Source organism: Aristolochia californica, unplaced genomic scaffold (assembly GCF_029961685.1).
Source record: "Aristolochia californica isolate CCGP_79_NKW_82.1479 unplaced genomic scaffold, dmAriCali1.0.hap1 SCAF_12, whole genome shotgun sequence".
In the NCBI taxonomy this organism is placed as follows: domain Eukaryota; kingdom Viridiplantae; phylum Streptophyta; class Magnoliopsida; order Piperales; family Aristolochiaceae; genus Aristolochia; species Aristolochia californica.
The window spans coordinates 23,776,171-23,895,843 of record NW_027181793.1 but is presented as its reverse complement, the minus strand read 5'-3'; the positions used below and the strand labels follow the sequence as shown (position 1 = coordinate 23,895,843).

The 119,673-nt window shown below is 39.1% G+C and overlaps 16 protein-coding genes across 24 annotated transcripts; 5 read left to right on the top strand and 11 right to left on the bottom strand.

Moving 5' to 3' along the window:
- Positions 1 to 270: 270 nt before the first annotated feature.
- LOC137946550 (protein LURP-one-related 5-like) lies at positions 271 to 1,796 on the bottom strand. The gene is made up of 2 exons (XM_068792894.1): positions 1,466 to 1,796; positions 271 to 828 (listed from the first exon to the last, which is right to left on the bottom strand). Exons 1-2 carry the CDS (start codon positions 1,685 to 1,687, stop codon positions 403 to 405), a joined length of 648 nt encoding a protein of 215 aa, XP_068648995.1. The 5' UTR covers positions 1,688 to 1,796; the 3' UTR covers positions 271 to 402.
- Positions 1,797 to 3,456: 1,660 nt separating this feature from the next.
- Positions 3,457 to 4,530, bottom strand: LOC137945849 (pseudo histidine-containing phosphotransfer protein 6-like). Its single transcript, XM_068791907.1, has 5 exons — positions 4,462 to 4,530; positions 4,059 to 4,189; positions 3,821 to 3,964; positions 3,608 to 3,680; positions 3,457 to 3,510 (listed from the first exon to the last, which is right to left on the bottom strand). The coding sequence occupies exons 1-5, from the start codon at positions 4,528 to 4,530 to the stop codon at positions 3,457 to 3,459; spliced, it is 471 nt and encodes a 156-aa protein (XP_068648008.1).
- A 4,948-nt stretch (positions 4,531 to 9,478) lies between these two features.
- Positions 9,479 to 12,793, top strand: LOC137945846 (probable RNA 3'-terminal phosphate cyclase-like protein). The gene is made up of 6 exons (XM_068791902.1): positions 9,479 to 9,849; positions 9,981 to 10,130; positions 11,287 to 11,468; positions 11,562 to 11,737; positions 12,007 to 12,226; positions 12,361 to 12,793. The coding sequence occupies exons 1-6, from the start codon at positions 9,648 to 9,650 to the stop codon at positions 12,568 to 12,570; spliced, it is 1,140 nt and encodes a 379-aa protein (XP_068648003.1). The 5' UTR covers positions 9,479 to 9,647; the 3' UTR covers positions 12,571 to 12,793.
- Positions 12,794 to 14,952: 2,159 nt separating this feature from the next.
- On the bottom strand, positions 14,953 to 23,114 carry LOC137946110 (adenylate kinase 4-like). Its single transcript, XM_068792290.1, has 6 exons — positions 22,819 to 23,114; positions 21,700 to 21,845; positions 21,459 to 21,578; positions 21,194 to 21,361; positions 20,201 to 20,290; positions 14,953 to 15,328 (listed from the first exon to the last, which is right to left on the bottom strand). The coding sequence occupies exons 1-6, from the start codon at positions 22,925 to 22,927 to the stop codon at positions 15,227 to 15,229; spliced, it is 735 nt and encodes a 244-aa protein (XP_068648391.1). The 5' UTR covers positions 22,928 to 23,114; the 3' UTR covers positions 14,953 to 15,226.
- Positions 23,115 to 28,388: 5,274 nt separating this feature from the next.
- Positions 28,389 to 33,472, top strand: LOC137946170 (protein POST-ILLUMINATION CHLOROPHYLL FLUORESCENCE INCREASE, chloroplastic-like). 2 transcript variants are annotated; one of them, XM_068792380.1, is made up of 8 exons: positions 28,389 to 29,240; positions 30,240 to 30,354; positions 31,281 to 31,365; positions 31,451 to 31,526; positions 31,616 to 31,729; positions 32,031 to 32,143; positions 32,973 to 33,083; positions 33,188 to 33,472. In XM_068792380.1, the coding sequence occupies exons 1-8, from the start codon at positions 29,147 to 29,149 to the stop codon at positions 33,305 to 33,307; spliced, it is 828 nt and encodes a 275-aa protein (XP_068648481.1). In that variant the 5' UTR covers positions 28,389 to 29,146; the 3' UTR covers positions 33,308 to 33,472. The 2 variants fall into 2 exon arrangements, with proteins under 2 accessions (XP_068648481.1, XP_068648482.1); XM_068792381.1 differs by having other exon boundaries at positions 30,202 to 30,354.
- A 376-nt stretch (positions 33,473 to 33,848) lies between these two features.
- Positions 33,849 to 35,332, bottom strand: LOC137945990 (phosphatidylcholine:diacylglycerol cholinephosphotransferase 1-like). Its single transcript, XM_068792120.1, has 3 exons — positions 34,913 to 35,332; positions 34,647 to 34,784; positions 33,849 to 34,523 (listed from the first exon to the last, which is right to left on the bottom strand). Exons 1-3 carry the CDS (start codon positions 35,249 to 35,251, stop codon positions 34,188 to 34,190), a joined length of 813 nt encoding a protein of 270 aa, XP_068648221.1. The 5' UTR covers positions 35,252 to 35,332; the 3' UTR covers positions 33,849 to 34,187.
- A 657-nt stretch (positions 35,333 to 35,989) lies between these two features.
- Positions 35,990 to 39,494, bottom strand: LOC137945795 (small ribosomal subunit protein uS5x-like). The gene is made up of 2 exons (XM_068791824.1): positions 38,730 to 39,494; positions 35,990 to 36,314 (listed from the first exon to the last, which is right to left on the bottom strand). The coding sequence occupies exons 1-2, from the start codon at positions 39,381 to 39,383 to the stop codon at positions 36,153 to 36,155; spliced, it is 816 nt and encodes a 271-aa protein (XP_068647925.1). The 5' UTR covers positions 39,384 to 39,494; the 3' UTR covers positions 35,990 to 36,152.
- A 1,369-nt stretch (positions 39,495 to 40,863) lies between these two features.
- Positions 40,864 to 42,280, bottom strand: LOC137946931 (heat stress transcription factor C-1-like). Its single transcript, XM_068793212.1, has 3 exons — positions 42,222 to 42,280; positions 41,659 to 42,053; positions 40,864 to 41,572 (listed from the first exon to the last, which is right to left on the bottom strand). Exons 2-3 carry the CDS (start codon positions 41,875 to 41,877, stop codon positions 40,889 to 40,891), a joined length of 903 nt encoding a protein of 300 aa, XP_068649313.1. The 5' UTR covers positions 41,878 to 42,053; positions 42,222 to 42,280; the 3' UTR covers positions 40,864 to 40,888.
- Positions 42,281 to 43,695: 1,415 nt separating this feature from the next.
- On the bottom strand, positions 43,696 to 45,271 carry LOC137946476 (BURP domain protein RD22-like). The gene is made up of 3 exons (XM_068792788.1): positions 45,169 to 45,271; positions 44,969 to 45,080; positions 43,696 to 44,881 (listed from the first exon to the last, which is right to left on the bottom strand). Exons 1-3 carry the CDS (start codon positions 45,205 to 45,207, stop codon positions 43,806 to 43,808), a joined length of 1,227 nt encoding a protein of 408 aa, XP_068648889.1. The 5' UTR covers positions 45,208 to 45,271; the 3' UTR covers positions 43,696 to 43,805.
- Positions 45,272 to 47,416: 2,145 nt separating this feature from the next.
- LOC137946475 (helicase and polymerase-containing protein TEBICHI) lies at positions 47,417 to 67,963 on the bottom strand. 2 transcript variants are annotated; one of them, XM_068792786.1, is made up of 26 exons: positions 67,846 to 67,963; positions 66,802 to 67,196; positions 65,607 to 65,850; positions 64,715 to 65,509; positions 62,009 to 62,073; positions 61,769 to 61,874; positions 56,375 to 56,575; positions 56,084 to 56,284; positions 55,793 to 55,954; positions 55,464 to 55,703; positions 54,973 to 55,185; positions 54,259 to 54,609; positions 53,959 to 54,111; positions 53,332 to 53,553; positions 52,982 to 53,200; positions 52,716 to 52,833; positions 51,268 to 52,367; positions 50,956 to 51,153; positions 50,255 to 50,514; positions 49,904 to 50,093; positions 49,369 to 49,479; positions 48,924 to 49,276; positions 48,682 to 48,790; positions 48,174 to 48,314; positions 47,908 to 48,004; positions 47,417 to 47,808 (listed from the first exon to the last, which is right to left on the bottom strand). In XM_068792786.1, exons 1-26 carry the CDS (start codon positions 67,879 to 67,881, stop codon positions 47,738 to 47,740), a joined length of 6,351 nt encoding a protein of 2,116 aa, XP_068648887.1. In that variant the 5' UTR covers positions 67,882 to 67,963; the 3' UTR covers positions 47,417 to 47,737. The 2 variants fall into 2 exon arrangements, with proteins under 2 accessions (XP_068648887.1, XP_068648888.1); XM_068792787.1 differs by having other exon boundaries at positions 51,268 to 52,004.
- Positions 67,964 to 68,917: 954 nt separating this feature from the next.
- Positions 68,918 to 74,839, bottom strand: LOC137945685 (kinesin-like protein KIN-13B). Its single transcript, XM_068791661.1, has 12 exons — positions 74,558 to 74,839; positions 74,269 to 74,451; positions 73,285 to 73,479; positions 73,083 to 73,190; positions 72,751 to 72,828; positions 72,587 to 72,668; positions 71,625 to 71,784; positions 71,243 to 71,545; positions 70,898 to 71,116; positions 69,859 to 70,345; positions 69,715 to 69,780; positions 68,918 to 69,571 (listed from the first exon to the last, which is right to left on the bottom strand). The coding sequence occupies exons 1-12, from the start codon at positions 74,690 to 74,692 to the stop codon at positions 69,389 to 69,391; spliced, it is 2,199 nt and encodes a 732-aa protein (XP_068647762.1). The 5' UTR covers positions 74,693 to 74,839; the 3' UTR covers positions 68,918 to 69,388.
- Positions 74,840 to 75,986: 1,147 nt separating this feature from the next.
- LOC137946404 (pyridoxal 5'-phosphate synthase-like subunit PDX1.2) lies at positions 75,987 to 77,232 on the top strand. Its single transcript, XM_068792680.1, has one exon. The coding sequence runs from the start codon at positions 76,231 to 76,233 to the stop codon at positions 77,143 to 77,145; it is 915 nt and encodes a 304-aa protein (XP_068648781.1). The 5' UTR covers positions 75,987 to 76,230; the 3' UTR covers positions 77,146 to 77,232.
- Positions 77,233 to 77,245: 13 nt separating this feature from the next.
- Positions 77,246 to 79,878, bottom strand: LOC137946403 (mitochondrial arginine transporter BAC2). Its single transcript, XM_068792679.1, has 2 exons — positions 79,131 to 79,878; positions 77,246 to 78,344 (listed from the first exon to the last, which is right to left on the bottom strand). The coding sequence occupies exons 1-2, from the start codon at positions 79,365 to 79,367 to the stop codon at positions 77,652 to 77,654; spliced, it is 930 nt and encodes a 309-aa protein (XP_068648780.1). The 5' UTR covers positions 79,368 to 79,878; the 3' UTR covers positions 77,246 to 77,651.
- Positions 79,879 to 83,023: 3,145 nt separating this feature from the next.
- Positions 83,024 to 103,872, top strand: LOC137946458 (protein ANTI-SILENCING 1-like). 5 transcript variants are annotated; one of them, XM_068792763.1, is made up of 13 exons: positions 83,024 to 83,266; positions 84,418 to 84,459; positions 92,305 to 92,704; positions 98,292 to 98,460; positions 99,903 to 100,441; positions 100,654 to 100,680; positions 101,410 to 101,502; positions 101,723 to 101,801; positions 101,969 to 102,059; positions 102,180 to 102,285; positions 102,375 to 102,491; positions 102,705 to 102,795; positions 103,665 to 103,872. In XM_068792763.1, the coding sequence occupies exons 3-12, from the start codon at positions 92,324 to 92,326 to the stop codon at positions 102,753 to 102,755; spliced, it is 1,653 nt and encodes a 550-aa protein (XP_068648864.1). In that variant the 5' UTR covers positions 83,024 to 83,266; positions 84,418 to 84,459; positions 92,305 to 92,323; the 3' UTR covers positions 102,756 to 102,795; positions 103,665 to 103,872. The 5 variants fall into 5 exon arrangements, with proteins under 5 accessions (XP_068648864.1, XP_068648862.1, XP_068648863.1 ...); XM_068792761.1 differs by lacking the exon at positions 103,665 to 103,872 and adding an exon at positions 103,199 to 103,420; XM_068792762.1 differs by lacking the exon at positions 103,665 to 103,872 and adding an exon at positions 102,979 to 103,188.
- A 541-nt stretch (positions 103,873 to 104,413) lies between these two features.
- Positions 104,414 to 107,012, top strand: LOC137947049 (probable clathrin assembly protein At4g32285). Its single transcript, XM_068793341.1, has one exon. The coding sequence runs from the start codon at positions 104,762 to 104,764 to the stop codon at positions 106,697 to 106,699; it is 1,938 nt and encodes a 645-aa protein (XP_068649442.1). The 5' UTR covers positions 104,414 to 104,761; the 3' UTR covers positions 106,700 to 107,012.
- A 384-nt stretch (positions 107,013 to 107,396) lies between these two features.
- On the bottom strand, positions 107,397 to 115,388 carry LOC137947048 (protein HIRA-like). Of its 3 annotated transcripts, XM_068793338.1 has the most exons (11): positions 115,177 to 115,388; positions 114,786 to 114,903; positions 113,413 to 113,688; positions 113,054 to 113,305; positions 112,093 to 112,490; positions 110,495 to 111,509; positions 109,663 to 109,876; positions 109,302 to 109,542; positions 108,580 to 108,702; positions 108,357 to 108,474; positions 107,397 to 107,870 (listed from the first exon to the last, which is right to left on the bottom strand). In XM_068793338.1, exons 2-11 carry the CDS (start codon positions 114,891 to 114,893, stop codon positions 107,700 to 107,702), a joined length of 2,916 nt encoding a protein of 971 aa, XP_068649439.1. In that variant the 5' UTR covers positions 114,894 to 114,903; positions 115,177 to 115,388; the 3' UTR covers positions 107,397 to 107,699. The 3 variants fall into 3 exon arrangements, with proteins under 3 accessions (XP_068649439.1, XP_068649440.1, XP_068649441.1); XM_068793339.1 differs by lacking the exons at positions 114,786 to 114,903; positions 115,177 to 115,388 and adding an exon at positions 113,815 to 113,888; XM_068793340.1 differs by lacking the exons at positions 114,786 to 114,903; positions 115,177 to 115,388 and having other exon boundaries at positions 113,054 to 113,308; positions 113,413 to 113,500.
- Positions 115,389 to 119,673: the final 4,285 nt, after the last annotated feature.

Here is a 119,673-nt window from a genome sequence, read left to right as displayed (position 1 = left end):
AAGATTTTAATTTATTAAAAGTGTGTTTGTGTCAATAAAAATCATTAAAAAAATGAATATATTTTTTTAAACAATTTATTTTAAATCTCCTACGTTATATGCTAATGATGACGATGAATCCAAAGGCAATTAAGCTTAATTTTCAAACTTTTTCTCTGGCAAAATCTTATCTGTTTGATTTTATGTCAAAAATTAATCTGGATTTGCTTTCTGTCATGATAATTTTTATTTCTTTCCAACTGAAGAACAAACAAACAAAGAAAGCCTGTAACAAGGTTAAAGAAACTGTACAGTTTCAATGAAAACTGGAGAGAGAGAAAGAGAGAGTGTTATTTTGTAGTTTAAAGCAGAAGCTAAGAGGGAGAGGTAACAAAGAACAGCTGAACTGGAGTATGACAGATTTTATGTGGAGATAGGTGACCGAGAAATGCTTTCTCCGACAGCATCAAGCGCTTCATCGGCTCGGTAACTATCACCTTTGATCTGATCAAGAACGAGCACAAGACCCATGGCGAAGGCGCCGTCGAACCCAGGCTTGACGCAGAGAAGAAAGACGTCCTTATCGAGCACCACATTGGCAGAAACCGCCACCTTTCGCTTTGTCTCTGCCACGAGGTCTCTGGAGCTGTTGTAGAACGTGCAGCATCTGTGGGCAAAGGAACCTTCGATTTGGTACTCTTCCATTTGAGGAACAGAGCTGGTGCTATACACCTCGACGGTGAAGTTGGATCGGCCGATGATGGAGGAGCGGCGGACGCTGAAGATGGGTTTCTGCCCGTCGGTGCGTTCGCCCAGAAAGCCTTCCCATCGGTGATGGAGGCTCGGCCGCTGAACGGAACAAAAAAGTGAGAAATGGGAACTTACTTCCGTTGTCGGCAAATCAAGCGAGATGATTCAGCATTCGGTTCCTTCTTTTTCTAAAAAAAAAAAGAAAAGATCGTGGAGAATTTTTCTTTACTTTGTTTTCAATGTGAATAAACCTTGTCACCTTTGGAAGGAATGAGAGAAGAATTGAAGATTCTTTTAACAAATGACCAAATGGATCGGTATTCTTATTCTGCTAAAAGAGATTCCCGTTCTGATACTCGACCAGAATTAAAAATTATGGAATCTTTTACCCCTACAGGGTTCTTGAATCCAATTTCACATTGATGATGGAAAAATCATCCAAAATTTGATTATTCAACCAAAAAAATGGAAAATCTCTTCACATATCGGAAAAAATTTCATACCTTCAAATCTTACACTCCGTTGAATTTACCAATTTTTTACCTCAATACTAGTAAAGAAAGCAAATCGACTCAGAGAAATCACGAATCCCAGTCCCCTCAGCCTGGCATTCGGAAATCCAAAATCGCTACATCTACAGTCTCACGATCCAGATTCAAAGAAACAACACGGAAACCAAGAAAACCAAAATCGCTAACAACAGCAGTTAAAAAGGAAAAGAGGAGCTTGGTTATACCTTTCTTCGAACAGTGAGCAAACACTTGCCAGAACCGTCCATGAGAACGATCTCGCCCTTATCCCGCCAGTCAGGGCCATAACTATCAACTCGGAAGACAAGCACTCCCTTGCAATCGTAAACGGTGAACCCGTCGCCGGCAAAGAAGAGCGACGTCTTCATCACCGTGAGATACGTTTCGTCTTCGTAGCAAAAACTCTCCTCCACGATACCTCTCCCCATTTCTCTCTGCCGCTGTCCCCCGTCGTCGCCGCTCGGCTGGAAAAAAAACACTGACACGAGAGCGAATCAAATCTAGTAAATCGCTTTCCAGATCATAGCCTTTCCTCTGCTTTCCAGTCGCCAACGAGTGAGCGAACCTCGAAGAGATATTAATAGTGGCCAGAATTGGTTGGGCCCACGGTATGTTGTCACCCACGTGTCTGCGCGAAAGGGGAGGATCAAACCGGACGAGGAATAAAGTGATGAAAATTGCAATCAGCGTGGTTTTTTCTGGTTTTCTCTTCTCCCATTATTGTAAAAACGTGTGAAATGCTTACATATCGTCATCTCCATTGATGAACCCGCAAAGGACAATGTTGAAGCTGTACTAGATCCGGGTTATTTGGAATTTTTAGAGAACATTTTTGCAACTTGAGGGTGAAACTGGAAGCTGCCAGCCAGCTTGCCACCGCATTGAAGCTGGAAAAAATAAAACGCAGAGGACACCTTGGAGTTGTTCAACAATGATGCCTTCCATCAACCTCGATGACTTACGATCCGCTGGAACAGAGATTACGCTTCGATCGATCTCTGATCCTGCGCTTCCTGTTGTCAAACTTCACTGATTGACGATTCTGCCAAAAGGGCTAGTAGCTACGGAGAGGAAGACCTGCTCGTCTTCATTGTAGGTGAGAGTGGGTTCTCTTGGGCAAATCGTCAAACACCTCTTGATGACTTCTTCTGCCTGCAATTTTGTCACCTCAAGACATTTCCATTTCACACTAACGTTTCACCGACTGGTTTTAAATGGCTGGATTTCAATCCTTCGTGGCAGGAAAGTGGAAGCAGCTCACAATCAGAAACTAAGGGTCATTTACACTTAAAAATAACATTCAATGTACAAACTATTGTTCGGCTGGGTGCTTTACCAAGAACGGGGTGAATTGAAAATAATCAGTAAAGATTTCTTTAAGTATAGAATTTTTAAATAAAAGTAAAACTCAAGTAATAATGATTATTGCACATGAGATTAGAGAAGTTGATAAAGATATTGTCTATGTGATTCTAAAGTATGTCATTTTGGAATAACCTCCTGAGATTTTGGCCGCGTCTTTACACGGAATCATGGCTATTTATTCATGTAGAACCACTGAAATGCTGCTAAGAATACCGAGAGTGGTCCTTTGCCCTTGTGAACTTTCAACCTCAACAATGGTGGAGAGTCATTGTTCATTTTGCGGATGGGAAGGAAAGATCTTGGGGCATTAAATAATTCGAATCTTTGTCTCAGAGAATTTAATATACAGGGCATTCAGCATTCATGCAAGCTACTGTAAAACATTTTAATAAAAATGGCCATTCCTGTTAAAAAGGCTGCCACGTTAAATGGAGTAAGAGTCCCAACTATGCTAGTTTTCACGAACGTCGAGCATCATCAATCAAGAAGAGAAAACTACGTAGAGCATCCAAAACAGTGACGAGCAGACTTTTCACGAAGAGAAATGGGAGAAGAAGCGGGTACTTAGACTGGAAGCATTGAATCCACAGAGAATACAGAAACTGTGGTTTCTGATTGAAGTACAACATCGTGCACAGAGAACAACATTAAAGAATAACTCTTGCATTAAAAATAGCTGACACAAGCTTCGTAATGAAACTCGTCCTCTTCTTCTACCTTTAGTACTTCAGCTCCAGCTTTCAGCTTTTGAAGCTGTCTTTGCAAACCGCAGATGTCAATACTCGCCGCTGCCATTGAGGGGTTCCTTTCACTCTAATACGGTGGCATCTTTTCACTCTAACCCAGGATATCTCACTCCTGCTGCCATTACTCGCTGCTGCTCTATCTGCAATTATGCAGGAGATAATGAAAGAATCTTTAGTTCCAACCCTTCTGGTTGACAAGAGATTGAAGAAAAGGGAAACAGAAAGAGGTTCAGTTACTTGAAACAGTTCATGCAATTTGTTTTTCAGGTAACAGTATTCGTGCTCGAGCAGCTCCAAAGAACGCAGGCACCTGAGGAAATCATCAAATCAAGTGTACATAATTTATCTCTGTGTTTCTGGAAACTGATTGGTGGAAACAAACTAAATTTCTAGAAAAAAAACTGAGCTTAATCAGAAGAATGGAAGAAGGGTTTAAATGAAGTGACAAACCCAATTCTGTTGTTTTGCTCCGAAGCAGCTCGGAAAGCTAAACAGACGTTTCTGACCCGTTTAGCTCCAATACTGGAACTGCTACCCATAAACTGGTTCAAATGAATTTCCATCTTCTTGTAATCTGAATATTCTCTCTCCATGCTGTCATTCACCAAAATCAGAAAGACAAAATTTTTTGCCACGGTTGAAAAATAAGAACTTGATTACGGAACTTAGTGTGTATAAGGGTACTTACAGGAGTGATCTTAAATTCCTAAGAACCTTCTCAGATTCCCGGAAGTAGATTGTAACGACCTCGATGACGAAATTGGGAGAAGACTCATCTTGCAGCTGCTGAAGCTGCAAGAACTGCTCGTCCAGCACTCCCTGCACCAGATTTTTCCAAACATCTTTGAGAAGGCGAAACTTTTTTAAAAAGCACATGGTTGGCAATTAAGCTCCCACTCCGGACATTGTCCTTTTTCTCAAAAGACTGACCAATAATATGCCTTTTGAGAAGAAGGGCATTCCAACGAATGCATGGAGCTAAAGTTTAACTTTGCAATGGAGCAATGTTGAAAAATCGAAAAAAAACAAAAAGAAGAAGAGGAAGAAAATCAAGAAGAGTGGTAAATTGTCGCTAGAATGGGTAAGAGGACCTGGTGAAAGAGTAAGGCGAGCAACTGATGCATGTCTGTCTGCAAGCGATCGGCGCCGAGCCCAAGCATCCACAGCGGTAGACCCGTCTTGGCTGAAGCTGAAGAAAAAAATCCAGAGGTTATAATGAAGTACGAAATCAGGTTTTCTCGTTGATGGCTGGACCCTGCGAGTGTCTGTTTCTCTTCTTCGGAAGTCGAGTACCGAGGCTTTAGGGTTTTGTGGCACGAAAGAAGAAATGGGGAATTTAAAGGGAAGAGGGAAGGACCGAGGTGGCTGTGTGGCATCTACCGGACCGGCCGCAGAGTAGGGGGTGACCTATTGTTACCCGTATTCGGTCACCTCGCGTGCCGTCTGTTAGACTGACGCGGCGGTCACCTTTGCCCCGACAACTGACTGCAGCCGGTTAAATGTCAGCCCGCCGCTTTTCGTTTTTTTCTGCCCTTCTCTGATACTCCAGAGTCCAGACTCGTCTATGGATCAGGATTGACGAGTCTCTGACAGATAGAAAAGAACGAGCGAGTCGGGATGGACGAGTCTGACTGGGTGCAGAAAGCAAAGTCCTCCGCCAGAAAGGCGCCTGTCAACCCGCCTCCACTCGGTTCTCACCATCGATTCTAGCGTCATTCTTTTTTCTTTTTATCTACATCCAAACATGGCCGAGTCAGGAGTTCAACCCGAGCGAGTCAGACTCTCTGCACAGCCTTTGACGCCATGTAACTTGTCGTCTACGGTCAGATACCCAAGAGGAACACCCGGAAAATACGGTCAGTAGCTTCAGCACCGGTATGACGCCGGCAGGGGCCCTGAATGTATTGTAGCCCTATGACACGTTGCAGTTACCGAGTCTCTCCTTCCATCATGAAACTTTTCGGCTGTGAGACCACGAGGCCTCTGTAATCTGTCTCGGTCCAATAACAGCGGGCAGTGAGAAAAGCCAAAACCCAATTCCATCACCTTAAACTTTGAATCCAGAGTCGAGAGAGAGCTTGAGCGAGGGTTGATAAAAATGATAGGCCAGTGAGTGAAGTTTTTTATGATAATTACAGTTCACAAGGAAACCCAAATGGGTTTTGTTCAGTTGTAAAAATATAAAGCAGGAACTCAGAATTTTGATTGTAGATAGATGGCATTCATGAATGAGAGTATTTCTTTCATCAATAGCAAATCAAGGAGAGATCAGGCACCCTTCTGTGCTTTCTGGTTCTGACATGGTATGGCCACTGCTCCACCATTATGGTGCTATCCGCCTGCTCTGTGAACTGGTATGGGTTTCACTCTTACTTTACTGTGCAGTCTGAATTTTACGATTGAAATGAAGTAGAGAAGTCACTACACTCCGATGCTCCTACTCAGTTGTTTAGTTGAAATTAAGAGGGGAGTGAGAGATCAAATGAGAGACAGACAGAAAGTGAGTCTAATTTTGTAATGTGCATTGGAGACGGGAAGGAGAAGAATGAGTTAAAAATCAAGGAAGAAGCAGCTTTTGCATCCATGTGACGCATGCAGTGATTAGTTTTTTCAATGCATAAACCAAGCCTGAGAGTCTGAACGCCTGACCACCCCACCGGCCACCGCCCCCTCTAACATCCACGGCTTGAAATCGGAAAGCATGCTTCCCTTTGACGTAAGCCTTCTTGGGAAGCAAATCCACAAATTGGTTTTATTTCAAGGCCAAACCATTCACCCTCACCCCAATGCAACGATCATAATGCTGCCCTTCTCCCTTTGTCCTCCCGTGCTTACTTAGGCCAGCCATCACTCTCTCATTGTCCCCCTCAAAAGCCTCACTTCCATATTCCAAATGTCTCCTCCCCTCCCTTTGGGGAATTTCATCCAACACTTAGAAAGGGTTAGTCGACATTGAAGTTAAAGTTGAAGTTAGACTTCAAATTCAAGGCAATGATTTGATTTAACTTAAACTCATCCTTGGGTGTTAGTATAGACGAGTTCAAGTGCACTGAAAAACAAATTCCAGTGTTAGTGCCCCAAAATGAAAAATATGATATAAACAAGAGAATTAGTAATTTTTTATAACATACTTAAATAGAACATATATTTAAACAGATAATTAACAAAAATAAACATGGTTACTACACTTATAAGTGATTTAATATAGTATTAAAATATATTAATATACTAATTAATGAAATACTATATTATATTAATTAATGATTACAATTTATTATAAATTAATATTATAATTATGTGTGACTAGAATAAATAAATAAAGTAAAAAAAACATAAATTAATATAATTAATTAATTGAAGTGAATAAATAAAAACAATTATTTTATTGATAACAAAAGGTGGATTTTTTATGTACTATTAATTAATAATATATTTTAAAAAAATTAAAAATGATTAGTTTAATTAATTATAAAAATGAGATAATTAGACCAAAATAATTGATCAAATGATCTCTTTAAAAATATTTTAATTACCATTCTTAAATTTATAATTTAATATAGTTATAAAATTAATGAATATAATAAATATATATATATCTATATTATTTTATTAATAAACTACTATAGATTATTAATAACATATGTATATATAATTAAAACTTAAAAAACATGCTTGAAAATTAACCGAGTTACTTGTAATTGTCCAAAATTTATAATATAAAAGCAAATGTTTATGCCTTGGAATATAACAATGAGTTCGTGCATTTAATATTAAAATCATCAACTTACTAATTTAGTACATACGAATGACAAAATACATTTAATATTAAGATACTACAGTAATAGGAAGTTTTTTTTCCTATTGTTTGGATGCCTATGGAAAATGGAAGAGAAATGTAGTTTTCCTTGTTTGGATACACGTGAAAAATGAAAAAGAAAATAAAATTAGTAATATTTTTAAAATTTAATGATTAAAATTTCTCTCAAGTATCTATTTCTTTTCTTTTCTCCCAAGATTCCAGCATTTTGTGAGAGAATTTATTAACTAAGAGAGAAAGTGATTTTCTCTTTTTTTTTTTCTTTTCTCTCAATGATTCTTTGTTGCCAAACAACAGAAAATAATTCTATCCCCCTTTCTTTTCTTTTTGTAGGTTCCAAATAGGGCCTGAAGAACACATGTTACCCTTTTAAGGCTCGAGTAATATTACTTATTTATTTACATATTATTTGTTGAGTTATGGAGCTTAATTAACGTCTTACGCTAAGTTGGTCGTGGATCGACCTTCGCGATAAAGTCATCGTGGGGGTTGGAAGGGGGCAGGGGCGGAGCCCCGATTTGATCCACGATATATTAACTATTGTTTCATTAAAGGCAGTTTGAGAATTTCACTCTTGTAATGCAGTTGCCCTACCTTTCTCTTTAAATTGGGGGGTGCCACTATTAGGATTTATTATGATCTTAATTCGGGAAACATCTCAAGTTGTAGCCCAAGAGGTTGGAGAGAAATACCTGTAAGTGTGCGATTTCTCTTGTAAACTATTTCATCTTCATAGTGGATTACTACAGCGGTGGAAGACAAAACGTAATCTTACCTTGAGGCAAACCTGTATAAATCTTGTTGTGCTTTTCCATGCTTGTTTGTCTCTTTTTTTTGTGTTTATTATTATTGCTCTTATTAGTTTAGAATTAGGACGTGTAATTCATAACATTATTTGTATGAAAAAAATATGAGCAAAGGGTATTTGGTACTTGATAAATATTACTTAAATATTATGTTAGTAAAAGTAACTAGGATCTATAGCTACTGCATACACACCCAAATCTCCTATTTTCCTCTTTCACCTTAAATTGCACTTTAACATCTATATCAAAAGAGAAGCAATTAAAATCCCATACTACAACTTACAACAACATAGTCCGTGGCCTCTTTGATTTCAACAAGTACAATATGCTCAATGTGTTCAGTCAAATCATATCCAGATAAAGTCATTTAATATCCAAATCTTCACAACTGAAAAAGGGAGTTTCCTTGCCAACATGTTCTACAGTGGCGAAGCTACCAATTTGAAATAGATTTTTGGGTAAGGGTTTTTACTTTGATTCCAAGTACATTTTTTTATTCTGAGGTGTTGAATTTATGGAAAAGAGAAAAACTTCATTGACTTGTTGTAATTACATGAACCCTTATTTATAATAGAGGAAATTAGTATAATTCAATTACAATTAAACAATCCTTATCCCAATTACACCAAAACTCTAATACTTAAAGATAAGTCATACCATAATTAAATAACTCAACATAAATAGAAGACTAACATAATTGTGAGAATCCTGTAAGAACCTTCCATATCTTCTCTTTAATATCAATTTGGCACATAAGGTTTTTGGATTAAGGTTACTACTACCTACCATGTTGAAAATGATCTTTGGGTGAAATAGGTGGTTGCTTTTCATTTGTGTCTCAATAAAAGTATTCATTAGATATTGTGATGCTTTATTTCTTTCAAATTAGAACTAATTGTTGATTTACCATTTAACCTTGGCTCTCATTCCTCATTTAGTCTTGTGATTTTGCTACATCCTTAGTCAAATGGCAATCATCCATCATCAATGGTGAGTGATCGATATATCGTCAATTTTTTTCTCAAGAAAAGGGTAAAGAGATAGAAGAGAATTGTTTCCAATTTTCTTCTTTTGATTTAGAATTTTCATTTTTGCATAATAGAAATTTGTTACATAGTGGAGTATAAATATGCAAATAAATTCTAAAATTTGTTTTCTCTAGAGATTGCAATGAGTTATCTCGATTTTTTATATGAATTTTAAATTTATAAATTTAATATTTATTTATTAATTAAACATTAAAATAAATTTTAATTTTTTTTAAAAAAATTGAAAACCATTATTCAATAGAGTTTTTTGGGAAAATAAATAAGTAAAACAAAAAATAATAAATTTCTAATTTTCATACGACGCACCCACACAGCAATAAGCTCAAAAGGGTAGTTTTGTCATTGCATTATTGATAGTTGCGTGGCCGGGCCGCCTGTTGTTACCCTAAAAAGACTCGGACCCGTGGGCTGTCCGACCACTCTCCCGACTGTTCACCTGTGGAGACGGACGACGGGCGCGAGAACGAAGAGAGAGGAAGGGAGCCGCCTGTTGTTACCCTAAAAAGCCTCGGACCCGTAGGCGTTCCAGACCACTCTCCCGACTGTTCACCTGTGGAGACGGGCGCGAGAACGAAGAGAGAGGAAGGGAGCAGCTGTCTCCAAACATGGTGAAGATTTACGCTCGCCTGAAAGGAAGTAAACATCTTCGACAGCGTCTTATGTTGGCTACTCTATCTGCTACGCCCGTCATTATCGAGGACATACGCAGAGACGACACATGGCCGGGCCTTCGCCCCCATGAGATCTCACTCCTCCGGTTGCTTGAGAAAATCAGCGACGACTGCACGGTTGAGATCAACGAAACTGGTAACGGAAATTTTCTTATCCAATTTCGTCGTACTTGTTGAAGTAGAGGAAGGTTTAGGGTTTATGAGTTTATGGCGTGGAGAGGGAATTGACCTTCTACGGCTAACTGTTTCGATTTTTTAATTTTTAAGGAACGAAGTTGAAGTATAAGCCGGGGGTTTTAATTGGAGGGAAGCATTTGGTGCATGATTGTGGTGTCAGTCGATCAATTGGATATTTCTTGGAGCCCCTTATCGTGTTTGGCCTATTTGGGAAGAAACCACTTACAATAAGGCTGAAAGGTTTGTTGTTAGGCTTCATATAGCTGTTGTAATGATTTCCTGTTTCTTTTTAGCAGTAAACTTCGCTTTATGTAGTATAAGTTCACATCTAATGGGGGATTGTTTTACATGAATTTTGAGTACATCTGCTTAGATTTCTGTATTGGTGAAAAGAATATTATTCAGGGTGTTGATCAGTGGACCTTTTTCAGAAGCTTGTATGCTAGTCACTTGCCCCTGTTTCAGTTGGCTTGGCTGCTAATTCCTCTTAGGGTGCATTTTGTCACTTATTTTTCTACTCAAAATGTCTCTTAAAGATATTAGTGTTTGCTCAACTGGAGATCTTTTCTACGAGCAAACTTACATGAAGATGCAATTGAAAAAGTCGGATCCATGAGGTCTTTCTTATGATTTTCACGGTCGGTCTCAGCTGAGGCTGAGGGTGAACTAGAGATTCTCCAGCTCATCATGGATGACTGAGAGATGTCAAAGGGACTGTGTTTCAAAAGAATCTGTCAAGCTATATTTTACTGGGCTTAGGATGTTATGTTTGAAGTTCCAATTCTGACTGTAGCTGTATCCTTGGCAGACTGAAAAGCAAACATCATGGAAAATATTTGTTGCATAAATGAGGGAGGGGTCCAGCCCATGCTGTGGGCCCTACCACTTAAACCTCTCTCACATTTTTCTCTCATGAGAGAGAGAGAGAGAGAGAGAGAGAGAGAGAGAGAGAGTTTGGGAAGCTCTCTTCTACACCTACTATTGCTAAAATTCTCAAATCTGTGACCTCCAACTTAATTGGAGCGTTTTATTTTGATCGTTGCATGTTATTTATGAATGTGTGTTTGGAAGAGTATATTTTTCCTCAAAATTGGTGATTTTTTTCTCTTTGTGCTTGTAATCCTCAAGTTTGGCAAAACTTGAGAAAGAAGTGATACTGTAACCCATCCATTACATAGTGGAGGTTTTGCTCGGAGTTACCCTATGGTTTTTCCCTCTTTACTGATGTGTTTTCCACGTTAAATCATGTGTTGTGGATTGTGTTTGGTACTTATTTCTTAGTTGATTTACTTCATTTAAAGTTTAAATGCTTGAACCAAACTCTCTTTGGTGTTACGCTGGTTTTTTAAGATTTTTATTTTCCATACAATATTCACTTGGAGGCATTTGCTTGCAGGAATTACAAATGACTCAAATGACCCATCTGTTGATACTTTTAGAACAACCACTTTACATATGCTCAAGCATTTTGGAGTCCCTTTAGAAGGATTGGAGTTAAAAATTGAAAGTCGTGGGTCACCACCCCTTGGTGGTGGAGAAGTCATCCTTGGAGTCCCTATCATCCCAAATTCATTATCAGTGAGTGGTCTCATTTACTTCTCTATTTCTACGATTGCTTATTTTATCAAACATATTTCACCTCTGAATTTCTCTATTGGATTCTTTGTCCAGGCTACCACTTGGGTTGATGAAGGAATGGTTAAGTCTATCAGAGGAGTTACATTCACCACTAGAGTTTCACCTCAGTTTGAAAACCGTATGATATATGCTGCACGAGGGATTTTTAACCGCTTCATCCCGGATGTTCATATATTTACTGATCATAAATCGGGGCCAGTTGCTGGAAGGTATGGATTTCTTATGCATATCCATATGTTGCTAGAGCAGTAGGTATTACTGTTTAGACGCTTATTTGTTTCCATAACAAAAGAAGTATTTATCCTCCAAAAAACTAGTGTCAATCCATACATCAGTGTATCTTCAAACAGCTTGCTTTCTGGTTTTCTCTTTAATTTTAACTTGGGAATTTGGAGGTCTTATCATGGAGATGCACTTGAGGCTATGTTACTTTGGCTGATTCTACAAATACTGATGGCTGTGGCTGGGCATATGGCAGGTCCCCTGGTTATGGTATATCTTTAGTTGCCGAGACTACTACTGGCTGCCTATTATCTGCTGATATATCCGTATGTGCTGCACGGGAAATTGACACGCATGACATTGAAGGATCAGAAGAGAAAGCTGAGTTGTTGCCTCCTGAGACTCTAGGCATCCAAGCTGCTTCTATGCTTCTTGAAGAGATAGAACAAGGAGGAGTTGTGGACTCTACACACCAGGTTTTGTTGCCGATCCCACTATCCTTGAGAAAATTGAAATCAACAGTTTGATATTTAATTAGGATTCTTATCTGAAACATGTTAAATAGTTTGATGCCATGGTGGAGTTGATCTCAAGTTCTTTGATGTTGTAGGGTCTGTTGTTCCTTCTTTGTGCGCTATGCCCACAAGATGTCTCCAAGGTACGTGTAGGAAAGCTAACCCCCTACGCTATTGAGACACTCAGACATATTCGAGATTTTCTTGGAGTTAAGTTTGCGATTAAGCCGGAGCCATCAACAAATACTGTAGTGCTCAAATGCGTGGGATGTGGTTTGAAGAATCTCTCAAGGAAGGCCTCATGAAGGATCATACAGTGTCTACAAATTAAGGAAGAGTGAGAAATGCACGATAGCTGTTTTTTTTCAATTGGAAATGCACGATAGCTGTTTTTCCGGAGAAAATCGTATAAGCTTGGTCCAAGCTTTTCAAATACCTGTTGAAACCATGTCAAATCCACAGTTTTAAGCCGCATAATATTTCAGGCAATGGTGGGAAAGCTCCGCCATCACAAATTGATTAAATGACAGGCACCAATATATACTTACAATACAAATATGATTACGATAGTCAAACCAATTCCGTATTTGAACACAGCTGCAAAGAATGAAACCACTTGAATGGAGTTCTCTTAAGCTTCTACAGACAACAAAGAAAAGAAGAAGAAGAAAACAAGACACCTACCAAGTGCTACCCAGATCCTGTCGTGCAAGCCTCTGAAGCACATCAATCTCAATCATAGCAGCGTCACGATACTTGTTAGTTGAGCGAATGACTTTTACAGCCACAGCTTCTTTCCTATCCACGTCCCAGCACTCGAGCACCTGCCCAGATGTGCCTACACAAGAAATTGACCAAATATCTGTGAGAAATGAAGCACATGAACTGTAATGCCTCACAGGCAAAACCAGTATAAGAATGAAAAGCTGATTTAAAAGATTAAAGAACAAAATAAAACTCACAAACTACTGACCTTCACCCATTTTGCTGAGGATCCTATCTGAAAATAGTAACAATCAAAATATAAGTACTCAGAATTCATGAATTGATGAAACACATAAACATGACGCAAATATAATAAATAATACTTGCAAAGATTTACTCTGAGAGAGAAAAAGATATAATATCAGCAAGCTCAAGTGTTGAAGAACCATAGGCCTAAGACAAGACAGGTTCTTGGAGCCAATCTTATATAAAAAGTGTCACACCGGGAGAATTTCTCTGTGCGACGGGTGACCTGACTGACCAGGCCAGGTCAACCAGTTGACCAGCTGAACTGGCAAACCAACCAGGGCAAATGGGTTTTGACCCAACCCAGGTGTTACACAACTCTGACTCGGATGAGAGACCAGAGCAGAACTGAACCTGGTTCAATCAGATGAAAGGAAGTGTTTCCATGGCGCCACATGTAGTTTACAACTTTACATGCAACTGCAGAGTTGGATAAAAACGACACTTCAAATCCGTGCGACCCATTTGAAGCGTTATCCAGCGGCAAATGGTCGTACGGTAGACGATTGCCACATAAATTATCAAAGGCCTCGTTCTCCTTCAGTTAACGAGGGCTAAATGATAATGCGAGAAGATAAAGGATAGGCTTCATCTGCTCTCGCAAAGCTCGTCATCTTCGAATGACACGGCCCTGGTCGAAATAATCCTGCTCACAAGGGTCTGTTCCCACACAGCACCCCCCTGAAGCCAATCTTCCCCATCGTCGGTTTAAAATTGCCTTATCAATCTTGTCCAAAATTGGGTCATTTGGTTGAAAGCTCCCTGCAAATGTAGCCCCATTCGTGACCATTTTGTTGTAATCTGAGAATTTGAGATTCCGGGGCTCTAACTCGTGACCATGCTTCAAACCGAAGGTTGGAGTTGATCACTGCGCTACGGAACTGTCTGAAGTTGCAGGCTAATGTTTGGATTAATGTTGACGAAGTAGAGGAGTGTTCTAGGATAGAGAAGTCAATGAGTTCCCGACTAACGATCACAAAAAGGAAAGTCTATAAAGAGCGACAGCTTTGAGCTTTTTAATCAATCAAACAATGAAAGACAAAGCAAAACCAGTGTTAAGAGTACTGATTGCTACTGCTGCTCTGATTCCAGCTAGTAGTAGCCATTATCTGAAAGCAAGAGCAAAAATCAATAGAATTGCCTTTCAGTTGATTTCAAGAGTTCAACAAAGATTTACCAGAAGAAGAAACTTACCCATCTCAGAATTTGAAATTGTTTTGTTTATTTGTAAACTAGGCTTTTCTTCAATTGTAGGTTCGGGAATAAGAAGATACAGAGGAACGGAGAGATTAAACTCAAACGTTCCTGATGAATTGCCTAATGAATATTACGCGCTGAAACCGAATCACGTCTTGTTGCAGGATCCTTACCATTCAAAAAGGATTTCTAACCTTTCTCTCCTCCAAGAAGATTATCAGTTTTTATGGGCTCGTTTCTTCAGTTTCTTTGCTTTGTATAATTACTCCTCAGATTTCCTCTGATTGAAATCTCTGCAGAAAGCCTCAGATTACTTTAAAATTGCAAAATCTCATAGACAGCTTAAAAACCCAACAAGTAAAACACTTGTTACATCGTCCAAGTGAAAGAATGAAGACATGCGTCGCGTTTGTATTATGAAGGATACTCAACCTATGTGAAGTTAGTAGAAAGTATACCAAATCATGAAGACGATAACAATGACAAAACATTTAAAAATAAAACAAAAATAGCCTTGTTAGACTACAACAGTATTCTTGGACTTCTGAAGCGAATTTTTGTTTTGGAAAAAATCAGTTATGCCTCAAAGGCTCACAAGACTCGGCGTTTAATTAGCAGAACAGAAATGAAATAAAAAGTATAAGAAAAAAGAGAGAGAGAACAGTGTTGACGATCCAACAACTTGTACCGGATTAAAATGACTTGAAGCTTTGAAATATTTTCAAGCTCATAAGATAACAGAGCAGCCACATGTCATGAAGAAAGAACTTTCTGAACCTCTGCTATAACCTCCTTTGGAGGTTTCTCAGCGTGAAGATCTGCAACAACCCCCTTCTTGGCATAATAATCAATGACCTGGAAATTCAAAAAGATTAGCTGTTAAGAAAAATAAAATAAAATAAATTATTATTATTGAAATAGAAGTGAAACTAGTGGCTAATGGAAGAACAAGCAACTGGCAAAAAGTCCATAGATCAAGCTTTAAGCTTTCAAAGCATGTCTTTAGAAGAAATGTAATGAACCGATGTCACGAAAGCAACAGCTAGCCTCTCCAATAAAATATGTACAACAACCATACCATTCATCACTATTCCATAGACCTGCATTTTCTTAAATATTTTCAGTTTCTCACAATACAGTACCACTTGATGTCACTTCTACTTGTATAAACTTGGTGTTGGTTGTTGATTTTCAGAACTCCGTAGATTATATCTTGGGTAAAGAAGAGAAAGAAGAAGAAGAGAGAAGAGTGAAGAACAGAGAGAGCACGTGAGGAAGAATAGGGTTATGGACTTAGTCCAAACCCTCCCCCTTAAACTATATTTATAGATACTAACAATAACAATATTACAATTATACCCTTCACCCTAGTAAGAGTGAAGAAGAGACAAAAAACATAAACTAATTACATCATATCTTCCAACACTCCCCCTCAAGCTAGGAGGTAATGGCAATGATCCCAGTTTGAAACAAATAACATAGTTGTAGTAATGAGTTCCTCCATTATGGTGTCCCAAGGATAAGTATGAAACTGGGCATAGACTCTCAAAGGGTAGAAATAGGTGATAAAACATAAGTCCAAAACCAACCTCAAATGATTTCGAACAAATATAATGATAATAATCACTAAAATGGGTAATACCTATCATTCACAAAACCACAATAAAAAATCCAAGGGTACCAATAAAAAGTCTCAATAGAGTTAAAAACACTCATAGATATAAAAAGGCTCAACCAAAGCAACGCACCAAAAGGGTTGGCCTAAGGGTAAGTAAGACTCAAATAAAGAATGATAAGAGAAAAACTGCCAAATAATAAAAAGGTAATGGGGAATCAATAGGAAGATAAGGTAAAGAAGTCAAGGTCATCATGTGCTTTATTTTCCTACTAATTCAAATTATTCATCAGATAAACAAATGCCGACAACAATTAGCAAACCCAAGGCCGGCAACGAGGAGTTCATCTTCAATAATAATGCTGAGTCAGGAGGCCAATCTGGCTCTACCCGAAATTGAGACTCAGAATAATGGGCTTAGACTAGGAATAAAGGACTCATGGGTCCGAGTTAATAGCTAAATCGATTTCAGACCAATGTAACCAAATCAATACCAAAATGCAGTACAATATGCATGACACACCAACTCAGGATCGGGACATATACCAAAGGCAGAGAGCAAATCGGCCGAGTCAAGCTGACTTGTGAGTCTGAGTTGACCCCAAGTCAGGTACTGAGTAAGCCGGATCAGTAAGCTGAAGATACAGCAGTAATTTTGAGATAAACTCGGATTAATAGCAGTAAGAATGTAATTCCACAGAACCGTATGAATTTCCAATATCAGGCTCAGGAAATTCCATCTGAGTCAAGACCGAGTCGAGTCCGAGTCAGATGGATAAGGCACTGGTCTTCAGAACCAGAGTAGCAAAGTCGAGCTGAGACTTCGTCCTCCAGAAACAGCAACAAAGCAGCGATGAAACAACTCGAGATACCAACAATAGAAGCCAGTTACAATAGAATAATGCTTGCAATAAGCAACCGAGTAAGTAGCAACGAAGATAGCAGTAAACGATGTTCTGGAAGAGGCAACGCAACAGCAATCAATTACGATTGTAATTGCAATCAAGGAGTTAAAAATGGTAGCCCAAAAACACTCGCAACGATTCTGTTTTCGGAATGGGATACTGGATGCCAGCCAGGGAAGCTTTGTTTCTAGATGATTTTATACAGCCAGTTGTCACTTTATGATCATCACTGGACAGTTAACTATAATAGATCTCTAACTTGGAAATCGTTCCAGATTTCTAACAGCAATCGTGTGCTGGCTTGGATGAAACCATATACCAGTCGGATGACAACAGATAAGACCAGGCTGGATGAAAAACGAAACGGCGTCCATCCAACAATCTTCCAGCCACTTTCCAAAATAACCTCAACTTGCCTGCGTAGTAACGAAGTCTACTGAATCTGTGATTCAGGCAATATCAGTAGCATCGGAATAAGGAATGAAGATATTGGCAAGATATGAATTCCGATGGCAATACCAGCAAGATACGAGTACAGCCTGCCAACAAATGACAGCAAGAGAGCGATGGCAGTAATGGCAGCGAACAGAGAGCATAAGTACTGACTTCTGATGGCCAAACAGAGTAAGTTACAGAAGCAATGCAGAAAAGAGTTGAACGCCAATGCTGGTGTGAAGGCAGCTTGATGTTTTGGAATTTAAGAATCTCTCTATTGCATGGGTAGAAATTGAGAACAACTGCTCTATGGATCAGTCTTCAGTCCATCCGGTGCCCGCGATCAAAGAAGATGACTGGGATACTGATGGATTTGTAATCCCGAGCAAAACAGTAGGAGAATCCGAACAAAGTAAGTTTCTCAAGCCAAGCAGCAGTAACAGAGTGCATGATAACCGGAAAATACCATCAGGCCAAGCAGAGCAAACTCCCAGCAAAAAAATGATGATGATTATTAGCAAGAGATACCAATGGCAGCGATACCAGCGACCTTGAATCTTACTCTCTCTGTCTTGACCATCTCTGTTGCACTACGCTCGACTATTTCAAGTCAGCCACCTCCAGTAGCTTCAATGGCAGAGGGAAAGAAAGACTCTTCTGATTATGTCTCATAATCTCAACACGTACCCTTCTTAATTGACCTTACTGACGAAAACAAAAAACAGGGCAAAAAATGCAAAGAATAGTTGCAGTATACTCTCAGAGGAATTCTGAAATCAATCACTGCTCTAATACCATGTTGATTTTCAGGACTCTATAGATTACATCATGGGTAAAGAAGAGATGGAGGAAAAAGAGAGAAGAGTTAAAAAAGGAGAGACCACGTGAGGAAGAAAAGTGGAGAAGAATAGGGTTATGGACTTAGTCCAAACCCTCCCCTTTAAGCTAAATTTATAGATTCTAAAAGTAACAATATTATAATTATACCTTTTACCCTAGTAATAGTGAAGAAGAGACAGAAAATATAAACTAATTACATCAATAACACTCTAATTACATCATATCTTCCCACCTGGATCAGACTGGCTGATGAACAAGGCTCCATTCAACCTGGTGCCTCATCTGCATCAGAAACACCAAGACCCATCATGGAACAAAACCCGGTTGACCAGGCAGGGTGACCTGGTTCAACCAGTGAACCAGTTGACCTGACTTGGTCAACCAGGAGAGGGTCATGCAAGGAAACCTCACCATGCAACTGGAAAACAGGGAAGAGGGTGGGTTGACACTAGCAGAGGAGGAGCGTTCACCCTTCCTGTCATCTGATGGTGGGGAGGGCAAGAGCCCCTCCTCCAACATTGCCAAACGAAAAAAGGGGGAGCAAAGGCACAGCAGTCCCCTTCCCATTCCCTTTTCTGCACATACACAAGGGGGAGGGGGAAGGGGGGTACTGCCCTCTCCTCCTCCTCTTCACTGCAATTATGGGGGAGGGATCCCCTGCCCTCCCAGAGGGGGGATCCCTTCCTTGTCATTGCAGAAATGTTGTAGGGACAGGGGGCAACCCCCCTCTCTTCCAACACCATCAAATGACAATATCACCAGTTAAACTAGTGGTCAAACCTGGTGGAACCAGATTCCACCAGACTCAATCACTTTGACAAGTCAATTACCAGGCAAATTTAATAACATCTGTTTTGTAGCCACTAGCCAGACAACCAACCCCTTTGACCTACTTCAGGAAATCCCAGAGAGCTAAAAAAAAGATGTACTAATGTCTTTACTTTCCTCAACTTTGTCAAGGCAGCTTTCACTTCTGCTTGAGAAACCTTGTCAATTACATTGTTATGACATACCTCTTGCTGCCCTCCAAATTGACAATTTAACAAAATAAAATGCAATTACCAAAATATCAATTATGAACATTCTTTCCAGTATATGGAATCAAGTTAATGTGGTCAATGGAATTACAATCAACAATATAAAAAGGAAGAAGGAGAAAAAGAAAAAAAACACAAGAAATTAAAGAGAAAGAAACGGGAGTAGAGAAAGAAGAACAGAGGCAACCCCTCCCTAGAATTCCATTTTTATCTCACATCCATCTGAAAAGTTATAGGTCAATCAATTTAACAGTTCAGTCCCCTTTTTTATCTTTACAAACCACCTCATCCAGCTGAAATTATGAGAAAATCGGGGGCTTCCCCCCCCCCCCCCCCCCTCAGAATAAAAAGGGAACTCCAGAAGGATTGGAATAAATAAAATTTTAACTCTTAATAAGATTGAAATCGCTCTTTAGGGGGGTCATGGACTCGAGAAAGGAATGAGGAAACAAGGGGCAGATAGAGTGAACAACAGATCTCACCTTTTATATTTTTTTCTTGCAGGTGATAATCCTAAAAATGTCATTCATTTGACCAATCAGATAGAGTGAACAACAATCTCTTTCATAAGATCTGCTGGTAAGATCATAAAATGATTAAACTACCATCTATCGAAATTTAAAACATCCCACTGATTTACTAGGGTTCCTGAAACTCAATGTATGAGAGCCTTGAGCACAGCCCTTTACTACGGAAAAATTCATTCTTACAAATTAATATCATGGCCACATAAACCAGAGAAAACTTTGGAAACTGCAAATGCAAAAGCAAGGAGCACAAAGCATCTATCCACTGAGAGGTTTGCCATCTGAAACTATAAATATGAACCTTAAAAATCTTTAGCAATGATAATACAACTAGAAACATTACAATAAGAAAGCAGGAGCAAACATACAGGTTTGGTTTGCTTGTGGAATGCTTCCAGCCTTGACTTAAGAACTGCTGCAGTATCATCTTTTCGCTGAATCAGGGGTTCCCCAGTGACCTTTAATTACACAAAAGTAGTAGTAAGAGCAGAGGAAACTACGAGTTCTGAGAATTACATACAGAGTGTGGATGGCCATGTTTGGGTATTTCTTATTATGAAATCTGGGTGGGTAACAGTGGTGTAATTATTATTGGGAAAAAATAACAATAATAACTACAAAGAGAGAACCCAGCCACTTGTAAAATAACATTCTGAAGACAAAAACAATATTGCATCCAAAAACTATATGCATAAAGGAAGCAAGAAATGATTATATGAAGGGATTGTTCATCCAGAAGAACTCAAGAAAACTAGGAAGTCCATATCTGTTGACCTACAAGGGACCAACCAACAATATCACATTAAGATAGCAATGCAAACAAAGTAAAACAACTCTATGCTGCATGCTGGGAATGCCTACCCAGGAAGGCAATCTAGCAGGCATAACATTTTTCCCAGAGAACAGCAGACATCCCACAAAGTGTAGATTAACAAGGGCTACTAGACACCTTACCTGGCCCAGTCAAAAAGATGCAGCCTTATCCACAATTAAGGGCATTCATCTGGCATTCATCTCCTTCATTTATATGTAACTTAAGCAAGTAGAGGATAATTAGAATTTGATAGTTTGATAGCAAGGTTCTAAATGTACAACTCATAATATCTGCAATTATCTCCTGGACTAGACTCCCTTCAACCATTGCATGCTTTTATTATTATTGTTATTCTTAACAGAGATTGATTTTATTACAAACAAAAATTACAGATTCAGAGAAGAATCATGAACAAAAAATGTTGCAGATCAACAGATGTCACATTTTTAATTATTCTTGCAAGATACTAAATTCAAGTTCAAATAACCTCAATAGCAATCACTCAGTTAATCAACAGCTAAATAAATGATATGTCTTATTGGCTTACATCATCAACACCAGGAGCTTTTGGAGGAGCAAATTTTGTGTGATAGGTACGACCACTTGAAGGATGGATCCATCGACCAGTAATTCTCTCTTCCAATACGGCATCATCAATTGCAAAATTAAGCACTTTATCAATTGTTGTTCCCTGATTTTCAAGCATCTCATCTAGCTGCATCCAAGAACCCCAGGTGTGACTAAAAAAAAAAATTTATAGTTAAAACATACTTTACCAAATATATCATCAATGTCTCACAGGGGGGCAGTACCTTCTGCGCTTGGACCACAGTCCTGGGAAAGCCATCAAGGATGAAACCTTTCTGGCATGAAGGCTTTTTAATAGCTTCATCAATTATCCCAACAACCAGGTCATCTGATACAAGTTGGCCCTACATGAGTATGAACAAGTCCAAGAATGGGAAAACATTAAGCAGAATTTCATTATTAGCGGAAAAAAAACACATAATCCTTCAATTAAATATATAACTTAACAGCCAAATGAAGTATTACGTTATCCATAGCTTCTTTCGCCTTTATTCCAAGCGGAGTCTTTGCAGCAACAGCAGCTCTTAGCATGTCTCCTGTTGCCAGGTGGCATAGGCAGTACTCATCTTTTATGATAGGAGATTGAGTTCCTTTGCCAGAACCAGGTGGACCTGACAATAATTAATCTCCATTGTTATGCATAAAGGAAATTGCACCAGTCACATAATTGAAAGAACTATAGCATAACCAAAAAGAGTAGGACTGCCAGAAAAAAATCTGCACTACTTTACACATGAAGGGACAATAAATTGGATCACTCCCTAACGCCCAGACAACCCATGTAATTTACCCAGAGGTTTCACTGATAAGACTAACTGAAGAGTGGATGTGGTGGATATGATTCCCAGAATAGTAAAAAGTACTTTTTCACGTACCAGCACAATATGTAATTAAGAGAAATTCTTTAGCATCCATTCTAAGTACCTATGAAAGTGACGAACTTGGTGACCTATAAAAAGAAATAGTATGTTTGTCAGTTTTCGGTTACATTTACTAGTTCTTGAAAACATTGTCCATATCAAAACTGAAAATTGGGAAATGTTCAAATTTTAATTCGTCCATGACTAAGCATGTGAGAAAATGTAGATTGACTGGTTGAGAAGTTTATCCATCAAGCAAAAATACAGGAGACTAGCAATCAGATTTGCTAAAAACATATAGGGAAATGCCAACAAAACAAAGTAATTTGGTACAAATTTAAGGTTGTCTAAATCAAAAATCAAAACGCTAGAAGAAAACAAATTACAGAAAGTCAAACCATAACCAATACCAACAAGCATCTACCAAGTTCCATTGAACTTGAAAATAACGAACCAGGATGCGCAGACTCGCAACATAAAAATATAAAGAAGCGAGGTATCAACCAGAGAAAAAGATTAAATCACAGAACGAAGATATAGGCGAAAACAAAAAAACAAAATAAAAAGAAAAAAACCACAATAACACTCTAAGAAATCTACGACTTTCAGTCATAAACTAAAGCTCCATTAGAACAACCATAAACCAATATTCGCAAGGCTCCTCACTGGATTACAAATCCTAAATCACATTGACCGAGAGGATGACATAAACAGAGAAGATTACCAACGAGGATGAGGCGTTTGTCAGGCTTGTCGGCGCACTTCATGCGGCGAAGAAGTTCTGTCATTAGAGACACAGAAGGAATATCGGCCAAATCCCCTGAGCTCGCCATTTTACGAACGCAACGCGAAAATCACCTCTCTGAATATTTTTCTCTTCGATTTCTGGTGGGAAGAGAAGAAACTAAGGTTTATAAAGGGTGTGGAGCCATCATGGGAGACCAAAGCTAAAAAGCACGGTTCCTACAACGGCGGCGGATACGGACCGCATATCGCAGTTCCGAATCCGATCTTTGTTCAAGTATCAAGAGGCGAAATGTTGAATTAACGAATCGCTGGGTTGAGAGAGATATTTACCGGATCCAGATCTCATGATTCCAGTTCCTTTCAGGAATCATGTCGGACCTTTATAGGGTATCCGGATCTCTATTTCGCATAATGTTCCTACGAATCCGAATGGATCCGGAAATTTCCTCCTTTTAGCCTGTGCATGGATCATGTAATGAATTGTGTTATGTATTTTTTTTAATATTTTTTTAAACTATTAATTTATTAAAGTTTTTAAATGTACTTCTTGTTCTCTAATTAGTGCTTATATTTAAAAAAAAAATGTCTTTGACTACACTTTATATTACTCAAATTCCACGACATTATTGCAATTAAAGTGGTTTTTCCTCTCTCGGCCACGATACTTGGAGATGGCGAAGATGATGTTGTCGTTTTGGAGCACAGATCAAGATCAAAGCCACTGATTTTGCTGAACTTCAGAGGTTGGAGAAAGAAGCTGCGGCAAATCCAAATTCGCCTGCATTGGCGGTTTTCCCATCCTACTTCGTGAGATCTAGCTTATGTTTTGTTCACACCTCTTGTCTGTTTTAATACAAACCTAAGCTGTCAAAGCGGGAACATGAGACTTACTTGAGCAACGTTTGACAACAAAGAGGTAATAAAGTGAGCTTCTTTGGCGTGTTCTGTTTTATGTTGAAGTTTCTAGTAGTAATTACTCATTTAAACGCATTCATCCGAAAAAATGTTTCTAGTAATTATGTGGCTTTAGTTGCTCTACTGAAATGCCCTTCTCTGCTGGGTAATTCGAATCTCTTGTTTTTAGTGCTTTTTTAAGTCTTATTGTTTCCTTTACGTGAATCTCTAAAGTTTCAGCTCAAATGTCAAAGGACAAAAATGGGACCTGTACAAGTGTGATTTGCACTTGTAAAGGACTTTCTATTAGATGGACAGCAGTGAAGTGACCTTTTGAGGAAAAAAATATACTATAGAAGCCAGTCATTAGCTGGGGTTTTGAGTTTACCTTACCGGACTGAGGATTATGAATAAATCTTGTACTGTCAAAATGCAGGTTGAGAATTTTAAAATAATAAAGAAAACTATGTCTGATCTTTTGGACAACTGGGGGCAGACATGTAGTAAGGACAACAGACCTTCAATAAGATTTGAGATTATTCTAGGAGGCCCTACATGAGGCTTATCCTATATGCCCCTAGTGGTTGCAGATGACACCTTTGAACTTGCAGGCTGGAATTACCTCCTTAGCTGCCATTAAGTTTAAGATGATTTTGTAGACAAATCACTGCAAGGTTGAGTAAAGGGACAATGGGAGAGACCTGAAAAAGCCTCTAGTTTTCATAAGCTTCTATTTTCATAAGCTTCTGGGAATTGTTCAAATTCTCACCAATACCTGCCCATGATAGAATGAATGACCCCCTTGCTTTTGTTATGCCAAAAGCTTCATGTTTGTGTTGGGTTGGTTTCTACTTTTCTCTGAATTCCACTTGATAACAACCAAGAGAGCTTCAAATGAATTGTTCCTAATCAATGGAAGGGATTAGGCATTTGTTGAAGTGGTAGGAAAGCATCTATGTTTCCAAAGTGTCCAAACTGCATATACCATTGAACTCATCTTCCAAACAGAACCTACAACTAGTGTTAGCAATCTCCATCCCTTCTCCTTATCTCTAAAAATTAGCGATTTTCCATCCACTGCATACTGAAGGAAACTAATTCACTAATGGGGGATTTTGGGCACTTCCAATGACAAATCCTCAATTCAATATAGAATAGATGGAAGTCATTTTTGTATAGTCTAAAACTTTTTGCAGCTCAGATATGTCAATAGTGTTCAGATTGATCTGAAAGAGATGTCAATAGTGTTCAGATTGATCTGAAAGAGAGGGAAAGAAAGAGGAGGAAGTTGCATAATTACTGTACATCCCTGTGGGAGTTCAATGTAATCCTACTTGGAAAACTTCTATGCCCCTATTGCCACTGTCCATTTCCATCACCTCTTTGTCATGAAAAAAGTCAGAAGTACTCCAGTAGAAATGCTACAATGTCTTCTATATTGTGATCCTATGAAGTGCTTAAAGAAGGCGACTATAGACCAACCTAACAGCTTTGTATTAAACTATTGTAAAGTGGAACCCACATTTCTATGTAGGGCTTTTCAGGTTGGTCCTGTATGAGATGAATAAATCCAGTGGCTTAAAGGCTACATTGTAGATGGGGGATAATGATAATAGGAACAATTCATGTAGGTTAACGTCAAGAAATTTTTTGTAATTATTAGTTGGACAAAGACCTCCTAACTTCACTTAATCATTTTCGGATGAACCTATCTTTACCCCAAACTCTGGCTTCCATTGTACTTCGCTTTTCTGTTAATACAATTATACAATATTCAAAAATAATTTTGGGATGGACTTGAACCTAAATTTAATATCAGAGTGGGGTGTCTATTTTGTTGGGTATAGTTGATTCCTTGTTAGTTTGTACCCAATTTTGTTGTCCATTTTTTTAGGCTTGGAGATGGGGGAATGTTAGTGGGAATAATCCCACATAGGTTAATGTCAGGAAATTCTATGGTTATTAATTTGGAAAAAGGTCTACTAACTTCGGCTAATCATTTTAGGATGGACTATAACAAACAATAACATTTCTGTGGTGGCAGGTTGTGAATTTTCTATATCATAGTTAAAGTTAACAAATGGATATTTAGTAAGCACTTAAGAAAATTTTAGGTAAAAAAGAAACAAACTTATTCATTAATTGCAACTTGGCAGTTGGTATTCTGCATAGCTGCACTTATCAAGCAGTTCTGTTCTGAAACTATTATTATAAGCAATGCCGAAGCATTATATCCTGAGAACAATTTATACAGATTCCTGTACTTGAGCCGCGGGAAAAAAAAATCTTGCTCTGTTCTACACCTCCCAGATCGCTGGCACTCACCTATTTTTTGGGAATGCTTAAGCTCCCTAGGAAAATGTGAAAAATCAGTTTTCTGACAGCTCAAGGTGGTATTGTGGGAATATGCTTTCTTTCCTAAGAAGTATGGGGGAACTTGGAGTCATAGGCATGCAAGCCATGCCTTGTGCGCTTCTTCTAAAGTGTCTTTGAATAGGCTAGAGTTGAATGCTGTAAAAAATTGGAGCCATTGAATGACAGTTGCAGTCGCATGGTACACTCAAAGTTGATCAAATCAGAGTCATATGAGGTAGATCTTTATTGCAGACCAATATTTATTTATTTATTTTTAGTGCTTTCCTATATACTGATATGGGTGAAAAATATTTACTTACTTGCAGTTACAGACCATATCATGGGATTCAAATATCTCTTAAGTGGTTACATCACCACATTAGGTGGATGGTTTCCAGTGGGGGGCCTGGCTGCCTATTCTTCTGAATAAAAAACATTGAAGCTGGCCAGTCCATTTACGTTGACATGATAAAAGCCGTCACTTAACTTGATTGCTGAGTGGAGCATACTTTCTACTCAAGATTATAAAAAGGCCTCCACTTAAGATTTCATTTTGCACTTACTTTTCCTAGTTGATAGTTGTACGTGCTTTTCTTTTTTGCCTTCGCTTAAAACAAGCTACTTTTCCATCTTAGATGTGGTATGAGGACTCCAAACATTGGGTTCGCTGATATTTATGCTACAACTATTTCTCAAATTTCTGCTACATAGCTGTGAGACTTGTTGGGATCTCCCAATTCAGATGTATGGCTTCCAATTGAAACGTGGCTTGACATGTCTATGTTAGGAGAAAGACATCATAGCTTTTTTGCAGGAGTATGCTTATCTAACTTAACTAGCAGAAATAGATGGCGGATGCAGGTGTAATTTTTTTGCTGTACAAGTAGTTACTGTCTTTGGGATCTGTGCCAATATGATATTTTTAGGTATTTATGTGCAAATAACACCTGTTATTTTATTAAGGAATTTATATTTTTGAGGCTGAGAAACTGTCTGATTGATACCTTTGGATGGGACCTAATCTATCAATGACTCACCATCTGAGTGATCATTTCTATATATTTCTCTTCTCTGTGTCCATTTTTTCCACATGTGTGACCGTTGGTATCTTTTGAGAGATCTGGAAAGTCGTCCTGCAGTACCATGAAGCTCATTTAGTTGCAAATTTTATGTCGAGGAAATTAAATCATTGCATATACAATTGCATTGGATGCATAATTGTCTTTTATGTTTGTCTGTGTTGATAGTGGTAGTGATATATGTCTAGATGAGATCTTGATATTTCTTATGCTAAAAAAAAGGGATCTTGATATTTCTGGTCATACTGATATAATTGAGAGTAAATGGTTGGTTCAGTTGACAAGGTATATCATTTCTTTTGTTACTTTGTTATATAGTTAAGAATTCTGCTTTTCTGTTGAGCTAATCAATACACACTTCTATGTGGCACTTCTCTAGTCTTCTTGATTATTTGACAGTAATGGTTTTTTAAATGAATTTTTGAAGGCTTTAATGTTTTTTAATGAGCAAATAACTAAAGGTTCTATACCCTAGTTTTGTTGTCTCGTGTTTGTGATAAGTTGCATTCAAGTAGTGGTATTACAGACACATGATCATTGCAGATTATTTTGATGTTTACTCATCAAAATAATTCTTGGCTCAGTTCTCATTTTTTGGTTGTGCAGATCAATTTAGTTATTTAAATGTGTGCATGTAAGTTTATTTCTACCCAACGGTCTGACTTGTAAAGAGGTCATCATCCTAAGCAGTATCATCGTTTCCAAAGCTACTTAATTGCTTGGTGTTGTTTTTGTTATTTGTTTGTTGTTGATGCTAACATAGTTGTGTTTTTGGAAGATGCTCCCCTTCGCCTCAAGGGATTTTTTCCTCTATTTCTTGAGACTCAATAACATTTCCACTTAAGAAAAGTGAACTTTATTTGAATTTTTTATATACTATAATATTTTATACATAATTTTTAGACAATTCACATAATTTTAAAATGCACTTAGTGGGACTAGTTTAAATATGATCCTGAAGTGAGATTATATGAAACGATGTCATATTATAGATGTCAATAGAAAAACATTTTCTTTCTTCTTTTACATAAAAACTAGACCAGACTATCTACTACAAATTCACTGTCTGTTTTTCTTGGATGTTCTACTTTCTTTATTTACTAATTCAAACCAAACACCGATTGCAGATCTTTTGGTCCTTTCTTTATTTGCAGAGAGAGGAAGCGTTCTCACTCTGTGGAGAATCGGTATGGATGAGCCAGCTCATGCGACTAAACCAGAAACCTTCGACAGCGCTGTGCGGTTCTCTCTCTCTGAATCGCAGTACTAATGGTGGAACCTATGAGTACTAACCTAATCCAATGGATTCCCCTGCAGACGACATGTAAAGAGAGAGAGAACACTGAGAAAGAGCCACAAAAAAGTTTTTTTTTTTTTTATGCAGATCGCTGGTCACCTGTAGTACTTCAACTCCGGAATAAACGAACAGGTACTCAAGCCATTTCGGAAGCTTAATGATTCCGATGGAACGAGAATGTAATTCCGAACAAGCCCGTTATGTCATACAGAGTTACAGCTGTCCACAGCGCCGGCCAGTTGAACGTGAATGGAGCGAATAGAGATTGATTCTTAATGGTTTTAGGCACTGCCACTGCCTCAGCAAGGGCTATGTCTTTCAGATTGACCGAGCAGTAGGGGTGGATGCATTGCCATGTTTTTCGTAATTAATTTTGTGGGTCTGTTTCGATGGATATCCAATCGAGATAAGCTGTATTCTACTGATATTGGTTTTACTTCTCATTCAAGCCACCACCACTCCCGTTCTCTAGATCTTTTGGAGACTTGTGTTTTGTCCGTTTCTAGCGAGGTGGATGAGGAGGCGATTTTCTTGCGTCCTTACTTCTCCTCCACACAAAAACGTGAGCAGAAAGACTGACACGTTCAGAGTAGTTTGATCTTAAAAGGGTCCGCACTCCGCAGGAGATCTTTAGTTTAGCTCCTGACTGAAATATCAAAAGACCCGAGTTCGTTTTACACATGGCGGCCTCAACTTCAGCTACCTTCCTTTCCTCTCTGTCGCAGTCACGTTCATTGCCTTCTGCTAAATGCTACTCTTGCTCTCGTCTGTCTGGTATGCAACTCACCTTCACGACTTTAGTTGACTGTTTTTTTGCTGTCACTGTGCAGTTTCGTAGGATTTGTCTTTAAATTCGTGTCTTTTGGTGGACCTCTGTTTCTCCGTTAGAGGTTCCAGTGTTTTCAGGTGAGAATTGGAAATAGTCGAAGAGTCCTGTGTATAATTACATGAATGTTTTAAGTTGTCGCAACCAACTCACGGCATCTGAATTTTACCCATTGTGGATTGGCCACATAGTTGCTTCCGTCTCACTTGTGATGTCCAGTTTTCACAATAATTTCTTCTTATAAGTTGTGTTACTTATTGCCTTTCTTTATTTAAAGAACATGCAACTCCTTTTAAATGCTGCAACAATGAGGATTTATATTCGGAATTTCACAATTGAGGAAGCTAAACTAAAACTGAAACCAGAGTAGCTGTTAAAGAAGGCACGTTCATTGAACATTTCAATACCTTTTGACTATGATCCAGTCTGTGTGAAACAAATTTTCAAAATCTTTTTAACATTTGAAATTGAAGGATAAGGGGTTCATGGTGGGGCGATTTTATTTCTTTCTAATTTCCAGGTCAAGGCCCTTTTGGTTTTCAGGCTGAAAACACGTTTTGGAGTATTTATTGTTTTTGCTTTTGCACTTATAATTAATATTGTTTGGGTTAGAAAGGATGAAGGATCTTAAAATGATGATGTCCAAGAACTTCACCAACAGTGAGAGAAAAATGATTGTTTAGGGAGGAGGTTTATTCAATTTATTCTTGTTTATTTCTACTAGCTTAATTCTGAATTTTCAGGCTCCGGTACGGATATATTGTTCACTTTCTGTTTATGGAGAGATGTCTTTGATAGTCTTTTTGCACTATTTCATTGAGTTTTATCTCGGTTTGGTCCTTTCATCTGCACACAACAAGTTTTGACTCCTATTAGTCCCACTGTTCATGTGTTAGACATTCCTCCCAGTGATGCAGTTGTACTTACTGGAAAGCTTCAAAATGTAGCAGCTGATTTTGTGGGAACTCACCTGCTGAAATATCAACCAACAAAGAGGCAGATTGTTCGAAGGACCGGAAAAATAAGGGCTGTAGCTACGACTGTAGTGGAGGAAGTTAAAGAGTATGTTTTTGCTAGTTCTGAATATATGGACCCCACCAGTACACAAAAAAAATTGATTGGCCTAAAGAAATTGAAGTAAAATCATTTTTCTTCAGGCCATGTTTTACTTTGATACATGTCATATGTGCTGAAATAATAATATTTTGGTTCATGGTAGTAATGCTATTCTGCATGTTGTCCAATATATCCTCTTAACGTTAAGGTAAGCATACACTAAATGTTTTTAATCTGGAGTCACTCTTCAAGCACAAAGCCACAAATGTCAATGCGACTTACACTAGGTGGTTTTTATGCTTCTTTTATCTTTGTTCTAAATGATTTTTTATTTTATTTTATTAAGTTAAAAGTCTTTTTAGGAATTGTTATTCTCCAATTTCTCCAGTTGAAGCCCTTCTAGGACCCTAATTTGGTTTAAACCATGAACTAGGACTCCTAGCATGATTATTAAGTTACTTCCTCTGGTCATTGATTACAAATTGAAATTAAAAACTGCTTGTTATTTTTGCTACTTGTATCTCCTTCCGTTGATAAACTTAGCCATGAATCTTTAAGTGCTGTCTAACCACTAGAGTGGGTAATTAATTTGTGCATTGAGGACTCATGCATACCCTGTTCCCTACTTGAAATAAAAGTAATAGCTTCATTCTTTTGGCATCTGAATCCACTGACAATTTCTCATGCCGTCAGTGTAAACCAGCCACCCCCATGGTACTCCTGGATGACTAACTGCTTTATGAATAAAGATGCCTGCATTCTTATAGAAGTTTACTTCAACTATGATGGTTTGTCTATGCTGTAATCTCTTCACTCACCTTACTCTTCGTAGCCTATTGTGAACTAGGTGGTGAATATTGCAACTGTTAGACCAACCCTAATCAGCATGACTGGTTCTAAGTACTGAGATTGACATTTTAATTGCTATCCAGGTATACTCTTCCCAAGTGGACTGAGTTTGAACTTGGATTGGCTCCTGTATACTGGAATACCAGCAACGGTCTTCCTCCGTCATCTGTATGTAGGGCATTGCAGCTGATTCTAAGATGCTCCGTATTTCTTGGTTTGACTTCCATTGAGAATCTACTTCAACCTTTGGCAGGGAGGCAATGTGACACTCTTTTACAACCCCTCGAATAAGTTAGTCCCAAATGAGGAATTTGGAATTGCATTTAATGGTATTGCATTTGTTATTCCAAATTCACAACCCATCTGTTGTTATGGTTGATGGTCAACCTTTAATCTTTACTGGACTCTATGTTTGCAGGCGGTTTTAATCAGCCCATCATGTGTGGCGGTCGGCCAATGGTTATGACCAGAAAAGTTCGGGGAAAGGCTGACCCTCCTTATTTCACTATCAAGATATGTGTTCCTAAGCATGGTTCGTAGTCTGCTCATACCTGATATATTTATAGTCATTCTCCATTGCACCGGCTTCCCAGAATCCCTACAACATTTGATAGTACTTCTTATATGACATAATTGAGTGGCTGTGGATTTAGTGTTAGGGGATGTGCTGATATCCCATCTGATGAAGCTTTATATGCATCCTTGTGCACCACTAATTTTTTTCATTAAGAGAACAAGATGCTTGAAATCAGATGTCATTTCAAAGAAAAGGTTTTCTCATTACTGAGGGTTCTACTCATTGTCTACTTTGTGTTTCATGCTTGATGTGACAGCTGTGAACATGATTTTTTCATTTACAAATGGAGTTGATTGGGATGGTCCATACAAGCTGCAGTTTCAGGTTCCAAAGAATTGGCGCAACAAGCCAATTGACTTCTTCAATAAGGTAACCCTTTGGACTCTAAAAACACTCCCTATGTGTTTCACATTTTCAAACATATGGTCTTTTTACAACACCTACATGTATTGTATGTATTTTCCCTTACTTTTTGGTTGGGATGGTCCATTATTTGCACTCATAATATAAGTTCTCAAATGATTTTGATAGATGTTTTTATGTATTATTTCTTGTGGTCTTTTGGTGGCAAGCTTTTGTGACAATTTTTAAAACAAGATATAACTACAAGCAAATGTGAATAAGAACAAGATGAATAATACAAGGCAGTCAAAATTTCTTTCAAGCCATATAAGATTAAAATTTATTTTCAAGCACACAAGTTTATTGACCAATATCATATGGAAAATGGAGTTATAAAAACCAGATTGAGGGGGAATGTTAAAAGACACTCACATGTGTAAGGGTGGAATGGCTAGTAAAGAAGAAGAACATCTAGAGAAATGACATAAAATTGTAATTATGTAAGCTGGTATAAGTCCTCTTATGTCTTTTTTCTTTTGAATCACGTAGCCCTAAGGGCATTGTAGTAATTATAAACACCTTTCCACAACTAATAATACAGCCTCAAGGCATGGGGTAGAGCATTTAAGCCTTTTCCTTTTGGCTCAAATTCATCCTTACACCTCTATTTTTTTTTCTCTTCTTTCTCTCTTTTGGTTTCTTCTCTCCGTTCTCCCAAGAGTTAGTGTTCCTCATTTATCTCATTCTCTTGAAATTTTTTGTATTTATGTGTTGGTCCTAGAAATCAATATTGTGAAATAGAAAATGGGATAGGAAGAATCAGGTAAATGGATTTAAAAATCTGTGTCAAGTGCAGGGCCTAACAGAAGAATTGAGTAAAGAGGGAGCATGTGAACAAGCAATCTTTCCTGATTCAAACATTGTTATCACACGGTGTGCTATGATTGGCAATTTGTCGGTTGAAGGGGTATGTGACAGCCTTCATTCATGCCTGCAATTGGAAATTTGGAACACAGATTCAGTAATTGTGACTTGGTTTTAACGTCTTGACCTTTTTTATTTCTTATGTAGGGGGACCGCTGCAATTTGGACCTGGTGGTCGGCTGCACTGATGCAAGCTCCCCATTGTTCAACCCACTTGCGAATGTGGATGACGGATCTTGTCCACTTGAATCAGATTCTGAGGATTGATCGCCCGTCAAGTAACTTTCCTGCCCACTTACAGCTCTCTGGGCATGTTGTAAAGACGCTGAACGATGTTTGTATTAGTTAGAATAAGTGATCAAATGGTTAAAAGAGCTTGCTTTTAATGATTTGTTAAACGTCTATCTCAAGTTTGTCATATTGGGCACTTGGTATCCGCTTCACATGCAGTTAGATTTTGTCTCATCTCTTCAAATGCCTGAGGGCCCTGTTTACTGCTGGAACAGACACTGAATGTAAAATGCGATGGAACTGATGATTGGCATCACCCATTATCCGGGCAGCAAATTGAGAATACAGCGACCATCACGAAGGAAGGTTAGCTGTCACACTGCAAGAACTAGATTGTCCTTCGCTATTTGATGATGCTGTCATTCTGCAACATGAAATTGTCCAACTTTTCCTTTTGAAGTGCACCATAAGTCGCAGTTATTTTGTCGTGGGGGAGACAGAAATATACTCTCTCACGTTTCACTGACTTCAGAGATGGGGTTTGGCGTCATGCAAGCTGCCAATGGTCAGGGACCATTAAATCAGAAATCGGAAATCCTCTCCCACCCAGTGAGTACAGAGCCTCCGGATACCATTATTTAATAGCAATTTAGAAGCACTCTTTTCTCCCCAGTTGTTTGACTTGATCCAAGAGAATCCCATTTCACTGGAGCTTAGCCAATCTGTGGCAAACTAAGGCCACAACTTCTCTATATGATGTGGGTTGTGTGGCTTACATGAAATCAATGGAAAACAGAGCAGATAAAACCCCCACATGTAACAGAAGATTCAAGTAGGAGCGCAAGAAAAAAGACGCACTGCCTTTGGTCTTTTTCCTTGTCTTCTTTTGACCCTCGACAGCGTACGCGTTTCTTCATCAGTATCTGGACATCCCCTGTTGCTCTTTGGCCTCGAGCGGGTGTAGTGTCTGAGAGGAAGACTTCCGTTTGCAGTCTTCGTACTTTCCGGCGAGGGAATCGAACAAGTAGCCGGCACCCACTCCCACGGCCAAATCGATTGTGTAATGGCCCCTCGTGGCCAGCAGCCTCACTCCTTGTAATGCGTTCAATGCGTCGAACAACCACGCCATCTCTCGTCTGTTCATTCGGCGCATGTCCAGTGATGCGATCACCGAACCGGCTACGTGACCGGAGAAGAAGAGAAAGAAGGACACGTTTCCCACCGGGAAGTCCAGTCCGGAACCCAGAAATCCCTGCAAGAATCACGCTTTTGTCTTTAGTAACCTATTCTTCGACATTTAAAAAAAAAAAAAAAAAAAGGCAAACGAACGATGAATATCGATAATTGATCCGGAAAAGAGGAGAAATGCGGTCACCTGCGGCAATGGAAGCTGAGTAGAGCAACCCAATATTCCTCTGCACGTAAACATGAAAAGGGCGGATGTGGTAGCCCTTGGCCTTCCCTCCACCAACCATGTCCACAAGATGTAAGTCGTCTGCATGCCCACGAACACCTGAAACGTTTGATACATTGTCCATCAAGTATATGGGGAAAACACCTGAGCAGTTAACATCTATTCAATTCCATTTCCGTACGGGGAAATCAACACAGAGCAAAGAAAGTGTCGGATAGATCTGGTACCGTATTGAGGGCAGCGAGGGCGGTATTGAGGGCGGGACGAAGAGCCAGGAGGCGGTGGAGCGGGAGGGTGAGGTGAAATCCCAGATCGTATGGAGGGGAGGAAGCCGGAACCATGCTGAGGGTGTACTCCACGCCCATGAAGAAGAGCAAGAACACGGCGAAGACGCAGGGAATGGGGTGGTACCGTGCGAGATCCGCCACGTCCTCCATGGTCCACGCCATGAATGAGGGCTTCTCCAGAGCCGTCATTCTGCGTTTCTCGTCGTCTTCCTTCGCCTGGGCCTTGACCAACTCTCGAGGTTTGGGATTACGGAGGCTGGCCTGGTTTGCGGCGGCCATGGCCAAGGGAAAGAGGGGCAATGCGCGTGAGCAGGAAAGGCGACGTGTTTTATAAAGACAAGAGAGAGGAAAGCGGGCGATGTTATCAAAGCGCAAATCCGAAGAAAAAAATGTTTACAGTTCATACCATTCACAAATTTAGTCTTGCAATTCTTTTATTCGCATTTCTTGATTCAAATCTCAGCCTTACAGATTACTCTTGAAATGCTCAAGAAATTTCAAGGATTACTCTTGTTATTTTACAATTAATTTACTTCAATATATGAGGAGACGAATAATTTCAGGCTATTCAATTTAAATCGCTATAAATAATACGCAACCAATTCTTCATGCCCATTAAAGTCGAGGTTATCGTGACAAGGTGAGTTGCATCGGAAGGGCCCCCCCCCGGTGTACTTCAATTTTTAATGAACCCACTATTTAGAAACTTTGGAAGCAGGGAACTCTCATCATCATCGTCAACCTCGCCGTTACCGGCTCTCTCCAATTGAAGTGTCCTTCCAGACAAGTAAAAGCCACACCCAACTCATCCCCTCCCATTTATGACTAAAAAACCACACCTAAAGTACTCCCCCTCCCCGAGAAGTCTTCTACAAAAGTAACAAAGCCAATTTATAGAAACGTGGAGTAAGCAACTTTGTCAAGCTTCAAGATTTCTAAGAACACCCTCCTGTAGAAGGAAAAACATTGATGCAGAAACTTTCTGATTGTGAACAGCTCTAAAAACAGAAGAACTCGTTGAAGCAGAACAAAACTCTTTTATAGGAGATAATTCAGGCATCTATAACATGTTAACAAACTCACCAGAGAGACGGTTTATGGAGTCTTATCTGGAAGAAACCTCTCAATCCTCAAAAACATATTTGTACTACTTTGAATAATTAATAAAAAAATAATGAACCTAGGCGTCTAGTTTCTCAATGTCCTCGATAATGATGGCAGACTTTGTGGGCTTAGATAAGAAATCAGTGTACTCCTGTAATGGGGATCTAGAGAAACGAGTTTCTCTCCAAAAGTCTGGTGTAAGGAACCCGTAGGTCTTCAAAAGACAGTCGAATGTGGCCTACAAACAGAATACACAAATTATAATGTCAACGTCTATTAAAAAGAAATATCAGCAGCAAAAGTTGCAACAACACGTTTTCAGGAAACATTAGTAGAACAAAAGATTAAAAATATCATTTGCATTCGACAAGATCATACCTATGAAGACTTTCGATTTGAAAAAGAAAAAGAAAATAAACCACTGATAAATACTCTTGAGTTTAAATTCTGATACTCAAGAAGCACTACTAAATCATGTTGATGGGAGATGCCAAATGACTATCTTCAGCAGCAGACATTCTAAGGCATACATTTAGAGTCGGTGTAGAAGTTAGAAGAGCAGGTTCTTCAAGGTTGGGTGTGGGTCAGATTTTTGAAAACCCTTCCCCACCCTGTGAACATGACCTGAAACCTGTCTCCGTGGAAACCCATCACAAGTTTGAAGAACCAACACCAACCCCACCTCATGAAGGGTTCTTGTAGGGACAAGTTTTAGGTTAGGTTCACAAGGCTAGATGAAAGTTAATAAATTATATAAAACCTTGGACGTAACAATTCATGTATATCATTTAAATTGACATTCACCAATAAAACTATTCCTTTTTGTCTTGTTAAACATGTATATGATTTGTAAAATACATGGGTCATGTTCTTTCCCTGCTTAGCCCCATCCCTGCACCACAGAGTGAGGAGAAAACCCCATCTCCTAAAAAATCAGGAGTGGTGCCAAGTTCCCAGTTTAATCCAACCCGTGCCCACCCCCAAGTTCAACTGGGCAAACTTGGAACCCTAATCCATTTTGATTCTTGGACTCGTGAGAATCGCATTTCCCCAAAAACAAGTGATCCATCCAAGCAGGGAAAACAGCATCAGCCAATAAACAGCTAAACTACATGATAACTTGTTCTAAAATTATTGTTAAAACAAGGACATGAACCTGATTTAAACAAGACTTCTAAATACCATGCTACTTGCTACTTGTCAGTACCAGCGTCTTCCAACCCAGGATTCCGACCTGATCAGGGTTCTTCAAGATCCAGGTCAGGTCATCCGAGTAAGTTCAGGTAATCCTGAGTCCATGGCTAGACTCAGGGTGAGTTGCATGGGACTCAACCAAAATAGAAGGGGCAAGCTCGAGCTCATAACCTGACTCAACCACTCAAAACTATGGTCAACCTGACCGAGTCATTGGTCAATTCACCAGGTCAGAAATCCAGGGTTTATACAAGATTGTCAGTGAAAGATTACTGCCACAATTTTTAGACCTGTCACACTTGTTTAACATGGTAGAAACTAACAATGCCTCTGGTGCAATGGCCAATGTTTGTGCTAAAAAAATTGTCCAGAGTCGGATACTACAGTACCTTCTCTTCTCAAGGCAGTAATACGATCTTTTTTTTTAATTAACACGATGGCAATATAATAAAATGCAACTTTCACTGCTTAAACACAAAGAGTTCAGTAACAATACTAAAGGTTAGATCCCTGTTTTTCAAATAAGGCACCCAAAAAAAGTTATGAGATACAGCAGTATGAAAACAGAGTAAATCAAACAGCAATTATGAACAGTATACAGGAAAATCCGGAGAGAATCATATTAACATAGATTTAAACACCAGATCCACAAAAAACAAAAACAAGGGCAAAACACATTCTAAAGCCACCTAATCACAACCTCTTAACCGGAATTACTGTTTGCTTGAATATTTGGCACAAGTTTTTTCCAGAAAGCTATGAATTCCAATTAGTCCCTCCAAGTGTACAAATTAAAAAAAAAAAAAAAAAAAACATCTCAGACCTAATTTTTCATTCTTGTTGTGAAAAATGCCTAAAATATCCTTTATTTTCATTTGTATGTATCTCAAGTTAAAATTGTAACCTGTCTGGTGTCCCCCTTTAATTTTGTCAGATAATATGAATCTTTAACACTTTTAAATAATTAAATATATTATTAACATGCTTCCAGTGAACAACACAGAAGTCCCCTTATCATTATTTCTTCGACAAAAATAGCAACCACCTGAAGTTCCATATGTAATTGCAGATATCATACAAACTATTTAAGTCTATATTCTGGGAATATCTATGCTCGAAAGTTGTATTACAGCAACAGAATTCAGTAAATATACTCCAGTCATGTAACTCCAAACATGCTTAACCCCTAGGTCCCCCGCCCAAAATCAGAAACCGCAAGCTCACACATTGCGGTACCATTCAAACTCTTTATGAAATCATAACATGAAAAAGAGGAATGATATAGTCCAGATAAACGAAAACCCTCGAACCGGTAGGAAACGTAATAAGTGATCAGCACAGCAAAGTTTAAAAACAGACGCAAACCCAATTCAAAAAAAAAATCAAACAAAACTGCCAGCATTGAAAAGGGATTAAATAAAAGCGAGACAAAAGAACCAGAACAAGTTTAATAGTAAACCTTGACGAAATTTCCAAGCGTCTTGGTAGATCCCCTGGAGGAGGTAAACACATCTTCGATACCCGCAAACTGCAACACCTTCTTAGGAACTCTAGCAGCAACGATTCCAGAACCACGGGGCGCCGGAACCATCCTGACCAAGACAGACCCACACTTCCCAGTAACTCTGCAAGGCACTGTGTGGGGTTTACCGATCTTGTTTCCCCAGTAACCTCTCCTCACGGGGATTACTGAAAGCTTAGCAAGAATAATAGCGCCACGAATGGCCGTAGCAACCTCCTTACTGCATTTAACACCCAGGCCAACGTGGCCATCGCCATCTCCAACGACAACAAAGGCCTTGAAGCGTGTGCGTTGACCGGCGCGGGTCTGTTTCTGAACGGGCATAATTTTCATAACCTCGTCCTTGAGCTTAGGGCCCAGTAAGGTTTCCACAATCTGATGCTCCTTCACGGGGAGAGAATGGAGATAGATCTGCTCGAGGGACAGGATTTTGCCTTCTTTGACAAGACGGCCAAGCTTGGTTACAGGGACCCACTTCTCTTCTTCGTCCCTGCGGCCTCCCCCGCGCCGACCACCACGACGGTCTCCGCGGCCACGATCACCACGTCCACCGCGGCCGAAACCGCCACGGTCACCCCCTCGCTCCGCCATGGCTGGTGTTAAGTTTCAGAATCTGCAGTAATAGAAGAGGCTAGTAAAGTGAGCGAAGGCGAGGAGATGATTAGCAAACCCTAGCCGTCTATACTTCTGCATGCACCAGCAGTGAACCGGATCCTGGATTGACGCTGCTAGTTGGATTTTCACGTAAATGTAAACTCAAATTGGATTTCAATTTTTTTTATAAGAATGGCCCACAAGTGCCAAACCCAAGTCCATCGGCGGGAGCATTTACAAATTTTGCAAAACCTTTGTGGTAGGTAGGGGGTGGCACCCAGCCAAACCGTTCGAGTTCGGTTCTCTGTTTGAACTCAAACTTGAAATAAGTCTTATTAAGTATAACAAGCTATGTTTGGTTTGTTAGCTCAGACTTTTTTTTTTATATAAAAATACTATTTACTCTAATTATTCTCGTCAATTCCTTCTTTAGTTAGTTAATAGTTACTCTTATTTACTTCAAACCTCAAAGACAATCGATCGTTTAACTCTTTTAGGTCCCTCAACATCTAACGTTATTGTTTGCTAATAAAATAAATATTATTGATGGAAATATTTATTCTTTCTTTTAGGTCTATTAAACTAGTTATTATGCATTAATATACTTCATTGCAAAGTCTTCGATTCCTCGACGATACCTTACAGTGTAATATTCTTCTTATAATTTTTTTTTTAATTTTTAAACATAGGTTAGAACTAGAGCGTGGGCTCAAACTCGATCAAAATTTTTGGATTCAAACTCGATTATAATTTTAGGTTCGAGGCTAAACTCAAATTCGAAGTACTAGTAAGTGGGAATGCATGGGATATTGATGGAGGGAGATGTGACTTATCTAATAATTCATGTCTTAATGAAATAAAATTAGGGCCTTTCATTATTATTATTTAACCTAGGTTAAATTATTTTGTATTCGTCAACATGAGTACAAAAGACAAGAACGAAATTCCAAGTTGTGGCCTTTTAATCGTTTTTTGTTCTTGTACTCGTTAGGTGGGTCCCTTCCCAGTAGACACAGTTGTCGCTGGACAAGTGTCAGAAGATGGAACGAGACACGGTAGCGAATTCGGGTAGGCAGCCAACCCAAGTTGGCTTATCCGGACTGAAAGGGTTGATTGAGTGAGAAGATTTAAAGAATAAGAAGTGATTTGATTTGAAAATTTAATCTAATGGGAGGCTCTAATCTTTGTCAAATGGGATCGCGTTTTGGTATCTAGCAAGGTTCCTCATTCCTGGATTCGTTATCTTCTTCTCATTCGCCTCGCCCGTCGCCTTTTTCCCTTGTCGGTTCTCTTCCCTCCTCGCCCTTCCATTCCACTAATTTATCATCTTCTCTCTGTTTCACGACTTACAATAACTGGTTCTGAATGTACAGTTTTAACAATTACAGCTAAATAATGGAGATTATGCAATGGGCAGAGAAAGAGTGAACGTAACTGTTTTGTATTTCACTATACATGGATTATTTTGCTACTGAAATGAAATTTTGAGGAGGAGCTACAAACTAGAAAGTGTCTCCTGGGAAGGAACACGGATAAGATGGCAAGTTTGATTCTAAACCTCCCCACTCGGGGAAGACGACCATGGGATGATGGGTGATACTATACTGGGCGGTGGCGGCCAGGGAGAGTGAATCCAAGTGAAGTGGGGTGGGATTTGATGTGTGAGGAAGATGAGAGTCAAATGGGTGAACAGGATCGGCTACAGTTCCACCGCCACTACTTGTACTGGTACTGCTGCTTCCATAACTGAACTGGTCTGCAATGGAGACCACGTCGGAGAGCCAAGACATGTGATTTTCCTCGACTTCGGTTGGTTCCGGGACCATCAACCGCCCCTTCTTGTCGCCGTGCTCCACCATCATCCGAGACAGGAGGTCTGGGTCCTCCACTACCTTCATCAGGAAGGTCATCACCTGCTGCGGCCTTCGCTCCGTCACTTGTAGACGCCGGTTGATGACTTCCATCTCCGCTTCCAGGACTCTCTGCTCTTGCTTCAGCCGGGCCAGCTCCGCCACGATTACCTTCTCCACTAGGTCGTCCTCTCCCTCTTGCTTCGCCACCACCATGGAAGTAGCTCGATTGTGGTGGGTCTTCCGGCGGAATATGTTTTTCAGCAGGTGCTTCTGCCCTCTGAGGAACGACTCGTGAGCGAATTCCCATTTGTCAGGATCTACCTTGCGGAATCCCTGGTGTGAGAGATGATTAAAAATTTAAAACGACGTGAAATGGAAAGAGTGTGGAACGGAAATTTGAGCAAACAGTTGGTACTCACGTAGGTGTTGAGCTGACGGACGAAGCTGGAGAAGTTGTTGTGCTTGAAATGGATTGGCAGGAGAAGCTGGGAGAAATCTGAAGGGTCGAACACTACGAAACTGTTGTTTCCTGCGCTCCACGAGATGAGAGAGTCGTTGGCAGGATCGTTCACCATCTGGAACGTCTTCCACACAAAAGGGGCAACCAGATTGCTGCCGCTTTCCATTGGAAACACCATGAATTTCTCCAAATCTTATCCGAAACTCGCTTTTTCCGAGGAAGCTCGGCCTTCTTCTCTCTCCAACAAAACCCAATTCCGCAGAAAGTAGAATGCTTCCTCAGCTCTCATGTCAACCAATTTCCACTATCGTTTTTCCTTTAAACCAGAACAAATTATATAACGGAGACTTCCACCTGTCAAAACTCCATAGATCATAATAAAGCAAAACCAAGTAATCTTTTTTCTCAATATAACAGCTGCAGGGCGTTAGAGAAACCCAGATAATAATTCTAGGCGCATTACTTTGGACTAAAACCACAGCAAAAACGACCAATAGAGAGTTGCAGGGAAGCCTGACCAACCTTTTACTGCCCAGTAAGGAGTAACATGTTCGTGTGTTGGGGAATCCAGAGGGCAAAGACAAGATAGACAGGGCAAAAGCAGGAGAGAGTCGCTCCTGATATTTATTATATTCCATCTCACGCTGGCCCTACTGTTTTTGCCCTGAATTAGATATTTCGCTCAGTGTATCAAGTATGAACGAACCCAACGCCCATCATTGAACAGAATCCACCACAAATAGTAACTTGGATTTTGGTGGTGGGCTCTCTTCCGTACTGGTTTTCCCTCGTCTTCCGCATTGACATCACTAGGGGACTTTCCGTTGGCTCCAGATACACGAAAGTCTACTTCGTTAATGGAGGTTTTACCGTTCCCTGGGTTTTCTAAAAGAATTGTCTGCTCTATGCGGAGCAGTTTATCCTCCTCGTTAATGGAGGTATTAAACAAACTTTATTTAAGTACAAAGAAAGTGGGGGTTAGTGCACTTTGAAAGTGAATTATTTTTTGTGTTAGTGTGTGTAAAGGAAAGTATAGTGGAAAGTAATTCTTGTGTATTAGTATGTGATAAATGATTATCATAATCCCTCTAGCTATAAGATAAACTCACATTGTATTTATCATCCTGTGAATATTTTTTCGCTTCTTTTATCACTCCATCCGTAATTCACTCTCTGTCACGCACTCCCAAGCTGAACAACCCGGACAGTGCGTTCTCACTTCCGTCTGCCTCGACCTCTCCCATTGTCGCACTTATTTTTATTTAATTAAATATTTAAAAATAAAATAATAAAAAAATACTTACTTTTATAATATCTAAATTCATAATCAAATTGTTACTTTTGTAATATCTAAATTCTCACTTTTAAATTAGAAATTAAATATAATATAAAAATCATGAATTGATATTTTTTAATAAAATAATTTTATTTAACTATTTTTTAATAAAATAATTTTATTTAACTATTTTTTAATAAACTAAGATAAATTTCAACTTGTTTGATTAATAAATAAATTAAAAATAAAATATTATTTTTTATTTAATTAAATATATAAAATAAAATATTATTTTTTATTTAATTAAATATATAAAATAAAATATTACATCCCTATACAAGAGTGAGAGGACAGAATAATGCATAACAAGAGAGTGAAAATAAATCCACTAGCCTAGGGAGTGATTTCACTTTTACTCTTTTTCTAAAGAACAGGTTTTATGTTATTTTCATTAGTGAAAGTACTCTGGAGTAATGGGGTTTTTAAAAGCATAACCATAGTGTCCTCTTCGAAGACAATTAACTTGCAATTGGTGTAATGTCTGGTAAGTCAATGCTTATTAAATAAGAATGACATTGATTGCTAAAATTGAATGGATTCCAATCCTTTGATCATGGATATGGATACTATCAGGTGCAATTGGATTCCAATTTGCTGTTGCATTCACTGAAACAAAAATTGAGAGACAAGATTTTATTTTATTTTTACTAAAACATAAGATTTATTAATGTAATGTTAATTTAGCTACTCATGCAGGACGCAGTAATGCATATAAACTCTAAAACAAGTTGAAATGAAATGGATGAGCCGTATCCCACCATCGACAGTCTCTAATGAGCCTCAGGGACCCAGACGATATGATCCTGTGGAAGAAAGTGGCAGACAGGCACTGAACCGGGCTTCACCTTCAGCACCTGGAATGCCAAGTGCTTAGGATTCCAGGCCGAGGTATCCTTGTGGCACACCGCCACCGCTTCCACCTTCCTCCCCTCCTTCCCAACCATCGGCACCATGTATGCTTTCGTGTTGTGGGTCTCATGGCACAAGTATACTGCGTAAGCGTAAGCCTCGTTGTGGCAGGTGATCGATTTTGAGCTCGACATCTCTCGGATCCCCGTCGAGATGCTGTAAACTTCGTCGCTGCTTTCCGTTTCCTTCCCGGTGACAGTCGTGGTCAGGGGTTTGGTGTTCTTTCCTAGTTTGGATTCGGCGAAGTCTACCATGGACTCCAGAGAAGTCGCGCAGTACTTGCTCTCTCCCTCGGCCGCAGGCTCTTCGCAGCTCTCCAACGTGTTCTTCATCGTCTCTGCTTCCACTGACTCGGATTCGATGGAGAACTTGTGGAGGATTTCGGGAAGTTTGCTGGAGGAGAAGGGGATGGAGTCGGCGACGGTTCTCGGGAGGAAGGTTGAACCGACCGAATCGGATTTGGAGAAGCGGAGAGTCATCTTGGCGCCGGCATGCAGGTCCTTTTCTAGGAAGAAGTATGCCAAGTTGGGGTTATCGTGAAGCTGGTCAGCGGTGGCGGCATACTTGTAGACGAACGGGTTCTTGCCGGGAGCAACATGGACGATGACCGGATGCCCCTTGTGACCAGTCACCACGCCGACTCCTCCTTTCCCCACTCCGACGTGAGTCTTCCCGTGGCCGGCATTGACGTTGACGCCGCCTTTGTGGCCGACGTCCACGGCGGTGCCACCGGGCTTACCCTTTCCGGCGTTTACATGGACACCGCCGTGACCCACGTCAACGTCAGTGTTGCCGGGCTTTCCTTTACCGGCGGCGACGTCTACTCCACCCTTACCCACTCCGACGGTGGTCTGTCCTCCCTTTCCCTTGCCAGCGTCTACATTTACCCCGCCTTTGCGTACCTGAACCGAAGTGCCCGCCTTCTCCTCTCCCACATCTGCAAATAACACAAAAAATCAACAACATAAGATTTCAGCTGGCTAATCAACCAGAAAAGAAAGAGGAGGAAAGATGAGAAACCCGCCTGATCGTAAGAGATCTCGAATTGCACTGGGCATCGGAGTGTTGGGCAGCTTGCTTTGCCAGTAAACTTGCGCAGGCAAGCTCGCATGGGTTGTCACCGCCGCAGAAACAAGCTGCAACAAGACCACAAAGCAGGCAAAGCAGAAATCTTGTTATATCATGCCTTTTAATATATCCAAAAGAGAATCAATTAGGCTTTACCAGAAACACTTGAAAGAAGCAAAACAGACAAGTATCCATTGCACCGAGTTGCAGAGATCGACAAAGCTTGTAGTGAAGACTGAAGATTAAAAACGCACACCCAGATATATAGACCTCTTTCTTCTTAAAGGGACTGGGCACTGCCATCCAGAAGAAGTACCGGATTAATTGGCTAACTGCTATCTCCTTAAAGACTTAAATGCGGGGGTCGCCGACCAAACAGGTGGAGTTCCGTCATAATAGATCGCCATTCAGTTCAAAGAAAATATTACAGTAATTAAAAAGGTACGGTGGAAGGTGGCAGAGCTTCAGCGGTGGATGGACTCATCAAATTCCGGCTTCTCTGCGGAGGATCTTTAATTGGGTGGCAACTACCCGGCTTCCTGTCGCAACTCTTCGTTGGATTTTCTATCGGTGGCAGCTGTTGAATGTGATTCTGTTGTTCCGGTTCTCCCACGAATTGATGGGATGACATTCATCCGTCCATCGTTTACATGATGAATGCAAATGCAAAGTAGTTAGGTCCCTCGATAAGCAAGTTTTTAGGAGTTGTTTCCTATTTGCCTCACCATAAACACTTGAAAGAAGCAGAATAGACAAGTATCCATTGCATCCAGTTGCAGAGATCTAGCGAGCTTTTAGTGAAGACTGAAGATAAAAAAACCCACAACCATTCTTTCTTCTATAAAGGACCTTTGGAATGAACCTTCATTGTATCATTTGATTTGTATGCCAGAGGGTGCCGATGCATTAGTTGAGATGCCACTTACGAGTTTATCAGCCAAGGCATCTGAGGGATGTCCCTTTTGCCTCCCCACTCTCTTTCCTGTCTTTTACTTTTTCTTATTAAAAAAAAATCATTTTTTTGAAACTAGGGGAGGGTTATGATTATCACCTAATGTCAATCTATTATTTATCTACATTCGTAGAGAGCAAAACTTGCTTGGATTGGAGAGGCATGGTAATCATGGGAAGAAGAGTAGAACAAATCTAATTATTTTAATTGTTAAAATACAGTTCATAATAGAGTCAAACATAAAAAATTATCATAATGAGACTAGTTTACGTTCTTCTGATTATGAAAAGTTTCACACCTGTATCTCATTTGAGATTTTCTTACCATTGAGAGTTTTGATCAAATAGGATATGAAATGACTTATTCTGTTCCATTTATGTTCAATGGATAGTGGATACCCCTATCACGAGGACATCTCTTTATTTTCCTACCCAGAAATAAAAACAGATCAAAACCACCTGCATTATTAATTGCCTTGAAGACTAAGATTGTCTCATCTTTGAATGCAATGTTAATTCAATTCATCTTTAATTTCTCACTGGTTGTGATATCGACTCGATTTACGGTACTGATTTGAGTAAGAAGCAGTTGGATAGATGTGTCTCTCTTTTTTGTCTGAACTTGAATAATTGTTTCAGACTGTTCAAACTTAGCCTTTTATTTTCATCAAAGATTATTCTTGTCCGCCTGAGTCAGGAGAAAAAATTGAAATGGGAAAGGAACATAGGGCACAAATTACTAGTAAAATTATTTTTAAGGAGCATCTATGAATCATTATAAATGTAAAATACAAAATCATAAAAGGAACTCATAAATGCAAAGAAAAACGACATATCATTACCTTTAGAACGGCTTGATAAGCTTATCAATGGCTTTCCCTTCCACTCACTTACTCAACAGAAACTCCACAATTCTCGCTACATACAAGGTCAGTATATACAATTTTTTTACCGCTAAAAACATGCACAATACAGGTTAATCAAGGTCTACATATCAATAAAATTTCCCGTTTAACCTCAATTAGAAACAAATACTCTTACCCCTATTCTCCTGTACGCAAATCTCTTGCCTTCCAAGCCATTATGGTATTCCACTCGGGCTGCAGAAGCTCACATTTGGTGCTACCGCTGCTACAGATTTATGTAGGTAGCTGAATTTTTATATCTTGCCTTTGTTCTTGGGTCAATTATATACTTCGAACGTTGAATGCTCGAACGAGAACCAAGTTCCATTTAATTGGGAGCTTGCAGAATCTACATCACCTTTAAAACATAGCAGAGACATTTTCTCTCCCATTTCATCTTCTTTTGACCTTATAGTTTACCAATTATTGCTGGTTAGAAATAACAGGATAACTTCCAGTAAAGATCCCTTTCCCTTAAAAGCACTTGTTTGGCTTCTGGCCCTGTAACCACATGTAAACCTCAGCAAGTCTCACTTGGCTAGAGAAAAATCAATCAAGAAACTAAGTGAATCTGACCATAAATATAGGGAGCTCACAATTGCTCCAATCAGCCAAAGTCACAAGCAGGACATCTAGTATGCTCCATAATTGAGTAAACCATCATCATGGTTTAGCAGGTAGCACAGGGAGGAGCAGTCGAGACAATTTTAGGATAGACAAGCCTCCACGAAATTGTACTGATTCTTCTGAACTTGTATGCTCCTCAAATAATTATCTGGGAGATAGCTCTCGAGGAATATTTCCCAGTGCATGTGTAAACCACAACCACAGCGAATATAATGTAGGGACAACTGAAAACGCTCCACTCTTCATAGGCTGGGCTGGTAAGGCTCCAAAGATCCCCACGTTTTCCCAACCTTCATTTTAACATGCAAAGGAACTGGACCAGGAAAAATACAAGAGATGAGTATAAACAAAAGACTAAAAAAGAGAGTATATACCTGCACGGATGTATCAAGAGCTGATATTCATAATATACCCAGAAGAGAAACAGCAGTTTCCATGCTCTCTTTGAGTAGTAGTCCCGCCTCTCTAACGAATGCAGGATCAGCTTCAAGTAGTAATTCGTCGTGCACCTAACACCAGTTGACAGTGGCATTTTCAAAACATTTTGAGGATAGAGATTCACTCTCCAATATTACAATTTTGAACTTTCATTTTAATTTTAAAGGGATGTGGCTTTTCCAGAAATTGTGAGTCATAAACAAGTAAATGAAAAACTGAAACCACTTTATCATAACAAACCTGCAAAAGAATTCGACAACGGCCTCTAAGCAAGGAATTTTGCATCCGGTGTGAAGTGCTCAGAACTGGTGGGTCCCGTTCTTCAGCTATAACCGAGTGAATTTTTATCATTGCTATCTTTATTATATCAGCAGCAGAACCCTGTCAAAGCATCCCGTAAGTAACAAAATAAATACTTTTGTATGCCATTAGAAGTACAGATTTTAAGATATCTGTTAGTTATACAGTAGACTTTAGTTTTCCAAGCAATTTCCAAATAAAAACCTGAAGACAAAGATGTAATATTTGTTTGATACACAAATTCAATGACAATCCACAACAACTAAACTTCCAATCCCGTATGAGGAAAGGGTGAATTCATTAAGCCCGAAGGCGAAAAACTACAAAACAGAGGGGTCCCAAACAATGAGCGATTGACACCAAGTTTTGTTGAGAATCTTGGTGTCAATACTAAGGTTCTCAACAAAACAGATTCTCAACAAAACTTAAAATAAGTGACACTAAATACCTGGCAAATAGAATTTACAGCTTGTCGCTGAGCTTTAGCTTTCTCTTTGCTGTTCCCAAATTTAATTTTTGACAAAAAGCGTTTCCTCCCCTTAAGGGTCTCCACATATCTGAATAACAAAGTCATATTGGACAAGAAATGAGCATGCAGGCCTGAGAGGGAAAAGGCCTCAAAGACCACGAACAGCATTGCCACAAAAACCATCATATCAGCTAAATAAACAAAATAAACAAAGAACTTACCCCTTTTTCCGGCAAGAAGCAACTGCTTCATCAAGCCAGTTTGCAACATGGGGAAAAGAACTTTTAAAACTTTGTATATTTTTTGAAGCTTCATCTAAGGTACAGCATAGTTGTTCTGATAAGGTATTTGCACCCATTCCATAGAGGATGCCATACACTAACTTTTTTGTCTGGTCCCTGTCCTTGGAGCTCACATTAGATTCCAATTGCCCTGTCCATCTGGCAGCTATCAATCTAAAAACATCACCATCAGGTTTACTAAGAAGATCAGTTAAAGTAGAATCTTTAGAGAAATGGGCCATGAGGCGGAGTTCTATTTGAGAGTAATCAGCACCAAGCAACAACCAGTTGTCCTGTAATCAAAATCTTCTGGATATGAGAACATGAGCAAGAATCAAGGCAATATATTAATTTTAAGGACCATGAAAAGTGTAAAAATCACTACCTGGGAGGGTATAAGGAAATCACGAGCATTTATTTGATGACAGTCAACTGTAGAACTTGAGTTGCTTTGCTCACTTTCACGGATCATAAACTCCACAGTATGTTCGACACACTACAAAGTCATCAGCCAAAGAATGATAACTAAATGGCTTAAGGAAATAGAACTAGAAAGTGCCTCAACTTAATATAGGCATTCTCTTGTAGTCACTCATGCAGCAAACCAAGATACAATCAGAAGCAGTATACCTAACCGGCCATGTTAAAAGCAACCATAACAATCAAGCATTAACAACTTTGGGTAATGCTAATCAACAATGACGGCCAGGAGTTGACATCAATCAATGTCTAACATATAGAATGAGTAACAAAGAAGTTAATTAAATGCAAGCATTATGATCATCATGTCACTGGAGATAGAGTATGTAGGAATGTTCTACATCAACAGCTTCGATTGCCATACACAACGTGGGTTCATCAAAGCAAAAGATTCTTAATCAATGATGCACAAGAACTGGTAAAATAGAGATAATTTCAACCTGAAGGTTAGGTTCCTCCATAGAAAGCCGTCCAGTCGCTGTAGAGGTCTGTAACCAATTGCCCGATATTCTATACTTTTGTGATCTCAAACAAAGCCCAGATTTTGAACAGATAGAACCCAGAGTGCTGTGTAAGAGCTTAGATAGTGTTCTGTGCTCCTTAATTACAGAAATTATAGGATGATGATGCCTGAAAAAGAAAAAAATAATTTTCACAACAAAAATTAAACTTCCTCAGGATAATGAGTACAATAGGAGTGACAACTTTTTTCCTCTTTCCTAAACGGGCAGAATGGTCTTAGCAGATGGAGGACTAGCAACACTTGAAAAGAAAATTGAAAAACTGAATACCTCAGTGCATCCAATGAGTGTTTATCTGTGCTTGGATGGTGTTTCCCTTTACTGGAGCCCTCAGGGATAGGCAACTTTAAATGCCCGAATAGCACATGTGCAATATCTGGGGTATTATAAAGTGAAAAAGTCATGCCAGCAAGTTTATATGCCTCTTTCTCAAGCTCCTTGAGCTTTATGCCTAGTACATGCCTTACTCGGAGACAGAACTCCATATCAACCCCTATGCCCCAGCACTCCATATCTGCAAGAACTTTGACCTAAAAATGATAAAAAAGACATAATTAAAATGAAAAATTTCACCTAATGTTTAACTTGGGGACTTTAATTCAATCAGAAAAGGAAAGCATTTTACCTCCTGTTACCTAAACTATAGACACATCTCTAGGAGTTTATCATTATCATTATCCAATGTACTAATAAAATGGAGCAATAACAAGATGACCATAAACTATCACAAACTACTAACAATAATCAACAAGTCTTTGACTTTCACGAGTATTTGGACCTGCTTCTCACATATTATTGTTATTTATTATTTTCTCCAAGTTTGAAGAAAAGATGAACAAACTTTTAGTAAAACAAGAGTAGAAACCAAGCCAAGCACCACATTATAAACAGTAGCTTCTACAATAGATAAGATCAACAGAGTGATTGCAAATTAGCTTACAGAACTTCTTTAGAACAACAGTTAAACTCACCAAAGGTATCTCAATGTTAACAAGGGGTTCAATGAGGTTCTCGGAAATAAGTAACTTCCACAAAACAAAACATAAAGCCCGAGTCTGAGCAACGCGACGACAACAACCATTATGAGCAACTCTACGCATTTGATTTCTCCACATTCCATCCCGATTAGCAGCAGCAGCTGCTTCACTAGATAAACGTGTTTTTACTTCCTGCACCAAGATTTATTTACAAATTACAGGGAGTAGACATTAGAAAAGAGATCTATGTGTAATGCTTAACTAAGTAAGAATGAGCTAACCAGTGAATTTATGATCAAAAAGTACCTTTTCAAGATTTTGGGTAGAGGAGCTCTCCTCATCAGGCCAAAGAATCCAAGCCACGAGACAGATGTCTACTGCATCTGTGACAGCAACTGATGGTAATATATACAAGTTGTCAACCAGTTCAATGCCTTTCTCCCCACGCTCAATGTCCAAAACGCCAAACCTCTGTACAGATATCCCAGGTTTTTTAAGGGCCTGAATCTGAACTTTCAAGTTCCAAGTAATTTTTTTAATATCCATTCTTTCCATAATCTTGGTAATCCTGTCCCATCTAGAACTGGCCACTCCCCAGCTTGAAGCTGAGGCTTCAATTTTGCCTTTACCCCCTCCTGTAGTCTCCCCATATTCTCTTCTCCCGGCAGTAATCAAATCTTTTGAGATGTTAATGTAATAAACAGGTGAATTTTCCCAGCAAATGGCTAAGCCGTGAATCTCAAAAGGACCAAGGTCCCTTTTGGATCTTCTGGTGAAGTGAACATCAAAGAAGAACTCGTTGACAACATCCCACATATCCAGAAAAGAATCAAATCCACCAGAAATGCTATCAGCATTAACCGGACCATTTTTCGAATTGCTTATTTTCATGTTGTCAGATATGTTTCCAGTATTCTGTACCACTTTCTGTTCTCGTTTGTCAGACTTACTGCCACATATCTCATTGTTGACCGAGACTATCAAGTTCACTTCATTTCTGGTGCTTTTAAGCTCATGGCCATTAGCCAAAACACACCCTGCAGCTGGAATCACCATTGAATCAACTAGTGTATCATTAAATATTTTATCTTCAGAATCAATTAAAGAACCATTGTTGTTATTATCCGCAACTTCTAAAACTGATTCAGCTACGTTTTGAAAATGCTTCCCAGCTTTCTCTTCAATGGTTTCGGATGCTTCTTCATCAGAGGAAGACTTGAAAACTTGCATTTTAGAATTCCCAGTTGATAGAAAGGAGTGGGAGATCTGAGGTACCATAACTCCAAGTGATTTGAAAGCAGAAAAGGCAGCCAATCTAGCCTCCTCAGCTTGATCTAGAACAATTTTCCATGCACTATTCTTTATCTTCTTTGCTACTCCCAGCTGTATGTGTTTTGTTGCCAAACCTTGCATATGTGCAATATTTAGGCATGTCAAGATTTATGAAATTTTTCATAAGAAACAAGATATGTTAGATTACTATTTCAACACGTTTCTACAGATCTCTCAAGGAAGGAAAGAATGTGTTAACTCTCTCTGTTTTTTTGCTTTTGATTCTTTTTGAAATGGATAGATGAATTATAATAACACGAGGGGAAATTACTAGAAGGGCTCAAGTGGCAAGCATGTACAACCACCAAAAAGAAAAGTAATAAAACTATCAGGAATGAACAAATAGAACCGAGTACAGGAGGCTCTCGACAGATCAAATAGTAGGAGGCAACTAGATACTCAAAAAATACCAGACTTTTCACCTTGTTCAGCCCACAAGGAGGTGTCAAAAAGAGCGTTGGCTATGTCCTGCACAGATGCTTCAGCAATGGCCAAGGTGGTACGCAAGCCAGCTTTGTAAAGTGCCCTAGCTCTAGAACCCTAAAAAAGGAATGATAGATGAAAGAGAAGAAAACTTTTCAAAGTTCAAAAAACAAATATAAACAAAAAATAGGGAACAATAAATGTGAAGTTCTTAATGGCAAAATGAACGTCAAATGATGTAGTGGGAGAAAATAAATATATTTACCTTGACGTAAGGAATGTTAGTCAGCTCTACAATCTCTGCTCTTACACCAAATGACACCCGATTCTGAAATTTGGCAACCAAGCCTTCTATATCATGCCAACCAAGTCTTTCACAGAATAAAGAAACCATTGATGCAAATCTGCCAGCATTCTCTTGCAAGGCCTGCACCATGCCTCTAGAGACTTTGAAGGCTTCACAAACATCAAGAACAGATACCTCCTGTTGGAGTAATTAGAGTAATTATCCTATCAGAAACTAGTTTTTGTAGATGACTTTATTAAACAAAGATACATATATCAGTGTGTCGAAATCCACTTGCAAAACGTGCTCACATGAAATGGGGCAATTACCTGAACAAGCCTCGACAAAATCAGTGAAACATAAAAGCGCTTACACACCCGAAGCATCTGTTCATCTGAAAGCACTCTGCTTCCATTAGCTAAAGTTTGATCATGAGATCTTCCATTTAAGACATTTTTAAAACCTTTGGATTGCTGATGAATATGGACAGTAGCACCATGTGCCATCCGCATTAAGAAAGGTTCAAGAATCCCAACTCGATTGCCTACCGCCTACAAATCAAAATTTCTAAATCTGTGACAAATGATATAGGAAAGGAATTTAAAAATATTTTCCAGGAAAAAAGTGATGCCATATTCTTCACTATGCAAGAAAGTAATTTCTTTGCATAAACAAAAATCATGTATACATACAATCAAGAGACCACTTCTTGGATAATTTAAAGTTGAGAGAAATAAGATTTGAAAGTGTTCTTCATGCAAAACATAAAACTATCATGTCTTCGTAAAACACAGAGATAATTTTGTGTGTGTGTGTCACATCAATGTTATCTTGTAACAAGTGAATGGACTTGGCAAAAAAAATCCTAATTATGCCTCCAATTCCAAGTCTTTTTAAGAGATTATTGTTTCTAAATTGTAAAGCGGATCTGCATTTTGACAGCAATTAGTTTTCACCTGGTCAAGCACAGATAATTCCATGAACCTTTCATAGTACAGTTCCCAATCAGGTTCAACCTCAACGTTGATGGGTGTGACTAGATAAAGTAAGTGCAAATCAGATGCAAGCACAAACCCTTCCCTCGCCCTCGAAAGGTCTTCAAGTACAACCTACAGAAAAGATACAATCTACCACTGAAGCATGAAAACAGAAGGAAATACCTCATGAAAGAATTGCTCTAACTTTTTTTTTTTTTCTTTTTTTGCAAATAGTGAGAAATTCATTTCATGGAAGAGGATAATTGCTCTAACTCTTACTAGTGATTCTTCAGGGTTAAGTGAACTCCCAAATGCTGCACGTCCAAGAGGTGTGGTACTGTACAGTTTAGTTTCTTCATTCCACTCGAGCAATTTCCTATGGCAGAGCCAACGAAGAGAATCTTGAGCTGAGGCCACCACATCTTGAAACGGTTTCATAGAGTTGAGAAGAGTACACCTAACATATCGGTGAATGTCGGCTGCCGTTTGAACAATTCCACTAGCAACAACCTCCAAGATTGCATGAGTCATTCCATTTTTATCTTCAGATAAGCATGACTGGAGTGCTGGGCATTGATCGTTCAGCATTGTCATTATCCTCTTAATCTCTTCTGGCTTGCAAAGTAGAATCTATTAAAAGTGACAACAGAGGATACGCATCAGATGATGGTCAGTCCATTTAAAGGTTCCTATCGGGACTACTAAAAAATCTTATAATTACAAGGATAAGAGGAACAGAAAATTCATAAATTAATAACTTCAAGAAAAGTAACATCTCTGTGTTCCAGCTAATTAGATAACCCCATCAACGATTAAGGGGCTTAATAACCATTTATACTTATCCAAATCTACAATAAAGTATCAATTCAAACAGAGAATTCCAAAAGGCAGACAATTATTTGGCATTTCATCTCCAACTTCCTTAGGAAGTTCTCAATACTATTCACAGCAAACAGAAGGATAAATGTGACAAGAGAATAACAACATACATACACTTTCACCCCTAGTATCTATTCCAGTTCGACCAGCACGACCAGACATCTGTCGGTATCTTGTTCCATCAATGAAGTCTCGGCCAATCCTAGGTTGTCGAAATATAACCCTCCTTGCTGGCATGTTAACACCAGCAGCTAAGGTAGATGTGGCAGCCAATACACGTACTAGTCCCTTTCGATAACATGTTTCAACAATTTCCCTTTCCTCAACCTGTGAAATAACAATTCAATCATAAACCACACAATTTTTATATATACATTTTTCAAGATCCCCTAGCTGATTATTTTATTAAGGAGCCCTAAACATTTAAGAACTTTTGAGATCATTGGGAACTCATGACATTGCTCTACATGAATAGCTTGCTGTTAGGGCACAAGCTGCAGGCATGAGCATAACACAAGCCCACTATAGGCATTACAGTGGCCCAAATGCCTGCTATCAGGAGTGATCCAATTTTTTTAATGCCATGTTGCCTCAGACACTCATACCGTGAGACCAGCATGGTGATATGCGACACCAGATGGGAGAGTTTCTTCTAGTACAGGATCCAATCCAGCTGGGCATTTCCGCAATCCATCAATGGCAGAAGAAGCATCAGCATATTCACAACCACCTTCACGGGTGATAGCACTGAACGTTTTGAGGAACTTAGAGACATGCCTTGCTGTAGACTCACAACCTTTCCGACTTGAACAAAATAGAAGTACAGAATGACCTTCTTGAACAACCTATCCAAAGCACCAAAAATTCATCCCTAAGATATCTTGATTAGGACTAGTCAATCAAAACAGAGAATTCAGTCAAGCCAAAATGCTACCTCATTGCACAACTCCACAATGTGGTCTGGGTCTTTACCTCCAAGATTAGCAGTCTTTGGAATAGTTCGTACAATTTCCATCTGTTTATTGAAAATGGAATTCCCAACCTTAATATACTCCTCCAATGGAACAGGTCGGAAATCCGTCTGGTACAGTGCTGCCTGTAACAAAGTGAATGAACAATAGGATGAACAGAAGCATTGACTCCTTTATCCTTCTTTTTTTCCTTTTTGAAAATTCCCAGTTCAGAAATGCAAGTAAAAGTGAAGATCTATATCAGCATCCTTTACCTGAAGCCAATCAGCAACTGCAGCTACATTAGGCATGGTTGCACTCATTCCAACAATTTGTAGACCCTGAGCAGAATCAACTTTCCCACTACTGGAACCTGAACTATCCCCACTGCATGATTCAGCATTGCCTTCACCAGCTGCGTAACGCAGTTTTGTCAGTAAGAGTTCCAAAAGATAGCCTCTAGACTGGTCACCTACCTGCCATTGCAAAAGAAATACATGTCAACAGTCTAAGCACTTAAATCCATTCATCAAAATATCTAAACCAAGTTTAATCTGATGTATTACCATATGTAGTTCATCTATCACAATAATTCCAAGTTCTGAAAGACGTCCTTCTTCTAAGAGTCGATTGACTAAGAAATTTGCTTTCTCAATTGTACAGACTGCTACTGAAGTATCTTTAGGAAGAGATGCCCCACCCTGGTTTCCATAAAAACTGCAGACATGCTTCCCAAGTGGCCCCAGAAGTTGTTCCAAATGTTCAGCCTGTAGTTCATAGCATGAGGGGGAAGGAAGAGCAAGAAAAAACTTTTTAAACTTGCTATAATTAAGCACTCTTATATTTTCTAGAGAAAATTCAATACTAATCTGTGCTAGTGCTTGGGTAATTCATTGATGCAAGAAGACACCTTTTTCTTTTCTTTTCTTTTCTTTTTTAAGTGTGTTTGTGTGTGTGTGGTGGTCAATGACCCATCAAAATAAAGGGTAATTTCCAAAAGCAGCCCTAACTTTTACAATAATTTAAATGAGTCCAATTAGATACCACGTCACCAACATTTGCTTTCCCTTATACCCTTTTTGATGCAAATTGAATTTGCAGAATATTACAATCCTGCTCAACTAGCAATACATAATATGTATATATTTATTTTTTATTAAGATGAGAAATTCATTAAGAGGAGAAAGAATGTACAAAAGAAGCTGAACATGCCACTAATATACAAAACAAATACGAAAATTCAAAGAAAACTAATGTACATCAAAGCAACCAATATGTATATCTCACATATTTTGAGAAAGGATGCTTTGATTAAAGGGGTCATAGACAAAAAAATCAGGAAGAGGGGGTTCTCACAATGAGGGATTGCAGAGATACCCTCTCCTTAGCTAGAGAAGAAGCTTTATAATTAACGGATCTGTAGACATGAGTCCATTTACAAATAATGCCAAGAAGAAGGTCCTGAATTTCAGAAAAGGCTGACCAATGATGCCAAGGAGGATCCATAAGACTCAAGCACCAAGAAATAACATTGCTCGAGTCGCCTTCAATGTGGAGCTGACCATGGAACATACACCAGAAAACCAGCAGCCCATGCTTGAGGGCTTGAAGCCCAACAAATGTGGCATCAGAGTTGCCAAGTGGACCGTATAGGGAGCAAGAATCTCACCAGATGCATTTCTAAAGAGACCATCGAAACCGGATGGCACCCGATTGCCGAGAGAGGAGCCATCGAAGTTGAGTTTGATGAAACCACTTATGGGGGGTGACCAAATATCCATAAGAGGAATTTTAACTGGCTGAGAGAGAGCCGCTGAAACGATGAATATCTTCAAATGAGTCTAGCGAGGCAAACCCACTGATGATGGAATTGATGATCCGATCCGCTACCGTGTGCCAAGAAGAAAAGACTTGCTGGAATTGTCTTTGATTTCTTTTGTGCCAAATACCTCATAGGATGAAAGCTGGGCAGGCCTTGAACATGATTTTCCCAAAGAAAGGCAGAGGAATTTGTTATGCACGCAATAACATTATTATTTTAGTGTTTTCTTTAATTTAATTTATTTTATTTCAGTTTTAGGTCATAGGGGTATTTTTGGAATATTTTATTAAACCCTAATAGGGTGAACCCTATTTAAGGGGTAAGAGTAATGAGAAAAGGAAGCATTGAAGTGTTAAGAATTAGGTTAAATCCAGCGTAGAGAGGCTTAGAGTTCTCCTCAACGAGCTCTAGGGTTATAAGCTTCCCTTAGGCTTGATCTTTCGTTTTCATCATCCCCATGTCTTCCTACTACCCTACGGTAATGCCTGGAAGACCCGTAACCCGTGGCAGACCCCAGATCCTCCCAAAGAATCCACGTGTCAGATCCGGGACCGTAACAACTGGTATCAGAGCGGGAACACAATGGGTTATTCTCTATCCCAAAAAGAAATTATTATTCTGGACGAGGTATGCGATTCAATGGAAAAGGCATGCAAAGAACTGGGAGAACTCTAAGCCTCTCTACGCTAGATTTAACCTAATTCTTAATACTTCAATGCTTCCTTTTCTCATTACTCTTACCCCTTAAATAGGGTTCACCCTATTAGGGTTTAATAAAATATTACAGAAATATCCCTATGAATAAAATATTCCAAAAATACCCCTATAAATAAAATATTCCAAAAATACCCCTATGACCTAAAACTGAAATAAAATAAAGTAAATTAAAGAAAACACTAAAATAATAATGTTATTGCGTGCATAACAGAATTCCCATGCCAAGGTTGACTAAATAACTAAGCAATCTGGGAAGGCAAAGGGAGAGATCGAAGAGCTTGAAGAAGTTCCAAGCTTTCCAAGCGAAACTGCAATAGACTAAAAGATGATACAATGTTTCCCCATCCCTGTTGAAAAGCAGGTAAGTAATGCTAGGGAAAGAGGAGCCACAGTGAACAAAGTTGGCTTTAGTTAATATCTTTCCAGAGAGCTCCAAAGAAAAAACTTGATTTTATGGTGGGCGAAAAGAAGACATGCTGAAGCAGCTATATGAGTGTTGTTGTTTGCTGCAAGACTATTGTTATAACATGAGCTATTGAGAAAGTACCTTTCGGATCAGGACACCAAATGAGCTTGTCTGGGCTGGATATTTTGAGGTAATGTTGGTCCAAAAGCAGTGAAAGGTTACTGATGTCCAAGGCCTCATCATCATTCAAAACTCTTTGGAAGTGAGGGCTCCAATTAATATTCTTCAAGCTGTTGCAAGAAATGCTATTGACCAGAAGAATATCCCAATTCTGAGCAAGATGGAATAACTGGGGAAAAGCTCCCTTAAGAGGGACGTTAAGGAGCCAATTATCTAGCCAAAAACAAGTTCTGCTGCCACCCCCAGGCCAGAATCAAATATTGTTGACGAAGTAAGCAAAGGTATTATAGATATGTCTCCAAGCAGCAGAAAGACGATTGGGAGGGTCCTCGCCAAGAAACCAGCAACTGCTAGGATGCCCCATTTTTCTTTGAGACAAATAGTACCCAAGGAAGGCTCAGGCACATGTTTAAACTCTGTTAAATTGGGTCCAAGGCCCTATTCTAAAATGACTAGCCAACTTAGGAAACCTCTTTACCAACTAATAAACTCAAGAACTTTGTACTCACTAATCTATGTGGGACTATTCCTTAACACTCTCCCTCACGTGTAGACCCTCTTTTGTGGCTCTACAAGTGGATAATTTAGGAGTAAGCAGTTTAGGTGTAGGCCCTCTTTTGTGGCTCCACAAGTGGATAGTTTTAGGTGTAGGCCCTTTTTTGTGGCTCTACAAGTAGATAGTTTAGGTGTAGCCCCACATATGAGTACCTGCTCTGATACCATGTTAAATTGGGTCCAAAGCCCTATCCCAAAATGACTAGCCAACTTAGGAAACCTCTTTACCAGCTAACAAACTCAAGATCTCTGTACTCACTAATCTATGTGGGACTATTCCTTAACAAACTCCAACACATTTAGTGAGGAGAGTGTGATTGGTCAGCTGAATTTTTCTTATTCCAAGGCCCCCATTCTGCTTAGGCAAACAAATGTCTGCCCATTTCACTAGGTGATGTTTGAACCCCTATGTCATTCCTTCCCAAAGAAAGATTCTCATTACTCTTTCAATGTTGTTTGCTACCGTAGCCGGACAGTGAAGGAAAGAAAGATAGTCCAATAAAATACCATGGAGGCAGGACTTGATTAAGGTTAGCCTGCCAACTTTTGATAGAAGCTTTCGTTTCCAAGTTAAGAGACGAACAGTGAGCTCTTTTCTTTTAGAAAGGAGTGAATATTATTAAAGACAAGGGAAACTTAAGGAGCTCTCCCATTACAACAAAGGATTGGAGAGAGGGTCCCTGCTTAGCAAGGTTACCAGAAAAACAGTTGGCTGAACCGGGAACGTGGCCCCAAGTACAAGTTAGGGTGGAAGTGGCATCTACAATGTCGCGATACACCAACAAATAAATGGTGCCAAGGTGGAGCACCAACTGATCACAACAGAGTCACCTTCAACCAATAGGAGGGCAGAGAAGTCGTCATGAAATATAGTGAGGCCCTGGAGGAGAGCGAAGAGCTCAGTTGAGGTGGAATCAAAGATGCCCAAAGGTCCATAGTAGGAGTAAAGGAGATGTATGTGTGAGAGAAGCTTGTGTGTGTAAAAGATGGAGTGAAGTGGTTGCTTTTTTGAAGAAAGTTGTTCTCTCCAACTTCGGTTTCGTAGGGTTTGGAATGGGAAGTTGCAATGTGAGAGGCGTTGACTGAAGGTGACTTGTGGTGGGGTTAGTGAGGGTTAAAGTAGAAGGATGAGCAGTGTCTCGGTAAGAGGGAGTGTTGACTGAGAAGTATTTGGTTTTTGGAGGTGAGCCAGTGGCTAAAAAGGAGACAAAGGTCAGAGTTGAAGCTCGCAATAGCAAACCGAATAGCAGGCTTAGGAATCCACACGTAGATGCACACATTCATGTACATATATGCAATAATATGTCCATTGAAACAAGGCAAAGGTTATTTAGCCAAATGGTTTATTTAAGAAAATGACAAGAGATCAAGCAACTACAAGAAAGGCCGATACACAAACAGAGTCAAGACTAGCTAAGCAAGGCTAGACAAAGAGAGGGATTGTGATAACCCCTTTGCTTAGCTAAAGAGTCATCCAAACGATTGGACAAATGAGGAAAATGAAGCCAAGTAACAGTGAGGTGTTTGGGACAGGCCATTAATTACCACACATTATAAGCCAAAATCTCTGAAGGCTACTAGAATCGTAGACCATCTAACAAAAATCATAGAATCAACTTCAATCTCAATAGGATTGGATAGCTTCTCATTATATATTCTAGACCAAAAAGGAGAAGAACTTTGACTTAAATATCATAGAAGTGAAAAAAAAAAAAAAAAGAGGAAACTGAGGTGTGGCCATCTCAAAATGAGAAAACTGCCCACAAAATTCTGTTCCAGCAATTGAATTAGGGCAAATCACACCTTATTAAATTAAGTACATCAACTGGGATGGAAAAATACCCCCTTAGTGATGCAGCACTGAATATAAAGGAACTGAATGAACAATATCACAATAATGGCACTCTCTCCACCAATATAATTACTCAAATATCAAGGGAGCCAAATAGGTCAGAATGGACGATTGATATTTGGGGTTTCTGAGCTTCCTCCACAACCTGCCTTCATTACTCTTATCAAAGTTGAACTTCAGACTTCTAGTGGAGACAAAGGAGAAGAAAGCCAGCAGATAAAAGCAACAGTAAATTTTTGGGACACCGAACAAGGGGTTGCTGAACTCCTTTTCTTCAATTTCTACTAAAAATTAGGAAAGAAACATGTAGCCACTAACATGAATATTTTTAGCGAGACAGTAATGCACATTTGGATGAGTTGTAGGAATAACTAAACCGAAAGAGTAAAAGAAACACCACCAAATACTGAAAACAAAATGTTGCATGCCTTTTCTGCACAGATTGACACATAAGGGAGGACAAGCAGCGCCATTTTTCCAGTACATATGACTCGACGAAGCATCAAGATCTCTGCAACAAAGCTTTTGCCAGCACTGTCACAGAACTCACAATATGTAGGCAATATCAGACAAGCATCATGATGATTAAGAAATTCATCAGTTACAGTACAAATAACTGACATGAACAATTTAAAACATGATTCCTTTGAAAAGTTTTCTGGTATCACCTTGTGGATGCACAATAAACTAGATTTCTCCTCTGCAAGACTCCGTCCACCTGAAGACATTCAACCTACAAATGGATATATGAAACAACAACATTCATTTCAATTGTCAAACATCAAATTCGGGACTGAATAGACAAACAGTTAGATCAATAATTTTGTTTCTATAATGAAGAGAAATTTTATTAAGAAATGCAAAAGCCAAAAGAAAAAATAGCTGTTATTCTATGACCCTCAATTAAGAAGAGTGTTATTAAGGAAAAGGAAATGAAAGCTAATCAATTTAGGTAGGAAAGCAGAATACCATCCACATTTCCCAGGACATTAATTTATAAAAAGGCATGATGACAGTGGACTGAAGGCGGTGTACAGCGGATGGCCAAGTAGTATATTCTTGGTTGAATGGAAGTTATGGTTCAAAGAAGAGAAACTTAAACGACAAAAAAGTGATGAAAATGAAATCAAAGAGAAGACATCAACCTACTCACTTAAACAAACAAATTATCAGGACAACACTTGCTCATTCAACCCAAAAAAAAAAAAAAACTAAGCACATTTAACCCAAAAAAACATAAAATAAACACTTAGACATTTAACGATGGACAGGAAGACTGGAGTACTATGAACCGTGCTACTTGAACAGCAAAATCAGAGAGTTTTTTGTTGTTTAGAGTGTTGAGTTTCCCTCTTCAGGAGGTGGGGTCCACACTCTCAACATATGTCAATAAGGAATAAATGAGACCCTTGACATCATGTCCAGTGAAAGTGACTCAAAATTCTTTTCTTTAGAAAGTGAAAGGAATCATTTGCTCCTATATTGCGAATATAACAGCTCTCTTGCAATGAGAAAGTGGTTGCACCTTGATCTTGAGAAGATACAAGGCAGTGCACTTAGAGATTAAAAAGATACATGAGTGAACCTAATAACTGGGACAAGAGTTAGTGGGTGTACCCATTTCTCAAAAAGCTCAAAACACAATGGAGATATGTGAGAGGTGAAATGCTCTTTATAGCAAGCAAAACCTCTCTTATTGCAGAGAGAAACAGAGAAGGACAACATAAGGGAATCCTTAGAAAAGATAAAAGAGAGAATTGAGATCTCTTTCTAGTAGCAAGTCATCCTGTCTAGAGGAACTGAGAAGGCAAAAGACAGAAAAACTCTTTTTATTTGGTTGTATCCTGCATCATCTTTATTAAGGCACTAACTCTTTGGTTAAGTGACATTGTGTCTTAGATTATTTTTCTAGCACCTCAACATTGAAGGTTGAAAGATCTACACCAATTTGGAGGGTCAGATTGCTATCTAAGATCATGTATTCTTTTAATACTGATTAATTTAGCTCTTATAATCGAGGCTAAAGTGAATTTCCTAATCGCTCTTTGTTGGTACTAGTGTCCCATGGTTCTTTTACCTCATATTGAAGAGATCTGTTCACATAAAAAATAAAATGAAAGGAAATAAAAGATAGTGTTCTTTTTGTTGTGTTTTATGAAAATTAGTATTATAAATACTTTGTTGAATCTAATGTTAAGCATTAACGCAACATGCTAGTAAGACCAGCACCACATTATAAGTTCATGAAATAGATGGCTAACGGTTATTAAAGCACATCTTAATATGTCAATTTACTTCATTTACACAGAGAAGCGAAAGTGTTTCTACTGTTCAGTGGTGTGTTTTTCCCATCATGGAGAATGGTGCTCAAGGAAGAGCAAAAACAAGTGAAAAAGACAAGACAAAATTGAAGACACTGAAAGGAATTAGCCTTTTCAAATAAAAAATCTGGTTTTCTTATTAGCCTAGGGCAACTGGACAATCATAGGCAAGGTTCTTACCCAACACTCATCCACACATATACAGGTAAGGTATGCTCTATGCTGACTCACTCATATATTAACATGGTAAACGATTCTTATGGATTGGGACACCAATGTGGATAGTGTAAGTCAAGCAGAAAACCAAAAGAAGCCGTCCACAGCTGTAGTTTTCAGTGTTTTCAGTAGGAAGCTTACTTTTACCACTAACTTGTTTTCAGCAATCCCAATTTGTCTTTTTTCCTCCACTCAAGCCCATCATGCATAATGGTCAAAAAAAACCTTAAGCCCTCAAGGAGCACAAAGAAAAAGCCATGCCCCATGGTCATGGTCAAATTGGCCCCTTATGGATTGATTCATTACAATGCAAACAAGAAAACACAGCCAAATCTAACATGAAGCTTAAGACTTTTAAGGGTTTATAGATTATCCTACTTGAGCAGTTTGGCCTACAATATGGTAGATTATTGAATTATATATAAATGGTATTATTGCCATTTTACCTCCTTCAGATTATTGTTATATGGTAGTTATGTGACCCAAATTTGAGTCTTTAATGACATGTAATTAGGAAGTTGTAAAAAGTTTAGTGGAGGGTATTTCTGGCATTGTACTCTCTTTTTAAAGTGATTCTTTCTCTTTCTCTCTCTCTCTCTTTTCAATTTATAACTTTTAAATAGATTTTTGCAAAATTCTGTTAAATGTAGTTGAAAATATTCGCTTCTACTTCAGAAATTTAGAATCCAACAGCATTAAGAAGTTTCTATTTTTTATACAAACCACTCAAAAACCATTGAAACCACAAGAACTAACTTCAAAAAGATATAATCTGTAGTGTTCACACTTTCACAATTAAACAAGAAAACATATGGGTACCTGGTTATAGAAAATTACCTGCCATGGATAAAGTTTTGAGATTCCTCGATTCATATAAATATGGCATATCTCAGGAGGAAGCCAACTACTGAGAAGCAAGCTATCTTTTGGTGGCATTGAACTTGAGGGAGTACAGGCTTCATTAACTTTTTTATAAGCCGAATAATGCCTAGTTTCCTTACTTGAAAACTTATACAAGCTACCACTAGGGGCAGATGGGCCAATGGAGAAATTATCAATTATTTTAGGTGTATTAAAGAAATTATTATCATCACCAACAGTAATGACATTGTTCCCTTGACTCAAGAAATTTTTTTGCTCTTCACCTCTTCTCAAACCACAAATATTCTTTGGAACCTCATCATCAAGACAAACATTAATCTCATTTGAACTTTTCTCTTCCACTGAAAAGTCAAAATGTTTAACAGGCAATGGGGATGATTCAATGTGAGCAATTGAAGACAATTTGTCATTTTCTTTCGTTTCTTTCTGCACCATCTCCAAACATATGGATTCCCCAGCACATTGAACAGATTCAGAAATGAGTCTCCTCTCTAGAACTCGACCTTCAACAATGTTATTTGCTTTTTCAATTTGAACAGAACATTGGTCAATTGAGACAAATAAACCATCAGCCACTTGTATAGCTTCATTCCAGAATGCATCTCCAGGAGACATCAATTTGTTTTTGTACACTGATTTAGGTGTTTCATATGAAGCCACGGCATTCATTGATAAGCCAGGCACATGTAAGTTAGCTTCAGGTGTGTTACCACATTTTCTCAGTCCTACAAAAGTCTTAAGACCCATGTCCTGTCCAATTAAAGAAAGAAAAGAGAAGCATATGAAGTCAAACGCCATTGTTAGGTTAATAAAACTTGGCTTTTACTGATGTTTTAGCAACACTTACTTTTTTTTCTCCAAAATGACCTGACACTGCTTCCTCAGGCTTAATACTCGAGCAGGAGACAGCATGTCCAGTAGCTTCCTTATGTGAGCAGATAGCTACTTCTTTGCTTGATAGATCATCATCTGATGTAAGTTGCTGTTTCTTACAAGCTTTACTGTTTGAAACTAGAAGAGATGGGCTACCGTTTCTTTTCTGTCCATTTGACTTCCGATCAAGTGTGAAGCTCACACCAGACGGAAGTTGCCTGAAACATGAAAGATCAAACTCCAACCATAAACTATATGCCTTTTATTGAATGCAAGCTTTACTCTAGTAGCCTATTGGTTAAGGCAATCATGTGAGAATCATTAAAAGGGGTTACTGTGTCTAGTATTACTGTGGAATCAGAACTAAATTCCAGGTAAATGGTACTTCCAAAGTTAGTCCAACTTAATAAGTTGTGAAATTACTTTCTAGATGGCTCCAATTTCTTCACTGACTGTGGAATTCAATTCAATTCTCTGAGGTCCGAAATAAATTCCTGAGAGAGAAAAAAAAAATGGCTGGCTGTCCTCCTCTCGACAGAGGAAAGAGGATGGCAGCTGGGCCTTCTCTTTAAAATAAATAAATAAATAAATAAAGACATTTTAACAATAACTTCAGGTTAAAAATGATTAAAACTGTTACATTAATGCAACTTAAGAAATTAACATGATCAACTTAAACTAATGTTTCAAAAATATTAATTTGCCCTTCATTCCACGACATAACTTGTACCCATGCGCTTCATAGCCTGACTCATTAACATACCTATTTAAACTAATATAATCTAGGTCAAAGTTCAGAGTTACATCATTTTTAGCTACCTTTTATTCCTTTGGGTAACACTTGTCCCCATATTTGCTAAATTCTCTTTCCAAAACTTAATAATTTTGTTAAGTGACAATCATAACATGACACTTCTTTGCTTTGTAATCATATGAAGAGTGTATGGTCTCATGTTCCCCGAGTACCAATGGCTTAGCTGATAAGTTGGCTTAATTAGGGTCCTCCCTCCAACTTTTCGTTGTGAATGCTTACCCCTCACCCCCCAAGCTATATTTTCTCTCCCTTTTCTCTTTAATAAATTGCACATTTGAAAATAAATAAATAAATAAACTGGTAAAAAGATAAATATGCTTGGATTTATTTATAGGCTGGAAAATGTGAACATTACCCACAGTATAAAGAAATAAAATCAGCTGCAACCTCTCTGAGTTTCACGTTATCACAGCCTGAAGTGGTGAGAACTGACTCACTTCCAGGATGGCCAGCTGAAATTTCACAGGATACTTCTTCGTCAATCGCTTCAGAAATTTCTTTATTTTGAGAGTGCTCCTTATATTCCAAACTTTTCAAGGAGAAGACGGGCTTTTGTGCAGTTTCAGGAGCTTCTTCATCTGGCGTCAGTTTCCTCTTAGCAAGGCAGTTTACTTCATTCGAATTGGCCAGGTAAGAGCCCAGGGTGCCTTTGGCATTAGGAGATCCATTTAGCTCAATTCTTGAAAGCTTTTCAGTTTTCTCAACTTTTGGGGATGTTGATACTGGTTTCTTTTTCCTTGCTGAGAAAAACTGCAAAACAGCATACAATGACCAATGAACCGCAAAAAAAACAAAAAAAAAAGATGATCTCGCAGCAAATATTCACAGATATAACAGAAGCTAATCGATCCCTGTATTGCTTGGATCTTTATTTGTTTAAACATCTTTAACGCCAGGATGTAAGTTCCTGATTCGGAATCAAAGGCATGTGATGGTTTACTAATCAGCAGGTAAAAAAAAAAAAAAAAAAGGCTCACCTATAACAAAACAAGAAAAATCGCATTATTGAACCTAAAAACTGACCGTTAAACCCTTTCTTCACGCAAAGTAAAAAGGTAACCCGTTTCAGAAAGCAGAGCGACAAATTCGCCAAAAATAACTTAATTTGAAAAGGCCTCGACAGAACCCCTTGCCGTGTAACGAATTACTTTCCGAGTATCCATAGTATGTCCAGAGGAAATCGAACGAAATCGATCAATCGAAACAAACATCAACCAAAAGCAAAAAATTAAACATTCTGTAAAGCAGAAACAATATATTGAGAAAAAGAAGAGAAAAAAAATGAACTTGAAAAGGATTATTTGGTCTAAATTGAAGAATGCAGGCAGCAAGATCTAGGAGTAGAGTATGAAAAGGCATCCTACACGGCATTAAAGACTATTCGATAAGAAGAAAGAACCTGATCAATCCGAGTCCGAGGCGAATCAGACGACATCACGCGAGAGTGTTCTCGTCAATCCCTGTAGTCCAAACCGTTTGAATTCCAAAAGAGCCGCATGGCACAGGTCCGGACACTGTTAGCAATTCATTCCATCGGCAAAACTAGGAAAAGTAGAAAGTGGAACCGTGAAAAGTTATCTATTTTATAATTATTTGGATAATTGTAGGAAGGGAACAATTTTTTGTCTTTAAATCATTTAATTTAATTTAATCAGACAAAGTAAAGTATAAAAAAAAAAAATTTAATTTAACATTTTCTAAAAAGCTGGATTGAAATATTTTGACTTTGGATAAATGAATCCCTAAACCTTACAAAAGCACTAAATATTTTCGATATCAAACGAATAATTTTTTTAGTTTATTGATGCATTCGCTAGATATTTCGCTTTTTCTTCACTAGTATCTAAGGAATCAAAGTAAACTAATTAAAAAAGATACAGCCACAAAAAGATATTTCCAAATGAGCAACTCCTATTTCTCATAATTTATTATACTTATTCGTAAAAAGTCTTCCCTTTTATTTAATTTATTTCCCATTTCATTTACAAAAGTGAAAAGACAACATTGTGATCACTTTTATCTAAACACAATAATAATAATAATAAATATTTAAGGAAGAGAAAAGGGAAGTACAAGCAACTTAGCTTTATCTAAAAACAATAATAATAATAATAATAATAATAATAATAATAAATATTTAAGGAAGAGAAAAGGGAAGTACAAGCAACTTAGCTTGAATCCCAAGTCATTTTCACCTTTGGACAACTTAGACCATTGGTATGCAACTGCTTGAATAGTTAAGTAGATAATTAAGAGTACGATAGTAGTTACAATTTCATTAATATGATTAATTTATATTATTCCACAACTTATAAATAGTACATTATTTCTGGAGAAAGTAATTAAGAAAAAATTATAACATGTTCATTATGTGTCACAAGGAACTGTAAAATAGACCCGTAGTTTTACAGGTAAAAATATTGATAGTGTGGATGTGAGACATCAAGAACGACAATAATACCATAGACATGAAGACAGAAACAGCACACGTCTAAAACATTGAAAATCAGAAACAGCTCGAGAGAAGCTCATCCCCTCACCATGATACCAGATTCGAAATAGAATCCTTATGTAATTGGCTATGTAGTGTTAGCACTCGGCAGAGCTTTACAAATTAACGCCAGATGGCGGATCAAATTTATATGACACAACAACGACAGCTAACTATAATCACTGCTTTCATACGGCAAGAGAATAAATAACTCATAATACCCAAATAAAACCAGTGGTTGGAGTCGTCACCTCGCTTAACCACCACAGTGACTGCGACTCCTTAGGAGCTTCACTCCTGAAGCAACCACTTCCCCAACGGATATCAGAGAATCGCACTAAGCCACTGCAGGCTGCTAAAATATATATCAGCCTCCGAATTTTTTGTATAGTAACACAATCAAATATGCAATTGAGAGCAAGCTTTTTATCAACACAGAAGATAAAGCGAATTATTGACCCATCGAGGAGGATACTAGAACATTGTGTTCATTCAAATGCCTCTGGAAATGAGCTAAACGATTTTGTAGGTCTAAGATTCCTGCAGCCTTCTGTGAAAGGATTGCGTTCAGTCTGGAGATATAATCGTCAAGCTGATTTCCTGGTTGGTCTGCTTCTATTAATAGCTTCATCTCCTGCATACGATAAAATCAACAACCATCACTTGTTTTCCTATTTTCTTTTACCATCACTTGTTTTCCTATTTTCTTTTCTTTTTGTGCTCAAGATTGAACTAGTAATATCTCCACAAAATGTTCAAGTAGGTGTGGTGACTGACCTCTCTGACAATATCTATCGTCTCCTCCACTTGTTTCCGATGAGCAGCTACAAGATCTTCCTCCTCCTGAGATCATTTGAAACGGTTAGCATCAAGACAACAGCCTTCAGTAAATGTGAGAATATTAATATTTAAGTGTTGTACCTTCAACAATGCATTTAGATTACTTTCTGCATTTAAGCCATTTGCATCCGAGTCTGGCAGCTCTTTCCATTTCATCTGAGTCTCACCCTTTCTCGTCTTATTCTCAGTAGCTGAAACTCTATACGTCTCTGGTTTTCCTTTTCTACCCAGTTGCTTATCCTGCCCATATGATTCATCAGGGAAATCAAACTCCTCTCCAGTTGCATAACCCCTGTCTACTTGCTGCTCTCTAGAATAGTTCAAATACACAGAAGCAAGTTGCCCGTCATCTCCCACAGAAAAATTATTCTCCATGCTAGGTGGCAGTGAGGTCTCCATTTGAGGTTGCTTGGACCAACCAAATCTGTTGGTCTCGTTTGACATGTCAACAGAATTACCATCTATAGGTAAGACTGTCGACAATGGAAAAGCAGTTGAATCTCTTAAATTCAAGGTGGATGACAATGGATCCCTCTTTGAATTATTTCCCTTTGAGAGGCTCTTCGCCCTGTAACAAGAATTAACCCAAAAAAAAAAAAAAAATCAGCATATCACAAGAGAGGTCACACGCATATATGTTAATGTTAGAAAAACAGTTGAAGGGTAGTTTTATCTTTTTATATCAGCTGTAATCTCTATAGTAGATATTATATTGTTCTACATGTTTAGATCTATCTCTAGTTCAAGTTGATGTAACTTGAGTACGTATATTGGAATCTATATAAGGGGTTAATTAAGTTTTTTAAGTGTATGAGGACAAAATTGTAATTATCCCCAAGCTTAAGTTATTAAAGAAGATGGGGTTCAAGCATGACCCCCAAGAAGAGTTCTTTCCAGAGACTCTTCTCTCATCTCTCATCTCTCTACCCCCTCTTCTTTCTCTTACTTCTTCTCTCTACACTCTTCAATCTTACCCTTTTTCAGTTAAAGAAACACATCGAACAAGAAACTCAGATTAGATTTGAGATGTGTAACTCAAGTTCTTGTCTATGTTGTCACACACACACACACATTACAAGAGATAAGGGAACATAATGAACCGAAAGAACAGAACAATCACCTATCTGCATATCTTAATGTGTTCAGAGTATGCTCACATGAGCCAGAGTTTGGAGAAATGCAGGATATCATAACAGTACGAGAATCTCCAACAAATGAGTCCCTAAGGACTTCAGTCAACTTGCTACCTCGGAAAGGTATATGACCTTGGTCATTGTCTAGAGCCCGAATACATTCCTTGAGTGCAAGTAAACTTTTGTTAATCTCGGCACCTTCCATTCTGTATGAAAATTACAGATCAATTCATGTGCTAGTTAGAAAAATGTTTCTGAATTTAACCCAAGACAAAAAAGATTTCATCTTCTCATTTTGAAAATGAGGATGACAAATATTAACAAAGTAATACCTGGTCTGCTTATCATTATCTGTAGTATCTGCACCACGCTCACTTCCAGCAAGATCTATAAAGGATAGTTTCCCAACAACTCGGGGAGGTTTTGATTCACTTCCATCAACAGATCTTTTTATAGCAAGTTGAAGTATTGCATGAGAACGTGATGATTCCTCATTTGCACCAGTTGTTCCAGTACTCCTGGTAGCATTTCCTTTCTCGATAAACTCTCTGATTGTTTCAACACTTGATACTCTATACTCTTGCAGTCCCACAATACATACTTGTTGCTTGCCATCTTCTCTCATACAAAGTTTCCTATGAGAGACCAAACTTGTAAGGTAAGGATAAAAGTAATACTTCAGAACATCAAGTTCACAAGGCAACGATGACAAACCTCCTATCATTTAGGAGATCGAAAAGTTTCCCCCCATATATCTCAAAGAAACTGACAAACAACTGAAAACCTTGGTTTCGATAAGTACGATGCATCAACATTAGAATGTCCTGAGATGCTTTTAGGGGGAGGGGCTGCATTGTATAAGTCTTTCCACTGCCTGAAAAGACCCAAATAACCCATTAGTGATTGATTCTACACTTGTCAAAAAATATAAGCCAGTAGATTAGAGAGACAAAGATAAATAAAATAATAGATAAAAAACGAAAGTAGAACAGCAAAAATATGAACAAATCATAGATAAAAAGGACAATGCATGTCATTTATCAATTCAAAGCAAATATTTTAAAAAAAATATAAGCCACTTTATGCCTCTGCTGTCCTACACTTTCAAGTAATGTTTAGCTTATCATTAATGACTTCCCCTAGCTCATCTTCTACACCCCATTCATAAGTGACTTCCACGGTTAAGAGCTTGATGAAGGTGTCCTCAATGCCTTAGCGTCATAATTTCAAATAAACAGAACGGTCAAAAGGGAAGCATCGTTACATATGAACCGGAGCTTACTTAACGAGTTTGGTGTGATGATAAGAACGTAACATGTGAATAAAGTTAGCAGACACATTCGGTAATATATTCCACAAGAAAAAGTAGACATACTATCAAAAAAGCTTGTCTTTCTTTCATCCAAACCGACATTTCTCATAAAGAGAGGCATATTCATCATAAGAAATGTGTTTAGTTAAAGAAAATTACCATCTAAGACATTGCTAACATCTGAACCAATCTTTTTGTGATAAAAAAATATGTACAGATGGTCCATACATGGGAGGATCAGTAAAAAACTCAGACATCCAAACCAATCTTTTGGTGATAAAAAAATATGTACAGATGGTCCATACATGGGAGAATCAATAAAAAATTCATAACAATAATCAAATTTGTGAGACTAAAAATTAACCTGTTTGACCATATGCAAAGCAAGTTGCTTTTGTCCGTTGAAAAATTGATGGCACAATGGGTGCAACAGTCTCCCGATACACCTGCAAAAGGAAAGTAATTTTGAGGGGAAGGAGGATAACTGGTAGTACAGATCTGAAAACTGTGCTCTCATCCTATGCTTACTTCATCATTTGAAACATTCTGATCCAGCACCGCATCAAAAACAAATTCATGCTTTTCAACATATTCAGTTAAATCTACCTGCAAAAGGAAGAAATATGGAACACTAGATGCCATAAGCAATTTTCTTAGGTGAGCTCCAAAGTACAAGAACTACAAAATACAATAGCTCTAATAATACATAGACACGGATGATGGTTTCATATAAGGAATTTTTGGTTGAAGAAACAACAGAGGCACTCCTCTCCCATGAGCCAGCAACAGCACAAAAGTTGTACCAAAAAAAAAAAAAAAAAAGGAATAACCATTGCCATAAATATCCAGTTTTCACATACTTTGAGTTTTGTTTCATGAACTGTAACAGAACTTGCACTCTGTTCTATTGATATGATGTCTTCCTCTTTCTTTGATATCTCCTTCTTATTAAGTGGCCTTTTGCGTACCTACAATTGAATCACCAACATACATTTTATTAAGAGATATTGATAGGTACAATAAGAAAATGCTACTTTCACCCAAAATGAAAAAGGAACATACCACCACTTTTATCTTAGCAACAGACCCAGTCTTTTCCCTATCGGCTGAAAAGCTTTTGAGAAGATTATTTTCTGGCAAGCCACGGGGTTTGCCAGTCTGTCTAACAGTAGAAACGCCAGGATCTAAATCATCAAAGCTCCTATCTCGTATTAAGTGATGGTTGAAAGTACCTTCATATAATCCTGGGACTGGCATCTGCAACAGGCATTGGAGTGGAAGAACGACAGGAATGATTACTGAAAGCCAAATAAATAGTAATAAAAGCAATCATAATGATTATGATGATGATGATGAGGAGGAGGAGGAGGAGGAGAATGAATTGTGCGAATTGTAGCATTGTACGGATCATTTCTCGGTTGTTTACTCCTAACAGAAACAAATAAATAAATCATGAAAGAACACTGAGCAAAGCAAACTATGGATTGCAGGGAGCTTAGTTCAGCTATTTTTACATACTTTAGGGAAAAGTAAGAACGAATTTAGTACTTTCTAGATATAGATACCATTTCAGTAAAAGGAAAATACAGATGCGAAGTTTCAAAGTCATCGATTTGGGATCAATACTGTGATGCAGGTCTCCACAAACACAAAGAATGGAGCCCATAGGTGTTCTTACTCCTATTCGAAAAGAACTCCATTAGTTTCCATTGCAACAATGAAAAATGTGACCAATGAGCATTACAACCAAAAAAAGTTCATATTAGTGTACTTGCAAAGCATCAACAGTATTTACAGGGACCCTGCCGACGGAAGCAACGGAATCAAACTATTTTAAAGATACAGTAACAACACCCAAAGTGTAGTCAGGAGCTGAAATACCTCAATCACAATGTGAGGTTTTGAGAACCAAAAAAAAAACTCTTTATAGAAGTTGGAAACTTAACAAGTAAATTCTTATGGCAAACATTAGTCCATATGCATCCGATGGACTATCGAGTTTAATTATCACTAACACCTAAATACTCACAATCCAGATTTTCTTACATCAGGTAGCAGCTCAGTGTCGAAGGAATGCAGATCCAGGAGCCCAGGACTGAGCTCACTGGGCGAGATGTAATCGTCACCATTCTTCCTCTGACTCGAAGATCTGGAGCAGACTGGCGGCGTCGATGGCTCGGAGAAAAGCTCACCGCTCCGCTGCGCGCTCCTGTACATTCTGGAGTAATCCTAAAGAAAAATAGAAAAAATCCAAAAGGATCCATCGTATTTTAGGGCGAAAAAACGAAACAAGAGACGAAAAGGATAGAAATAAGAGGAGAGAGGAGAAGAGTACCTGCGAAGGTGGAATGGCAGACTGAAGCCATCTGTTGTTAGAAGCAGCATCGAGAAAGTGATCCGAGTACTGGCGTTGGTGGTGAGCCTGAGCCGGCGCCGATGATCGCTGCATTTGCCTTCCGACTGCGTTCATCTTCTCCCGACTTGTCAAACAAGGATCAGGAGACAACGAAACAGATAATGAGCCTTGACCGACTGCCGGCGGAACAGTGGTAAGAAAGAGAAAAAGTCGAAGGCGAGAAGAAGAGAGGCAGATAGGGGAGCAAGCCTCGTGAGATTATTACGAGATAAAACTTGAAGATTAAAAGAGAGAGAGAGGAGAAACTGAGTAATTCAAAACTTTGAAAAGGGAGACCGGGGGAAGCTGACGATGCAGACGTACCATGAGGGTCTCCCCGGGGTAAATGCTGGAGAGCGTCCAACCAATGGTGGTCTCACACGTGGCAAATCGAGGACTAGACACGCCGTTAAACTGAACGGAAATGTAAGGGGAACAACGAAAGGCTCTTGGAGTAAAAAAAATCTGCCTGAATTTTGTTGGAATTTAAAGGAGGTCAGTAAAAGAAATTAGAGTGCGTGGCCGATCACGTGGTTGATTTGATTCCACGTCACCAAGCCTTTAGCCTTTACTCACACGACAAAGCGGCTAGATGCTTCGTGAGAAAATTTGGTTTGGTTTAACCTAACTAAAATGATTCAGAAAAAATAAAAAATTATATTTATATTTTAATGCACTTAAAAAATAAAAAAAATAAAAATTACAACGAAATTTAAACATGTTCGAAACCATTTCTAAGTGTGATGGTGCATATCTATAGCAAGATAAATGAACTTTTATGTGGTGCACTCCGCGATGACAATGGGTCAAGTCCATACGAGCCAAATGGCTATATGAACCCGACATGTCGGCCAGTAAAAGACGGTGCCGAATGTTCCGTGTTTTAAATTCATGCGCTGCCAACACGTCCTTTCAAAATTAAACGCTATTTTCAAGTCCGTTTTAAGATACCATCGGCCTGTTGCGGGCCCGCACTGTTTCCGGTTTCACTCTCACGTGGTAGGGACTAATAAGACTCGGTCTGCCCGCCTGCTGCCACCATTTCAAATTTTCTGTTCTGTCTTCGATTATTGCAATCGGGATTCAAAAATCAATTTAATCCCAATTTTTAACTTTAGAATATAGATAATAATATAGATAAATATCTAAATTGCCTTTGGTGTGGTAGGAACTGGGAAGGGTTTGGTGTCCTTTCCAATCAAGCATTTGGACCTCACCACTAATCAATAGTTGAACCCGCTCGGAGTAAACCGGTCATCTACCAGTTTAATGGCCGGTTCGGTTTTAAAGGTAACTAATAAGAAGCGTGAGAACTGGAAATTCAAACTGATTCCTGTCATTTGCAGCTAGTTCGGCGGACATGGTCAGAAGAGTTGGTTGTTAGAGAACTCCCCAACCGTCAACCCTGCAATTACATCGAATCGTTATGAAAATTCCACACACGAACCAGAGTGGAAGTTTCTACACGCCACCAGACCCTTCTTTTCTTGATGCCCATTCTTCTCTTAATTCAGTCTCCCCGTCGCGTTCACCATACGAATTCCCGGCGTTGCGTTTATATACTGAAAACTTTCCTGCCATCTCATCTACAGAATTCAAACGCGTAGTAGGCAATGTCCGACGACGGAGTTCTAGCAGTTTACAGAGGCAGCACGAACAGCGTTGTCACCGGCCGAGGCGGGTCGGAAAAGACCCCATTCTCCATCAAAGCCGGTCGAGCCCAAGCCCTCCGAGGTGGGGTAATTGTCGAAGTTTCCAGCCCCGAGCACGCCAAGATTGCGGAAGAGGCTGGAGCGTCCGCCGTGGCGGTCATCGATCCCCCGAAACGAGGCATCGGTCGCATGATGGATCCGGCTGCAATTAAAGAAATTAAGGGAGCCGTCTCCATCCCCATCGTCGCCAAGGCTCGTATCGGTCATTTCGTCGAAGCCCAGATCCTTGAGTCTATCGGTGTCGATTACGTCGACGAGAGCGAGACACTCGCTCCCGCCGACGACCAGCATTACATTAATAAGCACAATTTCCGGGTCCCCTTCTTCTGCGGCTGCCGGGATCTGGGTGAGGCTCTGAGACGAATTCGCGAGGGCGCCGCCGCGTTTAGGACCGTCGAAAACGTTTCCACAGAAGGGAACATTGCCGAGACCGTCAGAGCTATCCGATCTGTAACGGGCGAGATACGACAGCTCTCCAGTATGGATGACGACGAGGTTTTCGCGTTTGCAAAGAGAATTTCCGCCCCTTACGATCTTGTCGCGCAAACGAAGCAGATGGGGAGGCTGCCCGTGGTGATCTTCGCGGCAGGAGGGCTCGTCACTCCGGCAGACGCCGCGCTGATGATGCAATTGGGGTGCGATGGAGTGTTTGTGGGTTCGGAATTGTTTAATGGTCCGGATGGTTACGAGCGCGTGAGGGGAATTGTCAGGGCTGTGAGGGAGTACAATGACGCACACGCCTTGGCGGAGGCAAGCTGCAGGACCAATCTTCCCGACGGCATAATAGATCAGTTGGCCAGGGGAGGCATTTTGTGAAGTCTCTCGCGTTTCATCTCTCTAGTATTCTCACATCCAAAATTATTGAGCTGTTTCTGCTATACTCATAATACAGTTTAACGAGTATCTCGTTGCCCATTTGCTTGTTTTCTAATACTTGGATGATGTAATTTCCATTAACATCGATTCTTTCATGGATCCCTGTTGTAGAAATTCTGATACAATGAATGGATAATTATAAAATCTTCAAACATTGTAGACAAAACATCCAAGCGAATGTTACTATGTAAATGGTTTTGCATTTGCCAATTGTAAAGAGCAAACAAACATTAATTAGCAGCTGCTCTTTAAGACCAGTACGATGTTGTTCAGTTCTTTCTTGTAGAATGGCTGGTTGCTTGCTGAAAGTAGGAAGATAGAAGAGAAGCATTTATCAATTTCATCTCGCTGATGACAATTACCTGTGGATTTCGATCTTTCCATTCAATCACTGATAGCAAATGCTCCCAAATAGAAGAGAATTAGTAGACTCTAAATCTTCAATGTCATTGCAACTCGATCTCGTTCTCTTCCAGTCCACCCTGGTTATTATTAGACAGGAATCTCAATGCTGTCTCATATGCCACAAAAATAGACCCATTCACCACAAAGGCCCTGGCTATTGTTGTTCCTAATCCCCGCCACAGGACCTGGTAGCCCTCTTCACTCAAACTTTTTCGGAAACAATCCATTATACCATAATATTTGGGCGTTGTCTTGTCTCCTGGAGATTGTGATTGAGCCTGAAGTCTTGACTTAATCACATCTAAAGGGTAGCAACAGAGCCAACTGGCTACTCCTGCCCAGCCACCGGCTATCAGCATTGTTGAAACACTTTCTTGGCCACTCTTTCGACACCCTGGGTGTAGTAGTTCTCTAGTGTATTCGTATGTCCAGAAGTAGGTTCCATGCCCAGGCATATCTCTAAGCATAGTGACTCCAAAGCCTCGGAACATCCCTCGGATTCCTTCTCTTCTCAAAATATTCTTTACCACACTAATAGGTCCATCCTTATGAGAGTGCTGGTGAGGTAACTGAAGACGTATCTTCACAAGCTCAACTGGTGCAAGTATTATGCTCTGCAGAGCTCCTGTGCCTACACCCCCAAGTGCTACGCTTCTCAAAGAAGGAGGCTCGGTGCCACTTTTCCGTTCACAAGCTTGCGATAAAACAGCAAAAACTTGAAAGACCACTGCATTCTGCACAGAAGAACTTTTAGTGAGATTATTATTGCATCTAGAAACCAATATAGACGTGTTTACCAGGGAAAAACTTCAAAATTTTATCGAAGAAAAACAAAAAACAAAACACTTTATATGGAATTCCACATTCTTATCAGGAGATGACCAATTTTTTGACAATGAAATACAAGTAAGACACTATCAAATAGAAATTTCTATACAATTAATGAATCTTAGAGATAGCAAAGAATATACAAAACAAGATATCTGCCCCATGCATTACAAAGGCCTATCAAACCTGTTCAGAAAGGTTATTTTCCCTCAGAGATCTGAAAGAAAACTAAAACGTACTATTGCTATATAATGAACTTGTCAACTTCCACGAGCTCGGTTTGATTTCCCATCAAAGCACTTGTATCTGATGTTTGGCTTCCAGTAATAACATAATTTGGGATATTTCCACAGTGACTTCATGCTCTGCTACACCTTATCTAACTACCCTTCAAGGCCTGCTAAACAGTCGTAATTATAAATTCAGGATCCATTTCAGTTTGAATCTGGTTAAAAAAGTGACACATAAAGAACCAAAGAGGCGAAAGGATCCAGTCCAGGGATGCTGGACCAACATCGGCGATTTCCACATCCCAATTTGTATACAAACAGATGATCTAATCACATGAACAGTACAGAAGACTGAGGGAGAAAAGGGGGGAAATCGACTCGCAAATAAGCTCAACGAGGCTAGCAGCCTACCGATAAAGCTCAGATAGAAAAGAAAAGATATGCAGGAGATGGGGCAAGAACCTGGAAGGCAACAGAAGCCAGAGGAGTACCCATCCCTCTGTAGAGAGAAGAAGGTCCTTCGCTCGTAACGATGCTGCGAAAAAGGCTGAGAGCCGGCATCCTATTGGAAGGCTGCTGAAGACGAATCTTGAGGGTATCCAGAGGATGTCCCGATATGACCCCCGCCATACCACCAACACCTCCGGCGATGAACTCTCTGCCCCAGCTGCTTGCAAGAAATTCTGGCCAGAACTCCATCACCCATATCACGATCGCAAACACAGCTCTACCAGGTATTAGTCTCGAAATGAGACTTTTAAAAGTTTAATTCACTGTTTTGTTCAACGACTGACTATTAACTCTTAACAGCCCCAAAGGATCTCTCTCCTTCGGATACAAGCAAAGCCCTCTGTTTATTCAAGATCCAGGCTTCTGCAAGCAAGCCGAATCGGAAGAAAAAATCGCTACTCTTTAATGTATCTTTAGCGCCAAAAATGATGTCTTCTCCCTCCACCTCTGTGTCCCAACTTCACGTGTCCCTCTTCAAGGAAACTTCTGTGAGTCCTAAAGCAATCATCTCTCTTTTCTGTGTTCCGGAGAGAGTATGGGGGTGATTCATTGGCTACAGCCACCGCGCGATTTCGTTGCGTGCGCCACTTGCGGTGCTGCGCCCGCGGGCATGGGAAACGGCCAGTACCTCATTTCGAGGGTCGGAAAGAGAGAAGACGTGAACGAGGGAAAAACACTGCGCCACGTGGCTACCAAAGCAGCACACGTAACTCAACTCTCACCTCGCGACCGCGGTCCTTCCGGCTGATCCTCTAACATTTTTTTAACATAATAAATCCTAGGAAAAGGCGTCCATTACGTAAATCTATGGAGTCTGACGGCAGCTCCAGCTAAAAGTAGCGCGTCAGCGTCCGCCTTCTTTTACCAGCTTTTCTCAGTCCCTCTTTCTCGGTGAACGAGATGAATCTCCGTGAATCGGATTTCGCAGTCGCAGGTCGGAATCCGATAGGGGAGCCAGTATGATTAGGCATGGAATGGATACTTTCGATTTTTTCTGGTTTCGATAGTGCCAAAGTGTTGTGGAATGGATCATTTGGCAGCTGGTTACACGTCAGGTTGTATTTTTTTAAGTCCACATGAACTTATCTATGTAAGGTGGGCAATCCCTTTTTTATCTCTTGCCTATTATATGGCATTCTTTTTGCGGGCTTGTCATTGAAATCTCTATCCCTCCTAGTTTCGTTATAAGAGAAAATTTGACGTTCATCTTTATCTCGTTCATTTATATTATCTTCGTTTTTTAAATAGGTATTAGTGTAGTCAAAGTTCATGTCTACTAAAAATAATTTCTAGTGTTAGTGCCCCAATTGAGGAAAACGTATAAAATAAGAGAATTAGTAATTTGTAAAGTATATTTAATTAAAATATAATATTTAAATATTAAAATAAGTAAAAAAAATATTATTACTATATTAATAACTAATTTAATGTATAACTAAAATATATTAATGTACTAATTTATTTAATTATAAATTATGTTAGTTAAAGATTACTGTTTATTGTACATTAATACAGTAATTACGTAAGTCAATTAACTGTGCACATTATTAATCATAAAAAATAAATAAATAACTTAAAAATAACATAAACGAATATAATATATTTATGTTATTAATTTATTGATAATATATGGTGTTCTTTAACATAAAAAAAAGTCATGATTAAACAGGAAAAATCCATAAAATATTAACTTTAAAACACTATATATTTTTACATATTATTAATTAAAAAAAAATCTATTAAATTTAAAATCGTTGATTTTATTAATTATAAAAATAAGTTAATTAAACTCGGTGCTCAATTAAATTTTTCCTAACTTAGGAAAAATTGATGAACATTTCGGGAGAGAAGAAAGGGAGGCCAAGAGGTATAAGAGAGAGGGAGAAGCGAGAGAGAAAAACGGAGAGCGTGTTTGAGAGAAGAGAGGGAGGCATGGAGACAAGAGAGGGGGTGCGGGAGAGAGGGCAAGTCCGAGAGAAGACCAAGAGACAGAGGTCGGATAAGAGAGGGAGCAGAGACTGAGGCCGGAGAAGAGAGGGAGCAGAGACAAAGGCCGGAAAGGAGAGTCCAAGAGAGGAGAGGGAGCAGAGACGTCGGGGGCGCAGGGAGACGAGAGAGGGGGTATGGGAGAGAGGGGAGAAAAAAATGAAAATGAGAAGAGAGGGAGAGAGAGAGAGAGGGGGAAAAAAAATGTCGAAGGGTTCGAACCCCCGCGTTTCCTTCATCCGGATGATTCGCAAAAAAAGGTTTGAAACCACTTTCCATTTTTTATAACGTGGAGATGATGTTCCGCTTCATCCTAACATCCATATGACATGAAGTCTGGCGCTCCACTAACAATGTAAACTGAAGAACAGCATAATGCAGTTGATCTTCGTCTTTAGCTTCAAGTTGACTACCCCCTATATCAATTACATATCAAGTCAGTTTTGGTAGTCCTAGGTAAAGTTTTGTTGAGCTATATCAATCTATATCAATTACATATCGGGTCGATTTGGTTGAAATGCTTAGTTAATCACATAAAAGTAGATAAATTAAATAATACCTTAAATAGGCATGAAACTTGTATTTATTGTATTCAAAATAAATACGTCTCATATAGTGCATCAAATACTAGCAATCTCTTCCTAAGATATAACAGATAGTATGCCCTCTTATATGTGCATAATACTGAGATGAACCCACAAATTCAGCATAATTTTTTTTATTACTCAAACTAGATTAAACAAAGGTTTTTTCCTCATTTTCTTAAAAAAAAAAAAGAAGAACACCAATAACATCTTTTTTTCTTTTAGAGCAAAGTGATTTTCTTATTTGACTACTTATCTTGTTATGTAACTCTATTTATAGGGCTCTCCAATAAATTATGTAAAAAAATTCCTTGATCCGGTTGTCCAGTTATGTAATTGTTTGGTATGATAGTTCGAATAAAAAACGATATGAACATTCAAATCTATAACTACACGATTTGATGGTTCGAATATTAAATGTATAATCCGATGATTCATATTTGTAACCATTTATCCAATGGTTCGGATCTTGTAAGCATTTTCATCCAACAACTATGATTTTGATCCATGACAACAATCAAATCATTCATATGGTTTGTAAAATATCGTTCATGTATGGCCACACACATGAAACATATGCGACATGGGGGACCCACTGGCACACGGTGTGCACATAAAAGTAAACTAATTTGGATTAAATCCTCACAAATTTGTGTCTCAACAAAGATACTCAAATGAAACTCCATTGTGAAAACCAATAAATCATCCATATTACCTCCAATATGTCTTCCACTAGAGGACAAAGCATATTGAGGTTGATTGTACTTTGTCGGATAAACTATATGTTGGTATCATAACCCTTTATTATGTTTTATCTCAAGGTCAAGTTATTGACAAATTAAAAAAACCTATTGCTTCAAAGACATTGATCGTTACATGCTTCGAGCTGGAAGTGTATGATATTTTCGCACGACCAACTTGAAGGGGAGTGTTAGAAGACAATAAGAGAGGTAACATACTTGTAATTTCTCTTATTTTAGTCAATAATTAATTGGTAGCCTTCCTTGCCACTAACCATACTCTTTGAGCCTTTTCTCTTTTCTCCAAATCACCCTCTTTATACAAAATAATTAACAAATTGGGTGACATCGTGATTTATTAGAAATTCATCATGGTAAGAATGAAAAAGAGTCAAGTAGGTTAGGTGTTATCGTCTCTAAATCAATGTGAGCTCAGTGATAAGGCAGTGAGAGTAATTTGAGAGTAGTTAAATTCCCGCTGGAAAGGTCTTCGGCTCTGTGCTGTTTGCATCCTGCATCCCTACGTGCGCCTCGAGCCATTTGGCATTTGATGCCTAACGTCGTTCTTGAGTTCTTTCATTTGCGGCCTGGACGACTGTTTCCCGCCGTTTTTGTTTGCTTCACTTAGGGAGAGCTCTCTTGCCTTCATCCCGGTTAATCAATCTTGTAGCCGGACTCTCGGGTGTCGAACCGAAGCGAAACAAGTCTCTTTTTCCCATTCCCTGCGGACAAAGATTCCACGTTGTCTCCCTTTGTTCTGGTCATTCACGTATCTGAGGTTAGGGTTTTCAGTACATTGAAGTTTTTCTTACTTTTTCGTTCGTATGACGATTTCTTCTCACATTACAATGGATAATATTTTCTTCTTGTATCGATTATGTGCGGTTTTATGTATGAAATTTTCTGCTTTGGTTCCTTTTCATGCTTCTGCGTCTCTCAGTGTGTTTTTAGATGAGAAATTTGGTTTGCAGTGAGTTCGAGTATCGTACTTGCCTAAAAATGCTCGCCCATGATTCAATGCAAGTTGATTGCTAGGATTCATGGCTTAAAAGGTTCCTTGGTATTATCAAGGGATAAAGGGTGTTTGTTGAAACGGTGTTTCATAATACGCTATTATAATATGCTGTTTTGAAGTTGTCAATCATCATCTTGTTTCCTTGGAATCTTTGTGGGTTCTTGCACGTTGAAGCTGTTTAAATTCTGAACATACCAAAGGTAGGGGCGATGTGTTTTTGAGCATTTATCTGCTCTAGTCGCACTATTTCAGAGGTTCTCTAGAGTACCTGTGACCTAGGTTGTGAGAAAAAAAAGAAAAAGTTGAAAGCAATCTCGGTGGTTGTTCGATCCCAAAAAGATAGCTGTATCCTGACTGACTCTGGGATTTTTGTGGCATGATGAGTGGTCCCATCATGTCCATTTTAATTTCCGGTGCAGATGGGTACTTGTGCTTATGGCTGTCTGTTAGCTACACCGAATTTGGAATTTGCTACTGGCATAAGTGTGATGTTTTGATTAATCCATGTGAAGCTATTGTGTGCAAATTTACTGCAGTTTTAACCTTCTTATCGTTGGAGGGTAATTAGAAGTAGTTAAAAAACTCCAAAATAGAGTTGGACTTGGAACTGTTTATAGTTGGTTGCAGTAATCTCTTACCTCTTGCACATCATGAAGAACATTCTTTGTTTGGTTTTATTTCGTAAATTAATTTTTTGGGTTGAGCCGATTCAATGTGCAACCTTATTTTTGTATGTCTCTGGCTTGTAAAGGACAACCACCCACAAATATTATTAGATTGTTCCTTCAAGTCTTCTCCTTATATTTGTATTTTTTTTGTTTCCTGATGCTATTTTTTTTCTTCTTCTTTATGATAATTTATAATTCTTTTCGTTAAGTGCTTGTCTTTTGACCAGCATAAATGTCCTTTATTAGGTGTTGATCAGCACATAATGGGGTCACTTTTGATCAACAGAGGTATCTTTCTATCATCATGTTTTTCTTTATATTTTACTTGCATTGCCATTTCTCTGTAGTTTGCTTTATTCAATGTTGTAGTCGAGAAAATATTGTGGATTTCATTGTCTTATGCTTCATATTTTTATCTATGAATTTGAATATACTATTATTTGTTAAATAAAGTTCTCTTACTAGGATTGCTTTGTTTAATATGATTATCCTGATCACTGAATTGCTGGACCAAATAAATAGTTTATTTTGGGTAAAAGCTTATATGGTGCATTTCATTTATATCCGTCGACTACCTATATATGCTTGAAATGTTTCAATAAACATACCATTGAGATTTTCAAATACCTAAATATCCTTTTGATATATCACAAAGGAGACCTACATACATTTTTTTTATGCAAAAGTGGATATTCAATGAAATTTGCTTAGATGAGAGGCATTATAAGGATGTGATTTTTTTTTTTTTGAAAAATGGTTTTTCTCAATATGACAACATAATGAATCAGCAAATGTTTGTGAATATTTGCTTTTTCCATAATGAGATTGGTATTATTTCCGTGATATATTAAACGGTATGTGGATACTTTTTGAACTAGCAAGAGTGTGTTAGTGTTCAATGTTTAGATGGTATGTAGGCTGTGAGAAATTGCAAGAGAGAAAGAGGAAAGAGAGGAAACATGATAAAGAAAGAGAGGCTGAATTAGTGAGAGAGAAAAAAGAACTTATCTCTCTCCTTGTGTAAGTCTTTATTTATAATAAAGCAAATTAGAAAATAGAAAGTAGTCTTCTTGACACATCTGAAGATCAATTCAGCCTTAATTCTCTAGCCTTAATCACCTAAGAAGCTAATAAGAAGGGAAACTAAACTAGGGAATATAAAATAGATCCGTCCTTCTAAATATTACCTAACCGCCCTTACAATTCCCTTTGCACACTTCCACTCAAACTGGAATTTGTAACTTTAGCTTGTTACATGGTTCATCGAAAATAATAAATCAAAAAGTTTTCATGCTTGGTCTTCAATGTGTTTAATGCATAAATCAGTTCACAAGTCTTCAACTTCAACTTGATCTTCTACTTCATCTTGCGTTTGATCACTTCACAAATGCTTCCGTATCCCCCCAATGAGAGATTGCTGATCTACACCCTCATTGGCAAGTTTGTTCGCAAACCATTAAAGCATTTGTGAACATGAGACCATTTTCATACAACATTAGAAGACATCACAAATCTGAAAATAACTCTGAAGGTGGTGCCAAGGAGGTTTACAGGACTTGGAACACCAACTAATGATTGCTTTTGAGTCTCCTTCAATATTCAAAGGCTCGGTGAAGTGCTGGTGGTAAATATGAAGCCACACGGGATTGTGTAGATTTCCGTAGAATTTGAGTTGGAAGGCTCCCACAGCCTAGAAAAAAAGATAGAGCTACTACATCATCAAATATTTTGAAAACTCACACCAAATACTATCAGACCAGGATTACCCTTGAATAGCCATCAAAGTTGAGTTTATTACTACCTAGGATGGTGGAGACCACTGTGTGGGGTTGAATGGGTTGGTCTAGACATGGCCAATGACTTCTTATGAGATTTCCACTCACAACTTCCAAGGTAGGTCTTGTGCAAGCCCATGCAATAATCTGTTGACATGGCATTGAGGAAGCCTTGTGGTTGAATGTTGTGTGGGTTGAATGGGTTGGTCTAGACATGGCCAATGGCTTCTTATGAGATTTTCACTCACAACTTCAAAGGTAGGTCTTGTGCAAGCCCATGCAATAATCTGTTGAGCAACATCTTTAATCAGCCATGGCATAGAGGAAGCCTTGTTGTTGAAATGCCTTTTATTCCATCTGTAAAAAGTAAGAAGAAAGAAGGTTGACGAGAGAGAATGTGAGGGAGTGAAAGTGGAGAAGAGTAAATCGAGTAATAAATTGAGATGGGGGACCTGCACATCCCCCAACATCTATTTATAGCTCAAGAGATCTGCCAGAACTAGCAGACCACCACAAAGATACTCCCCTACGTTGAATTATATTTTGTTGACTGATAAAGGTGAACCAGAGAGTTATGAGGAAGCCGTACAAGTTGATGAATCAACCAAGTGGGAGTTGGCCATGAGGGATGAGATGGATTCACAGTTATCCAACCAGACATGGTAATTGATTGAGTTACCAAAAAGGAAGAAGGCCTTGCAGAATAAATGGGTTTATCGAATAAAAGACGAACATGATGGCAACAAGCGGTACAAGGCAAAACTGGTTGTAAAGGGCTTCAACAAAAAGAAAGCATTAACTACACTGAGATTTTTTCTCTCCAATAGTGAAATTGACTACTATTATAACAATGCTTGGACTAGTGGCAAATGAAGACTTGCATTTAGAGCAGTTGGATGTAAATACAACTTTTCTTCATGGAGATTTGGAGGAAAAAATTTACATGATGCCGCCTTAGGGTTTTAAAGCACAAGGAAAGGTGCCCTTTCTGCCAAATTTCCCCATAAACAACCACCCATGTCCTCTTTCATTGTAACTTTGCCTACCATGTGTGGTCTAGCCTCCTCAACAAAATCGGTTTCCAGTACTGCCCCTCTCAAAATCTCTCATCTACCATCCTCTCAGTTACTAATGCTTGCCTCCCAAAACTCGGGAAATTACTTATCTCTTGCTGTGTTGATCATATCATTTGGGCATTATGGAAAAAAAGAAACAACCGAAAAATCAATTTAAAATCTACGCCTAGCTATATACTGATAGAAAAAATTGTTGGCCAAGTTTTTCGTGGATCCTTCTGCGTAAGGAATACCGAAATCTAAACGGCTCTAACTTTTGAGAGAACTGGCGAGTAATAGCTGGCATGTCTTATCCACCTCGTGCCCCCAATTATGGAAATTTGGTCTCCTCCCCCAATGGGCCGCTACAAATTGAATTTTGACGGAAGTGCTTTTGGATACATAAGTCCTACGGGTTTTGATGGTGTTATTGATGGCTAAGAGAGGTTAGAGAAAAATACGAGTGTGTGCGATTTCTCTTGTAAACTATTTAATCTTCATAGTGGATTACTACAGCGGCGGAAGACAGGACGTAGTGTCACCTTGAGGCGAACCTGTATAAATCTTGTGTTCTTTGTGCTTGCTTTTTCTTCTTGTGTGATTATTATTGTTCTCGTTAGTTTTGAATTAGGGCGTCTAATTCTTAATATGGGCTTGAATGATGATGAAGCTATAACCTTCTGTTCGCTTCTATCCAGTTTCAATAGTACCACCATTCGGGATCGATTGCAAGATAAATTGATTTGGAAGCCTAGCATCAATGGTGTCTTCTCAGTAGCCTCAGCCTATTCCCACACCAGGGAGGATGACCCCAGCCTGCCTGAGCACAAAGCGAATCTCGCCTGGTGACTCTCTACGCCTAGCAAGATAAAATTCTTCATATGGACAGTCATCGGGCTTTATCGCCCCTGATAGTACCTACCCTCTATGTGGTGCTTGTGAGGAGACAATTCAGCATGTTCTCCTGCATTGTGACTTCTCTTGGAGAGTTTGGATGGTTATCTTTCAGAAAGTTGACATTCAAGTGGGCCTCCATTAGGATCTATTCGACACTTTCCAGATGGTGTTGGGGACTCGTCTGCCTACAATTGGCAAATTTCTTCTCTCTGCATGCCTTGCTCACATCCCATGGTGTTTTTGGCTTGAGCGCAATAACCGGAGATTCAATTCCAAATTCAACGACCTGGAAAGTATGGTCTCTTGCGCCATTGGTGTGATCTCTAGTTGGCTCTACACAAGGAAGGAATTTCCCCCTCATGCCGGTATTTCCCTTTGCTGGAATTGATGTCTTCTGGCCCTTATGGCGGGCCCTCAGAAGACTCCGGCCATGGCAGAGTGGGTGCCTCCCCCTAGTGATTGCATCAAGTCGAACTTCGACGGGAGTGCTTTGGGTTGCCCCAGGTCGGCGGGTGCGGGGGGAGTCTTCATGAATCATAGAGGCGAGACTGTTCTTTCCTATGTGGGGCCGGTTAGTATTGTTGTCTCCAACATTGCTGAAGTGTTTGCCCTTCATCTTGGATTGAAGATTTTCAATGACTATTTTCATGGGAAGCTGCCGATTGAAGGGGACTCCAAAGTTGTCATTAGTTGGTGCTCCAGTTCGGCCTCCTCCCTTGGCGGCATTGGCCAATTATTTCCTCTATTGCAGATCTTGTAACCTCAGTTTCATATACATGGAATGATATTCCTAGATCAGCTAATTCCTTGGCTAATAGGTTAGCTAAATTTGAAACATCCCAACAATCTCTCATTGTTTGGGATGGTTCCCGCTCCTTGTAATCTTGCTCTTTTGAGCCTATTAATATAACTCAGCACTATTTCCAAAAACAAAAAAAAACTTCTTTTAAGATATTTGAGAATTTCACACATTTACTTTAAATTTTTTGAATGGTGTGAAAATGTTTTCACAGACAGAAGTTCACTTCATAAATTGACTGACCAACCCTTTCACAAAGAAAGTATTTGGTTTTGACATAGTCACATATATGAAATTATCAGTAGACTCTTGTTTGGCTTCTATTATAGGATTTCCATCGTGGTAGCCAACATTCATCTTTCTTGGTATCTTGGCTAGCTTATAACCAAGTAAATTTGTTTCACCCAACATATCTCTGATAAATTTCGATTGGTGAGGGCCAAGTGCTATAACTCAAGCTAATAAGCTAGATTGCTGATGAAAGGAAAAAAAAAGAAAAAGAAAAGCACTCTGTAAGAGGATGCTTTGGGTGTAACGATTGAGATAAAAATGGGATGGATCAGTGTTGGAGGATCCTCAGATAAAAGGTAAAGAAACCAGTTGCAATGATCTGATTTTAATTTTGATGCTAACTTGAAGTTTTCTTTTGAACTTGAAACTGGATAAAATTTTTGATCTGAAAAGTTTACTTGTCAAAAGGCTCCTTCCAAGGATGAAACTATTCTTTGAAAACAAACTTTGTGTTTGGACTTGAACCAAACAAAGGATCTCACTCCCCACATCCTAATAGGATTTATGTAAAGTTACATTGCAAAGGAATTTCAGTCCAACCCTAATTTGGATATGAGCAAATTAAAACACTTAACTAGAAAAGTAAAATTTTGAAGTAACTTAAACTACTATTAACACAATATTGGATGGTCAAAATATTATGCTGGTCAACAGTGTTTGACTTTAAACTAAGTAAGCTATCTAGCAAAAATGTGTTACTCAATACACTTAGAGACCAAGTTATGGTCTTTTCCCTAAGCTTGCCAAACTAAGAAACTTTTATGTGATTTTGGGAACTGGTAGCTTGTAACCAATATCCTGGCTTCTAACTTCTGCCAAACTTTATTTGGACATTCTGAAAAGGCTTTTTGGCATTTGAGGCAGAATAAAAGAAAAAAGTCAAATTTTCAGTGAAAATTTATCATATTGACATAGGTTGATTTCTTGGTACGCACTTGCTGTGTTGAGACTTACGAAATTTGCTGAATTCAAACTTAGTGACTTTTAATTTCTTCACTTGAGCTTCCTAAAACACTTCTTAGAGAGCTTAAACTTTTGGTTACATCTTTAATGCTCATAGAATAGGATTTAAGCTTTGTTTGGGCCAAACTATGCTTTCTGATCTTTGAATATCCCAATTGACAAGTTTTATGACTTTCTTTGCATTTGAAAGGCACTTGGGGTTAACTTGGCTAGTTGGCTTCAATGGATCTCTTTCCTCAACTTCTTTAGTGATTTTGGAACCCTTTGGCTGGATGTGTTGGACATCAACTATCTTTTCTGCTACTTCCTTCCCAAAAAATCTTCTCTTGCAGATCTTTTGTTTGGCAATTTTCATTCACATGCAACTTTATCTTTGCTAACATTTTGTCATTACACAAAAAATTACAATATCATCACATACATAGAATGATGTTAACCTGTGTCCCTCCTAAGAAAAAAATAGTGAACAATCTGAATAGTTCTTCTTTAAACGATCTCTCATAATGACATTCTTGAACTTGTTAAACTTTTGGGTTTTATTTTTCTCAACCTACATACTTTCAGTATTTCCCCTTATGCTACAAACATATGGTTGTTCCATGTCCACGTCATCCAAAAGATCACCGTATGGAAAACATTTTTGAATTCTTATTGATACAAAGGTTAGTTTTCATCAACTGCCACATAAATCAAAATTTTGATAGAACATTGATTTCAAAATAATCCACCGAATGGGTCAATGCATATCCGTGGATCATTGTGATGATGCTTAATAGCGAATGCCCATTACATGTTGAACCACTTCAGCTATTGATGGACGACTACACTAGTCCATTTATTTTTGGAACGCAAAATCTGCATTTTCCATGACATCTACGTAATACTCGAGTATAGAATTGGATAATAATAATAGAGCAGAATATGAAAGAGAGAAAATTTGAAATTGGTTGTCGGGTGGTGGATCTTACCCATTTATAAAGTGCAATGGGTAAATCAAGATCAAATGGAAGATTGCTTGACTATCAAAGAAACGGAAGTCTATGTGGTGGATCCTAAGTAGAAGCTGATGACTTAGGTGTAATAATTGATTCTTGTTAGGTACTTAGGCTTATATGCTCGAAACTCTAGAGCTGATGGAATGTGGGAAATTATGTCCTTAAACCTAGCCATACTAGATTAGCCCAATTAGGTACCCAGTGTTGGGCTGCTCAAACACTTTCAAAATGCACCAAGCTTTTGTGCCTGTATCATCGGTGGTTCATTCAAAGATGGCTATTACTTTGGATTTGGTGGCCTTTTGCACTCTTATGATGACTTTCACTCTGAATGCTTGTTACCCTTCAAGAACATGGCAGCCCATCCTTTGATGTCTTAATGTTAGATTACTTAGATCTTCTGTGCTTTATGATGACTCTTACTCTATTACTAGATAGATGAAGTTAATGATGAATCTCTTGTTTTGTAAGGAGGTGAAACACAAGGAGCTATGCTGCTGGTTTAGTTTGATGAAGTGGCCTACTTGATATGGTTCCACATAATTTATGCCTTAAAAAGATAAGTTTATTGGTGAAAAGTATTCATCGTTTGGAATCTTCCTAGGGTTATTTTGGTTGAGGATTTAACTTCAATTATGCAATCAAATGTGTGAATTTGAAGTATAAATTTAATTTGCATAATCTTGTGGGATTACATGATCAATCACTCTGGAGTCAAGTTGACACGAGTTGATGCGAAAGAAGTGAAGATGACCCAAGGTTCATAATTTAAGTTGGAAGTAAAGGTTATGTGATCTAAATAACTTGGATGTTTAACACATGGGAATCCAAGTGATCTAATGTTACAATTAGTGATGTTATTGTTCATCTTTCCCGATTTGGTGGATGATCCAAAGTTCATGATGAAATGATTAGTTTAACCAATGAGATTAAGTGCTTTTAGAACATGGCAAACATGCTTAGTTTCTTCCCATTGTGATATGCCCTCTATTTTTACAATGGAAGGTAACAATATGATCTCATTTGGTTAGTTTTTTCATTATGGTTATTCTTCTTTTGGAGTTCTCTAAGTTGTATCTTGAGGAATATGGCATTTTATCAATTGTCTATTTGAACTTTTCGGACCTGCTAGATCTAACATCCCCGACTCTATTTGTACCTTCATGTGAAGTTTTAGAGTGTTGTAAGAATACTCTGGGGTTTCTTATTTAGTTTTCCCTGATAAAGTTCCATGGTTGCTCTTCATGACTATATTTCAATTATTGATATCCTAAAGAAACTTCAACTTTTGTGCATTCATATATTGACATTTGCTTTTGCTACTTCCTCCATAAAGGTCTTTGTTATTTTTTCTCTAGGTCTTTGAATCACTTTGACATGTCTACTTCAATTGGAGATATGCCTATTACATACTCTTCCGTGGAAGCAAATCTTGGAATTGAGCCCAAATTTAAATGGGGTAAAAAGAGAGGAGTTGGTGGAGCAAAAAAGGATGTCCAATTCTACGAGTCTTTTACTTATGATGGGATTGAATACTTCCTCTATGATTGTGTATATTTGTACAAAGAAGCTGATCCAGAGCCATATATAGGCAAACTTGTGAAGATATTTGGGAAAAAACATGAGAAGAAAATAAAAGTTGTTTGGTTTTTTCGTCCAATTGAGATTTCCAATTGGTTGGGTGATACTAAGCCTCTTCAGAATGAGATATTCTTGGCATCTGGCGAAGGTGTCGGTGTGTGGAATCTCAATCCTCTGGTAATTTTTCTTCAAACATTACTTCTTCATAGACTTCCTATAACTTTTGGCACTTTGTATCCTCAACTTTTTTGGTTGTCCTAGCTAAATGAACTTTGTTGGATTTGATCTCGTGCCAACTATATGCTTGGTGTGCCCTCCTCATGCTTTTCAAGCTTCCATATCATTTGCTTTCTAGTTTTGATGGGGTTATTGGTTCTTTTGGAGATGTTTGATTATCCTTTGTCATTTGACATCGAAGAAGAAGTACTCTATATGTTTTGACAACTTAAAATTTTTTTATACGGCATTAGTAGTCTCATTATCACTTTCTTTTATTTGTTTAATTTTTAGAGTCTTTGTGGAATATTTTGATCCTACAAAATCTTGAATATTTAATTGTACTTGTAGTTAGTTTCTTTTATCCAACAAAAATTTTCCCGAGAAAATGTTGTAGGACTCATGAAATGGACTTCTTCGCGCTGGATGGGCACAGTTGAAGATGAAGGATGGCCCAATTGGGGGGAGGGTGAGCTCCAGTCTTCTAGCTTGTAGCCTCACAATGAATTTATACAAACTGGAAACCAAGCTTATAGGTCTGAAATCCTTGGCCTTTCAACTTGGCTCTTATGAGGGATAAGGGAGATGAAGGATGGCCCAATTGCTAGCTTGTAGTTCCTCTGTGGTAGAAACATTGGACAGATTCAATAACATCCCCTTTGTTGAAGTTCTAGCTTATCTTATAGAACTCCCTGTTGAAGCTGTTAGTGCTTCGATCCTTGTCAGTCTGCCTTTGTGTGACTGCCTCCTCAATTCCTTCTCTGAAAAGTAAAACTCAATTAGGTCTGCAAGAGCTTCTTGGATTCTTCGGAATTGCATGGTATGTGAAAAAATTAAGAAGAGAGAGTTGAAGGGAGAAAATGTGAGGGAGAAAAAGTGGAGAAGAGGAAATCTCAAAAGAGATTTGCGTTGGGGGCTGTCCACGTTCCCCAACTTCTATTTATAATGTTGGATAATACAATTTACAATTATGCCCTTCCTTTTAGTGAAACCCTAATCTCCTTATATCTCCCATTTTACACGTCCACTTTGATGAAAACTTGGACCATAGATATATTGGACATACAGAGCAAGATTACATTAAGACATAAATAAAGATAAAGTGAAAAGACTGAAATGCCCCTGATCCTTTTTTTCTTTCAACAGTAAGTATTTCTGGCTTGTCCTCTCTCTCTCTCTCTCTCTCTCCTCAATAAAAGATATGCAAAGAAACTGATTAGACTATGAGTGCTTTTTCTTAATCTCCCTTTTTGTGTTGAGTGTGGTAACCTAGTTAGAATGCCTGTGGGGAGAGGCGATAGCATGGAAAAACCTTGTGTTGCCATCCCTTCAGTTTACCACTTGTAGCGAGCCTTTTGTTTCTGGTAGACAGGTGTCGCATTGATAAAGTTTTGAAGTTTATTACATAGGGGGAATTCTTTACTCAAATTCAGAAGGGTTTCAAGGTCTACTTTCCTCGGCAGCGTCCAAGTCAGGAACCTAGGAGAGAAGGGAGGTCTGACATGTAGAAGCTGTAGCATAGGATTGCTTTGGCCAGACCTTGAAATGGTTTTTTAGAGCTTTCAACTTCTAGCCAAATCTCTACCTCACGGTTCCTGATACAGTTCCTTCTTCCACCAGTTCTCTAAAACCTTATTGAAGTCAGGTTCACAAAGCCATTATTTGTCAACTGAGAAGGCTAAGCTCCACATCTTCCAAATTTAGTGTCAGAGAGGATGGACCAGTGATTGGAGGTTGATCTGTTTGGGGCCCTCCCTATTCTTTCTTCATGGAGCTTAGCCAATCAAAATTAGCCATGAACTGGTCAATCTTTGACATAATGACTCTTTTTGTTGCCTATTGCTTTGGGTTAAAGCCTTGCTAGCGGATTGGACCTCCTCTATCTTGCATCCCCAAGTAAAGTCAAGAACTCTGCATTGTGGATGATATTTTCGTTTTTAGGGGGAATTTCTTGTTGTAGAATTTGATGGTGATGTCCCTTGCCATGAGCCAAGATGTTTGAGAGTTGTAGGAGTCAGATAGGTCGTCCCAAAGCTATGCTCTGATTCTGTATTTAGTGGGGCCATAAAAGCCAGTGCATCCACAACAAGATCCAAAGTCCTGGTCGATCAACTTGAGATCAATTGAGAACTCTCTCAAATCCATGGTCTACATGTTGATTGCATTACAATCTCACATAATTGGATCTTTGCTACGGGCAGCACAACAACATCAACAATTGTTCCTGTTCACCGTATTGTTGTAACATAGGCCTTTTACAATTGTATTTTACATATTCTGAGCTTTAGTTTCTTGAATGATAGCGAGTCAAGCTTTATTTGGGTGTAGGGTATCTCTAATTGTTGCTCGTTTTCTCGCACTTCCAATCTCTCTAACATTTCAGTAAATGATAATCATTTCCTAAAACAAATCCGTTTTTGTATTCCCTTATCTTCCTTCATTCAGGGAAGCTGTCCTTTGTAGATGGCTCCCTTCAATTTGGCTAATTCCTTCATTCCCTTCCAAGGTTGGTTATCATACTTGTGTGTTTCTTGCTGCAGGGTGGCGACAAGCTTCTTCAGCCTTATTTTTCTTGATAGACACCCTTGCTCATCTAGTGAGTTTTAGGAGGGGCACCCTTGTTACTGCACTCTGTTTGGCTCTTGCATGTGGTAGGGGTTCTTGTGGTTTCAAGCATCCTTCTTGGGCAACCCTTGCTTCTCTTCCTAGTTGTCAGAAGGGTTTGGTTGGACATAGCTTTCCATGTTTTCCAAAGGTGTACCCACCTTCTCTTCCTATTTGTTCTGCATGAGTAGGGATACACCTGGGTCTAGCACTAGAACTCCAATTTTCCATGATCTAGTCCCTGATTTTATCATGGGCATTTAAAGGTTCACCAAATTTCACAATCATACATCCAGACAAATTTCCTTTTGCTAAGTTGGGGTTAAGCACTAAGATAGTTTTATCATCCTTCTCCCTGTCCCATGCAACTCATTCAACCACCTTGCGCTCCCTTCCGTTGTCATTTTGGAAAATGGAAATCAGCCAAATAGAGCTCCCAAACCAAGCTCTCTCCGTCGTGGATAGGGAGTTGATTTTGACAAAGACACGTGCTTCTGCCTAATGAAGTTTTCACAGGTGATAATTGGAGCTTGAAGGAAGGAGGACTTCCATTTCACACCGTGATTCCCCATGAGAAACCATCTTGAATGGAGAGGTTGGTTTCCCATATCTAAAGAAGAAGCAATATGCATCCATCACTCAGGTTACCCAACCTCACACTTCTTTAATTTTTCATAGTTCTCCACCCATCCTCATCTCCAGGATGCCTGTTTTGAGCTTCCAAATGCCGCTGCCCTGTTTCTTGGGGTTTCCTCCACTCATCTGGTTGTTGTTCTTGAATTCAGAGTTTCTCTCATGCTTTCGTCCCTACAGGATATATGTTCATATTTGATTATATCGATCTCTTATTCTGAGTTCCTTAAGTCGATCTCTTTATTTTTAGGGTATAGGGTGATTTTTTCATGCATGATGTGCTATAAGAGGAACAAAACTGTTATGTTATTGTCTAATCTAAGTTTTTTGTGCTTATCGATTGTTATCAATGTTTAAAATCATGTTGCAGCTATGTTGATTTTGTTACTCTTTTTGCTATCTATATTTTTTCTATACTGTTTTTATTGTCATATTTTTTTGTGGCCCTCTAGTTAGGGTTTTTGAGAGTCCATCTCTTTGTCTTTATTATCTCTTTTCTAGCTTGTTGGATCTTTCAGGTTACCATACCAGATCTGTCTAATTGGATTTTTTGACATGGTGTTTCTATTCAAGGGGAGGACTCTTTGGGTTCACTATGATTTTTGGTCAAGTTGGATCTCTTTCTTGTTGTTGCTACCCCTTGACATTTTATATCACAACAAAATTGTATTTTGGTTTTTGTTTCATGTTTATTTTTATATGTATTTATTTTTGGCTTCTTGGCTTGTGTTCTCCCATATGCTTTAGTATTTCATTTTTGTTAGCGGAGATGGGGCTATATATTTTCCCTGTGGGGCAGAGATGGGGTGGGTTCCTCACATAAATATATATTATATTTATATATTTATTAATTATTATATCTTTTAAACCTTTTTTAATGCTCAAAATGGTAATGGGTTAAAGAATTAGACACATTTTTTAATGTATTATTGTCACGCGGTTAGATTTATGCTAAGTCCGTCTAGCCTTGCGGAATATCTACCCCGTGCGGCCTAGCTCTTCCGAAGAACTAGTCAGCCTCCTTGAGCCTCGGATCCTCCAACCAATACTTCACACAAGAAGTTGTCAGCCAAATGGGACAATGAAAAGACCAAGATATAGAAGAGAAAAGCCTACTTTGTATTAAGAATACAAGATTACAAAGGATGGCCAAACACTCTTGAAGGCCAAGGCTAAAAACTCTCTCTATACACTTGAAAAGTAAAGAATACTAAGGATTTTCGACCTCCTTACAATGGGAGAGGCCCCTCTATTTATAACCTCTCCTTTGGCTTTAGAAATCTCTAAAAACGCCAAGAAATCCGCCAGAATCCGAAAAATCCGAATTCTGGCGTCTGGCGCCTGGAGTCCTGCTGGCGCTGGAGTCCTGGAAACCCCATTTCGCCCCGCCAGGACTCTGCTGGCGCGCGCCTGGCGCCTGGCGCCTGGAGTCCTGGAAACCCCATTTCGCCCCGCCAGGACTCTGCTGGCGCGCGCCTGGCGCCTGGCGCCTGGAGTCCTGCTGGCGCTGGAGTCCTGGAAACCCCATTTCGCCCCGCCAGGACTCTGCTGGCACGCGCCTGGCGCCTGGAGTCCTGCTGGCGCTGGAGTCCTGGAAACCCCATTTTGCCTCGCCTGGAGTCCTGGTCGCGCCCAACCCCATTTCGCCCCGCCAGAAGTGTCCGCTGGCGTGCTGCCTTGTGTTTGGGCTGGCTGCTGGGGTTGTTGTGCACCTTGTTGCTTGGCCATCCGTTTGGCAAGCTCAAGTGTGTCTTCCTTTGCTGCAGCTGATGTCGGGCCAGCCATATGTGTGCGCCCCTCTGGGCCGTGCCTTTGCACTTGGCCTTGGCCGTTGCTGTTATTGCTGTGCACTGGACTTGCACAGTCTTTTGCCTTGCTGTCTGGCTACACCATGGCTTCTTCCCCCGTCTCAATTATACACCTTTTCTTAATAATGCAAAAGGATGAGGTTGAAAAATCAAGCCCATCACGATACGGGGACAGGATGGGGTTGTGGGGCGAGGATGGGTTATATACCTGCTGCCATTCCTATAATTGTCTCTTCCCTTGCGCTGTAGTGTTGTTTATTCTTTTTCCTCACATTACCGAAGTACTTAAAGAGGGCCTAAGATTTTTTATTTCTTCTTAATGAAAATCTAACCGAGTTTTATCTATACTGCAATGACCAAGTTGTCTTCCTATGCTAATCATATAAATTAAAGTCTTGGATTCATTAAGGACTTACATTTTGTGCATGTGATGATTTTAAAGTCTAACACTGGAGTCAACTATTAATAAGCAAATTGCCTTCTCTTTCCTTAATTTGCCTTAGGAGGTACTTGTTGGCAAGTGCAATGTCATATGTACATCAAAGGACAAGAGAAACCCACAGCCATCGAGCGAAGATTTGAGAAGGGCTGACTTCTTTTTCTATCGTACATTTGATGTTGGAAAGATGACAATATCTGAGAGTGTTGATGGCCAAATTGCTGGAATTGAAGGTATGATTGCCATCTTCTGTCCGTTCGGTATCTAAGTCTTTGTCTTGTCTTCTAGATATGTTTACCTGCACATGTATGTAGACTTGACATATTGTTGGTTAATTCGATAATATCTATGTTAATATCTACTTTCCACTGAATTTTCTTAAATTCTTTAAGTGTGATTTACACATTATATTGAATCTTTGGTTTTGCCACCCAAGAATTGGAAAGGTTTGTTTTGAGTATGTATAGGTTTGTTTTTTTGCACTTGGCAGCTGCTTTCGTAGTGCAAGTTATCATGTTTTCTAGTGTCAGTCAGAATGTAATCATGATCTTTTAAAAAATTCCAAATGTTTGTACTAGGATGCACAATCCCTCATGTTATTTTTTTTTTAATGTACAAATTCATGTTGCTATTTGAAGGTTTATGTTAGGTTGAACCTCATTCTATCCCAAAATGACTAGCCACTTGGGAGCCTTACTGTTCAACCTTGTAGTTAAGTCTTTTTTTTTAACACTTTTTAATGTGAGACTTTTGTCCAATCAATACTCACCCTCACGTCAAGGCTTATATGTAATAGGCTTGCAACGTGTCCACGACACAAGCAACCTGACTCTCACCTCATGGAGCCCACACAACACAAATAACCTGGGGAACACACACTAGGTCTCTGCCAACCCACAACTTGTTCTCATACCATGTTGGGTTGAGCCTAGTTCGATAGAAGACATATTACTTAACCTTATAATTGAATCATTTTTCTTAACACCTCAGTGTGGGACTGTTTCTCACTCAACAGTTTGTTTGAAAAAGCTGTTTTAGGTAGTGTTTTGGTTCTTTACTTTTAAACTTAACTCAATCTATGAGGCTTTCTATGCTTCACTCATCACATTTACTTCAGGATATGATGCAATGCCAAATAAATTTATCTCATTTTGTCCTATACTTTGGACTTCAAGGGCATGCTTGTTTTATTTTGCTTATATTTTAAATGGTAGAGCAGTGACTTGATGTCATTTGCTCAATTGCCACAGCGGGGGAAATGTGGAGAAATAATTAGTTTAGTTATATAAAAATGTAAAGCAATTATAAAAGCAAAATGTTGCTTGGGCCTTCAGTTCCATAGCAACTTGGGGGATTTATTGTATAAGATTTTGGGTTCAAGTCTGTCCTTGGTATTGGAGGAGGGAAATTGAAAATTCTGAGCAAAATATAATGTATTTCAGGTGTATTTTTGGATTGATGCTATTTTGATAATAAAATCTCTGTTGTAGAGTCCCATATTTTAGCAATGTTGTTTTTTTTTATTGATGGGGAGCTACCAGCTCACCTACAATATGAGTGCCTAGACTTGGCTAATCAATTATGTCGCATTAGGTGTTCTAGATGACCTAGCTTATTATAGCTTTATGAAAAGTTTTCTCATTCAATTTGCATTTGCTAACCCACTGCTTTGCAGTTAGGTATTTCTTTAACATAGTAGGGAGTGGTAAATCTTCAGGTGCAGGCATTCTGCCTGTGTTAAATTCAGAAAAACTGGCAGAGGAAATGGCTGAATTGAAGGTTGAACAGAAATCTAATACAAACAGAATGAACTCCATGAAAGTAATACCCCCCTTGGTTAGTAACAGTAAACTTGATGAAGTTCGTGTTAGTCCAAACGAGGAGCATGAGGAACATAGATCTGGCACACAAGACAACAGGCCTATGAAGAAAAGGAGGGTCTCTGAAACTTTGTTGAGAAGTACAAGGGACCAACAAGGGGTTGAGGCTAGTAGAGATCATGGAAGTGCTTCTGGAACTATAGCCAGAACTTCAGGCATTGCTGCAAAAATGGGGCGTGGGATTTCCTTCGATAAGGACAAAGCATTGTCACAGGAGAAAGGTGTGAGGCCTTCTGAGGGGCTGGTGTTGGATAAAGCAGCTCAGTTTGTTGTACAAGAGAAGAATGCAAAAGCTACTTCTAAGCCAGTAGAAGTAACCAGAAGGCCAAATGCGGTATGTATTTCTCTAACCTTGTTTGTATCCTTCTTCTGCATGGTTCAGCTGCTTCTCAATACTAAACTCATTCAATATACCAATTGAAAACTGTAAAAAAGCTACAAAGTAATTTGGATTCATAGAATTAATAAGCATAAATTCCTGTCTTTGATTTGGCTTTTCCGATGTTGTGCTAATGCTTATTATTTTATTTTCTTGCTGCTCTGCAGGATAGGAGCAAATGGTTCAAGGCTCTTGTAAGTATCTATTGCTTCTTATGAAGTTTATCTTGTGATGTGTTCTTGTTGCATAATCTGTGGTGATTGTGTAGTATTTGATTCCTTTTGGATCATATTTTTGAGTAACCTTGAGCCATGACCATTAACGGTTGAGTGGATTGCTTTAGACAAAGTTTGGCTGTTTTATCTGTCAAGTTAAATGGTAATGTGTATTTCACACTTTTTGACTTTTACATAAATGTCTAAGGCATTATGGGCGCTACCCTCATATTGCATGAGGGAACCAGTGAAAGAGAAAAAGAATAGATGAATGGAGGATGATGATTAGTTAGACAGAGAATGAGAAACAGTTGAACTGAAAACCTGTTAGCTGCGCTGTTTCTTGTTTGACTTTTCGTGAATAAGGTTGAAGATTCAAATCTACTGTATGGTACAGAAATGCTATCACATGCATGGCTTCTTACACATGACTAAGTTCTTTGTCATATTATTTTATATGATAAATCTGTTTGTTGCTTCTCATTTTTAGTCAAGAGTATGGTTGATCATTAAGTTGGGTATTAGCTGTTGTATCTCTTCTACTGGCCTTGCTCTTTTGGAGGTTGGATTTGTTATCATTTCATGTCTAGGGAACTTGATTGCTCCTTATAGGAAGTTGTAAAATTAGGTGATTTAATATACTGTTCTTTTGCATGGTTGGTCATCTTCACTTACCTAATGGTAAGTTTATCTGTACTTTTTTGTCAGCCTTGGGAAGACAGAATGCAAACTGCTGAACACCAAGGAACGCTTCTTCTTCTTGAAAACTTGGATCCTTCATACACTTCAGCTGAAATAGAGGTGTCTGGCTCTTTTATTTTAGTTCTCTACTTCCTCTCTTATCCTCTTATTTCTCTTTGTTTTGTGTTTATGTATTTCCCAATCCAAATCCCAGTCTCTTCCGCAGTGCGCTCAACTATTTAATGCCCAATGAGATCAACCAAAAGAATTATCAAATTGTGTTGCTACTTTTGTTGTAAGTGCTTTCCTACTCACTAGAAGTAGCTACAATTTGCTTCAGGATGTCATTTGGCATGGATTAGGGGCTAGCTGCACTGCTAAGGTTGTACCACGGACCAAGTTTTCTAGTCCGCATTCAGGTATCAGTATCTTTTTAAGATTAGGAAGTTGTGACAGATTTAGTAGTGGTTTCACCCTTTGTTATTAATTCTTCTTTGAGGCTCATGAGCGTCAAAGTTAATGGGACTATGTGATTGCCGGACTTTCTGTAACCATAACCCTTTGACATGATGGATTGTTTTTCTAGGGCAAGCTTTTGTTATTTTCAAGTCAAGAGATGCTGCTGCAAATGCACTTAAAAAATTAAATGAGAGATGCTTTTTGCTGCCAAATGGAAGGTCTGCGTCTCTGTGATTGTAAATTTACACTTGTAGAGGTGGACTGCAATTTTGTCCCTTAAATTTCAGTTCAGATGATTTTGATTGTTTAACCACTTTATTGTCGGTTGGTATTTTCAGACCTCTAGTGTGCAGCAGGGGTACACCAAGGGAGCCAGGGAAGAAAGCAAATTTTTTTGGGCATCTGAGTGTTGACAATGTCAAACGCATGCAACGAGATGACACAGTTATTGTCTCATCTTCTTAAAGAACTAGCATTAGTATCAATATTATTATTTTTAAAAACAATAATAATTTGAAGATACTGTCTTCCAGAGAAATGCGGTGTCTACATCTCACTGTGCTCAGCCAAACACCATTGAGTATGAAATGTCGATGGAATGGAAGTTGCTGCAGGAAAAATCTGTCGTGTGGTGGAAGGAGTTATATAAGGTTTGCACATTGCCTATTTTGTGTGAAAGCATATTATTTTCTTTGACATGATGGATTGCTCGTCAGTTCCTCTTTTTTTCTCTCTTAAGCGTCTCTCTGCACCCATTTCAGTATCTTGTGGGTGTTTCTACTTGCTGGTTTCCATTGTTGTTATTATTACCATTTTATGCTTTCAAGTGGGCAATGAATACTTGGTTCTTTTTTTTTTTTAAGCAACAAGGGGATGAGTTGAGAAAACTAAGAAGGGAACTCCAGGGGAAGTGAGCAGCTGAAGCGACATGTAGGTTCACAGTTCATGGTTTCGGTGGGTCCTCTCCCGCATTTTTACACCGTAACTTTGAGATTTGAATATCTTGATTCATGGCTTTTTAATCACAGGATGAAAAATGTAGCTCAGTAGAATCGGCTGCACTAGGCTATTGATATGCATGTAAACTGTAGTGACGCACCTGGTAAATCAATGTATATTCCATATTTTTTGCTGCAGAAATCTTCTGTCACGAGCCTCATCTCTTGTTACTGATTTCCTTGGCTTGCCAAATTGGTAGCGGAAGAATCATTTTTGTTTTTGTTTTTTTCTTTCTCGCACTTTTTTTTGTTTTTGTTTTACTGTATCAGTAGGGTGTGGATGGTTTTATTAACTTTCGTACTATATATATTTGCAGTCTACCAGTTGGTATATTGATTGCTTGTTGTACGTGAACCAGATTATTTAGCCCACTGTTATAGGCATTGGCTCACCTGTCGGTGGACGTTATCGAGTGGTAGAAATCATGTGGCCTTCTGCACGCTCAGGTTTCACGAATGGTGTCCTTTTGGAAATTCGAGAGCCTAACAATGTGTACCTGAAAGCCTGAATTGTGCCCGAGTCGAAGTTTGTTTCTTGCGGAGGCAGTCAACTTGTGAATTAAATTATGGGTTCTGTCCTCTCTTTGGATTTTCTTTACTAGATCGAATAAAAATGCCTCGTCCACTAAAAGTCTTTAAGATATTTTTCAGTACGAAAATCGGCGCAGCTGTTTGGCCAAATCGGGTTTTTAAAAATTAGTTTTTTGTCTTCTAATGGTGGTTTCATTTCGTGTAATACAGTCTCCTTCCTTCTTCTTTGTCGTCTAAAGAAATCTGCATCAGAGACGAATGATTCTCTTCCACTTTCGCTTTTCCTCGTTTCAGAGAAGTAGGAAGGGTGGAGGAAACGATGAAGACAGCTTTGGCTTTATTTTCTGAAGACAGATGAAAGTCTTTTTCAAGTGTTTTGACGGAGAGGAGAATGAAGGCCCGTCCAGTCGAAGAAGAAAGAGTGGTTGAAAAACCGAGAGGAAAAGGGTACCTTTAGCTTTTTTGGCGGAAAAGCCAAAATGTAGAATCTGGTTATTATAAAATAAAGGTGTTTTAAGCCTGTTGATTCACGTTGATTGCTTAAAGAGAAGCTGTTTTGTTTGCGTGCTTGCGAGGTGATGTTACCTGTTACAAAGAATCTTTGGCTAATTTCCACTTACCATAATTTCATTGCCTTAATCCAAATTATAGGAACGAAATGAAGACCTAACTCCACATGCTTCCCCTAAGTGTCATTCATCTGATCAATCTGGGCCCCACTTCACTTATTACTCTTTTCTAGCCATCTTATACGAACCGTAAGATGCGCGCACGCACGTACTCCCAAAGTCGGGTTCTTGTACTTTTATTACGCCAACTGACATAAATACCCACGCATTAGCTCCTGCGCGGTGAGATAGTAAAGCTTTAGTTATTGGGGTAGTGTTGGAATTTCACTTTTTCGAACATCAAGACACGGCTCCGATAAATCTGGTGGAAAAAAACAAATCCGACGGCCGAGATTATTTCTGGACGGTGGACTTCACGCTTTCTTTTAAAAGATATCCACCTAATCATAAATAACTAAAAAAATAGCAAGCAAAGTAAAACGAGCTCCGCCGGCAGCGTGTTTCTCTTTCGATCCGAACAGAAAAAAAAAAAAACAGAGGGATACGAAGCTGAGAAAATAAGCCAAAACGAAGAAGAGGAGCCGACGAAGCGGAGGAAGAAGACCGCCGTCCCGCGCTCTTCCTTGTCGACTGTCCCATATTCTCTCCCCTCGCCGTCTCCGCTAGATCCGCTCCGTTTTTAGTGGTGTCTGGGAGATCCGCTTTCGTTTTTGGTTTGCGTCTGTTAAACCTCACCCTCCCCCCTTTTTCGGTGTCGATAAGTATATAAGAGAGTGGGAGTGAGTCGGATCTGAGGAAGGAGGAGGGGGAGATTGGTTGGAGATGGCGCCGAGCACGATCCGTAAGGCGATTGGGGCGGTGAAGGACCAGACGAGCATCGGGCTCGCAAAAGTTTCCAGCAACGCGGCTCCGGATCTGGAAGTGGCCATCGTGAAGGCGACGAGTCATGATGACGATCCGGCGGAGGAGAAGCACTTGCGGGAGATTCTTACTCTCACGTCTTATTCTCACGGATATGTGAACGCCTGCGTTGCCACCGTCTCGAGGCGGCTGGGAAAGACGCGCGATTGGATTGTTGCCCTCAAGGCGCTAATGCTGGTCCACCGACTGCTTTCGGACGGGGATCCCGCCTTCCAGCAGGAGATCCTCTATGCAACTCGCCGTGGCACGCGGCTTCTGAACATGTCCGATTTCCGCGATGAGGCGCATTCCAACTCCTGGGACCACTCTGCTTTCGTCCGCACCTACGCGCTCTATCTCGACCAGCGCTTGGAGGTGATGCTTTATGACCGCAAGTCGAGGGATGGCCGCCGCGACCGGGATCGAGATAGGGATGTTCGTGACAGGGAGTCTGATTCTCATGGGGATAGGTATGGGAGGTCGTACGAGTATGAGGACAGGGATCGGCGGGCGCCGGTGTCTTTTGGGAGATCGTACGAATATGAGGACAGGGATCGGCGGGCTCCGCCACCTCCGGCGCCGACGACGCCCTTGAGGGAGATGAAAATGGAGAGGGTTTTGGGCAAGATGCATCAGTTGCAGCAACTCCTCGATCGCTTCCTGGCGTGTAGGCCGACGGGCACCGCCAAACAAAGTCGAATGGTGCTGATTGCCCTGTATCCTGTTGTGAAAGAGAGCTTCCAGCTCTATGCGGATATTTGCGAGATCCTGGCCGTGTTACTTGATCGTTTCTTCGATATGGATTATCCGGATTGCGTCAAGTCTTTCGAGGCATACGCGTCCGCTGCGAAGCAGATCGATGAGCTCGCAGCGTTTTATGGGTGGTGCAAGGATACGGGTGTTGCGAGGTCTTCCGAGTATCCAGAAGTGCAGAGGATTACGGATAAGCTGTTGGAGACGCTCGAGGAGTTTATGCGGGATCGTGCGAGGCGGCCCAAGAGCCCAGAAAGGCGAGAACCAGAACCGGAACCGGTCCCTGTTGCGGAGGAGCCCCCAGCAGAGGATATGAATTCAATTAAGGCACTCCCGGCACCGGAGGATTATAAGGAGCCGGAACCAGAACCGCCGAAACCGGAACCTCCAAAGCCGCAGGTGGCTCCGGATTTGGTAGACTTGAGAGAAGACACCTTGACAGCCGACGATCAGGGAAACAAGCTAGCACTTGCTCTGTTTGCAGGAGGGGCCACTAATTCGGCTAGCAACGGGAAATGGGAGGCATTTGGGTCGAATGGTGCGGCCGGCGGGGGTGTGACTTCGGCATGGCAGAATCCTGCTGCGGAGACGGGCAAGGCAGATTGGGAACTGGCTTTGGTGGAAACTGCTAGTAATCTGTCAAAGCAGAAGGCAGCATTGGCAGGTGGGTTCGATCCTCTTCTCCTGGACGGAATGTATGACCAAGGAGCCGTGAGACAGCACACGAGCATGCAGATGAGTGCGGGCGGGAGTGCCAGTAGCGTGGTACTGCCTGCTCCAGGCAAGAGCAAGACGCCGATACTCGCGTTGCCCGCACCAGATGGGACTGTTCAGACTGTGGGTCTGGACCCCTTTGAGGCTTCTCTGACTGTGCCTCCGCCACCTTACGTTCAGATAGCCGATATGGAAAAGAAGCAGCAGTTGTTGACGCAGGAGCAGCAATTGTGGCAGCAATACCAGAGGGAGGGGATGCAGGGCCAAGTGGGTCTGGTAAAGATTGCCCAGAACGGGCATTACCCCGGTGTAGCTCCGGCCGTGATGCCTATGCCTTACGGAATGCCAATGCCACCCGTTCAGGGTGCTGGTTATTACTACACCCCATATTGACCATCTCGGTATTTTCTTCTTGCCGTGTATAAATTTTCTACTGCTTTTTCCCAGCTGGGGATAGGTTTAATTTTTTGTTTCGAGTCCCATTCCTACAGTATGTTTGTGTTTATGTCTGAGAGAGGTAGGGAAGAGACGGAAAGGGCCGCATCTACGACCTGGGGTCATGAGCTAAAAAGCTTTTGTTCTGAGGAGGCTATTTGGATCCGATGAGGAGGGGGCGTGTGCTTTCAGAGACTGGTAACATCTTATTGCATTTTGTGCTTACAGACATTCAATTCTTTTAATTCTATTGAGTGGACGTAAATTTCTATTTTGTGTTCCATTCTTTCCGCGCTAACAACCCAAGTGAGTTTCTATTTATTATGGTGTCCAGGCATTGACGAAACTTCTTGTAAAAAGTTCTCAATGCTGAAATTTTTATTACTTTTCGGTTCCTGAAATCTTTGTCCTTTTGCTCCGAAAAATGGGCTTCCTCAGACATCCCCATCTTCCCTTTCTTCTCTTGGTGGATTTTAATAGCAATAACTGTTTGCTTAATGGTGCGTCAACCTTTAACAGTTTAAGTTGTTTAATTAGAGAGTGATCCTATAGTCATTATATCATGCCTATTACTTGCAAAGATCAGTAAAAAAATTGATCATGCAAAACGTCAAAATGCAATATAATTCATGACTGTCATTGACGACGCAATCCCTGTTGCAGAATCTTCATAATCTGCATTTCATCATAAAGAAAAAAATGCATCGACCAAATATGCAAAAGAAAATATAGAATTGTGCACAAAATAGATTTTTTGAAAAGGGAGAAAGATGCACAAGTTGCAATCTTGAAAAATGAGAGAAGATGTGGTCGAATCTTAAATAACATAAAGCCACCGTTAACTTTGATTAGAAACTGAGTGCAGGCTCCCATTTCTTTCGGATTCTTCAGCTTCCTTTGTACAACAAATTGGTCATGTATTCATCGACTCACCACAGAGCGGACAACAGTCTGCAAGTCAAGAACCAGTTTCATTGTGGAGTTGGGCGCCGTCCTGATCTTGATTAGTTTCACCACCTTCATACTCGGATAAAAGATCCATGAACTCATTGAGCAGCCGTTGAACTTTTCTGTTTGACGCCATGGCAGGAAGAATATCCTCCCCAAGGAGCTTCTGCTTTTTCATTCCCTGCATTACGATTGTTCAAAAAGTACTTATTAACAGGTTCAAACTCAGTAACATAGAACGAGACAGAAATAATAAAAATAGAGTAATAGTGAAGTTCAACTTTCTTTCTTTTTAATTTCTTTTGACCTGCATAAATCGCTTGAGCACAGAAGAAATAGTACCAAAGCACATCTTCCATAGCAGAAATTTGAGCTTGGAACGCTTCAGGCAACTTTTTCTTTGCATGGTTTTACTTGGCCACTTAGTCTTAAAGAATTGTTATAACGAGAAGAATTGTTCTTTTTCCACCTAATTGTCATCTAATAAAGGATGGAAGTACTTGCAAATGAAAATTAAATAAAAGAGGAACAGGAAGAAGATGCCAGAAAACAAGGCCGATAGGACAAACATAGCAATTCCAATAGTTCCATGATAGGGACCATAGGACTAAAAAAACCTGCAGAGGATGACACAGTGTAAGTTTATATGAGAGAGAGAGAGTCTCACGAGAACACAAGGATTCCAAGCTGGGTTCTTAGGGTTGGAGGAAGCAGACTCAGCCATTCCAGTTGGGGGACCTAAGAACTCTTCACAGAGTTCACGCAACCGAGACTCATCTCCTTCTCTGAAGATGGAATACAAGTAAAACTTCAGTAGCTATTAAACCTTGCAAATTATTACCAAGCATTGATTACCAACAAAGTCAAAATAACATTGAGAATGAACTAACCTCGCTAAAAAACGTATGTAAGAAAGAAGGCATTGCCGATACTCATTAGGTGACTTCAATGCCAAAGCTGATGCCAACTGGGCCTCCAAATGAGAATGAGTTTGGACTCCATCATCTGTGACCCTGGAAAATCCCTACTATATAAATAACTTGAGAATTTATAGAACCATTTTTGAAGGAACAGTTTACTGACCACCACAAAAAATGTATTCATGAAAGTGATTTTGTATGCTCAAGATGGCGTTCTTAACAAAACTATAGATCTACATTTCTTGGAAACAGCAACACTGCCCTTATGGACCTGCAAATCTAACAACCCTCTTGAGTATCACTTAGATCCTCCCCCAAAATCCATGACCTAATCTATTACAGTCTGGTTTACTATATCTGATCAATACTTTTTAGTGACTGTTGAATCTGGAACTTCTGCACCACAGTCTACCTGCAGTGAGGGCCTCAGACTATTATGTTTGGGGGATTTTAGTATCAGAGTGTAAACGCAGTAGAGGCATTACTCAATCAGCTACAACAGTATCTGTCAATACTCTAACAACTTTCAGAAGTCCACAAAGGTTGATAATATAAAAAGACATAAAGACATACAAAATAAACTGCCTGAAACATTTAGTCAAGTTAGTTCCCATATGGCCCAGGTCTAATAGGAAACTATTCCAAAAATTTATTGATTTCATTTACAAGCTCAGAATCACAGAACTGCAAACCTGCTCCAACCAGGCTTTCTGGCTAGAAATTTCCCAACATCCACTTGCAAAGCAGCTAGCTCCCCATTCTGACTTGAACCCAGATTCCAAGAGCTCGTGAAGTTTGAAGCAGGGAAGCAATCATCAGCTATTCGAAGCCAACACTTCAGGCTCGTGTCAAAAAGAAATGCATGCCGAGTAGATAAAACAATAAGAGGCAAACCCGATCTTGAGAATCTGGCAGATATCACTTTAACTTGACCTGGAATTTGAGCAAGATATTTGAAGGTACCATATGTCAACTCAGAATGTCAAATAATCCATTCAAGCAAATAAATAAAAGCATGCAGCAGCAAACAGTATGCTTAAAAACAGAAGGTACCAGCATCTTTGGCAGAAGAGGAGTCCTGCCTTGAGGTTATAATAGAAGCCAAGGAATCATGCAGAAGACAAGCCCGGTTAAAAAGATTCCACACATAAATTTCACCTCTCCTTGTGACAACAAGCAGCTTCCAGCACTCATCACAATCTATAAATACTGCTGTGGATCCCATAACCATTGTTGGCATAGCTCGTCTCCCACATTTTGTGTAAATCTACACAAGAAATATCAAGGTACATGTTTAATTTGACCTTCAAAGTAAACTCATTCTATTTGTAAAAGAATCAATAAACTCCTCTTCCTGTAAAAGGTCCACTTTGAGTCATGTAAGTTATGAACATGATGTATGATATGTATCAGGGATTCATATTCCACCTTGGGGCCATGCAGGTGATCATCATCATTAAGCCTTATTCCAACAACTACATTGGAGTTAGTTACATGGATCACTTTCCTCCATACCGATTTGTAAGAACTGGTGCATATTAATGTAATGAGGTTTCTTTATAGTTTTCAAACTGACTTTCAACATGGTTTACCATCTTAAACTGTGCTTAGAACACAATTAGGGCTGATCTCATAACCTGTAGGTCCTGCTTAAAAAAGCCCCATCCATTTTCAAATAAGAAGCATTTGCTTTCTCAATTGTATTACTGTAGCAGGCACCTTATCAAAATCATTAGGCTCCTTATGGTGTGTCTGGTGGGACTGTGAAACTGGGCCATCACTGGCCCAAAGAAGGTGGTTTGAATTACCTAGTGGGTTTAAAATGTGTATCCAAAATTAAGAAAGATCATCAAAGCCTTTAAAAGATCAGGTCTAGGACATATACCTGCAAGCAGCCATCTTCACAACCAACGGCCCAAAAATTTGCATTTCCAGCCAAAACTGTAACTTTTCCTGAAACTCTGTCTGACCAAAGAGTCTGATCACCTCGTCTGCAACAAACTTCTGTTTCCCTTGCTGCAAAAGTACCATTTCCCATGCCAACCAAGTCATTCATAGCTTGCTGAACAGGCTTAGCTTCCAAGTAGGTCGGCACACAATCTTTCATTTCATTTTTATCAAAAACCCGAATAGAAAGAATTTCTGAAGAAGGCTGTGGTAAACTACCAACTCCAGACTGTTCAATACTAATTTTTTCATCAGTCGATCCAGTTGCTTTCTCAATCACAAGGCTATCAGTAATATGGGCCCTTGCAGTGACTCCAGAATGCTCCTTTCCACCACAGTTATAGCATTTACCTCCAGCATTCCCACTAAATGATCTTTTAGCAGATACTTCCAGGGCCCCAACATCAGCACCTGCATCATCTTTCCGTTGCTGACTAGAGACTGCAGAAGAGAACTCAAGGGGCATAATTTCCTGGTGAGCAGGAACACCGACTGCCTCAGGGATGATCCTCTTTCTCCCATCAGGCCTTCTATACTCCCTTTGTTTTACAGGACTTGAAATTTGAACTGAAGCAGGCTTTGTCAATCCCTCAGAAATAGCTCCGTCATCTTTCTTTCCATCTTCAGCTTGGTATTCTGAGGTTTTAAGGTTTGGTTGTGCAGTTACAGGGTTTCCCAGCTCAGTGGGGGATTTTTCAGGAATTTGATCGTTTTGGATGCTGGAAGGCCCTTTTTTAGGGGCAGATTGCTTAGCGGATGCAGCCTCCAGTAACAACTGAGCAGGACTCTCAGCTAAGTTTGACTGCCGTCCTCTGACATCACCATAGCGACTCCTCTTCAGCTCATCCAACTCTGAGTCACTTAACCTGTGGCCCAGTTCCTTCGCTTCAAAATGAAATGTTGCCACTGTCCCATCTAAGGAACATGCGAAAAGTGCATAACCATCTGGACCCCTGTTTTCAAAGAAAATACCCAGTCATATAGTGCTGTAATTTAGATTAAACTTGAGCCCTGTTAGTGCCTTAGCGTGGGGACTTATAATTCTATAAAAAGCTAGTGATGAATTTCCAGAAACTCAAATATTTGAACACCAAGATTGCCCTTCACTGGAAAACATGAATATTTAAATACCCCAAGCTTTTGTCCTGAACTATATTCTGCCTTTACTGTGGACTAGGTAAAGAAACCAATCCAAGCTGTAATTGCAACCCAGTGGCTGCAAAATTGCCCATTTCCCTAGAAATATCCAGACTGGGAATCTATGGGTGCAAAACAAATAATTTATTCACAGATAAAGATGCAGGTAAAAATTTTCCAGGAAAAGGAAGGGCCTAATTCTCTCTACATGAGCATTTCAAAGTGGCAACACATTTGCAGCGTCTCCAGAAAGGGCAAAGGGTATTAAAAAGTCTTAGAAAACCGAAAATATATGGATTTGTACACCATGAATAAAAGAAACCCAATCAAAGCATAGATACAGAAGTTTTAAAATCTTAGAGATGTTGCAAATATCAGGACCTAGTCACTGCACCTTACCAGGATAAATCAACAACACTCTGTGTAAAGAAATGTTTGGCCACAAAGAGAGGGCGGGCACTTGCTGTTGTCCAGACAGTTATAGTGCGATCCTGACTCCCTATCGCAATAACATTGTATGGCTGTGTTTCTTTCATGGAGGATTTTGAAGCGCCATTTGCCCAGCCAACAGGTGCAACATTTACATCTTGACCATTGGAGAAATTCTTACGAAACATGGAATGATTGAACTTTACAACAATAACAGGGGCATTGTGCCCTAAAAAGTCAAATGTAGCAGACCACTCGCCTCTTTCTAGCACAGGAGCTGAATGCCGAGGCTTTTGAAACCCATGAGTAGTGGTTATAAAGTGACCACAAGGTGACCAACCAAGTCGTCTAAAGAATGTGGAGCCAAGCTGAAAAGATCATGCAGTAAATTAGAAAGAAGACTAAAAGGAAACTGCAAACTCCAACCATACAGGAATCCTAATTGCTGCTACTTGATGGCTTTCCTAGTCTATTACTGGTGATTTCTCCCTCTCCCCTTCTCTTTCTTTATTTCCCAGATTTTTTCTTCCAAGCTGCTTTGCTCTGCTTAGAGTGCCACTTAGTAACAGGCATTATTGTTCCCATACAAGTGGAGTTATAAATACTCGATCATAAAACTGGAGAATGAAACAGAAGTCAGGATCCAAAGGACAGACCAAAAGATGCTGACTTTGTCTTGACTACCAGGCATCACAATTTCAAAAAATTCATGATCTATTGGTGACAGATAAAACACGTAATCACTTGGAAGATCATAGACCAAACCCATTCATCGGTCATTGTTCAGACAACTGGAGCTACTCACCTCATCCAAAATTGAGCCATTCATACCAAGTTCTGTCGGAAATGGGTTTAGTTAAGCTGCTATTGGAGAACTAGAAGAGCACAAAAATGTTTGAATTAAAATCTTGCAGAAAGCATGATTACATACAGATTTTGACCAGTGTCCTTCAGTCTGGTGAGCAAGGCTCCAATTGCTAGTGCGCCAAATAATAACAGTCTTGTCATCAGACTGACTTGCTATGAAGGATCCTATAGGATCCCAGGCAACCCCTTTAACAAGACTAGAGTGACCCTTCAGAACTGCAGTGCAAATACCTTGGGTCATGTTCCATATGTGAACTGTGTTATCCAAACTGCCACTAGCCAACATTGAGTCATCAGGAGACCAATTAAGATCCACCTACTTCAAGCATAAATAATGAAACAGAAAATATTAGACAGCTGAATTGAAAAATAAAACAATTCAGCTTGGAGAAAACTGTGAAATAAAAGTAAAGACTTGTTTACCACATCGGCAGTATGGCCTCTCAAAGTCATTGCGACTTTCCAATTCTCCACATCTGGAGGCTCTCCACTGCCAAATTCAGTAGTCCCTGTGCCGGGCTTTCTCTCATGAATAAGAATGACCTGATCATCAGATCCTGAAGCCAGATAACGACCATGCTTGGCCCATCTAACACAATTAACAGAACCAAAATGGTCACGAAGTGTTGCTAATATCTTCTGTGTTGACTGATCACTTTCAGACTCCTTCCCAGCTGATTTCATGTTCCATATCCTCACCTACATTAAATCCATATGAAAACCATCACTTGGAATGAAATAAAAGAAAAGACACAAGAGTATTGCTCCACATCGGTATGTACCAAAATTGATCACCCCGAGACATACATACAGTCAAATTACTACCTCTTGAATTTACAATCGTAACTTATGATAGTGGCTCAGAGGAAGGGATGTGACAATCCATCTGCTTCACGCTCTATCTCCTTTTTCACAACCAATGAACAGTATAAGGGTGTGACTTAAAGCCTTTTACTTCTGGCCTAATATTTAAATAAAGTAGTTATTATGTGTGAAGTAAACAAATCAGTTTTAGCTGCTCGGATAAGCAAATGAATACTGTTAATGTAAATCATAGATTAATTAAACACAATCTTCAGTGGTGCCACTGTACAAGTTGTTAACCTGGCTAGATCTAAGAGAAGCATCTTATTTTCCAGATAAAAAGGAAGACTATAGCAACAGTTGAAATTGAAATAGCTAAAATGCAATATACAGCTGGAATCAATACAGCTAAACAGAAATATTTACGAGCTTGTGTCTGTTGCTATACATATTCGTTAGGGACATTTGTTGAAGCGCTCAAAGAGAGCAAAAAAAAAAAACACTAACAATGTACTGACTACAGTGATCAAACACAGGAGTACTAAAGATGAGAAAGTTTGATCAAACAATAGTTGAGAATTCTTCAAGTTTGTTCTCTCACATTCATTCGTCCATATATCACTACTCTTTGGTTCCTCAAGCCCGAAATCCTTAATACTCTTGAATCATCAAGCCTGAACTAGTTCTCCAACATCACCTAAAAGATCTGTCCCCTCACGAAGTAATAAATCCTCATCTACCCATGTTTATCACTTCACAGGAAAGCAAAGAAACCTACAGTTATAAAGTTCATGAATCCACGAGAGAACCAATAGCTAACAACGTGGCAGAAGATGCCGTCAATACCATGCACCTTTCCTCAACCAAGGAAAAAGGAGATCACTAAAAGCCGGACGAAGTATGCCAAACAGGAAAATCAAGAGACAAAAAAGAGGTCACTGATTTTGGCGTAAAAAAAAAATGAAAATACTAGAAATAGAGAAAGTAAGCACCTTGTGATCCCCTCCGCCAGTGGCAAACCTGAGCCCTCCTGGTTGAATATCGATGGAGAATATCTGCATGCCTTCATGTCTTACCCAGTGGGGCTTCTCAGCTATCATTCTGCCTCTCCTGTATGTGGAACCAATTTAATTATCATTGAAAAGTAAGAGGGACAAAAATAACTGATGCCGCAAAGGTCGAATAGAAGAGACAGAAATACGTCATCTAAAACCCCAGAAAACCCCTTCAAGGTTTTAAACCACCACAACGGATACGCCACCCCCTCCCAGATGCGGGTAAGCACTAAGCACCGAAGTGAGCACCTTCAACGTCTCAATGGTGGCGGCAATCACGTGTGACACAGCGAAAATGAGAGATGGAGAGAGAGGCAAGATCAGATACCTGAAAATTCAACGTAGCGGCGAGCCGAGGAGCTGAAAACGGCGAAATAGCAGCGACGTGAAGGCTACTGGGACGTGATCAAAGAATAATAGAGGAGAGCAGCAGTCAGTGCCTAGGTGCAACGAAATGCAGTGGCTAAACAGGGACAGAGGACAGGCGCGTGATGGGTGCCCTAGGCGTCTTTGCCTTCTCTTTCTGTTAAAATATTTATCGGAGTTGAGATAAGCACGGTGTTACCGGAGCCAAAAAGGGGGATGCACATTGCTTGTCATAATACGATTGAGAGTACTCACTCTACTACAGACATGGCCCCAAAAATGTAAAATCATTTTGACTTTCTTAAACATCTGTGAAGTTACATAGAAAAATAAGCCAACATCAATCAAGTAGTTGTTGTCCTAAAACAACAAAAAAACTGGAATTTCTTAGCCTACATGTTCCAAAATGGTCTACAATTCTTCTGATATTGAAGAAGAATTGTTTCCTTTACTCTACCTCCTCAAAGATGGTTAACACTCAATGTCACAATAAAGTTCAAGTGTTTAGATATGATAATGCCAAAGAATATTTATCCTCTCAATTTCATAATTTTTTCTCCCAATATGGTATCCTTCGACAAAATGGGATTTTCTCTTTGAATGTTCCTTAATTTACCTTGCCCTATGTTGTTTTAACTGTTTGTTATCTCATTATTCACATGTCATCTAGTGTGCTTAGAAATACATCTCCTTTTACATCTATCTTCAAGGATGACACTCCTTTTTCACTCTTTGCTCGAGTCTTTGGAATGTTTATTTTCTCATAATCTCATACCAAGTACACATAAATGATCCAAACTCTTTAAGTATCTTTTTTTTTTATATACTCTAGAAATCAAAAGGGATATATTTGCTCTCACATGTCCTATCAAATATTTATTTTGGTTGATGTTACATTCTTTGAGGATCAACTTTTTTATGCCAAAGCCTCTACCCCTCCAGGGTTTGAGTCTACTCCATTTTTTTAGCTTCCTACAAGTATGCCCCACCCTATTGAGTCATTGGACCAACCAACTACATCACATTGCACAATAGCTACAAGATCCTCTCATCCCTTTGCGTTGACCAATCACTAGCTCTATCTACTAATTCTAAGGTTAAAATTTCACCCCTTCATTTCCTATTGTTTTTAGACCTCCATATTATACTTGATCATTTGTTATTCACAAAGAACTTTGTTCTTGTGTTCCTCACCAGATCTCTATGTCACATTTTATTTATACTCATTGACTCTCCTACAAGTGTTGTTTCTTTTTTTGCCGCTCTGTCTTATGTGTTTATTCTTAGGGTTCATGAAGATGCTCTAAGACATTTTGGTTGGAGAGCTGGCATGGAAGAGGAGAACCATGTGTCATAATCATACTTGGGACTTGGTTGATTTACCTTATAGATAAAAAAAAAACATGTGGGTTTTCCAATGGGTTATTACAATCAAACACAATATTGATGGCAATATTACATGCCTTAAAGCTACGTTGGCTACCAAATGATTTACAAAAACATACGACACTGATTACAAAGTGTTACAATGTGGGATCCACCATGGCCCCACAACTGGTGGGACCCACCATGGCCCCACAAACTGGTGGCACCCACCATGAGATGGAGAGGTGTCAACAAGAGTTCTCATACAAAGTGGCTCTAGCTAAGAGAGAAGGAACATGTGCTGGAATTAAATAGAAGATTTGAAGATCAAGTGGGACCCACAAAGATACCATGAGCTGATATCTCTATCTACATGCGCTAGATGATCATGTGGGACCCACAAGATAAGACCAAGAGCTGGCTCTCTAGCTTGATTCACGTCCTTAAAGAAGGTGTTTGTAGTTGAGTTAAATTAGTCTCTTAAATAGATAATGTAATCTTATCATGATAGGCTTATCTTGGAGAGTTCTAGTTGGAATGTAAATTTTTTTTCTTCTATCTTGTGTGAAGTATTCTCTCTCTACTCTCTTTTATTTTCCTTCTCTTCTCTCTCTACCCGAGAGCTCTTCTTTTTTTTCGTTTTTTCTTTCTCTCTCCCCTTGCTCGAGGTATTATTCATGGGATCCTAAATTCAACACAAATAAACATTCTCTCTAGTAGCCAAACTCAATTCTGTAAAACTTTTCATATTTGTTGCTATTAATTTTGGTTGGTCTCTGATCGACTTGATGTAAAAAATGGTTTCCTTTGTAACGATCTTATTGATGAGGTATATATCATTCAACCACCTGGTTTTGTAGATGATGGGGAGAAAGTTTGTAAGCTCAAGAAGTCAATTTATGGTCTCAAATAATCACCATGAGTATGATTTGATAAACTCAAGAAAGTGGTGTATAGTTTTGGTTATAAGGGATGTGAGTTGAATCAGTATGTAGTTGTTAAACACACCAATAATGGTGTGGTGCTTAGAAATGTTTACGTGGATGACATTACCATTACTAGGAGTGACAAAAATGACATTCATCAATTAAATTAGGGGTTGTGAAAAGTCTTTCAAACAAAATATTTGGGATTATTGAAATATTTTTTTGGAGTTGAAGTGTTACAATCTCTACATGGTATTATCCTATTTCAAAGAAAATATATTTTGGATTTACTAGAAGTTGAAATGTTTGATTATAAGCCCCTTGACACCTCGATGGACCCAAATGTGAAGTTGTTTACAGGGTCTGATAATGAGGTAGATATTGAAATTTTTTCAAAAATTAGTTGGAAGATTAATCTATTTAAAAGTTAGAATATTAGATATCATTTGCAATAAGTGTTATTTGTTAGTTTATGCACAAAACTCAACTCTCTCGTTGGCAAACTCTATAGAAAATTTAGAGGTATTTAAAGAAAAACCCAGGGCAAAGACTTTTATATAATGAGAACCTAATGATTGAAGGATTTGCTTATGTTGATTGGGTTGGTTCTCTTGATAATATGAAATTGACTTATTATTTTAGTATAATGGTTGTTAGAAATCTAGTGACATGGCTAAGCAATAAGCAGTGTAGTGGCAAGATTAAGTGCATAAGCAGAATATATATCAATGACACTTGCAACAAGTGATCTCCTCACAGAACTTTGTTTCTTTGTAGAAAGTCTTATGCAACTACATTTCAATAATCAAGAGGAGCTCAAGTTATGGCCTAAGGGGGAGCTTCCTTACCTCCTTGTTTTCTCTCACACGTCCCTTTCTTAACTCTCTTCTCCTCCTTTTGTCCTTCTTTCATCTTACTTTCTCACCTCACCAAAACTCAAAATATGCTAAAACCCTATAATTTAATATCAATAATATATTTTATTTTAAGCGAAATAACTTTTACTTTATGATGTTATTTTTCATAGGGAGAAATGCGACAATTGATATGAAAGGCACATGAGGCTGGTGGGCAGTTGCTGAGCATGTCATTGTGCGAAGCATTTGTGAAGCTAGGTCTAACTATACATATGGAAGAGGAGTTGTGTAGACTAAAGAGACGTTGACCCAAAGTCAGGAGCGATTGAGACATGTACGGTGTCAGATTGAGGAGTCTAAGCATCGTGCTAAGGTGTCTAAGCGTTATTTTTTTTTATAATTTATCAAAAAATTGGTATAATTTGTATAGTTTTTTGTATAATGTTTTGGGATTTATATATATATATATATATATTTCTTATTATATACATATGCTTTTATAATTCAATTGATTATTTTAAAATTTTATATTTATTGATGTTTTTGTTTATATGATTTCATTATGTACTATATTTATATTAAACAAGGAATATATGAAAATTTTAAAATAAAAAATTTATGTTTAAGTTTTTCCAATGAATTTCAAGTTTTTGCTGAAAATAGCAAATAATACAAACAAAAACATTGATAAAATACCTCTACAACAACGAATTTACAAATTCATTGCAAGATATACCACTTTCAAGTAGAAAATGATTTTTTGAATTTGCACCTAGAGGTAATTCTCTCTAGCAATGAAAATAATTCGCTGTTATATGTCTTAACTTCTAATAGCAAATTTACAAATTAGTTAATAGAAGTTCTACCGACGAAAATGCGAAAGCGAATTCTTTATGCAATTTTTCATTGGAAGAATTTTACCAATGAATTTTGGACTTCCACTAGCAAAAAACTTATCAGTAGAAGTCAAATTTCTCGTCGTACCAAAAACATTATGATACAAATAAAAACTAGAACACCCCTATAAGAGAACACATTATAGATAGTATGGTAAGGGATGACAATTAATCAGGCCATTAATGGGTTTTTTCATTTAAGCTCAAATATATGGGAATTAATTTTTTCCTAAAAAGATTGTTATATATAAATTATAAATACCCTTTGCCTTACTTTAAATTATAATAAAAGAGAGGAGAACATAATAAAAAATAGGGAATTTTACCAAAATACCAATTTAAAACCACTTATTTATGAAAATAACAAAGATCTCAACTTATTTGCAAAACTACCGAACTTTGACCGGTCCACTTT

Bases quoted from the DNA above. Each gene is read 5' to 3' on its own strand.
- LOC137946550 (XM_068792894.1), bottom strand. From the start codon at position 1,687: ATGGGGAGAGGTATCGTGGAGGAGAGTTTTTGCTACGAAGACGAAACG. The intron at 829-1,465 runs GTATAACCAAGC...TGTTCCGTTCAG, and splicing joins TGCTCACTGTTCGAAGAAAG to CGGCCGAGCCTCCATCACCG.
- LOC137945849 (XM_068791907.1), bottom strand. From the start codon at position 4,530: ATGCTTGGGCTCGGCGCCGATCGCTTGCAGACAGACATGCATCAGTTG. The intron at 4,190-4,461 runs GTCCTCTTACCC...AATCTGGTGCAG, and splicing joins TCGCCTTACTCTTTCACCAG to GGAGTGCTGGACGAGCAGTT. The intron at 3,511-3,607 runs GTAACTGAACCT...GCATAATTGCAG, and splicing joins AATTGCATGAACTGTTTCAA to ATAGAGCAGCAGCGAGTAAT.
- LOC137945846 (XM_068791902.1), top strand. From the start codon at position 9,648: ATGGTGAAGATTTACGCTCGCCTGAAAGGAAGTAAACATCTTCGACAG. The intron at 9,850-9,980 runs GTAACGGAAATT...TTAATTTTTAAG, and splicing joins GGTTGAGATCAACGAAACTG to GAACGAAGTTGAAGTATAAG. The intron at 11,738-12,006 runs GTATGGATTTCT...GGCATATGGCAG, and splicing joins TCGGGGCCAGTTGCTGGAAG to GTCCCCTGGTTATGGTATAT.
- LOC137946110 (XM_068792290.1), bottom strand. From the start codon at position 22,927: ATGGCGAGCTCAGGGGATTTGGCCGATATTCCTTCTGTGTCTCTAATG. The intron at 21,846-22,818 runs GTAATCTTCTCT...AATTATTGTCAG, and splicing joins CAAACGCCTCATCCTCGTTG to GTCCACCTGGTTCTGGCAAA. The intron at 20,291-21,193 runs GTAAGCCAATAA...GTGTAATTAAAG, and splicing joins AAGCTCCTGGTGTTGATGAT to GTCACTGGGGAACCCCTGAT.
- LOC137946170 (XM_068792380.1), top strand. From the start codon at position 29,147: ATGGCGGCCTCAACTTCAGCTACCTTCCTTTCCTCTCTGTCGCAGTCA. The intron at 31,730-32,030 runs GTTCGTAGTCTG...TTGATGTGACAG, and splicing joins GATATGTGTTCCTAAGCATG to CTGTGAACATGATTTTTTCA. The intron at 33,084-33,187 runs GTATGTGACAGC...TTTCTTATGTAG, and splicing joins GCAATTTGTCGGTTGAAGGG to GGGGACCGCTGCAATTTGGA.
- LOC137945990 (XM_068792120.1), bottom strand. From the start codon at position 35,251: ATGGCCGCCGCAAACCAGGCCAGCCTCCGTAATCCCAAACCTCGAGAG. The intron at 34,785-34,912 runs GTACCAGATCTA...CAAACGTTTCAG, and splicing joins CCCTCGCTGCCCTCAATACG to GTGTTCGTGGGCATGCAGAC. The intron at 34,524-34,646 runs GTGACCGCATTT...TGATTCTTGCAG, and splicing joins CTCAGCTTCCATTGCCGCAG to GGATTTCTGGGTTCCGGACT.
- LOC137945795 (XM_068791824.1), bottom strand. From the start codon at position 39,383: ATGGCGGAGCGAGGGGGTGACCGTGGCGGTTTCGGCCGCGGTGGACGT. The intron at 36,315-38,729 runs GTTTACTATTAA...TTCTGTTTGTAG, and splicing joins CGCTTGGAAATTTCGTCAAG to GCCACATTCGACTGTCTTTT.
- LOC137946931 (XM_068793212.1), bottom strand. From the start codon at position 41,877: ATGGTGTTTCCAATGGAAAGCGGCAGCAATCTGGTTGCCCCTTTTGTG. The intron at 41,573-41,658 runs GTGAGTACCAAC...CTCTCACACCAG, and splicing joins TCCGTCAGCTCAACACCTAC to GGATTCCGCAAGGTAGATCC.
- LOC137946476 (XM_068792788.1), bottom strand. From the start codon at position 45,207: ATGGATACTTGTCTGTTTTGCTTCTTTCAAGTGTTTCTG. The intron at 45,081-45,168 runs GTAAAGCCTAAT...GTCTTGTTGCAG, and splicing joins GCTTCTTTCAAGTGTTTCTG to CTTGTTTCTGCGGCGGTGAC. The intron at 44,882-44,968 runs GCGGGTTTCTCA...TGTTATTTGCAG, and splicing joins TCGAGATCTCTTACGATCAG to ATGTGGGAGAGGAGAAGGCG.
- LOC137946475 (XM_068792786.1), bottom strand. From the start codon at position 67,881: ATGTCGTCTGATTCGCCTCGGACTCGGATTGATCAG. The intron at 55,704-55,792 runs GTAGCATTTTGG...TGCTTTGGATAG, and splicing joins TTGTGGAGTTGTGCAATGAG to GTTGTTCAAGAAGGTCATTC. The intron at 47,809-47,907 runs GTATATTATGAA...TTCCTGGTCCAG, and splicing joins AACTGCTGTTTCTCTTCTGG to TTCCTTTGCATGTTAAAATG.
- LOC137945685 (XM_068791661.1), bottom strand. From the start codon at position 74,692: ATGAACGCAGTCGGAAGGCAAATGCAGCGATCATCGGCGCCGGCTCAG. The intron at 72,669-72,750 runs GTAAGCATAGGA...TTCCTTTTGCAG, and splicing joins AGAATGTTTCAAATGATGAA to GTGTATCGGGAGACTGTTGC. The intron at 71,117-71,242 runs GTATTACTTTGT...ATTTTCATACAG, and splicing joins GATAATGATAAGCAGACCAG to AATGGAAGGTGCCGAGATTA.
- LOC137946404 (XM_068792680.1), top strand. From the start codon at position 76,231: ATGTCCGACGACGGAGTTCTAGCAGTTTACAGAGGCAGCACGAACAGC.
- LOC137946403 (XM_068792679.1), bottom strand. From the start codon at position 79,367: ATGGAGTTCTGGCCAGAATTTCTTGCAAGCAGCTGGGGCAGAGAGTTC. The intron at 78,345-79,130 runs GTTCTTGCCCCA...TCTTCTGTGCAG, and splicing joins TGGCTTCTGTTGCCTTCCAG to AATGCAGTGGTCTTTCAAGT.
- LOC137946458 (XM_068792763.1), top strand. From the start codon at position 92,324: ATGTCTACTTCAATTGGAGATATGCCTATTACATACTCTTCCGTGGAA. The intron at 101,503-101,722 runs GTGTCTGGCTCT...AATTTGCTTCAG, and splicing joins ACACTTCAGCTGAAATAGAG to GATGTCATTTGGCATGGATT. The intron at 102,286-102,374 runs GTTATTGTCTCA...ACTGTCTTCCAG, and splicing joins GCATGCAACGAGATGACACA to AGAAATGCGGTGTCTACATC.
- LOC137947049 (XM_068793341.1), top strand. From the start codon at position 104,762: ATGGCGCCGAGCACGATCCGTAAGGCGATTGGGGCGGTGAAGGACCAG.
- LOC137947048 (XM_068793338.1), bottom strand. From the start codon at position 114,893: ATGATAGCTGAGAAGCCCCACTGGGTAAGACATGAAGGCATGCAGATA. The intron at 113,306-113,412 runs GTAAACAAGTCT...TGCTTGAAGTAG, and splicing joins GAGGCCATACTGCCGATGTG to GTGGATCTTAATTGGTCTCC. The intron at 109,877-110,494 runs GTATATGTCCTA...TTTCTTGTGTAG, and splicing joins GTGAAGATGGCTGCTTGCAG to ATTTACACAAAATGTGGGAG.